Raw genomic sequence first — 144,179 nt, 5'->3', positions numbered from 1 at the left:
ACATCAAAAACAGGGGCATGTTGTTCTCCCCCAAGCCTGCCTTGCCCTTCTTTAAGATCATGACTGATCTGCTCTTCGTCTCAAATCCTCTTTCATATCCAATTCTACATAGCCCTCAACTCTCCGACAGGTCAATTTCCATCTACCTCCTCTTCAAATACTTTCAGTCGTCTAGCTCCCCGAACACCCTTGAGGAGAGAAATCCTGACATTCAATACCGCCTGTTTGAAGAAAACACTTGCTGCTCCTATATCATGGCCTATTGATGTGAACAAAAGAGGTTGAGACAAGGGTTCAGGTAAAAATGACTGGCCCCGATATCAAGGCAGTGGTTGACTTCTGTTGACCTCAAGGAGCTGGACTTAATGGGAATCAGAGTAAACTCTCCAGTGTTTGGAGTCAAACATGGCACAAAGGAAGATGTTCATCATCTCAGTCCTGGGTCACCTCTGGGAGATCCTCAGGGTAGCTTCCTCTTCACAAACATCTTCAGCTGCTTCATCAATGTCTCCCCACTCTCACCCCCTCCCCACCATAAGATCAGGAGTGGTGATGGTCGCTGAAGATTCCACAATGTTCAGAACGTTTTGTCCCCCGTCAGCTCCTGAACTGGTCTGTGTCCATGTGCAGCCAGACTCAGGCTCCATTAAGTCTTGTGCTGTTAAAGTATCAGTAACATTCATGTAACAGCACTGCCTGACACTGCACATTGCCACAGTAAAATAAGAGTTCATTCAACACCTAACGCTGGCTTCACATCAATATGAGGAAGTCGTTCAGCCCATTGACACTATTGGAGAAGAAAAGGGACAGCCCATTCAGTGCCTCCAGCATATTATTCAGGAAAAGAAGGAGGCTAGTCTGATGGACCACACCAGGAGCCTAAACTCTAATGTATTCTTATTTTAAAAGAAATGTAATGTGTCTGTTCCAGATGCAATGTGACTGGTCAAACTACTCGATGTGAAGCAAAATACCATCTATTTCAACACGAAAGAAGAAATAACACCACAGAAAGAGAAATTTAGAATAAAGTAATTCTATTGGACAGCTTTACAGAATAATAGATCACGTAACTGTTACTAATGAACTGTTCCAATATAGGGAAATCCCATAAACACAGCCCTTGGCAAAAAGAAATATTCAGACACAGAATGTCACAAATATTTCTCCAATCCAGGAATTAAAAAAAGCATCAAGAGAAAATTCAGAGAGAGTAGTAACCAGGAGACATCCACTGAAGCTTCCAACTCTGTGGAGACCCCAATATTTTCTGATGTTACTCAGAAACCACCGTGGACGGCACGGTGGCACAGTGGTTAGCACTGCTGCCTCACAGCGCCTGAGACCCGGGTTCAATTCCTGCCACAGGCGACTGACTGTGTGGAGTTTGCATGTTGTCCCTGTGTCTGCGTGGGTTTCCTCTGGGTGCCCCGGTTTCCTCCCACAGTCCAAAGATGTGCAGGTCAGGTGAATTGGACATTCTAAATTGCCCGTAGTGTTAGCTAAGGGGTAAACGTAGTGGTCGGTGTGGACTTGTTGGGCTGAAGGGCCTGTTTCCACACTCTATTGTAATCAGATATCCTAATCTGTGAGAGCTGGCCACACCCAACCAGCTTGGTAACAATCGTTCAATCTCTCCCATAAAAGAAACCTGGACAAAATAACCTCTTAAAGCTGCAGCACCATCACGCTTGTCAGTACATCGAGCTGTCAAACAGGAACCAGGGGTAAGCCATTCAGGCCCTTGGCCCTGTCCAATAGGACGAGGAAGAAGCCAGTCAGTCCCTTGAGTCACTTATACAGGAACAGTAGGATACCATTCCCTCCTGAATGCACTTCCTGATGAATGTCTTATACCCAAAACGTCGATTCTCCTGCTTCAAGGATGCTGCCTGACCTGCTGTGCTTTTCCAGCAATCGACTCTCTACTCTGATCTCCAGCATCGGCAATCTTAAGTGTCTCCTAATTGATGCTCTAACATGATGAACAAGTAGAGCAGAAGCTGCACAGACAGACGTTGTTCAACGTGGCTCCGTTGCTCATGATACACATGTGGGACTTTAACGTGGTTTTCTAATGGTGAGCAGGGAAGCGATATGTCTTGTGTGGAGTCTCAAGAAGGCATCTTTCATCTCTGAGAAGACAGCCTGGTGTTCTCTATGTAGGTCGGAAGCTGGTGGGAATGGCTACCTGTTTCAGACGGAATGTATTGTGGCTGCTGTTGGAGATTGTGAATAACCTGACGTTCAGTACAGGGTTCACACGCCGACTGCACAATAACGTGGGGAGAGTTAATTAAGGCATATAAACTATGAGGAAAGTCACATTAGACTGATGAATGGACCCTCTAATTTAAAATAAAGCTGATCTTGTTCATGTTGATCTTGTCTAGTGCATGTCCTGTGCAGTGTAACGTGTATGCCTTACTCTGTCCAAGTCTATTTCCACCCTATGATCTGTCTGGCCATGCTTACTATGACCTGCCTCCACTGCCCATAAATAAAGTGTTTCCCTGTACGGTGATACACGTGACAATAAATCAAATCAATCAATCCTGGGTAAAGTATGGAATTTCTCTCCCTGTCAATGTCTCTTTTGGAAATAAGTGCTCGCTGCCACTCCTCGTGTTTCAGCATCACCATTTCTTCGTCTCTCACAGCTCTACAGATTAAACACTCAGCTTCTTCACTCTATCCTCATGTTACCGTCACCTGTGTCTGTGGTAAGGAAAACATTCCTTACAATGGAGATCAAATCTGTAGAGAGTGCCCCAAATGCTCTCTCAGCAAGGCTCTGAATCATCAGGAAGATGGCTTTATTATGTACTCGAATCATCTTACAATGAAGCGCAGCATACCATAGACTGCACCCATTACTTACACAGGGGTTGATTCAGACCGGTCAGCATAGACTTGTGATGGGGAGATCATGCTTGCCAAATTTCTTAGAGTCCTTTGGTGAAATGACCAAGAATGTTGAAGAGGGTAGAGCGGTAAACGTAGTCTCCATGGATTTCAGTAAGGCCTTTGATAAGGTTCCACACGGAAGGCTGCTCTGGACAGTTCCATGACGTGGGATACTGGAGGAACTGGCCAATTGGATACACAGTTGGCTTGTTGATAGGAAGCAGAGGGTTTAGTGGAAGGATGCTTGTTAGACTGGAGGTTGGGTCCATAGCTTTTTGTTACCTATGATTTGGTTGAGAATGTACAAGGCATGATAAGTAAGTTTGCAGATGACACTAAAATAAGTGGGAGCATGATCAATGAGGAGGTTTATCAGTAATTGCAGCAGGACCTTAATCAGTTGGGCAAGTGGGCTGAGAAATGGCAAATGGAATTTAATATAGATGTGTGAGGTCTTGCATTTTGGAATCTCAAATCAAGGTAAGAGTTTCACGGTGAATTGGCGGGCCTTAAGGGGTGTAGTGTGCAGAGAGACCTTGGAATTCAGGTGCACGGTTCCCTGAGAGTGGAGTCACAGGTAGGCAGGGCAGTGAAGAAGGCTTTTGGCATACTGGCCTTCGTCAGGCAGGACATTGAGTATAGAAGTTGGGAATTTATGTTGCAGTTACACAGGACTTTGGTAAGGCCGCACTTGGAGTATTGTGTTCAGTTTTGTCAACTTATTATAGGGAGGATATAATGAAATTAGAAAGAGTGCAGAAGAAATTTACAAAGATGTTGTCAGGACCCAATGGTCTAAGTTATAGGGAGAGGTTGGACAAGCTAGGACCTTTTCTTGAGAGTGTAGGAGACTGAGGGGGACCCTTATAGAGCTGCATAAGATCATGAGGGATATGGATAGGGTGAATGCTCTCAGTCTTTTCCAAAGTTTAGAGAATCGAGGACTAGAGGGGATCAGTTTAAGGTTAAAGGGGAAGGAATAAAAGGGAATCTGAGGGACCACTTATTTACATAAATGGCTGGTACGTGTATGAGCTACCAGAAGATGTGGCTGAGGATGGTGTATTAACAACATTTTAAAAGCATTTGGATAAATATGTGGATAGGAAAGGACCAGAAGGATATCGGCCAACTGCAGAGAAATGGGGAAGTGTGAATGGAGTCGAGCCCCTTTGTTAATTAAAACCAAACACCCAGAAAAGCTCCCCTCACATCGTAATCTGTTAACATATGAGTGACACAGATCTCCTACATTCGACAATTTAAACAAAAATTAGCAAGTTAGTTTCGTAACTTTAATAGTGAACACTAAACAACAACTATTCAAAAATACAAGCCCCCCTTTTCTTAGCTACTTACTATCTGACTCCAACTCTGTAAAAAATATGCTATTCCAACAACCCACATATTAAACGTTACAATCTCAAGACCACACAGTCTCTATCTTCCCCGCTGTGTTCACTCTTTCAGCAGTTACTCTGCTGTTGGATGGCAGTGGCTCTCCCTCTATTTTCAAAATGCTGGGTTTATTTACTTCCCATGATACAATAATTCTCATACTTTGATTGATTTCCAGGTGTAAGAACAAAAGTATTCAAATTCCATTGGCTTCTGGTATCCTGAGCATTATTTAAAGTCTTTGATTGCATTTGAATTGCAGTCAAAACAGCAACCAAAACTCAGGCTTCCATTTCCCAGCTAATTGTTACATTTGGAACAGGCTGACCTTTAGCTGGCATCTGTGGCTGTACTTTCGATTCAGCAAAACCCGTCCTATCTTAAAGTGAACAGACATTGATTAGATTCCAGGCAGTAACACACCCCGGCCTATCTGTTATTCTGTATACTAACCTCCTTGAATCCCTTGATTAGATTCCAGGCCGTAACTCATTCTGGGCTATCTGTTATTCTGTATATAACCCACCATGAACACCTCGATTCGATTCCAGGCTGTAACTCACTCCAGGGTATCCGTTATTCTGTATATAAACAACCCTGAACCCCTCTGTTAGATTCCAGGCTGTAACACACCCCAGAATATCTCTTATTCTGTATATACACCACCCTGAACCCCTCGATTGGATAACAGGCTGTAACTCACACCGGGGTGTCTGCTGTTCTGTATATAAACCACCCTGAACCCCACGATTAGATTCCAGCCTGCAACTCACTTCGGGCTATCTGTTATTCTGTATATAACCCACCCTGAACACCTCGATTCGATTCCGGGCTGTAACTCACTGCGGGCTATCTGTTATTCTGTATATAAAATACCCTGAATCCCTCGATTCAATTCCAGGCTGTAACTCACTCCGGGCTATCTGTTATTCTATATATAAACCACCCTGAACACCTCGATTCGATTCCAGGCTGTAACTCACTCCAGGCTATCTGTTATTCTATATATAAACCACCCTGAACCCCGCGATTAGATTCCAGGCTGTAACTTCCTGTCAGTGTTGTAAGGGAAGGGTAGTAGTTATAGTGAATTCTGGCTGACTAAAGAAATTGAGGGTTTCGTTCAGAAAAAACGAAGGAAGCTATGTCAGGAAAAGACAGGATAGATCGAGTGAATCCTTAGAAGAGTATAAAGGAAGTAGGAGTATACTTAAGAGGAATTCAGGAAGACAAAACGCGGACATGAGATAGCTTTGGCAAATAGAATTAAGGAGAATCCAAAGTGCATTTACAAATATATTAAGGACAAAGGGTAACTAGGGAGAGAATAGGGTCCCTCAAAGATCAGCAAGGCGGCATTTGTGTGGAACCACAGAAAATGGGGGAGATATTAAATGAATATTTTGCATCAGTATTTACTGTGGAAAAGGATATGGAAGATATAGAGTGCAGGAAAATCGATGGTGACATCTTGCAAAATGTTGCAGATATACAAAGGAGGAATTGCTGGATGTCTTGAAATGGTTAAAGGTGGATAAATTCCCAGGACCTGATCAGGTGTACCTGGGAACTCTGTGGGAAGCTAGAGAAGTGATTGCTGGGCCTCTTGCTGAGATATTTGTATCATCGATAGTCACAGGTGAGATGCTGGAAGACTGGAGGTTGGCAAATGTGGTGCCAATGTTTAAGAAGGGTGGTAAAGACAAGCCAGGGAACTATATACCGGTGAGCCTGACCTCGGCGGTGGGCAAGTTGTTGGAGGGAATCCTGAGGGACAGGATGTACATGAAGTTGGAAAGGCAAGGACTGATTCGGGATAGTCAACATGGCTTTGTGCGTGGGAAATCATATCTCACAAACTTGACTGAGTTTTTTGAAGAAGTAACAAAGAACATTGATGTGGGCAGAGCAGTAGATGTGATCCATATGAACTTCAGTAAGGCGTTCGACAAGGTTCCCCACAGGAGACTGATTAGCAAGGTTAGCTCTCATGGAATACAGGAAGAAGTAGCCATTTAGATACAGAACTGGCTCAAAGGTAGAAGACAGAGGGTGGTGGTGGAGGGTTGTTTTTCAGACTGGAGGCCTGTGACCAACGGAGTGCCACAAGGATCAGTGTTGGGCCCTTTACTTTTTGTCATTTATATGAATGATTTGGATGCGAGCATAAGAGGGACACTTAGTAAGTTTGCAGATGACACCAAAATTGCACGTGTAGTGGAGAGCAAAGAGGGTTTCCTCAGATTACAACAGGATCTGGACCAGATGGGCTAATGGGCTGAGAAGTGGCAGAGGGAGTTTAATTCAGATAAATGCGAGGTGCTGCATTTTGGGAAAGTAAATCTTAGAAGGACTTCTACATTTAATGGTAAGTTCCTAGGGTGTGTTGCTGAACAAAGAGACCTTGGAGTGCAGGTTCATAGCTCCTTGAATGTGGAGTCGCAGGTAGATAGGATAGCGAAGAAGGCGTTTTGTATGCTTTCCTTTATTGGTCAGAGTATTGAGTACAGGAGTTGGGAGGTCATGTTGGGGCTATACAGGGCATGGGTTAGGCCACAGTTGGAATATTGCGTGCAATTTTGGTCTCCTTCCTATCGGAAAGATGTTGTGAAACTTGAAAGGATTCAGAAAAGATTTACAAGGATGTTGCCAGTGTTGGAGGATTTGAGCTACAGGGAGAGGCTGAACAGTCTGGGGCAGTTTTCCCTGGAGTGTCGGAGGCTGAGGGGTGAACTTATCGAGGTTTACTCTGGGGTAAGGCAGTCCAGAACCAGAGGGCATAGGTTTAGTTTGAGAGGGGAAAGAAATGAAAGAGACCGAAGGGACAACTTTTTCACGCAGAAGGTGGTACGTGTATGGAGTGAGCTGCCAGAGGAAGTGGTGGAGGCTGGTACAATTGCAACATTTAAGAGCAATTTGGATGAGTATATGAATAGGAAGGCTTTGGAGGGATATGGGCCGGGTGCGGGCAGGTGGAATTAGATTGGGTTGGGATTTCTGGTCGGCATTGACAGGTTGGACCGAAGGGTCTGTTTCCATGCTTTACATCTTTATGATTCTGTGACTCTATAACTCACTGCGGGCTACCTGTTATTCTGCATATAAATCACCCTGAAACCCTCGATTAGATTCCAGTTTGTAACTCACTCCTGGGTATCTGTTATTGTACACATAAGCGTCCCGAATCCCCTTGATAAAATTCCAACTGTAACTGACTTCCAATTTTAAGCGACTCTGTAGATTAGCCACTTCAAGCGTTTGATTAGATTCCAGTCTGTATCACATTCCTGGGTATCTGTTATTCTGTATATTAACCATCCAATCCAAACCCTGTTAAAATTGCCCATGGTATTCAGGGATGTGTAGGCGAGGTGCATTAGTCAGGGGTAAATGTGGGGAAATGGGAATGGATGGGTTATTCTTCTGAGGGTCAGTGTAGTCTTGTTGGGCTGAAGGGCTTGTTTCCCCACTGTCGGGATTATATGAATCACCCAGAACCCTCTCTATTAGATTCCAACGTGTAACTCACTTCCATGTATGTGTCACTCGCATGTTTCAAAAACACCCCAAAACCTTCAATTCTATTCCACTTAGATAAACACGAGGTGCTGCATTTTGGGAAAGCAAATTTGAGCAGGACTAATACCTTACTGGTCAGGTCCGAGAGAGAGTTGCTGAACAAAGTGACTTTGAAATGCAGGTTCGTAGCTGCGTGAAAGTAGAGTGGCAGGTGGATAAGATAATGAAGGCAGCGTTTGGTATGCTTTCCTTTATTGGTCAGAGTTTTGAGTATAGGCATTGAGAGGTCATGTTGTGGCTGGACTGGACATGGGTTCGGCCACTGTTGGAATATGGCATGCAATTCTAGTCTCCTTCCTATCGGAAGGATGTTGTGTAAATTGGAAGGATTCAGAAAAGATTTACAAGGAGGATGCCAGGGTTAGAGGATTTGAGCTCCAGGGAGAGGCTAAATAGGCTGGGGTTGTTTTCCCTGGAGCATCAGAGGCTGAGGGATGACCTTATCGAGGTTTATAAAATCATGACGGGCATGGATAGGATAAATAGACAAAGTATTTTCCTTGGAGTGGAGAGTCCTGAACTAGAGGGCATAGGTTTACTGTGAGAGGTAATATGAAAGAGACCTAAGGGGCAACTTGTTCACTCAGAGGGTGGTACATGAATGGAATGAACTGTCAGAGGAAGTGGTGGAGGCTGGTACAATTCAACATTTAAGATGCAGCTCGATGGGTATATGAACAGGAAGGTTTGGAGGGAGATGGGCCACGTGCTTGAAAAAAGAGACTAGAGTAGGTTAGGATACCTGGTCGGCATGGACGGGTTGGACCAAAGGGTCTGTTTCCATGCTGTACATCTCTATGACTGTATGACTCTGCGATCTTGTGACAACACTCCTTGTTATCTGTTATTCTGTATGTAAACCACCTCAAACCTCTCGATTAGATTCCACTCTGTCCCTCACTCCTGGGTATCTCTTATGCTGTATGTAAACCCTAACCCCCTCAATTAGATTCCAGTCTGGACCTCACTCCTGGGGATGTGTTATTGGATCTGTGAAGTGATCCTTGTTGGATGTTAGACTGAAGACAAGATAAACTAAATGGTCAAATGTTACATTGGGAGCAGGAACACAGAAAGCTGCTGTTTCATTTCTGTCCTGTTACGTATCTCCAAGTTTCAGATTTGGCCTGAATTTCTGTCACAATGGGAAAGTCTCAAAAGCTGTTTACTGTCCTTCATGAATGCATCATCAAAACATGAATTCCCATGCAAGATAGGAAATGGAGACAGCTCATGGAAGGTGTCTGTATATCTGTGTGTGTGATTCTGTGTGTCTGTGTATGTCTGTTTATGTGTGATTCTGTGTGCGTGTTCAATGTTTCATATAATTTCGAACTGTATTGATGTTACCAGTCTCTCTTGCTTTTCCTTATTTATAAACTCAATGTCATCGTTTTGTTGATATAAAATGGTGGCTGTGGACAAATCTAAAATGTCTGCCTGACTGATTTGTGTCAGGAATACTTTCAGGAAGGGAGAGGGGGCAATGTGTCAAAAGCCATTTCCAATCATTGATGCTCGCAGAGATAGGAAATGGAGACAGCTCTTTGAAGGTGCTTAAAATGCAAATCCCAGAACCTGTTTACAGTGAATGCGGAGAGAAAATGTGACATTCCAATAAGGCTTACCTTACTTTCCAAGCTCCTAATATATGAGAGAAACATAATATACAAAACCTGAAAGAGCTCAGCCACTGAATTGTAGATTTGCAGCGTTGGATCAGAATCCTGCCTGACTAGGCCTTACCCCAAAGTGAAGAGTTTCTCAAATCCCACACTCACCTTCTGTGGTTCAAATTGTGTGTGGTCCACGAATAATAGAAAATAATGCACCTGCAATTGAACAAAACTCTTTCTGGAACTTTGTGTATCTGTTGGTTTAAGTATCTTTCAACAGGATTGAAGATAAATGAGAGAGTGAGAGATAGGTAGCACTGTAACCAGAATGGCAGTGCAGTATAAAAGGTATATTAATACTTTGAGTGAAAGGGGAAAACAGAGGAGGATAGTCCTCAAACTAGGAAAGTTGGGAGTCAGTAAAGTTGTGTAGTTTGTGACTGCATTATGTTTATGTGAGTCAAGATTTGAAACCAGTCGGCCAATAGTACACTTTGTGAGCACTCCCAGTTACAAGTTATTTCATATAAAAAGGTTAACATATCCCTCGATTATATTCCAGGCTGTAACTCACTCCGGGCTATCTGTTATTCTGTATATAAACGACCCTGAACTCCTCGATTAGATTCCAGTCTGTAACTCACTCCGGACTATCTGTTAATCTGTAGCTAAAACTCCCTGAACCCCTCGATTGGATTCCAGGCTTTAACTAACTCCAGAGTATCTGTTATTCTGTACATAAACCATTCTAAACCCCTCGGTTAGTTTCCAATCTGTAACACACTCCAGGCTATCTGTTATTCTGTATATAAACCACCCTGAACACCTCGATTAGATTCCAGACTGTAACTCACTCCATGGCATCTGTTATTATGTACATAAACCATCCTAAACCCCTCGATTAGGTTCCAACCTGTAACACATTCCAGGCCATCTGTTATTCTGTAAATAAACCACCCTGAACCCCTCGATTAGATTCCAGGCTGTAACTCCCTCTGGGCTATCTGTTATTCTGTATATAAACAACCCTGAACCCCTCCATTAGATTCCAGGTTGTAACTCACTCTGGGCTATCTGGTATTCTGCATATTAACCACCCGCACCCCTCGATTAGATTCCAGTCTGTAACTCACTCCGGGCTATCTGTTATTTTGTATATTAACCACCCTGAACCCATTGATTTGATTTCACTTCCTGACATGTTAAGCTCATGTTCCAACACAATCTAATCTCAATAGTGATCAATGTATCACTGGTCCCCCTATCTGCTGGCACTACCATCATGTTAACTTACTGATGTTTACCTACATGATTACCTGTAGCAGTGAGTCGCAGGTAGACAGAGTGGTGCAGAACACATTTGGCACATTTACCTACATCAGTCAGAGCATTGAGTATAGGAGTTGTGGTGGCATGTTGCATCTGTACAGGATGTTGGTGAGGCCACTTTAAGAATACTGCATACAACTCGGTTTTCTGCAAAAATGACTTACACGTATGTTCCAGTACTGGAGGCTTGAGCTATAGGGAGAGGCTGATTTAGTGGAGGTGTTTCCCCCTGGAGTGTCAGAGGTTGAGTGGCAACATTATAGAAGTTTATAAAATCATCAGGGGCATGGATATTCTGATCAGCCATGTTCTGCTCCCTAGAATAGGTGAGTCCAGAACAAGAGGGCATAGGTTGAAGGGGAGAGGAGGAATATTGGCCAAATGCTGGCAAATGGGACTAAATCAGATTCGATATCTGATCGGAGTGAACAGATTGGACGAATGGGTCTGTTTCCGTTCTGCGTGACTCTCTGATTCTATCAGAGGGATGACGAATAGTTCTGAAAGAACCTTTGAAGTCGGAATTCTCTTCAGTGGAAGGTTATCATGTCTCTATGTTCACATTGATTGAAAGCTGCGTTAGTTAAATATTTGACAAAGAAGTGAGTCATGCACAATGGGACGCAGACAGGAAAGTGGGGCTGAGACCACAACCTGATCAGCTACAATTTTAGTGCCTGGTGGAGAAGGCTCAAAGTATCTAATGACCCACTCCTGCTCCTCAGTCCCATGTTCCTGTGTTCCATTCAGCCCCTCAAACCTGCGAGACAGGAACAGTTGGAGGCTACCTACTCCTATAACCTGTTGCACAGAAACACAGGAGACCATTCAGCCCCTCAGTACTGTCCCACACGGTTTGAAGTGAATTGGGAAATGTAATTGGAAAACCCAGGCAGGGTATGAAAGAGGCCCCTCATCTCTCTTCACAGAGCTTCCCCTCTCTGCAACTTGTGCTTCATTTGTTGGTCATGTTGTAGACCTAGATTCAGTGCGAATACAGCCCCCATACCTCACTCATGGAAGGCTCACAAAATCCTCTGGTCTCCCTGGCTGCAACATTCAATAACAGAACATGCATGAAAATAACACACACTAACTTTCTAATAACAGAATGGGAGTACATCAGAAACAGGGACAGGTCATTTACCCCCAAGCCTGCCTTGCCCTTCTTTAAGATCATGACTGTTCTGCTCTTGGTCTCAAATCCTTTCATATCCAATTCTTCATAGCCCTCAACTCTCTGACAGGTCAATTTTCATCTACTTCCTCTTCAAATACTTTCAGTCATCTAGCTCCCCGAACACGCTTAAAAACTGCACCATGAGAAAATTCAGAGAGGGTATCAACCAGGAAACATCCACTGAAGCTTCCAACTCTGTGGAGACCCCAATTGTTTCTGATGTTACTGAGAAACCAAAACCCAGAGATCCTAATCTGGCTGCACGAACATAAAGACAAGGCCTCCATAGCTGTTACTCAAGTGGTCTTAACGAGCCAGCTTGGTAACGATCGTTCAATCTCTCTCTTAAAAGAAACCATGAAAAAATAATCTCTTAAAGCTGCAGCACCCTCACACTAGTCAGTACAATGAGCTGTCAAACAGGAACCAGGGGCAACCAGTCAGGCCCTTGGCCCTGTCAAGTCGGACGAGGTTGAAGCCAATCAGTCCCTTGAGTCACTTACACAGGAACAGCAGGAGGCCATTCCCACCTCAATGCACTGACACAGGGGCAGAATGAGGTAACTTTTGCTGATTCTTGATGAATGTCTAATGCCCAAAACGTCGATTCTCCTGCTTCAAGGATGCTGCCTGACCCGCTGTGCTTTTCCAGCAATTGATGCTCTACTCTGATCTCCAGCATCGGCAGTCTTAAGTGTCTCCTAATTGATGCTCTAACATGATGAACAAGTGGAGCAGAGGCTGCACAGACAGTGTTTCTCGTTGTTACTCTTGGCTCTGTTGCTTATGATACACATGTGGGACTTTAATGTGGTTTTCTAGTGGTGAGCAGGGAAGCCATATGTCTTGTGTGGAGTCTCAAGAAGGCATCTTCCATTTCCAAGAAGACAACCTGGTGTTCTCTATGTAAGGCGGAAGCTGGTGGGAATGGCTACCTGTTTCAGACGGAATGTATTGTGGCTGCTGTTGGGGATTGTGAACAACATAACGTTCAGTACAGAGTTCAAACGCCGACTGCACAATAACATGGGGATAGTTAATTTCGGCATATAAACTATTAAGAAAGTCACGTTAGACTGATGAATTGACTCTCTAATTTCGAATAATGGTGATCTTGATCATGTTGACCTTGTCGAGTGCATGTCCTATGCTGTGTAACCTGTATGCCTTACTCTGTCCAAGTCTATTTCCACCCGATGATCTGTCTGGCCATGCTTACTATGATCTGCCTCCACTGCTCATAAATAAAGTGTTTCCCTATACTGAGATACACTTGACAATAAATCAAACCAATCAATCCTGGATGCAGTATGGAATTTCTCTCCCTGTCGATGTCTGTTTTTGAAATAAGAGATTGCTGCTACTCCTTGTGTTTCAGCATCACAATTTCTTCGTCTCTCACAGCTCTACAGATTAAACATTCAGCTTATTCACTCTACCTTCATGTTCCCATCACTGGTTCTGTGGTGAGGGAATCATTCCTTACAAAGGACATCAAATCTGTACAGAGTACCCCAAATGCTCTCTCAGCCAGGCTCTACAACAGCAGGATAATGGCTTTACATATGTACTCGAATCATCTTACAATGAAGGACAGCATCCCATTGACTGCACTCATTACGTACACAGTGTTTGATTCGGAGCAGTCAGCATAGACTTGTGAGTGGGAGATCATGCTTCCCAAATTTGTTAGAGTTCTTTGATGAAGTTACCAGGACGTTTGATGAGGGCAGACTGATAGACGTAGTCTCTATGGATTTCAGTAAAGCCTTTGATAAGGTTCCACGTAGCAGGCTGCTCAGGAAGGTTACACCTCGTAGAATGCGGAGGGAACTGGCCAATTGGATACACAGTTGGCTTGATGGTAGGAAGCAGAAGGTTTAGTGGAAGGATGCTTGTCAGACCGGAGGCTGGGTCCATTGCTGTTTGTTATCGATGATTTGGTTGAGAATGTACAAGGTATGATTAGTAAGCTTGCAGAGGACATTAAAGTAAGTGGGAGCATGATCAGTGAGGAAGTTTATCAGAAATTGCAGCAGGACCTTAATCAGGTGGGAAATGGGCCAAGAAATGGCAAATACAATTTAATATAGAAACGTGAGGTCTTGCATTTTGGAAACTCAAATCAAGATAGGAGTTTCATGGTGAATGGGAGGGTCTTTAGGGGTGCAGTGGGCAGAGGGACCTTGGTGTTCAGGTGCATGGTTCTCTAAGAGTGGAGTCACAGGTAGACAGGGCAGTGAAGAAGGCTTTTGGCACATTGGCCTTCATCAGGCAGGATATTGAGTATAGAAGTTGGGACCTTATGGTGCAGTTACACAGGGCTTTGGTAAGGCCGCACTTGGAGTATTGTGTTCAATTTTGTCACCTTGTTATGGGGAGGATGTTATTAAATTAAAAAGAGTGCAGAAGAAATTTACAAAGATGTTGCCAGGACCCAATGGTCTGAGTTATAGGGAGAGGTTGGACAAGCTAGGACCTTTTCTTTCGCGTGTAAGAGACTGAGGGAGTCCTTAAAGAGCTGTATAAAATCACGAGGGGTATGGATAGGGTTAATGCTCTCAGTCTTTTTTCAAGGTGTAGAGAATCGAGGATTAGAGCGGATCAGTTTAAGGTTAAAGGGGAAGGAATAAAAGGGAACCTGAGGGGCCACTTCTTTATACAGAGGGCTGGTACGTGGATGAGTTGCCAGCAGAAGTGGTTGAGGGGATACATTAATAACATTTCAAAAACATTTGGATAAATATGTGGATAGGAAAGGACTGGAAGCATATGGGCCAACTGCAGGGAAATGGGGTTAGCGTGGATGGACATTTACAAGGTGGACTCGAACCCCTCTGTTAATTAAACCCAAACACCCAGAAAATCTCGCCCCACCTTGTAATCTGTTAAAATATGAGCGACACAGATCTCCTACATTCCACGATTTAAACAAAAGTTATCAAGTTAGTTTCTTAACTTTAGTAGTGAACACTAAACAACAACCATTCACAAATACAAGCCCCTCTTTTCTTAGCTACTTATTATCTGACTCCAACTCTGTAAAAATATGCTGTTCCACCAATCCACATATTAAACATTAAATTCTCAAGACCAAACAGTCTCTATTTTCCCCGCTGTGTTCACTCTTTCAGCTGCTGATCTCCCTGGGTCGTTTTTTTATATTGCAAGTAGGTTTACATGAACATTTGTCTTTGATGGAGTGTATTTGAGATGGCCAGTTAGCACTCCTGCTCTACAGCTGTTGCTCTACTGTTGGATGGCAGTAGCTCTTCCTCCAGTGTTCAAAATGTTGTGTTTATATGCTCCCCATGATAAAATAATTCTCATAATTTGATTGCTGTCCAGGTGTCCAAACAATAATATTCAAATTCTTTTGGTTTCTGGTATCCTGAGCGTTATTTAAACTCTTTGGTTGCATTTGAATGGCTGTCAAAACAGCAACCAAAACTCAGGTATCCATTTCTCAGCTAAAGGTGACATGCGGAACAGTGTGACCTTTAGCTGGCATCTGTGGCTTTAATTTCTATTCAACAAAACCCGATATGTCTTGAAGTGTCCATACATGTTTTTGGCTTCATAACATCTTCCTGCTTCAGAAAATGAAATGAACTAGCAGAATGAAAAGTTGGCTACATTTCTTTTCCTCTAATTGTTAATCCCAATTATATGAAATATAAAAGTATTAATCTCGGTTATATCATTCATATTAATTCTGCACACCAATGCAACACTGGAATAAGTCAAATCTTATCTACACTGCTTTCCTTTAAATCAGCGAAAACACATCTGCTATCACATTGTAGGAGTCACAGCATGTACATTTTGTGAGTTTAAAGTCGGTAAGGTAAGACTCCAATAAAATAGTCTCATATTTTGGTCTTTAAATATTCCAAAAATGCGAGAGATTTGTCGTTGTCCATAACCACCTCCGCCAATTGTTTGTCATATATACATTAAAATATTGTCAGGCCAGTGTGAAACTTAATCATTCTTGTTCAATAATGGAGATTTTTTTTTTCTGGTTGTTATTGAGATTGTTTCGATAAGTAGCCAATTAGCCATTCAATTCCATCATCCTCTTTCTGTATCAATACATCTCCGTCCCCTATATCCCGAGCATCAAACACAATTTTCAAAGGGTTTCAGAATATTTGGTGTAGCTAAAGCTGGTGTGGTGATTAATCCTGCTTTAAAATTCTCAAATGCTTCCTGGCATTGTTCCGTCCATCACAATTCTGTTTCCTTCTATAATAAATCCAGCAGTGGTGCCAACACGCTGCTGAAGGTTGGAACAATCTTCCGATAGAATCCACTCAGTTCTAAAAATCGAAGCACCTCTTTCTTCGAGGATGGTCGTGGAAGTTCCTCAAAGCCCTTCGTCGTTGTGTTCCATGGGGTCAATCTTCCATGTCCAATGTAATATCCCAACAACGTCACCTCTGCTTTTGCGAATTCTGTTTTCTTTAAGTTTATTACCAAGTTTGCTTCTTGTAATCGTTCAACATGCTCTGCCAACTGTAACATGGGAGCTTTCAATCACTTGCTACAGATCACTACACCATACAGATAAGCTGCACAATTTGTTCATATGGACACAACTCTGTTTCTGAGTCTTAAATGTGGCTGGTGCATTATTCATCCATATGAAATACTTGATAAGGGTTTTTGTCATCTATGGTATCTTTACTAGATAGTTTAACTGACTTCACATTTTTTTTTTAATTGAAAGGGGCCACTAAACCTGGCTTTGAAGAGATTTCTTACCACTAGTGGCAATCCTAATACGTCATCCCCACGGGAAATCTTCAAAGTTTCAGTGTTTTTATCTGCCACCTGCTTCAGTCCATGCTGTGCTCTTCAGATACTGTTTATCAAACTCACCGACTCCATCTACTCTCTGCTTCACCTCATACACATAATCCAGGTGTGAGATTTCCGAATTCGGTCCTGTCAATTTATATTTAATTAATTTCAAAGGACCTCTCACTTCGTACACGGATACTAACTCAAAGGAAGTAAAGTGAGTAGATTTATTTGGGGCATCTCTAATGGCAAACAATTTAATGGGGCACCTTTATCCCAATCATTTGGCCAACCCTGACAGTACGCTGTTAACATAGTCTTCAGCGTCTGATGCTAACTTTCTAGGGTCCCTGGGATTCAGGATGGAACGCCCTTGATTTGAAGTGCTGTATGCCTAAGCCGTCGATGACTTCCTTAAACAGCTAAGCGGTAAAATGAGACCCTTGGTCTGACTGAATCTCGCTGGGCAGTCCACAGCGAGTAAAGAAAGCTACCAACTCCTCCACCTCCCTTTTTGCCTGGACACTCCAATAATAGAATTGCCTCTCGAAATCTGGTAGACACATCCATTATGGTCAGCAAATATTGGTTTCCACTTTTACTTTAGAAAGGGGAGCTACACAATTAATCATAACCCACGCGCAAGGTTCTTCGAATGCAGGAATTGGTAACAAAGGTGCTGGTTTTATTACTGCCTGTTACGTACCTGCCATTTGGTATGTATTTCATGTATAACAAAAATTAACAGCGTCCTTGTGCATTCCAGGCCACGAGAAATGCTTCTGTACCTTAGCCTGAGTCTTCTGTAAACCTAGGTGGCCGCCTGCAGTTAGTTTATGAGCTACCCGTAACACTGTACATTACTGCTAACATAATCTGGTGCACTTCGGCCCATTTCCCTTCTGCAGTAACCTATCGGGGTCTCCATTTTAATTTTATGATTCTATCTTTAAGTTAATAACGTTCAACAATATATTCTGATTCCTTTTCTGTGTGTGTGCATGTGTATGTGTGTGTATATATCTGTTGTAAGTCCATTAGCCTTTCTGGACTAAACACCTCTGCCTGATCCTCTGCTTGTTCAGGGTTTTCCTGCACCGTTACATCAAACAAGGTGTCAGTTCACTGAGCATCAATTCATTTGTATTTTTCGTTCGTTTTTCCTTCCTGCTGTAACTTATGACACTGGGATCTTGTTACTACACAGTCTGGAAAACATCCTGGGTAATTTTCTTTAACTCACCAATTCCCTCGTCTTCCTTTGGCTTTACCACCACAAGGGGTGGTTCTTCCACCTCGCCTCCTGCTAAATCGTTGCCAAGAACAAACTGTATTCCTGGAACTGACACTCTGTTACTCACTGTCACTGTTACTTCCAGAATATTGATTTGGCATTCCATCCTGATGTTACACAAGGGAATCCTTAATTTCTGTCCCCATTCTACAAATTATCACGCTCCTGATTAACATGCCAGAAAGAGTGAAACAAACTTTCATCTCTTACTATTAGAGGGTGAGAGAAAGTGAGGGCTGCAGATGCTGGAGATGAGAGTTGAAAAGTGTGGGGCTGGAAAAGCACAGCACGTCGGCAGCATCCGAGGGGCAGGAGCGTTTCGTTGCAGGCATAAATCCTTAATCAGGAAAGGGGGGTAAGGGAGGGGGAAGGAGGTTGAGAAATAAATGGGATGGTGGGGGTGGAGCTGGGTGGAAGGGAGCTTGGAAAGCGATAGATAGATGCAAGTGGGGTGTGATAGTGGTAGGTCGGAGAGGAGGGTGATAGGACAGCTGGAACCCTCAAACTGTATTGCATCAACGTTAACTTCGCCAAATTCCAAATTTCCCCTCCACCAACCTCTCCCAGATCCAACCGTTCAACCTAGCACTGCCCTCTTGACCTGCCCTAAGTAGCCATCTTCCTTTCCACCGATCGACTCCACCTTACTCTCCGACATATCACTATCACTCCCACCTACATCTTCTTATTGCCTTCTCAGTGACCCTCGCACCAGCTCAGCTACTATCCTCATATTTATCTTTCAGCCCCATTGTCCCCCCACCATGTTCCTGACGATGGGTTTCTGCCTGAGATTCGATTGTCCTGCTGTTTGGATGCTGCCTGATCTGTTGTGCTTTTCCAGCGTCTCACTTCTCAACTATTAGATACTGAGTAGATCCCATATCTCTCAAAATTATAACTTCTTGTCCAACTCCCCCGTTCTTTCTGTGTAAACTTTATCTACAGAGGTGAAGTCTTTAGAGACATCAGGCATTACCTCCATACCCAGCCCATGCCTAGGCTGTGCAATTTCCTGCAGCTCCTCGGCTCCACTTGGGGTCTTCTTTACCAGTTTCACTAATGCCACTGGGCTTAGCCTCTTCTACCGCATCTTTCCCCAAAGTGTCTTCCTTTAACGCCCAGCACGGTGTGTCCCAGCTTACTGCAGTGAAAACAACTTTTTCCCTGTGCCCTTTTTAAACCACCAGCACTGTAAGTTTATGTGTTCCACTCCGTTGTAGTGAGAGCACCGGAGGCCTTTCACCACCTTTCAAACCTCTTGGGCTTCTTTCTTCACCTGTGGTAAACTATTGTGAGCTACTGTTCGCTTTGTAGTGTGTGATCGTCCATTCTCCCAATGTCTATCCCTCACAGGATGAAATTCCTGCCAGATGCTAAATTTCATCACATGCCACAATGCATATTTACCTGCCATTTCTGCCGCGCTTCTCACTTGAACTTTCTATTCATTCACATGAATTCTTACTATCTCTGGAAGTGAGTCTTTTACCTTCTCCAGCAGAATAATCTCCCTTCAAGCCTCACAGGTCTTATCCATTTTTAAGGCCAGTACCCACCTGTCAAAATGACTGGTTAATTCTTTCAAACTCAATATAAGTCTGACCTGGTTCCGTCTCTATTTTTCTGAACTTCTGTCTATATGCTTCTAGTACCAATTCATAACCAATCAAAATAGCCAGTTTGACATCTTGATAATCTCTTGACCCCCCATCTGACAATGCTGCATATGCCTCACCAGCTGTGCCCACCAGCTTAGTCTGAACTAGCATTACCCACAAGTTCACTGCACACATAATCTGCCTAGCCATTTTTTCAAATGAAATAAAAAAGATTTTGACATTTTTCTCACCGAAATATGGCAAGTTACTAACCTAGTTGTATTCATCCCTACGTTCTCCCTTCATCTCTATCCTGTTAATTTAACTTTCTTGTCTAATTCCCAACTTCTGAATTTCAAATCCCCTCTCTCTTTCTTTTTCCTCTCTTTCACTTTCGTCTCTCTCTCTGTTTCCGTCCCTTTATTTATCTTCTAACTCCAGTTGCCACATTTGCAATTTAAGTTTTTATAACTCTACTGCAGTTGCCTATTTCTCTGATAAATCAAATTGCTTGACCAACTCCATTACAATTTCAACTTCTCTTTTATCCCTGGTTAAACACAATTCCAACCTATTTGCTAATTCTAAAAAATGTCCTCCTTCTGTCTTTCTAAACTTCCTTGGAAAATTTGGGAACCTCTTTAGTAATGTTTAAAGCCATTTCCCTCACTTTTCATTTAACCAACCACAAGTAACAAAATAAAACCAATTTTCACACTGGTTTTATTTGAAGATCAAAGTCACTAATTGCAATGAGTTGGAATTTTCTGGGGCCTGTTGTATCTCAAATCTGTTCACGTTGGTCCAAGTGCCACACGCAAGGCCCCAAACTGTTATGACATCAATGTCGAACCCCTCTGTAAATTAAAACCACACACCCAGAAAAGCTCACCTCACATCATAATCTGTCAAAACGTGAGAGAGAGAACTCATAAATTCCACTAATAAACAAAAAATAACAATTTATATGTGTGCACGTTAGCTCGCTGAGCTTCAAGGTTTGTTTTCAGAAGTTTGGTACACATGACTAGGTGACATCATCAGTGAGAGTATCTGCTGAAGCTCTGGTGGTATGTCCCGCCTCTCTATTTCTGGGTCTTGGTTTCTTAAAATGGGTTACTTTAACAAGAGAATGCAGACAGGATCTAAATTGATGCGTTTATTGATGGACTTCTGGTTAGAATACCATTCCTTTAAGAAGGTCCTTGCGTGTCTTAGTATGTGTGTGTGCTTTGTCTCAGTCAAAGTGGTGCCCTTCTTTGTCTGTATTTATGGACCATAGTGATAGTGCGTCATGTCTTTTGGTGGCTAGTTGGTGTTCATGTATCCTCGTAACACGACAACAGGACAGTTTCAATGGTGGAAAAATGATTTTATATGCACTGTTTAATCAATGTGTTGTGCAGATAAGTCGCATTTTTCATATATGCACAACACATTCTCAATGAACAACAGAGACACAGTTAACGAAAAATGATGCATATGATGTATAAAATTGATAAAATATTAAAACATGATTTGATCCTCTCAACGTTCCCTCCTTTTCTGCGACTCCCAATTCTAGTCTCTCATTCTTACCAGGAAGTGTGCTCCAAATTCTTGATTCTGGTATCCCAACTTATTTCAGTTAATCCCCTTTCTTCCGGGATTTCAATATGTTGGCCTGCTGTGTTCTTTCCAAAGCTAGTGTCTGTCATATTATTGGAGATAAATATTCTGGCATCAGACCCAGCATTTGAACATATTACTCTGTTGTACATGCACTGTACAAAGAACCACAGCACACAGGCATTGCCAAAACATTGGGGGATGTTCATCTACTTCTTTCGATAATGTAGTTTTCTCATTTTCCACATCTCAATATCTATATCCTCTCTCTCATTGTCCCTTTGTATCTAGTTAAGAAATCCACGAATTATTCTTCGTGTCCCATCTCCAAAAACTCCTTCTTTCAGTTTATATCTAATGCTCTCTTCAAGATGTAATGTGGTTATAATTAAGCAATGTAACTACAAAGACATGCGGGTGGAGCTGGCCAGAGTTAATTGGAAGGGGAGCTGAGCAGGTAAGACCATGGAGCAGCAATGAGAGGAGGTTAGGGGGATAATTCGGAAGATAATACAAGAAATACAACCCCAAAAAATTGAAACATACTCATGGGAGAACAAGGCAGCCATGAGTGATAAGGCATCAAACCAAACGAGAAAATATACAATGTGGTGAAGATGATTGGGAATCCAGAGAATTTATTGGCTCTGCAACTAAATAATGCTGGCATCACTCACACTACAAAGCTCTTAATCATGGTCAGGGAAATAAACAGAGGAAACACATTGACTTTAAACACAGAAGATGGTAAATCTCAAGGAAAAAGATTCAGGTGAATTAAACATTTGAATTAAGATCAGTTAAATGCTTTTGCGGATTGTGTCAGTTTGGAAGCATGACCCGGGGAGACAGACCCTCAGCAGAATGAGAGTATGGAAATGGAAGTATTTCCAAATCAGAAACCAGGTTAGGTCACTGACTGCAGGGCTGATGGGTGAATGGGTGTCAGTGAGAATTGGGGAACAGACAGCAGAATTGCATTGCAGGTATTTCAGCTCGAAACTGCGTATTCATGTAGTGCTGCAGACCACAGCAGCAGGAGAGGCAGACCTGCATTCAACCACAACCTGTAACGTTTTGCCCAGGATAACACCTCAGTCTGTCATTACCATCAACACCATCTATGGCTCAGTGACGAGTGTGGGTGAACATGTCAGAGTCAGAATCACATGAACCTTAATTTGATGCTAACTCAATGTTTGGGTGAAGATTTGTACAAAATCCCATGCAAGGACTGCACAAAACACTATATAGGACAAACAGGAAGACAGATAACGATCCGCATCCATGAACATCAACTAGCCATGAAACGACACGATCAGCTATCCTTAAGAGCCACACACGCAGACGACAAGCAACATGAATTCGACTGGGACAACACTACCATTATAGGGCAAGCCAAACAAAGAACAGCCAGGGAATTCCTAGAAGCATGGCACTCATCCACAAACTCCATCAACAAACACATAGACCTGGACCCAATATACGGACCACTACAGCGGACAGCTGAAACTGACAACCAGAAGCGGCAGGGACAGGCCACTATAAATGCCGGAGGAAACACCACAGAACCGCTTCACAGGAGACGCCCAAGCACTGAGGATGTCACCGAGACAGGGGACGAAACGTTTGCAACAAAAACTTCCAGCTCAGCGAACAGAACCACAACAACTGATGCTAACTCATTAAAGCTACCAGACATGACCAACAGATCTGATCGAAGCCCTGCAGTTCTGCCACATTCAGTCATAAATGGTGATGGACGATTAAACAAATGACTGGAGGAGAGGGCTCCACAAACATCCCCATCCTAAATATTGGAACAGACCTGCACATCAGTGTAAAAGAGAAGGATGTTTTATCTGCACCATCTTCTGCCAGAAGTGTTGAGTCGATGATACACCTCACCCTCATCAGGATGCCCACAAAATCACAGATGCCAGTCTTCAACCAATTTGATTCGCTGCCCGTGACATGAAGAAACAGCTGAACACAGGAGATACGACACAGACAATGGGTCCTGACTCCATTCCTGCAATAGGACTGCAGACTTGTGCTGCACAACAAGCCGTGTCCCTAGGGAAGCTTTTCCATTCCAGCTCAAACTCTGACAACTCCCTGGCAATGTGGAAAATTACTCAGCTATGTCCCGTTCATTAAGACGGGAATAATTACGATCTGACCAATTACCACCTCCTCATTCCCATCATGACAGTCAAATTGGTGGGAGTTCTTTTTGACAGAGCTGTCAAGCAGCACAGAAATAAGCTGCTCAGTGTGATTTTTGACAGGTCCCCATGTGGAGATGGTGCTGTGGAAATGTCACTGGATTACTAATCCAGACCAGGCTAATGCTCTGGCAGCGGGTGGAAGTTAAAGACAATTAATAAAATATCGAGATCTAAAATCTGGGGTCAGTAACAGAGACCTTGAAGCCAATATGGATTATAAACAAAATTTCCTTCTCCAATGTACTTTTAGGAAGTGAATCTCCCGTGATTTCCTGGGCTGGCCTAATTGTGACTCCAAAGACCCTGACATGTGATAAACATTTCAATGGTCTCTGAAATTGCCAAGCAAGGCACTCATTTGTATCAAACTACTCCGAGGTCTGAAAGGATGAAACCGGACAGAACACCCGGCCTCAAGAATCAATGTCGGAAAAGGGAATGGGAACACAGTCCTGTCGACCCTGCAGAAACCTCATTCCTAACATCTGAGAGCTTGTGACAAAATTTACAGAGCTTTCCCATCGGACTGCACAGAAACATCGGGAATGGAAAACACATTTCGCCTCCCCATTCTAGTTCATGGAAAAAATCTTCTCAATACACTTACCCCACAGATATACATATCCGTTAATGTTAGTAACCTTGGGAAGCTATAAAATAGGCAGTGCAGTCGTACGTTTGGTCCATCGAGTTTGCTAACCAATTCAAAATAATGATGGTTGGCCCTTCATTTCCATACCGTACTCCTGCTCTCCCACCATCCCTTTACTGTCTCTAAATCCTTATTTATAATCAGTGTCTCGGTTTCTAGGTGCGAGCGAATTCCCCGGGTTCACCAGTCAGTGAGAGCAGACACTTATTCTCATCTCAATGCAGAGTTGCCTGCCTGGACCGAATACTGTGGCCTTGTTTTAGAAGTCCCAGGGGAATTATCATCCCTGATTCCAATCTGTCTCACCCTGTCAGAGTTTTATATATTTCACTGAGATCTCCACTCATTTTTCTAAACCCCATGGAATACAGGCCCAGTCTCCCCAAACTCTGCTCCCACAACAAGCCCGTCATCCCAGAGATCAGTCTGGTCATCCTTCACTGCTCTCCATCAATGTCCGGTTTGTCCTTTATTAGGTAAGGAGACCAAAACTGCCCACAATACTGCACAATGTTCAAGATGATATCTCACTAGGCCCTGTACAGCTGCAGTAAGACATCTTTTCTCCTGGACCCACATCCCCCTGAAATGAAGGTCAAAAAACCGTTTATCTTCCTCACTGCTTTCTGTTTCTGCAATATTACTTTCAGCGATGGTGTAGAAGGAGATGCAGATCCTTTTCAATGTTACAGCTTCCCACTTGGTGGGTCTGTATACACTGGGCAGCGTGCCAATGCCATGCCCAGTATTGACTTCTGGTTACAGAACTCACTGAGCTGCATGGGCCTCAGAAGTTTATGCAGAAGGAAAGAACAAAAAGGAGCATACATCCCTTTGTAGATCAACATGTTTGAAGAAATCCCTTTCAAATGGTAGGCTGCCAATTTATCGTTTCCACCAAAGAGCACACCGTCACCTCTATCTACATTGTCCTCCATCTGTCACATATTTACCCATTCACTCCACTTGTCTTAATCTTCTCGGTGCTTTATTACATTCTCCTCACCCACTCACAATCTTACATCCGTTAGTGTTGTCAGCAGGCTGGGATATATTGTATCTGATTCCAGCAACCAAATGTTTAAAGGGCATTTTGAGCAGCTGGGCCCCAAGCACCGATCCCTGCGACACCACAGCAACCGTCCTCTGTTAATTTATATTTATTTATTCCGTGAATCTCGGAGTCACTGGCTGGGCCAGCATTTATTGCTTGTCCCTAGTTGCCCTTGAGAAGGTGGTGGCCAGCTGCCTTGTTGAACACTGCAGTCCACCTGCTGTGGTTGACCGCCAATGCCATTAGGAAGGGAATCCCAGGATTCTGACCCAGCGACTGTGAAGGAGCGGTGATAAATTTCCAAGTCAGGATGGTGAATGGCTTGGAGGGAACCTGAAGATGATGGTATTCCCATACATCTGTAGCCCGTGTCCTTCTAGATAGACATGGTCGTGAGTTGGGAAGATGGTATCTAAGGATCGTTGGTGAATCATTTCATTGCATCATGTAGATAGTAAAACACTGCTGCTGCTGCTGAGCGTTGATGGTGGAGCATTGTGGATGAAGGGACAGTCAAACTAGCTGCTTTTTCCTGGATGGTATAAAGCTTCTTGAGTGTTGTTGTGGCTGCACTCATCAAAGCAAATTGGGAGTCTCCTATTACACTTCTGACTTATGCATTGTAGATGATGGACAGACTTTTGGAAGTCAGGATGTGAGCTATTCGCCGCAGTATTCCTAGCTTCAGACCTGCTCTTATAGTTACTGTGTTCATGTGGTGAGAACAGTGAATTTCTGAGCAATTATTTCCCACCAGGAATTTGACACCGGGGGATTCAGTGATAGTAACACCATTGAATGCCAAGGGGCAGGTAAGATTGTATTTTATTGGTGATGGTCACGGTCTGGCATTCGTGTGGCCTGAATATTACTTGCCACTTGTCAGCCTGGAAAAGCTCCAGATCTTGCCGCATTTGAACATGGACTGCTTCTGTATCTGAGGAGCCACAAATGTTGCAGGACATTGTACAATCATTGGCGAACATCCCCACTTCCGACCTTAAAATGGAAGGAAGGTCATTGATGAAGCAGCCCTGAAGAAGTTTTCGGTCACTGTTCGAGGGACTCCTACAGATTTGGAGCTGAGTTGACTGACCTTCATCAACCATGACCACCTTCCTACGTGTCAGGTATGAATCTAACCAGCAGGGATTTTGCCTGTGATACCCATTGATTCCAATGTTGCTAAGGCCCCTTGATACTACACAGGGTCGAATGCAGCCTTGACTTAAAGGGCTGTCACTCTCACCCCACCTCTGAAATTCAGCTCTTTTGTCCATGTTTGAACCACAGTAATGAGGTCAGGAGCTGAGTGGCCCTGGTGGAGCCCAAACTAGGCGTCATTGAACAGGGTATTGCTGTGCAGGTTGCTGCTTAAAAGCACTGAGACCTTCCACCACTTTACTGATGATCGAGAGTAGACTGATGAAGTGCTAATTGGCCGGATTAGATTTGTTCTGCTTTTTATATACAGGAGATAGTTGGGGTAATCTTCACATAATGAGGAAAAGCCATTGTTGTAAGTGTATTGAAACAGTTTGGCTAGGGAAGTGGCATGTTGTGGAGTACAAGTTTTCAGTACTATTGCCAGAATGTTGTCAGATTATGGACCCACGGAGTATCCAGTATCTCCAATCGTTTCTGGATATCGCGTGGATTGAATCAAATTGGTTGATGACTCGTAACGGAATCGCTGACGACCACAGGAGGAGGCAGAAATGGATCATCCACTCAGCACTTCTGACTGAAGATTGTTGCGAATGCATCAGCCTTATCTTATACACTGAAGTGCTGGCTCTTCCATCATGGAGGAAGGGGTTATTTGTGGAACCTCTTCCTCCAGTGAATTGTTTAATTGTCCCCAATGTTTCTCGACTAGATGTGGAAGGACTGCGGAGCTTAGATCTGAACCGTTGCTTGTGGGATCACTTAGCTCTGTCTATCACTTACTGCTTATGCTGCTTGGTGCGTAAGTAGTCCTTTTTGGTGGCTTCACCAGGCTGACACCTCATTGTCAGGTATGCCTGGTGCTGCTCCTGCCATCCTGCACACTCCACTGAACCAATGTTGATCCTCGGGATTGATGGTAATTGTTGCGAGGGGGATATGCCGGGCCATGAGGTTATGTGGGAGGACAATTCCATTGCTATTGATTATCCACAACACCTAACATTTTTCTAAAAATCAAAATGTTTTACACCCATTGCTTCTCTTTCATTTGTCTCCCAGTTTATTTCTCAAACATAATTTCCATTTCATAAATCTATGTTAGTGTTGTATATGTCCATTACTTTCAGCAACAATAATTTCTGCTAAACCATTTACTTACTATGTTTATTGTTCCATGTACTCTATCATTTTCCCACACCGGACTCGGTTTTCCTTGTATTGGCAAAAAGTTCTGTGAAAACAGAACTGAAGTAGTGGCTTCATAGTTCTGCCATTTCCCTGTTCCCCATTTTCCATTTTCTGGTTTCAAACTGTAAAGAAACTGCACTTGTTTTCTCATATTTCTCACATTGACATAATTTAACAAGCTAATACAGTTCACTCATAAAACCCTTATGAATATAACTCTTCAGAAATCCATCAATTCCTGCCTTAAACTGCTCAATAATTGACCTTCCACACCATACACTCACAGGGGCAGAGACTCTGTGCCAACAGAAATACAGCACGATCTATACTAGTCCCACTTTCCTACACCAGACCCATAGCCTGGAATGTTATGACACTTCCAATTGTTCGTCCAAGTACTTTTTAACGATTGTGAGGTGATCATTCCCCTCTCAGGAAGTAATCTCAGAACCCCACACCTCGAGGTGAAAAAATGTTTAAATCCTCTCTGAACCTCACACTCTTCACTTTAACAGTGTTCTCCTTTGTTCTTGACCCTCTCACTAAAAGGAACAGCTGCTATCTATCCACCCTGTCCGTGTCGCTTATAATCTTATCCTCCTGAATCACTGACTCCTCAGCTTTCTCTGCTCCAAAGTAAACAACCCGAGCTTATCCAGCCTCTCTCCATAGCTGATACTCTCCATTCCAGGGAACATCCTGGTGAATCACCTCTGCACCCTCTCCAGTACAATCACATCCTTCCTGGAATGTGGTTCCCGGAGCTACATACAGTACTCCATTTTTGCCGAACTAAAGCCCTGTATTGCTCTTATAATCTGCACCCTGATTAGGAAACGCTACACCCAAGGGCCAATTCTTAACTAGTCCATTAACCTGTCCAGGAGAAAGTGAGGAATGCAGATGCTGGAGATCAGAGCTTCAAAAATGTTTTGCTGGAAAAGCGCAGCAGGTCAGGCAGCATCAAAGGAGTAGGAGAATCAACGTTTCGGGCATAAGCCTTCTTCAGGAATCTGCCCGAAACATCGATTCTCTGCTCCTTTGATGCTGCCTGACCTGCTGCGCTTTTCCAGCAACACATTTTTATGCATAACCTGTCCAGTCACATTCAGGGATGTGTGGAGAAGCACAATCTGAGCTTCCCAGTGTGCTGCCATTCATTGAGTCCTCCCCTGCCAGGTTTCATTTCCCAAAGTGCATCACCTCATATTTATCAGGGTTACATTCCATCTACCATTGATGTGCCCATCTGATCATTCCATCTGGATCTTCGTGTAACTTAAGGCCTTCCCCTCACTGCTAACCACCCAGCCAATCTTTATGTCAAACATACACTTACTTATCACACCTCCCCCACTCTCCACCTAGCCCCCTCCACATTCAAATCTATATTTTGTTATGAATAACACAAACAATAAGGGACACAGCACTGATCCCGGTGGAACACCAGGGGACACTGGTCTCCAGTCACACAAACAGCTTTCTCCCACCACCCTCTGTCTTCTGCTACTAAGACAATTTTAGTTGTAACTTGTCAAGTTATCCATCATATTATGAGATTTTACTTTATTTTCAGTTTCCCAGGTCGAAATTTGTCAAAGGCCTTCCTACAAAACTAAATAATCGACCTCCTCAAACTAATTCAATCAGATCCATTGGATGTGACTTCCTTCTGATAAAGTCATGATGATTATCCCTGATCAAACCTTGTGACTCTGATTGGAGTTCGATTTTCTTCTTCCCTATTTTATCCAGTAGTTTCCTTAACAGTGATCTAATACTCGCTCATCGATAGTTACCTGGTCTATCTCTCCCACCCTTACTGCGAAGTGGAATTGTATTAGCAGTTCTCCAGTTCTCTGGCACTTCCACTATGGCCAGATTCTAATGAAAATATAGAGTCGGGGTCTTTCCTCCTTTGACCCCATCAGCCTCCTGTGATACAACTCACTCAGACATGGAGATTGGTCCAAATCTGTACAGAACAAAACCTCAAATACCTGCTTGCATTTTACATAAATCTGTTCAAGAGCTTCCTAGTCCATCTTCTTGAATTCTATACCTGCCTCCTCCTTCTCCCAAGTAAAATAGATGTGAAGGTCTCATGTAACAATCCATCAATGTTCTCCAGCTTGACACACAGATTGCCCCTTTGGTTTCTAATGGACACTAACTGTTTGCTGATTATTGTGTTCTATTTGTCCGTGTAGAATATCGTGGGATTCTCCCTTATCTCGCCTACTTGTACTTCTTCATGTCCCTCTGTTATTCAGTCCTTTCGATGTTTCTAAGAGTCACAACAATCAACTCTCATGTTTTGAAACTCGAGATTACAGGCTGAGGTTCCCCATCAGTCAATCTTGCCATTTTACGGATTAATCTGATAATACCTTTTGCAGTTCCTCTGTAGTCAATACATTCTTTCTTAGATTGGGACTCCGAACGGTACACAATATTCTATGTTTAGTCTCACCAACGCTCGATGCAACTGGTGTACGACATCCTCTATCTTCCAATTACATTCACATGAATGTAAACCTAATTTTTACTTATCCATTTGCATATGTTCTTCCCAATACCTCTCGCTTTAATTTTTCTTATGAACTTGCTGTGTGAGTTCTTTAAAAAATAGCTCATAAATATCCAACTATACGTTATCCAATGGTTCATCATTGCCTATGTCCTCAAGAATCATCTTCAAACCATTCCAAAACTATGTTTGTCACTTCTGGTTTTCCTTTCGTCGGTACATCCTCACACTCCCCAGTTATGTTCTTACCTTTTAAATATCTAGTAGCATGTTATTTGTAATCGAGTCCAACAGATACCTGACTGCAGATGACAAGATAACTGGTCTGTAGTTCACCATTCTCCAAATTCATCCTTTCTTGAACTGTTGGATAATATTTATAACCTTTGTCTTATCCAGATTGGCTAAATGGCTTTCGGGATTGTGTCGGAAAATAAAGTGAAAATCCGCGATGCAATCAACATGTCTATTGCTGCTTCCTCTGAAATTCTTGTATGATGTGCATCTAGTCTGTCAGATTTGTAAATACTCGATCAAGCTTTCTTTTCAAAGATGACCTCAACATGGATAAGAATGATCTTAGACTTTACTTACACAAGTCCCATGGTCACTTGGTATTTCTGGAAGAATTCCTGGACATTCCTCCATGAAGATAGACACAAAGAAACTGTTTCTTTTCCCTGCGATTTCTCTGTTCTCTGTAATAAATTATCCTGAACGCACACCAACTGCTCCACATTTGACCTGGTTTTTAGTTCTTTTTTCATACATTGATAGACGCTTTTTAGCAGTCTTCATGTTTTTCTTTCCTTTGCACCCTTTTTCCCTTATTGATTTTCTTCTCAGTTTCTTGATCATCATTTGCTGGGTCCTACATTTCTCTGAATCTACTAGCTTATTGCAACACTTGGCATTTTTCTAAGCTGCATCCTTTCATCTAATAGGAAGATGAAGGTGGGGTTGAAAGTAATAGTCGGAGAGGAAGGAAGGTGGACCAGATTGATAAGGAGGAAGATAGACACATAGGAACGTTCAAAAGAGCGGTGCTGACTTGGAAGGTTGGAGTAGGATAAGGTGGGATTAGGGGAAATGGGGAAATGGGGAAATACACTATGGTTGGAGCGTCCCAAAGCAGAAGAGGAGGCTTTCTTCCTCCAGGCTTCTGCTGGCTTGGGTTTGGCGATGGAGCAGGCCCAGGACCCTCATGTCCTTGGCAGAGTGGGAAGGGGAATTGAAGTGCTCAGCCAAAAAGTGATGGATTTGTTCAATGTGGTTGTCCCAGAGGTGTTCTCTGAAATGATCCACAAGTTGACCTACTGCTTCGGCAATGTAGAGAAAACCACATTGGGTTTAATGGATGCAGTAGATAGGGCGTTCTGTCTCCATTCGTCGCCTATCACTTTCAACCCCACCTTCATCTACCTATCGCAATCCAAGCTACCTCCCTCCTGCCGCACCCCCTTCCCATTTATCTCTCAGCGCCCTTGGCCCAGAAGATTCATTCCTGATGAAGGACTTATGCCCAAAACATCGATTTATCCACTCTTAGTATGCTGCCTGACTGTGCTTTTCCAGCACCACACTCTTCGACTCTGAACTCCAGCATCTGTAATCCCCATTTTCTCCTCACACCTTCAGGGCCTGCATGACTCAGCTTTATAACGGTTACTGCAAATAAAACAAAAATTGTCTTGTACTCAAACAGCACAAAAGAAAACCAATACATTGTGGTCACTGTTCCCAAAAGGTCCTTTACAGCAAAATTTTCAATTAGCTCCTCTGATCACTCAACACCAATTCCTAAATAACCAGATCTCGAGCTCAGTGCTCGACATAATGTTAATGTAAAAAATCTCACACGTGGTCACGAAATCCATTTTTCCCAGCATTAGCATTCAATTGGGTTAACATAGTTTAGATATAATGTAAACAGCACATTATTACTGAAGTACCCACAAATGTGCACATCTAATTTCCTGTTTTATAAAATGCCCAGCATTTCTATTGCAGCTTTCACTTTGATATATAACTCCCATTAATGTTTGCTCCTCCTTGCTGTTTTTGCGCTCCACCTTACTAGAGTCTGTGGAATCTGAGTGACGTGGGCTCTGGGGAGATTAATGGTAGACATCTCTCACATCATATATGACCTTCTCCAACTTTAACTTCTCCAGATCTCCCGTCATGCTGATGGAGTAGAGAAGGACAATGATCTTCCAACAATGCTCTGTATTCGCTCAGACAGCTGAGACAGCTCTAACCTGGGTGGGAACTTTACAGCAGGCAGGTAAAGTGTTACTGCTGCTATACAGGGACTTAGTGAGATCACATCTGGAGTAGTGTGTACAGATTTAATGTCTTCAATGAAGAAAGGATGTTGTTATATTGGAAGCAGCTCAGAGATGGTTCCCTCAACTGATTCCTGCAATGAGGGTGCTAGCTTATAACGAAAGGATGATCAGGTTGACACAGTAGCCATTGGAGTTTACAAAAATTAAAGATGATCTTATTTGAACATAGCTGACAGAAGGGGTTAACAAGTGAAGTGAATTACACAGACAGTGGAGGAATCCATTCCGTTCTCCAGCCTGTTATCCAGGAACAACAGGAGGATATTCAGGCCTTCGAACCTGTTACACCAAAACAGAAAGAGGCAATTCAACCCCTCTACATTTGCTGAAGGAGGCCAGTCAGCCTAATCGAGCCAATAACATTAGGCCATGCTGCACCAGTATCCTGTTAAACAGCAACAGGATCAGTCCATTCAGCCTCCTCAAATCTGTAACATAGGAACTGGAAAAGTTCACACAGTGACTGGAGATTGTTACACTGGGATGACAGGAGGCCATTCAGACCCACCGAGGCTATTGCAAGGGATTTGGATAGGATAAAAACTATCTGAGACTTCTTTCATGAGAAAGGAAGAGGTAATTTAGACACGTGTCTGTTGTATGGGAATAAGAGAAGACCAATCAATCCGTCGGTCCCAACTCCGGGATACATGAGGAGACCGTTCAGTATATCCACCTGTTATGGAGAAGTATGAGAAGACCCATCTGCCCCTCAAAATGTTACACAGCAACAGGAAGAATCCATAATCTCCCAATCCTCTAAAGTATCAACAGGAGGAGGTATTCTGGCCTTGGAGATGGCAACATGGGGACACCAGAAAGACGTCAGCCCATTGATATTGTACACCAGCAGGATGATGCATCCATTCAGCCACACGTGGTTCTTATTCAGCAATTGGAGCCTTGTGCCCATTAAACAGGAATTCAAAGAAAATGTAAAGGTTTTCAAAAGGGAAGAGCTTATAATAATGGTGTGCATTAGGGAGTAAAGTGTAACAATAAACTATTGTAATTTAAGGCAAATGTTTAGAATCCATTGTTCAGGATATTCGCAAACTCAAACCATAATTCGTCAGGGTCAACATGGTTTTACGAAGGCTAAACCATGTTTGAGTTGTTTGCTTGAGTTATTTGAAGTTGTCACAAACAAGGTGGTTAGTGGGAATCCTGGAGATGGAACATATCTGGTCTTCCTGAAGGCATCGGATGTTTCGCTTCTCCAAAGAGTAAATGGTAAGATCAGACAACATGGGTTTACGAGTAAATAATTAGCTTGGATGGAGGATTGGTTAACCAACAAAATGTAGTCAGATGGAATAAATGTGTCATTTTCTTTTTGACAAATGCAGTTTGTGCCATTGATTTCAGTTCTCATGCCTCAACCATTTGCAATCGATGGTATTACTGTACTTGGTTGACTGGAGAGAAAATACAATGCCACATTTTCAGATGTCACTAACATCGATGGGAAATTACTTCGGAATGATGATGCAAGAGATTTTAAAACATATGGATAGGTTTGGTGAATGGGCCAACATTTAGCAAGGAAAATTCAAGTGAATAAATATGGAGCTATTCAAGTTAGCCAGTAGAATAGAAAGACAAATTATTATCTAAATGGAGAGAAAGTTCAAAGTGCTTAGGTGCAGAGGGATCTGGGTGTCTGCTTGCATATCACAGAAAACCTGCCTGCGGGTACTGCTAGTAATGAGAAATGCAAGCATAATTTCAGTGTTTATTTATAAAAGGATAGAGTAGAAAGGGAGGGAGTGTTGGTGTAGCTATGCAAGGCATTTGTGAGGATGCAACTGGAGGATAGTTTGGGTGTCCTGCGGAATGAGGTATTTCCATTGGAGGCAATTCAGAAGAGCTTCATTAGATTGATTCCATATTTGAAGTGTTTGTCTTATGAAGAGTAATTGAGCAGTTTAGGCCTATACTTTCGAGTTTACAAGAATGAAAGGAGATCTCATTGAGGTCTGTAAAATGCTAAAAGTAATTGAAAGTATAGATGTGGAGTGGATTTTCTTTCATGTCGCGCAATCTACAACAAGAGACTAGAGTTTTAGGATGGAGAGATGGCAGGAAAGTGGAACAGAGGCCGCGTTGACATCAGCCTCATCGAGGGGTTGGATACCTCACAGATGCTCCTTGTTCTTATCCAACTCTTCGACTGTGTTGGACAGGAATGGGGGAGGACTGGGTATCATACAGGAAGCAGGCACTAAGGATAAATCAGTTAGCGAGAACGTTACCAGTAGGGTCACACAGTGACCGGCGCTGGGTCTCAATTATTTCCAGTCTATATTAATTGTCAGGAGGATGGAACAGGTATACAGATGCCGAGTTTGGTGATGTCCATAAGAGCATAAGACCATAAGACATAGGAGTGGAAGTAAGGCCATTCTGCCCATCGAGTCCACTCCGCCATTTAATCATGGCTGATGGACATTTCAACTCCACGTACCCGCATTCTCCCCGTAGCCCTTAATTCCTTGTGACATCAAGAATTTGTCAATCTCTGCCTTGAAGACATTTAGCATCCCAGCCTCCACTGCACTCTGCGGTAATGAATTCCACAGTCCCACCACTGTCTGGCTGAAGAAATGTCTCCGCATTTCTGTTCTGAATTGACCGCCTCTATTTCTAAGGCTATGCCCACGGGCCGTAGTCTCCTCGCCTAATGGAACCAAAGTCATAGCGTCCACCCTTTCCAAGCCATGTATTATCTTGTAAGTTTCTATTAGATCTCCCCTTAACATTCTAAACTCTAATGAATACAATCCCAGGATCCTCAACCGTTCCTCGTATGTTCGACCTACCATTCCAGGGATCATCCGTGTGAATCTCCGCTGGACACGCTCCAGTGCCAGTATGTCCTTCCTGAGGTGTGGGTCCGAAAACTGGACACAGAACTCCAAATGGGGCCAAACCAGAGCTTTATAAAGTCTCAGCAGCACATCGCTGCTTTTATATTGCAACATTTTTGAGATAATTGACAACATTGTGTTCGCTTTCTTAATCACGGACTTAACCTGCATGGTTACCTTGAGAGAATCCTCGATTAGCACTCCCAAATCCCTTTGTACTATGGCTTTATTAATTTTCCCACCATTAGAAAGTAGTCCATGCTTGTATTCTTTTTTCCAATGTGCAAGACTTCGCATTTGCTCACGTTGAATTTCATCAGTCATTTCCTGGACCATTCTCCCAAACTGTGTAGATCCTTCTGCAGGGAGAAAGTGAGGTCTGCAGATGCTGGAGATCAGAGCTGAAAATGTGTTGCTGGAACAGCGCAGCAAGTCAGGCAGCATCCAGGGAACAGGAGAATCGACGTTTCGGGCATAAGCCCTTCTTAGATCCTTCTGCAGCCTCCCCACTTCCTCAGTACTACCTGCCTGTCCACCTAACTTCGTACCATTGGCAAACTTCGCTAGAATGCCCCAGTCCCTTCATCCAGATCATTAATATATAACGTGAACAGCTGCGGCCCCAACACTGAACCCTGCAAGACATCGCTTGTCACTTGGTGCCATTCAGGAAAAGAACCTTTTATCCCAACTCTCTGCCTTCTGTCAGACAGCCAATCCTCAATCCATGCCAGTAGCTCACCTCGAACACCATGGGCCCTCACCTTACTCAGCAGCCTCCCGTGTGGCACCTTATCAAAGGCCTTTTGGAAGTCCAAATAGACCACTTCCACTGGGTTTCCCTGGTCTAACCTACTTGTCACCTCTTCAAATAATTGATATGTCGCTGTGATAAGCAAGAGATTAAATTATCAATAGAGGGTGGAGAGTCTGCAAATAGATTCAGAGAGGTAAAGACAATAGCTAATAGTTTGGCAGTTGGACTTTCACATGATTTAGCCTGTCATTCAATTTACAGGAATAATGGAAGGCAATATGTTACTGAAATGGAGAGGGATTACAGGACTTAATGATACTGTGTATTGGGGGTTCACTCAAATCCGTTCAGACATGGGAGGTTTTGCTCCATCCCTGATCATCAGCTCCCAGACACTCCAAGTGACCCAATAGCTCTCCATACACATGGAATACTTTGATGTGGTTGATTGGTGGTGGGGTGTTTTGAAACGTGCATCAAGGGGACGGCCTTTATCCAAGTTATATTCATTTCTTTCTACGTGGAGACCCGATGACGATGGGAATGGCTGACTGCTTCTGAATGAAGAGGCCGGGACTGCTGCCAGGTCAGTGGGTATTCACCAACATGATGTACTGTGCATGGGTATAGTGTAACATTAATAGAGAGAGAGCTCCTTCAGTTCCTCTACCTCTCCCCATTGACATGGGTACTCTGCAGATGCCATGTACACCATCGGGAATCCCACTACACTGGATACACCCGGCAGCTCCCTGCTGTGGCAGAAACAATCTATTTACCTCATCCAACATATATACCCTCCATCACCGAATGGTGACATTGATGTTGAGATACTGGGAAATGATGGATATGTCTCCTAGTCCTGCCTGGAAAGGTCTGGTTCATAGAAGTTGAATGAACCAGTGACCCTAACAGCCACTGGCAGCGCCATCCTCCCACGGGTGTGAAGCTGCGGATCGTGTTGAAGGAGGTGACACCGCTCTGTGATCAGCCCCTTGTTCAGTCAGGGTCCCCTCACACTCTGCCTCTGGTTAAGTGAAGCTTGGGAAGCTGTTCCTGGAAAACCCGATGTGGATACAGCAGATCCGTTTCACCATATACACTCACTGCCTGGTTTCAGAGCTTTCCCTCTCTGCAGCCTCTGCTCCATTTGGTGTTCACACACCCAGATACTGTAACTACAGTCTCCATGCTCCATCCAGAGTTGGGTCACCAAATCCTCAAGTCTCCCTGAATGTTTGAGGCAGCTCACAGCATAATCTCCAGCAACCCATCCCCAGCACCTCCACTAAATTTTCAATTACAGGTATCAGTCAGAAACCCCTTGGTACAAGTGCTGTAGACCAGACCAGATCCCCCCAGAATAGTTTAAGCAGCTGGGGATCACATATTGAAACTTCCAACCGTTTTGTGATCCACAGAAACTTCTGAATGCTTCAGCTAAAAACAAAATGAGAAGCCCTGGTCTGGGAGAGCTGGCCACTGCCCATCCATTGTTACAACCATTTTAATGAAACCTAAAGGCTTTCTCAGTTATTTACTTAAACTGTTTTCAGACAGCAGTTCTGCACCTCTGCCTTTAAAACTTCTACTCAAAAATAAACCCAAGAGAAAATAACCTTTTTACAGTGATAGCATTCTTCCAACTCAATTTTTAAGAAAATAATCCATCAATATACAACGTGGATTCATTTTTGACCTCCTAATCTTCTTCTATTATTACACTGAAATGCATATACTTTACATTGACTCTGAGCGTACAAACGTTCACAACTAGTTTCAGTCATCTTACTCCTGCCACAGAATGCCTTTGTCTTTCTTCATCCAAGTCTCCACAACGTGTCAAAATTTCGGTTTCATCGCCCTGTCACCTATATAATTTCAAAATGAATGGCAGCAATAATAAGCTCAGTTGAATCAGGCTGGTATTCTTCTCCCTAAACTTCTCCAAAAAAACTTTACCGGGTCACGATCAGTGATAAAGATTTTTCGCATGTATGTTATTCTCAATTTAAATGCTGAAATGTTGCAACGCCAACACCAAGCTCAAGACCTCCTTCCCCATTGTGGAATAAATCTGTTGATGTTTCCACTGGACACTCCAACCACACGTTACATAATGGAGCACTTCTCATCTCTCCAACACTCCCTCTGAATGAAATATCTCCTCAGGTCTCAGCATAAAAGAGTTACCTACTTCTGTACCTCTTAATGCTGTAACCTCTTTACCTGCTACTCCTGGCCTATGCCAGTAAACCTTACTCTCACAGATTTTAAGAAGATCTCGCACATTCTTCTCAATCCCTCACAGAAACCAAACTTTGATTTCTGAACTCAATCACCATCATCAGGCATTACAGTTTCTAATCTTGCCATTGTTTCTCTCTGCTCTTCCACACGAGTTCTCACGACTGCAGGAAGTGAATTGTTGAACTTCTCCAAAATAAGAAACTCTCTAAGAGTGTCATAGGTTTGCTCTGTTTTAATACTCTTACCCACCTTTCAAAATTACTTTGTTTTATCCTTTCAAACTCAACGTGCATTTAACCAGGGACCCTTTTTTTAGATTTCTGAAATGCTGTCTGTCGGCATCTGGCTCAAGCTCATATGCACTTCAGATGGCTTTCTTCACCACCCCATACTGGCCAGATACCGTCTCCGACCGGGATGCAACTACCTTTCAGCTTTGTTTGGATCAACGAAATCCACATGGTTACTGGCCACTGCATTGGTTTAGCCACTTTCTCAAATGAAATTCAAAAGGCTTTCCCATCCTTCTCATCAAATTTAGATAATGGCTGGGTGTATTTAAACAGAAACACAGCAGGCCATTGGCGACTATAGGGTGACTCAACCTCACTAACCTCCTCATCCCGCCGACCGTCAACCTTCATCTCCGCCTTCTATGTCAACTTTCCTCTCTAATTGCTAACTTTTGAAGTTGGAACTCTCTGCTTTTCTTCTCTCCTTTTCCCTCTTTCTTCTTCATTTCCTTTTCTTTTATTTGTATTTTTCATCATAATTCAAACTGTTTCAATTATTCCTCATGTTCAAAGTACCTTATTTGAAATTGAGTTCTAGGCATTTCCAAAGAGTCTAATGGCGGTTCCACCAAATGTAATTGCCGAGCTATAGCTATAATTAACTCTCGTTTTCTCACAAACACAACCCTAACTCCAGCTTGTCTGTCAATTGCTACAGCTTTGCCTTCATTACCTTCTGTAAAACCCCAACTTCACTTTTTCCACACCCAGAGAACTCTTAGTGACTGAAAGATTTTTTATACACAAAACACTGCTTAAACCAACCGAATTCAACATCTGGAACCAAAGACACTAAACATACCAGACCTTTGAACCCAATAGCCTCCTGGTGCATACTCTCCAGTGTCTGCAGGAGCGTATTCTAGATTCTCTGGTTTCCTCCTATAACCCAAAGATGTGCATGTCAGGTGTATTGGCCAATCTAAATTGTTCGTAGTTTTCAGGGATGTGTGGGTTAGGTGCCTTGGGGTAAATGTGTAATAATAGGGTAGAGGAATGGGTCTGGGTAGGTTACTCCTCGGAGGGTCGGTGTGGCCTTGTTGGGTCGAATGGCCTCTTTGCGCACTGTAGGGATTGTAATTCTAAACCCAATTTGGTGTTATCGATTTAGAACCAGACAAGGGCCTCCAGTTTAATATAGACCAACCAGACTGCCTCAAACTATTTTAAAAAGGTAGCTTTGATGCCAAACCTTTCTTATTTTAAAGGTAAATGGGAAGTGGGTGTTACAGATGTGATTCTACTAGTCAAACCACTCACCATTATGCAAAACACAATATATTTAAACACTCGAATGAAAAATCCATAGGAAATGAAGAGGAATTTAGAATATCTTAACTATTGGAAACCTTAACTGAATGATGGATACAGTACCTTCTACAAATGAACTGTTCCAATTTATTAACATCACCTAAACACAGGGCGGCACCGTGGGGTGGCACGGTGGCACAGTGGTTAGCACTGCTGCCTCACATTCCAGAGACCCGGGTTCAATTCCCACCTCAGGCGACTGACTGTGTGGAGTTTGCACATGCCCGCGTGTCTGCATGGGTTTCCTTTGGGTCCTCCCGCAGTCCAAAATTGTGCAGGTTAGGTGAATTGGCCATGCTAAATAGCCCGTAGTGTTTGATGAAGGGGTAAATATAGGGGAATGGGTCTGGGTGGGTTGCTATTCAGTGGGTTGGTGTGGACTTGTCGGGCCACACTGTAAGTAATCCAATCTAATCTGAACCCCACCTTGGCAAAAAGGATAATTCAGACATACATTCTAGCATACAGTCCTCCAATCCAGGAGGAAACAGCACCAAGTGAGGTTTCAGAGAGAATAGCATCGAGGGATAATTTGCTAAAACTTCAAGCCCTTCTGGGACCCCAAGCACCTGGTAACTGTTGCATCTACAAGAAAAAAGCTGGAAAGCCTGTCTGTGTGAGCTGGCCATTGTTACTACTATTTATTAAAAAACCCTAAAAGCCTCATAAGTTGTTTACTTGAGCCGTTATCAGTAGGCAGTTTGGCCTTTAAGATCGCTTTGTAAAAAAAGGAGAAACTAACCTTTTTTTTAAAAAAGAAGTGACAGCATTGTCATACAATTTAGATGCCTGGTCGTTTACTCAAGGGGCGTCCTCGTGTTACTGATAGCAAGATGACCTGAGAGGGGAAAACACAGGTACAGACCAAGTTACAAGGATGCGTCTCATGACTTCTGAAACAAGCCTGTTCATAGATTATCACATGGGACATACCGGGAAGGGAACAACAGCTTGACACATCCCATCTCATTATTTCTGAGCTACACAATTCCAGCACTCGATACACTAGGGAGCCAAAACCTAAGGCCAGGGAAAGATACAGAGGGGCAGAGAGATTCACAGTAAAGACAGAAACAGACAGTTAATTAACTGAAAAGATGTGGAAATATGGGGAAAAAGACAGGGCAGTGGGACTAACTGGAGAAGTGAGATCTTCGTGAGTAAAATGACAAGAATGAGAACGTTGAATAAAGACATTGTCAGATCAGCTGGGATGGTTTGTTACATCAAATTCTGAATCTGCTTCACAGAACACCACAAACAACATAAACTGGGACAAGATGACAGCCCACATGGAGAGCTGTGCAGACCATGTTCGTGTGTTTTTCAGTAAATTGTACTATCTGCCCAGCATGGAGAGCTGTGCACACCATGCTTGTGTGTTGTTCAGTAAACTGCACTATCTGCCCAGCATGGAGAGCTGTGCACACCATGCTTGTGTGTTGTTCAGTAAACTGCACTATCTGCCCAGCATGGAGAGCTGTGCACACCATGTTAGTGTGTTGTTCAGTAAACTGTACTATCTGCACAGTATGGAGAGCTATGCACACCATGCTTGTGTGTTACTCAGTAAACTGCAGTATCTGCCCAGCATGGAGAGGTGTGCACACCATGCTTGTGTGTTGTTCAGTAAACTGTACTATCTGCATAGTATGGAGAGCTATGCACACCATGCTTGTGTGTTACTCAGTAAACTGCAGTATCTGCCCAGCATGGAGAGCTGTGCACACCATGCTTGTGTGTTGTTCAGTAAACTGTACTATCTGCATAGTATGGAGAGCTATGCACACCATGCTTGTGTGTTACTCAGTAAACTGCAGTATCTGCCCAGCATGGAGAGGTGTGCAGACCATGTTAGTGTGTTGTTCACTAAACTGCACTATCTGCCCAGCATGGAGAGGTGTGCAGACCATGTTAGTGTGTTGTTCAGTAAACTGCATTATCTGCCCAGCATGGAGAGCTGTGCAGACCATGCTAGTGTGTTACTCAGTAAACTGCACTATCTGCCCAGCATGGAGAGCTGTGCACACCATGCTTGTGTGTTACTCAGTAAACTGCACTATCTGCCCAGCATGGAGAGCTGTGCAGACCATGCTGGTGTGTTGTTCAGTAAACTGCACTATCTGCCCAGCATGGAGAGCTGTGCAGACCATGTTAGTGTGTTGTTCAATAAACTGCACTATCTGCCCAGCATGGAGAGGTGTGCAGACCATGTTAGTGTGTTGATCAGTAAACTGCAGCATCTGCTCAGCATGGAGAGTATTGCAAACTTTACTATCATATGCTAACTATACTCGCATCAGATTACTGCCTTCAACGGGAAGGTTTGCTCTCTCTGCGTGTGTGTGTATGTGTGTGTGTGTGTGGTTGAACTTGAAACTCATTGTTTGAGAAGGAACGCACATGGAGGAAACAATTTTAAATACGAACATCTGGCAGGCTTTTTGTTAATCAACAGAGAGAACGAGAGAAGTTTCATGGATAGATACGGTAAAGTGTTTGAGAATGTTTAACTAAAGTCATTGCCAGACACAACAGCAATATACATCGGTATACACATGAATGACAGATGGATGGGGGTTTGGTGTGAGTTCGAATCAGATTTGCTTCGGCAGGTTTGAAGCCAGGAGCATCAGCAGCAGATTATTGGCTTCATTAAGACTGTACTTCACAGCTCAAGGGTCAAACAGCAGATGCAATAAACCAGTGAGATATATTCTGGAGTAGTGAGTATTTCAAGTTAGAAATGGTCAGGGAATGGTGTCAAGATACAGCTCATGGTCAAAGGGATGTCCCACAGTTGTGACTTGTGATCTTCAGCCGCAGATATTGGCCAGGGAATGGGATGGAAACAGTGGAAGGAAGTGGAATTTGTAACCAGAACAGTGGACAGTGACATCCATGCTCTTTATATTTAAATAACAAAGGCAAAGATGCAATGCATTGTGATTCTCCGCTGAAACTGAGTAGGTCAAGATAGAGACCCGTGAATAACACTGCCAGAGCAGAGATTAAAAATGATAGAGGGTTCCATGATGCTAATCATGGTTCCATTGTTTGTAGATCGTGAGCTACTTTAACAAGGTTTGCTGGCAGTGAGGAGGGAAGCCAAATTATTTGCGCCAAGTCTCAAGGAGGCAATTTCCATCTCTGAGAAGACACATCCATGTTTTCCATGGGGTCAGAATCTGGTGGGAAAAGGTAACTGTTTTAGCATGAACGTGTTGTGGCTGCTGTAGGGATTGCGGATAACGAGATTTTCAGTGTAGGACCACACACCGAATGCACTGTACTATTGCGAGGAGAGTTTATTCAAAGTCTGGTCCGCTGTCTCTCTCATGCGAAATGGGGATTGGGTGTGGAGTGAGGGGAATATTCTTAGATGCACTTAAACTATTGACAGTCATGTAACCCGAGAAAAAAGAAGCCATGGAATTTTTCACCGTATCAGTGTCTATTTAGAACATCGTGAGTGACTGTCCCTCCCCCCAAGGTTCAATGCAATCGCCTCTCATTTTAATCATTAATCATCATTCTCTCCTCATGGCACCACAATCCCAGGGATTCGTCTGGTGAAATCCCATTGCACTCTCTCCGTGGCAAGGTGATCATTCCTGAAAAAGGAGAGAAAATCTGTCCACAATATCCCAAATGCTGCCTCAACAACACTCTCAGCAATGATCAAAATAACTCTTTCTCCTCTTAGACTTCTCCGTTTCTTTCCTGTAGCGTAAAAAGACTTTCTTTCTCTCTACACTGCTGGAAAGAGTTAACACTTTTATAATGAAGGTATTGTTGTTGCTGTCGGGATTATGGATAACATGACGTTCATTGCAGGATCACGCACCAATTGAACTGTATTAATGTTGGGAGAGTTTATTCAAAAGCCTGAACCTCTCTCTGTCCCCCCTCTCTCTCTCACCTCTCTTTCTCCTCTCTTTCTCAGTCGAAATAGGGAGTCGGGGTGGTTAGGTGAAAAGTTCTCAGAGTCTCTTAAACTATCGAGAATCATGTAATCTGAGTGAAAAAAAAACCATGGAACTTATCACCGCATCAGTGTCTGTTTAAAACATCATGAGTGATTGTCCATCCCCCTAAAGGTTCAATGCAATCACCTCTTATTCTCTCACTAAGCTTCACTTACTGCTCATGGTGCCATCATCCCAGGGATTAGTCTGGTGAAACTTGGGAGAAAGTCTATCCACAGTACCCCAAATACTGCCTCAACAGCACTCTCCTGGATGATCACAAAGCACCTTTTCTCTCACTTAGACATTGCCATTTCTTTCCTGTGCCACAAAAAGCCATTCCTTCTCTATGAACTACAACTGACATGGAATTTATAAGTCCCTTATAACTGTACGTTGGCATCAATAAAGCGAGCACCAGAGGTGCCTATGGAGCTGTGCATCACTCTCAGGGAGAATTTCAATGAGATTGAATGCACTTCAAATAGGAGATGATCACCAACCTGAATGGAAATGAGATGTAGCAATACAGAAAACAGGCAGAGAAAGGGAGCGATCTTTACTTCTGTTCTTCTCTCACAGCATGTATGCAGATCTTGAACTGAGTGGCTGATTCAGCTGTTCCACAGTACCGTAAGCAATAAAAAGCATAGCTGTGGGTTTGTAGTGTTACAAGACAGGATACATCTTCCTGCTTAATTAAAACCAGCAATAGAGAAAAAGATTTATCCCACGCAGTAATCTGTCATAATTCTCGAGTACAAATCTATTTAAAGTAAAAATTAACAACTTTATTTCTTAAAGTATAACAGAGAATAATAAACGAATGACTATTTACAACTTCTTCCTCTAACCTGTCTTTTACCTTCCCCCTCCACAATACTAGTCCGATAAGACTCCTCATTAAGATTTACAAAACAAAACTTCTCACCTCAAAATCAGGAAGCTTTCAGTTCTTCTTCATATTCCTGTCTTCTTTTCTTCTTGGGGACTCTGTTTCACCAGTTACTAATCTATAAAGGTACCAATAGGAGAGATATTTTTCAGGCAGTCTTTGCATGCTGGTAGCTTGGCAGTTCTCCTCTCAACTGTTCAATTTTCCATGGTCTTGTACCGCCAAACTATTGGGGATTGTATCATTGGCTTTTAAGATTGTCAATATCATAAATTCATACTTGGTTGGACGTGGTTATTTTGGGGTATAATTTAAAATGTTTTGCTGAATTTGTTTTTGTTTCGAGACAATGAGCTAATCAGGTTGTTCGACCAAATGTTACATTATATCTATTTTTCAGAACACTTGGTGCTGTCAGATAGTTATTGCTGGCTTTTAATTCTCTCAATGGTACAGTATACCCATGTGTTCATCACATAAGTCACACCGAAACCTGACAAAGGAAGCATGATACATTGACTTCCCTCAAGGTCTTGAGGCAAGCAGATTGGTTTTTAAAACAAATGATAATGGTTGCTTTTAAACACCCTAATGTCCTTCATGCGATATTAACAGACCATTATTCTGTGGCTCTTGATTATCAGTCAATGGCTTGACCACCATAAACTGTCTTCCCGTGCGTGCAGATAACAAGTTAAACATTCTCAAGAGCAATTATTTAGTGACGGACATGTGGTTAGAAGGAACGTGAAACTATTGCAATCGGATTGAACAAAGGCACAAATGGTTTATTCATAGGTGGCACTGAGACTGAAGGCGAGACTGGGATATCATGATGGTGGCATTGGACAGAATTGGTGAGTTGGGAGGACATTGAGATGTAAATCTGTGAAGGACAAAATGGATTATGGAGTTTGAGAACAGTCTGGCACCTTCTCGCATATCAGTGAGTAATTTATAAATAGTAGTTTGATAATTATAATATATAAGGAAAGGTGTTTTTGTTTGAAACTGAAGGCATTGACTTGCACTTTACAAAATTTATATATAATGAGCAGAAATTCAGGTCAACCTGGTATAGTAGACAAATATAATGACTTGAAATCTGAAAAATGTGTTGCTGGAAAAGCGCAGCAGGTCAGGCAGCATCCAAGGAGAAGGAGAATCGACTTTTCCGGCATAGGCCCTTCTTCAGGAACTTATGCTCAAAACGTCGTTTCTCCTGGTCCTTGGATGCTGCCGGACCTGCTGCGCTTTTCCAGCAACACATTTTTTAGCTCTGATCTCCAGCATCTGCAGTCCTCACTTTCTCCTATTAAATATAATGACTTACCAGGGATACCAACTATAGCGAGGATGGCATAGTAACCACCTTGAATAATCCAAAGGATATCCTGGATCCGCCATGCTAATGATATCCAAGGAAGGGAAAGCCAGTAAAGACCCCAGGATAAACTCCTGTCCATTGTTGGAACATTCCAGTCTAATATTCTCAGATTCTGATCTCTCCTCCGCATCTCTCTCTCTTTCGAGCTGCTGATCCCTGTTAGTGCTGTCAGCGATGCTCCTACTCATACTATGGGATTGAACATTGAACAGAGTTCGTTTATCTTTCAACAATGAAGACTCTCCATTGTGATAATTAGGATCCACAGAGATTGACATTAATCACAGTCACTGAACAAATAGCTTCAGTTAACCCCTTTGAATTCAATATTGATATTATTAAAATTCAAAAAAAAAACCGTTTAAAGTTACACATTTGGCATGGGATATGTGTGGGGGGATGAACAGAGGGAAGAAATATTTGAGATATTAGATTGATTGTTCGTCATCATTTAATCTGCCTTAGATATGCGAGTAACGTCAAAGGATTGTCAGAACTTTAAAAAGTTTCTCCGTTTATAAATCGAAACATATAGTCTGTAACTACTGATCAGTGATTATAATGTCAGTAAAATATGGAGAGAACTTTTCTAGTCCATAATCTGACAGGACAATGTGCATACAGTGGTAACAGACCAATGGCATGGATATGTTAACAGATGTGACACACAATTCAAATGGTTTTTCGAGGATCAGAGAGGGCAGTTGAGGGTCATGCTGTTCATGTTGTCGATGTCAATGAACTATGATGAAGTAAATTTCACTGGATTTCTATTGCAGTGTAATTATGATATTGGTGATATGGCTGCTGAAACTGCAGGGAGGGAAGATGATATTTCCCAGCCATCATTATTGGAATTTTATTCTTCATACATCATATGAAGATCAAATTTCGGGATACAACTCCAATAAGGAATGAGGAGAGCCAATATTAACTATACAACCAGAAGACATTGGAGCAGAAATTTGGCCATTAGGCCCATTGAGCCTGCTCCGCCATTCAATGATGGCTGTTAAGCTTCTCAACCGCATTCTCCCGCTTTGTACCTGTAACCCTTGATCCCCTTTACAATCAAGAACCTATCTGTCTCACTCTTAAATATACTCAATGACCTGGCTTCGACAGCCTTCTGTGGCGGTGAATTCCAAAGATTAACCACTTTATGGCTGAGGAGGTTCGTCCGTATCTTTGTTCTGAAAGGTCTTCTCTTTACTCTGTCCGCTCGGTGCCTAGTCTCACCTACCATTGGTAATACCTTCCCAAAATCCACTCTGTCCAGACCATTCAGTATCCTGTAAGTTTCGAGTAGACTTCCTAACATCTTCTGAACTCTGCCATATATAGACCCAGAGCCCTCAGATGATCTTCATATGTTAAGCTTTTCATTCCTGGGACCATTCTCGTGAATCTCCTTGGAAAACGCTCCAGGGCCAGTACATCCTTCCTGAGATATGGGACCCAAAACTGTGCACAATAATCCAAATGTGGCCTGACCAAAGCCTTATACAGCCTCAGAAGTACATCCCTGCTTTTATACTCAAGCCCTCTTGAAATAAATGCCATCATTGTATTTGCCTTCCTAACTATTGACAACCTGTAAGATTACCTTTCGAGAATCCTGGATTGGAACTTCCTCGGCTTTTTGCACTTTTGACTTCTGAACCTGCTCGCTATTTAGAAAATAGTCCATGCCTGTATTCTTCCTGGCAAAGTGCATGATGTCACACTTGCCCACGTTATACTCCATCTGCCACATCTTTGCTCGCTCCCCTAACCTGTACAAATCTTTCAGTGAAGACAGCAGATGCTGGAGATCAGAGTCAAAAAGTGTGATGCTAGAAAAGCACAGCAAGTCAGGCGCCATCCAGGAGCCGGAGATTCGATGTTTCAGGCATAAACTCTTCGTCAAGAACGACGGGGTTGGGTGGAAGTGGGCTGAGAGATAAATGGGAGGGGCTGGGACTGGGAGGAACGTAGCTCGGACAGCGATAGCTAGACGAAGGTGAGTGGTTATAGCGAAAGGTCAGAGTGGAAGATGGAGTAGATACATGGGAAGGAAAATGGACAGGTTGGACAGTTCAAGAGGGCGGTACTGAACTAGAGGGTTAGATCTGGGATAAGGTGGTGGGAGGGGAGATGAGGAAATTGGCGAAATTGCTTTTGATACGGTGTGGTGGAGTGTCCCTTGGTGGAAGATGATGAGTTCTTTCTCCAGACGACTGCTGGCTAGAAATTGGCCATGGAGGAGGCCAAAAACTTGCATGTCCTTGTTGTAGTGGGAGGGAGAGTTGAAGTAATCAAGAATAGGGAAATGGGGTTGTTGGGTGTGTGTGTCCGAGTGTGTTACCTGAACCGTTCTGCAAGTTGATGTCCTGTCTCCCCAATGGAGAGGAGATCCGGTGCAATGGACAGAGTAGATGTTGTGTTTGGATGCACAGGATGTTCTTTGCCTGATGTGGAAGGATCCTTTGGTGCCTTGGATGGAGGTGAGGCGGGAGTGTTGACACAGGTTTCATACCTCTTGTAGTGGCAAAGAACGTGTCAGGAGTGGAAGGTGGCTGGATGGGGTTGGAAGGGCGTGAATCTCACGAGGGAGTTGTGAAAGGAATGCTCTCTGCTGATATGGTTGGGGAGGGTGGTGGGGTCTGACTGTTGGTGGCGGAAAGGTCGGAGGATGATGCGTTGTATCCTGTGGGTGGTGGGATGGAAGGCGAGCACCAGAGGGGTTCTATCCTTGTTTTAGTTGGAAAGGTGGAGATCAATGGCGGAGGTGCGGGAAGTTGGGGACTAGAGCACCCTCCTGCAGCCGAACCACCTCTTCAATGCTACCTGTCCCTCTATCTATCTTTGCACTGCTTGAAAACTTAGCCAGAATCCCCTCAGTTCCTTCACGTAAATCATTAATGCATAAATGGAAAAGTTGTGGTCCCAATTTGGAGTCTCGTGGAAGACCACTTGTCCCTGTCTGCCATCCTGAGAAGGACTCTTTTATCCCAACTCTCTGGTTTCTGTCAGACAGCCATGCTACTATCCATGTACGCACCTTGCCTCTAACACCATGGGCCCTTATCTTTCTCAATAGTCTCCTGTCAAAAGACTCTTGAGAAGCAAGCGGATAACATCTGTTGTTTTTCTTGGTCTAATCTGCTTCGTTACTCCCTCAATGAATTCTAACAAGTTAGTCAGACCTGACCGCCTCTTGAGGAAACCATGCTGACTCTATTCTATTTTACCAAAGACCTCCAAGTATTCAGAAATCCCATCCTTCACGATGGATTCTAGGTTGTTACCCACAACTAAGGTAAGGCTAATCAGTCTGTAATTTTCCGTTTTCTGTTTAACTCCCTTATTCAACGGGGTGTGACATTAGCAATTTACAGCCTCTTGGCCCTTTCCTGATTTTAGTCATTCCTGAAAGATTACTCCTTATACTTGCATTACCTGTTCAGCTATCTCCATTACAAGGCTGGGGTGTAGTCCATTTGGTCCAGGTGATTTATCCACATTCAGGCCATTCAGTTTTCTAGCATGTTCTTCTTGATGATGGCCACCATACTCAGCTCTGCCCTCTCACTCTGTTCAACTTTTGTGAAATTATTCATGTCTTCCACCATGAAGACTAATGCAAAGTTCCTCATTCATTTTTTTGTTTCCCATTACTGTCTCTCCAGCATCATTTTCCAGGGTCCAATATTACTTTTCCCTCTCTTTTGCACTTTATATGTCTAAAGAACCTCTGACAGTCTCCTTTATATTGCTGGTTTGCTTACCCTTATATTTAATCTTCTCCCTCCTTATTTTTTTTTTGCCCTCTGTTGGTCTTTATAAGTTTTCCAATTCTCTAGTTTCCCATTGCCCTTCACCACATTATATGCTTGCTCTTTTGCTTGCATGCAATCCCTGACTTCCCTCGTCAGCCCTGGTTGCCTTATCCTCCCTGTATCTTGCCTCTATTCTTCAGCATGAATCTCTGCAGTGTCTGCTGAATTAATCTTGGAATCACCTGCCATTGCTGTTCCACTGTCTTTCCTGCTATACCCCTCTCCACATATCGGAGATTGCTGCCAGTTCAGGTCCATCCTGTCCTTCATGTTTTGGTCCAACCTACATGGGAATCCCAATGATCCACATATCAGAAGTGCTGCCTCTCCTGCCAGCTATTTGGCCATATATATGTAACTGTGCTACCTTCCTATTCCTAACCTCACTCGCACGTGACATATTCTAGTGCCTCCAAAGTTCAAGTATCCTTTCAACACAGCCCCAGCAAGGCCTTTTCTTTAAAGTGGATAGACTTGATAATAAAAACGTAATTGTGACCTCAGGAAAGTGGAGTCCACTGAAGAGGATCTGATATCTATCCCCACCTGTTTGACAAGGTATACATATGGATTAGTGGTGCTGGAAGAGCACCACTGAACTGCTGTACTCTTCCAGCACCACTAATCCAGAATCTGCTTTCCAGCATCTGCAGTCATTGTTTTTACCAAGGCATACATATGAACCATATATTTGCAGATGGACGAAGATAAATAGAAAACTAGAAAATGTCAGAGCAGATGGATGTCATGCAGCTTGTTTACTCTGCTTTGCTATTCAATTAGACTTTAGTTATTCTGTTCCTTTCAATGGCAGGATCTTTACCCTGCATCCCCACTGGGCCAGAAAGTGCCCAGTGTCGTTGTGTGCACAGTCCTGTGAAGGGAATGCCCAGTGCCAGGCAATGGGGTGTGGGGAGTCCCAGGGGTGGCACAAGAAAAGGCTGCTTGTAGTGACGAAGGATTGAGGGACTGAAAGGGATGGAATGGGTCTCCAGGGACACTGCACACACGGAAGGGGTCGGGCAAGATTCCTAAACAACCAGGGAGGCCGTGATGCACGGCTGCTTTTACAAAAACCTGTCACGTTTGGTAGATTTCTCTGTCGAATCAAAGCAAAAATACTGTAAATGGTTGAGATCCGAAGCAAACACAGAGACATACTGTGGAGAGACGAAAGAGTTAATGTTCCCAATGCAGACACGGGAAGAATTTACAAAGTCCACATACACAGGGTACAGAGATTGGAATTGAAGCCGAGTCCCCAGCACTTTGAAGCAGCAGTGTTGTGTCACCGTGCCGCCCAATGATGGATAATTGGAGTTAGAGACATAGCTACTGTTCTCTGTGATTGGGATTGAGAGTCCTGAATGATGTGTTGCCTTCTTGGTGCTTGGGTTTGGGATATGTCATCTGGGCTACAGAAGAACTTGGATTGGGCGGGGAATGATCCAGTGGTCAGGGTCCGTCTAAGTACCAACGGTAGGACAAACAAATGACAGTGAAAACAGCGACGGGTAATACAGGACTAAACTATCATATCGAAATGCATGCAGCATAAGGAATAAGGTAAATACGCTTGTGACTCATTCACAAATTGGCAGGTACGACATGGGCATTACAGTGATATCACTGCAAGAGGATCAGGATTAGGAGCTGAATATTCAAGGATATTCATCCTGTCGAAAATATAGGCAGGTGAGCAGAGAGATAGAGTTGTTTCATTATTAAGAATGGAATTGAATCAATAAGCAATAATAAGAAATGAAGAAAGGTCAGATCGTGTAGAATCTGTGTCGGTAGAATTGAGGAATCAAAAATGTGAAAGAATGCATTTGGAGTTATGTATAGGGAGCTGTGGTGCAAGATACACCAAGATCTAGAAAGTTCTGTAGGAAAGTCAAAGTTACAATGATCATGTGGGATTTCATTATGCAGGTGGACTGGGGATTCAGGTTGGTAGTGGTTCGCAAGAAAAGGAATTTGTGGAATGTCTATGAGATGGCTTTTTGGAGCAGCTTGTACAGGCGAACTAAATGAAGGAGCTTAAGGTGAAGGAATTCTTAGCAGGCAGTGATCATAATATAATTGAACTTACTCTGCAATTTCAGGTGGAGAAGGTAGAATCAGTACTAACGGTATTACCGCTGAATAAAGGCAATTACAGAGACATGAGGGAGGAGCTGGGTAGAACTGACAGGGAGACGGGCCCAGCAGGAAAGACAGTGCAATAGCAATGGCAGGAGATTTTTGGAGTAATTCAGGATACAGGAGAGATTTATCCTGAGGAAAAGGTGCCATGGTACAGGGAGGATGAGGTAACCATAGCTGACTAGGAAAGTCAGGTATAGCATAAAAGCAAAAGAGAAAGGATATAATGTGGCAAAGTGCAGGGGGAAACCTGAGGATTGGGAAGTTTACCAAGATAAAACAGCGGGCAAACAAAATAAAATAAGGAGGGAGATTATTAAGTCTGGGGTAATATAAAGGAAGTCTGTAACAGTTTCTGTCGATATATAAAGTACAAATGAGCGGCAAAAGTGAACATTGGACTCCTGGAAAATGATACTGGAGAGATAGTAGTGGGGAACGAGAAAATGGCCAAGGAACTGAAGAATTACTTCGCATCAGCCTTAACGATGGAAGACACGAGAAATACATTAAACATTCAAGCTATTGAGAGGCCGGAGCTGAGTATGTTGGCCACCACAATGGAGAACATGCTAGAAAAGAATTGAAGGTGGTTAAATAATCTTGACCAGATGGACTACATCCCAGTGTTATATGGGAGATAGCTGAAGAGAGAAGAGAGGCGATCGTGGTGATCTTTCAGGAATCACTACAGTAAGGAACAATCTCAGAGCACTGGAAACCTCCTAACGTGACATCCCTCTTTAACAAGGGAGTAAGGAAGAAGACAAAAATCCACAATGAATAGCTTAACCTCGGTTGTGGGTAAGATCCTGGAATCCATTGTGAAGGATGAGATTTCTGAATACTTGGAAGTGTTTGGTAAAATAGGGCAAAGTCACTACGGTTTCATCAAGGGAAGGTCATGCTTGATAAATCTGTTGGAATCCTTTGAAGACGAAATGAGCAGGCACGACCAAGCACAGTTATCCACCTTGTCTTCAAGAAGGTCTTGGACAAGGTTTCACACAAGAGATGACTGAGTACGATAAGGGTCCATGGTGTTAGAGGCAAAGTAGTGGCATTGGTAGAAGCTTGGCTGTCTGGCAGAAAGCAGAGAGTGGGGATGAAATGGTCCTTATCCGGAAGGCAGCCAGTGACAAGTGGTGTTCCATCAGGCTCAGTTTTGGAATCATAATTTTTAATCGTAACATTAACAATCTAGATTTGGGAATTAAGGGCACTCTGGCTAAGTTTGCAGATGATACAAAGATAGGCAAATGGACAGGTCATATTGAGGAGGCGGAGAGGCTGAAGAAGGAGTTAGACAGGTAAAGAGATCGGCAGATGCATTCCAACGTCGCAAAGTGTGAGGTCATGCACTTTGGCACGAAGAATAGAGGCATGTTCTATTTTTTTAAATGGGGAGAAAATTCAGAAATATGAAGTGCAAAGGGACTTGGGAGTTCTAGTGCAGGGTTCTCTTAAGGTAAGCTTGCAGGTTGAGGCAGTAGTTAGGAGGACAACTGCATTTATTATTGATGGCATTTATTACGAGAGGATTGAATATAAAACAGGTTGTATACGGCTCTAAATAGACCACATTTGGAGTATTGTGCGTAATTTTGAGCCCCATATTTCAGGAAGGAAGTACTGGCTCAGGGGTATGTTCACAAGATCTACACGAGAATGGTTTTAGGAATGAAAAGCTTATCGTATGAGGCTTGTTTGAGACTCTGGGTCTATTTACGATAAAGTGTAGAAGGATGAGAGGGATTGTAACGGAAGCATGCATAATACTGAATGACCTGGACAGAGTGGATGTTGGTAAGATGTTTCCATTGGACTAGAAGCCGAGGGCACAGCCTTAGATGAAAGGGAATACCCTTTAGAACAGTGATAAGGAGAAATGTCTTTAACCAGAGAATGGCGAATCTTTGAAATTTGTTGCCACAGAAGGCTGTGGGGGCCAGGTCATTGAGTACTTTTGGGACAGAGATAGATAAGATTTTGATTATCCAGGGGATCAAGGGTTACAAGAATAAGGTCGGAGAATGGGATTGAGAAACCTATCAGCGATGATTGAATGGTGGTGCAGACTCAATGGGCTAAATGGCCTACTTTCTGCTCCTATGTTTTATCGTCTTATGGTTTAAACCTCAAGGAGGCAGCTTGCATCTCCGAGAAGATGGATTCATGTTCTTCATGAAGGTCAGACGCTGGAGGGAATAGTTAACTGTTTTAGAATGAAGGTATTGTGGCTGCTGTCAGGGTGGTGGATAATATGACATTCAGTGCAGGATCACACACCAATTGCACTGATTTAATGTGGGGAGAGTTTATTCAAAATCTGGACCTCTGCTTCCCTGTCAATTACCGTGGGGAGTGGGAGTTGGGGTGGGAGGGCGTAACGTCCTCAGAGGCACTTAAACTATCCAGAATTATGCATCCTGAGTGAAACAACAGTCATGGAATCTATCACCTTCTCATTGTCTGTTTAGAATATAATGAGTTATTGCCCATTCCCCCCCAGTGTTCAATGCAATCACCTCGAATTCTCTCACAGCGCTACAGATCAACCTTCACTCACTCATCATGGTGCCATCATCCCAGAGATTAATCTGGTGGAACTCCTTTCCACACTCTCTGTGGTAAGATCACTTCTTATAAAGGCGAGAAAATCTGCCCACAATGCCCCAAATACTGCCTCAACTACAATCTCAGGTTTGATCGAATAATTCCTTTCCCGCACTTAGTTGGCTCCATTCCTTTTGTGTGAAATAGGAAATCATTCATTTACGATGCACTGTCACTGATTTATAATTTAAAACATCCTTACATCTGTAGGTCAGCATCAATAAAGCCAGCACCGAAGGTGCCTATTCAGATGGACATCAGTCTCGGGGAGAGAATTTGTCACAAAGAATACATCTAAAACAGTGAATAGCCACGTACCTGAATGGAAATGAACTGCTGGAATATTGGATACAGGCAGAGGAAGGGAGCTATCTTTCCTTTTGATCTACCCTTGCGGGATCTGTGCAGACCTGGTCAGGCCAGCATCTTATGCCGACCTTGAACTGAGTGGCTAGTTCAGCTGTTCCACAGGACAGAAAAGAGTAAAACACAGTGCTGTGGGTTTGCAGTCACACAGAAAGCTGACCAGGGAAGGATGACCAACTGCTTTCTCTAATGGGCATGAGGCAAGCCGATATCAACAGATTATAATTCTGTGGCTCTAGATTATGAACCAATGACGCGACCACCATACACTGTCATCCCATCTTTCAGATTCTGTGCAGAGAACAAGTTAAACATCTCAAGTGCAATTGTTTTGCAATGGACACGTGGTAGAAGGGACGTGAAACAGCTGTGTCCGGAATTAACAAACGAAGGTTTATTCAGGAATTGCATGAGGCTGAGGAGGACACTGGATGTCACAAGGTGGTACTGGAAAGGATTTGTGAGAGGGGAAGGTATGGAGATGTAAATTGGGCAGGAGAAAATGGATCAAGGAGGTTGAGAACAGTCTGTTTCATCCTCGCATATTGGTGATCAATTTGTATTGAGTAATTTGCTCGTTACAATTTCTAAGGAATGGAAACTTTGATTGAAAATGAAAACGTTGACTTGCACCTGTCCAAATTTTACATATAATGAGCATCAATTCAGTTCAGACCGTTTCACTAGACAGCTTAGAGTGACTTACCAGGAGCACCAACTATAGCAAGGATAGGATAGTAACCAGCTTGAATAACCATCAGTACATCTTCAATCCGCGATACTAATCATATCCAAGGCTGAGAAAGCCAGTAAAGACCATAGGATAAACTCCTTTCCATTGTTGGAATATTTCAGTCTACTGCTATCCGTTTCTGATCTCTCCTCACTCTCTCTCTGAAGCTGCGGATCCCTGTTACTGGAGTGGGTGATGCTCCTGCTCATACGATGGGATAAAACACTGAAAGCATTGCCTTACACATAGAAGAGATAACTTCTCTAGGGACGAATGGAGACTGACATAATCACAATCGCTGAATCAACAGCTCAGTTAAGCCCTTTCAATTCAATCCTATTTCATTAAAATTAAAAATAACTTTGAACATTCATGCATTCTGGGTGTGATATGTGAGTGTGACTGAAGGAAGGAATGTTGAAGATTGAAGATTGATTGTGTGTAATCATTCAGCCTTGGATATTTAAATAATGCCAGAGGTTTAACAGACCATAAACATGCTTCTCTGCTCATACGTGGAGAAACATATCCTGTAACTACAGATCAGTCATTGCAATATCAGTAAAACATTGAGAGAACATCTTTCATCCATGATCTGATGATGTTCGGAGGGACAGTGATGTTCCCGACACACTAGCATTGGAATGTTACTCTTTATAACTCATATGAAGAACAGATTCAAGGGTACATCTACAATGAGGAATTAGCAGAAACAATATTAATGAAATGCATTTATGCAATACAAACTACAGGGAAATGTGATTTTCTGTACAGACGGAAATATGCAAACTACAAAGAGATACGGTTGTTAAAATACACTCCTGATATGGAGCTATATAAATTGAAATGTGGATTGCAAAACTATGGAAGTGGTGTGTGATATTTATCAATCATAATTTGATCCACAGCTGAGATCCTGATTTCCCTTCCGTCAGTGTAATAGAAAAGAAACAAACTTAACATTTTCTGTGAAACCTGAAAGAGAATGCTATGATAATTCTGAAACTTTTCTGAACGTTGCAAACACTTTGCTGAATTCTGCAGTCGAAGAGATAGCCTGTCTTTGCTGAACTTTGTATACATTCAACCTGGCCTGGCGAGCAGGCGAATTCAGCAGAAAAGCAAAGGAAAACATAAAGACAGTTATGTCCATGGCAAGGGAGTGAAAAAAGAAGAACTTGAATGTTTCGCAGCCCATGTCCTTGAGCGTGTGATAAGAAGAGCATAAAAGGAATACGTTAATTATGTTCAGGGCCCTTACACAAGGTGTGTTTGCCAAGTGTATTGGCTCCCTGCAGTGGTTATAAATAAAGCTTTTCCTTTGCTCTTGCTCACATCTGAGTCCAGTCAGATTAATTTCCACGTCAGTCAGCGATCCATCTGACTGAGATGCTCTGGACCAGTCTCACACAGTGGGGGTTATTATCATTCCCTTCTGTTCTTGGCATAGTCTATTTTCTTAAAAATCCACCTTCTCCATGGTACTAATCTATTGGCCGAATGGATTTTGTTAGCTGTCAGTAATCTAGCTCTGTGACATTATTGGGAATAAGTGATCTGAGATGACAGCCAGTGTCAGCACACTGCTCACAGTGTATGCCACCCAGACAAAGGGTTTGCCGTCCAGAGGAATTTCTAAATAAAACTTCTTACTTCTATCTGTCCATATCTATCCATCTCATTACAGCCTTGGTTTAAACATAGAAAAAGGAGCTGAATTCCAGCCCTTGATATCATGCTACATTCTTGCAAATGTGGCATCATGGAACCCGAGCAAAAAGGGCATTGCGGGCAAATACTCCATTATTGGTGTCATACCTGACTGATAGGAAGATGGTCATTGTTGTTGGAGGTCAGTCATCTCTGCTCCAGAACATTTCTGCAGCAGTCCCTCAGGTTAATGCGTATGTAGTTTTGATCGCTGAGCTGGAAGTTTCATTAGCAGACGGTTCATCACCATACTAGGTAACATCTTCAGTGACTCTTCAGATAAAGCCTAAATCCAAGCACCTTCAAATGCTTCATCAATGACCTTCCCTCCATCATAAGTCAGACGTGGGGATATTTAACAATAACTGCATAAGGTTCAGCACCATTCGCAAATGCTCAGATATGGAAGTAGTCCATGCCCAAATGCAACAGGATCTGGACCCTCACCAGGCTTGGGCTGATAAGTGGCAAGTAACATTCACACCACACAGATGCTAGACAATGACCATCACCAATAAGAAACAATATAACAACTTGGTATTCAGCAGCATTATCATCACTAAATTCCCCATTATCAATATCCTGGGGGTTATCATTGACCAGACACTCAACTGGGCTCGCTACATAAATACAAGAGCAGATCAGAGTCTAGGAATACTGTGTGAGTAACTCACCTCCTGACTTCCCAAAGCCTGTCGATCATCTACAAGGCACACGTCAGGAATGAGATGGAATTCTCCCAATTGCCTGAATGAGTGCCGCCCCCAAAACACCAAGAAGATTGACACCATCCTGGACAAAACAGTCCATTAGATTGGCATCACATCCACAAGTATACACTCCCTCCACCACCGTCTCTCAATAGTGGAAGTATGTACTATCTACTGGACACACTGCAGAAATTCCCCAAAGATCCTCAGACAGCATCTTCCAATCCCACGAACACTTACGTCGAGAATGGCAAGTGCTGCAGACTTATGGGAATACCACCACCTACAAATTCCCTTCCAACCAGTCAACATCCTGATGTGGAAATATATCGCCGTCCCTTCACTGTTGCTGGGAAAAAAAACCCTGGAATTTCCTCCTCAATAGCATTGCGTTTCAGCACACAGCAGGTGGACTGCAGCTGTTCAAGCAGGCAGCTCAGTACCACTTTCTCAAAGGGCCAACGAGGGACGGGCAAGAAATGGTGGGCCCATCCAGCAATGCCCGCATCCAAAAAACGATTTTTAAAAAATAGTTCCAAGTTGAGCTTCTCAATGGGACAGGTTATCTGATTTTAACATGAACAGGAAAGCAATGTTTCTTATACATAACATTGTAGACTTTTTGTTATTAGAAGGGTGTTCAGTGTTCGATGACTTATTGTTGCTGTGTGCTGTGATAAATTGCATCTGTTTTGTTAAATTCAACAACACTGGCGTAACAGAATCGATCCTTCGAAAATACCAGACTGAAAATGACAATCATCGCAGAGACAATGTACTCCCGCCAGATGAGACTCACAGATCGCTGTTTATATTCCACGTTTAATGGACTACTGGCCGACACTGAATCCTCCCTCCATCCATATCACAGGGGTTAGCATTGACCAGAACGTGAAGTAAAATCAACATAAAAATACAAGGGTTCCAAAAGCAGGTCAGAGACGTACAATTCTGCACTGAATAAAAGACCCTACTACCTAAAGAGCATGAGATATAGTAATAGGCTTAGGCCATTCAGCCCATTCCATCTTACTGAAACTGCCGTTTTGTCATTGTCCATATGACTAGTGGAACTATCTTCTATACACTGACTGTATCAATCTTTGCAGTGATCAATCAGTTTCTATCGGACACCTCACCTCCCATTCTTCTAAATTGCATCGAGTACACACACTGCCGTGCATATGACAAATCATCATCCCCAGGATGGATCACCTCCAACACCAGCAGATCCTTCCCCAGAGATAGTGCCCAAAACAAATTCCAAATGCCATCTGAAGATAACCCATTACATTCTCAGCAGTATGTCTCCTCTCTTGTATTCTAGATCCCTTGAAATGAATGCTAACATTGCATTTGCTTTCCTAAATGTCAACTGAAACTGCACATTAACCATAAGAGAGGATGAGTGCTTCAAAATCCTTTTGTGCTTCAGATTCAAAGGATCCTATTAGAACATCGTGTCTGGCTCTATTTCGCAAATCAAAGTGCATAATCTCACACGATCCCATAATGTGTTCAATCAGCCACGTGTTTGCCCACAGCCCGAAACTGTCCAAGCTTCAATGCAGCCTCCCCACTTCATGAATATCGCCTGCTCATCCAAACATCACAGTATCATCTCCAAACTTAACAAAACTGCCCTCAGGTCGTTTGTTCAGGTGGTTCATGTAGATGGCATTTCCTGACTCCCTCAGGACTGTCCACCATTGAAAAGACGCAGCATTCAAGATGTTTTACACCATTCAGGTTAAAGCAGTGGCTTGACTGGAATTTTACCTTTAAAATCTTCACTTACTGCACCACTGACACCCAGTAGGAGCACACCCTGCCCCCGTTTTGTTGTGAATTAACCGCGTTATGGTGACAAAGGACTTGACGGCGCACAATCCCAATCTAATGATGTCACTCTGTCTCAACACTAACTGTGTGTTGCTCATAACAACCAAAATCACTGTGTGTTGATGATGATGGAGAGAGCTGGGGGAGGGAATGTCTATGATGAATGACTGTGTGACTGCCACGTTGTTTGGAATTTGACAACACAGCTGCGTGTGTACAGGGCGTACAGTAGGGGGTGAAGACAGAGATATGGGTGTAGGGTATGGGGATGAGGACACAACCTTGGGAGTAGAGGGAGTAGGGTCGGGGGATGAGGACACAGCCATGGGAGCCTCTGACAGCCTCGGATGTACCTGTGCCTGCTATCACCACGGCAGACATGATCAGTCTTGCTGCAGGTCAAATCAAGAAAAGTGACAGACCTGCAGAGTGTTCCTGGCTGAGCACTCAGATGTTGTGAGGACCAACTCGCAGAGGTATTTAAAAAACAACTTCGCCTTCTCCCTCCTGAAGCCGAAATCCCAACCCACTTCATCATTGTAAGTGAGAAATCACATTCAACGTTCCTTAATGACTACCGCCCAGTGGCTCTGACTTCAATCAACATGAAGTGCTTTGAGACGCTGGTTATGGCCCACACCACCTTCAGTCTCCTAGCCTGACCTGCTGTCCTATAATGTGCTGACTGATGTAACGGCTCCCATCAATGTTTGCTGCTATATATATATGATACACAGTGTATTTGCTGCTGTATATATATATGCCGGAAACCTGCCCTGCCCTAATCCATGGAAGATCTGGACAACAGGGATGCCTACACCAGACTCCTGGTCATTGACTACAGCTCCATCTTCAACATCATTATCCCCTCCAGACTTATCTCAATTTTCTGTGACCTTGATCACGGCTCCACCCTCTGCAACTGGATACCCTGGTTTCTGACACACAGGCGACAATCTGTGAAGATACGTATCTGCACATTCTCCACAATAAAACTCAACACTGGAACTCCTGGAGGATGTGTTCTCTTCCACCTATTGTACTCTCCGTGCACCCACAGCAGTGTCCTCAGCCCCCTGCAGTACTCCCTGTATATCCACAGCTGTGCCCTCAGCCCCCTACTGTACTCCTTGTACACACATGGCTGTGCTACTCCCTGTATATCCACAGCTGTGCCCTCAGTCCCCTACTGTACTCCTTGTACACACATGGCTGTGCCCTCAGCCCCCTACTGTACTCCCTGTACACCCACGGCTGTGCCCTCAGCCTCCTACTGTACTCCCTGTACTCTCATGGTTGTGTCTTCAGCCCCTGACTGTAATCCCTGCACTCCCATGGCTGTGTCCTCATCCCCCGACCCTACTCCCTCTATTCCCATATCTCTGTCTTCACCCCCTACTTACGCCCTGTACACACGCAGCTGTGTTGTCAAATTCTAAACAACGCCAGCTACAAGTTCGCTGATGACATCACCAAATCAGGAGAGATATCAAACAATGATGAGTCCGAATACAGAAAGGAGGTTGAGGGCTTAGTGGCATGGTGTTATGATAATAACCACTCGCTCAAATTCGGCAATAGTGAGGAACTGATCATTGAGTTCAGAAAGAAAGGAGAGGAACACACCGTCATCGACATCAATGGCTGAGGAAGTGCAGAGCATCAACTCCCTCGGATTGACGATAACTGACAGCCTTCCCTGGTCTTCTTGCATAGGTGTGACAGTCAAGAAGGTTCAACAACGCCTCTTCTTCCCCAGGAGGCTCAGTAAATTCAGCATGGACTGCTTCGACAGATACACCATTGAAAGCATCCTGTCCGGGTGCGTCACGGCTTCATACAGCAACGCTCTGCCCAGGACAGCAAGAAACTACAGAAGGTTGGGTGCACAGCCAATCTCCCAACCATTAACTCTATTTACATGGTTCGTTGCCGCAGAAAGGCTGCCAACATCTAGAACACAGAACATAGAACAGTACAGCACAGAACAGGCCCTTCAGCCCACGATGTTGTGCCGACCATTGATCCTCATGTATGGACCCTCAAATTTCTGTGACCATATGCATGTCCAGCAGTCTATTAAATGTCCCCAATGACCTTGCTTCCACAACTGCTGCTGACAACGAATTCCATGCTCTCACAACTCTCTGTGTAAAGAACCCGCCTCTGACATCCCTTCTATAGTTTCCTCCTACCAGCTTAAAACTATGACCCCTCGTGTTAGCCATCTCTGCCTGGGAAATAGTCTCTGTCTATCGACTCTATCTATGCCTCTCATTATCTTGTATAATCAGAACTGGACTCAGTATTCCAAGTGCGGTCTAACCAAAGTTTTATAGAGCTGCAACAAGATCTCAGGACTCTTAAACTCAATCCCCCTGTTAATGAAAGCCAAAACACCATATGCTTTCTTAACAACGCTGTTCACTTGGGTGGCCATTTTAAGGGATCTATGTACCTGCACACCAAATCCATCTGCTCCTCCACACTGCCAAGAATTCTATCCTTAATCCTGTACTCAGTTTTCAAATTCGACCTTCCAAAATGCATCAACTCGCATTTATCCAAGTTAAACTCCATCTGTCACCTCTCAGCCCATCTCTGCATCCTGTCAATGTCCCGCTGCAGCCTAGAACAGCCCTCTGTACTGTCAACGACACCTCCAACCTTTGTGTCATCTGCAAACTTGCTGACGCATCCTTAATCCCCTCATCCAAGTCATTAATAAAAATTACAAACAGTAGAGGCCCAAGGACAGAGCCCTGTGGAACACCAATCACCACTGACTTCCAGGCAGAATATTTTCCTCTACTACCACTCGCTGTCTTCTGTTGGCTAGCTAATTCTGTATCCAAACAGCTAAGTTCCCCTGTATCCCTTTCCTCCGGACCTTCTGTATGAGCCTACCATGGGGAACCTTATCAAATGCCTTGCTGAAGTCCATATACACCACATCCACTGCTCGACTCTCATCAACGTTTCCAGTCACATCCTCACAGAACTCGATAAGGTTTGTGAGGCATGACCTGCCCCTCACAAAGCCGTGTTGACTGCATTTAATCAAGCCATGCTCTTCCAGATGGTCATAAATCCTATCCCTCAGAATCGTTTCTAACACCTTGCAGACGACAGGCGTGAGACTTACTGGTCTGTAATTGCCGGGATTTCCCTATTTCCTTTCTTGAAGAGAGGAATTACATTTGCCTCTCTCCAGTCCTCAGGTACGACTCCGGTGGAGAGTGAGGATGCAAAGATCTTCGCAAGTGGCGAAGCAATTGCATTTCTCGTTTCCCAAAGCAGCCGAGGACAAATCCGGTCCGGGCCTGGCGACTTTTCAATCTTAATGTTTGAGAAAATTTTCAGCACATCAGCTTCCTCTATCGAAATCCATTCCAGCATGCACACCTGCTCTTCAAAGGTTTCATTCACGACAAAGCTCTTTTGTTTCGTAAAGACAGACGCAAAAAACACATTTAGGGCTACCCCTACCTCCTCAGACTCCACACAGAAGTTCCCTATGCTATCCCTGATCGACGCCCCTCTTTCTTTGACCATTCTCTTATTCCTCACACAAGTGTGAAATGCCTTTGTGTTCTCCCTAATCCGTTCTGCCAAGCCTTTCTCGTGCCCCCTCTTGGCTCTCCTGAGACCATTTTTGAGCTCCTTCCTCCCCTGCCTGTAATCCTGTAGAGCTGAGCTTGACCCTAGCTTCCTCCACGTTATGTAAGATACCTTCTTCATTTTGACGAGAAGCTCCACCACTATGGCAGATTACTGAGGGAAGGGAGACAGGAAATAGCTGGAGCATTAATAGATATTTTTCTCGCATCCTTTAACACAACCGAGGTCCCGGAGGACTGGGAAGTTGTTGTTTAAGAAGGGTAGCATGAAAAATCCAGTTAATTCTAGACCAGTGAGCCTGTCATCAGGAGTAGTGGAGCTGACAGAGAAGATACTGAGGGATAGGGTCTTTTCTCATTTGGATGAAAATGGTCTTATCAGTGAAAGGCAAGATGGTTATGTGCAGGGAAGGTCATGTCTTCCCGACTTAATCGAATTCTTTGAGCAAGTGACAAAGTTGATTGATGAGGGAGAAACTGTAGATGTCATGTACATGGACTTCAGGAAGGCGTTTGATAAGTTTTCCCATGGTCGGATTATGGAGAAAGTGAACTCACATGGGGTCCATGGTGTACTAGCTGCATGGATAAATAACTGGCTGGGCAACAGGATACAGAGCGTAGTAGGGGAAGGCAGATTCGCAAAATGGAGAACTGTGACCAATGGTGCTCCATTTAAGATGTTTCCAGAAAGATACATGAATGGGCAGGGAGCAAAAAGATACAGACCCTTAGAAAATAGGCGACTGGTTTAGATAGAGGATCTGGATCAGCGCAGGGTTTGACCGACGAATGGCCTGTTGTACTGGAATGTTCTTAGTTCTAACATTACCAAAGACCCATCACATGCCTGTTAAGATCTCCCACGACCTCTTCCATCAGGCTAAAAGATACAGAAGCTTGAAAACACAGATCAACTGGTTCAGTAACGGCTTTTTCCTGGCTGTTATTAGACGGATGAATGGACTCTCTAATCTCAGATAATGCTGATCTTGTTCATGTTGATCTCACCTAGCGCATGCTCTGTGCAGCGTAACCAATACGCCTCTCAAACATGTTTTACAGCCATCGTTCTGTACATCCTTGCTTACTATGATCTGCCTAGACATCTTGGTACAGTTCAAAATAAATCCTCACCTCCATCCCCCCCAGCTCCCTCCAGTGCTCACTTCCAGCTCTCTCCGGTCCTCACCCCCAGCTTCTCCCATACCCCCCAGCTCCCTGTGACCCCATGCCCAGCAACCTTGGTGTCCTTTGTCTCTTCCTGTGTCTCTCTCCCTGTCTGTTTCCCTCTGTTTTCCGTTTCCCTGCCTTCTGTTTCTTTCTGCTCCCTCTCCATGTGACGGTTTGTTTCCTTGTTTTGTTTCCGTTCTCTCTTTGACTGACTGTCCATTTGTTTCCCTCGCTGTGTTCTCTCTCTCCTTTCCTTCGTATCTATCTCTTTCTCCCTCGTTGTGATGGTGATGGTTTCTCTATTCATTTGAAGCCGGTGATGGCTCATTGGTTTGATGCTGGCAATGCAATTAACTCAACTGGTTTTTGATATCGAAGACATAATTTAAAATTATCGGTTAAATTTCGATTGTTGTCAAAACAGCACCCAAAACATGGGTATCCATTTAACAGCCAGTTGTTACGTCTAACTATTTTGGAAGGTATAGGACAGATGTTAGCGGTAGGTTCTTTACTCAGCGAGTTGTGAGTTCATGGAATGCCCTGCCAGTAGCAGTGGTGGACTCTCCCTCATTATGGGCATTTAAGCGGGCATTGGATAGGCATATGGAGGATAGTGGGCTAGTGTAGGTTCGGTGGGCTTGGATCGGCGCAACATCGAGGGCCGAAGAGCCTGTACTGCGCTGTATTCTTCTATGTTCTATGTTCTATATTCTATGGAACACCCCGTCTCGCAATTTTCCGTACACTGGCAACTGAAAGCATTCTAGTCACGTGCATAATGGTCTGACATGGTAACTGCTCTGCCCAGGACCATAAGAAACTACAGACGATTGTGTGCACAGCCCAGCCCATCACGGAAGACCACCTTCCATCCATTTATACTTGTCATTGTCGCAGAAAGGCTGGCAACATCAAAGATCTCTCCCAAACCGATGATGATCTCCTACAACCTCTTCCAACAGGGATGAGGCACAGAGGCTTGAAAACCTGGACCACCATGCTCAAAAACACTTCCTTCCCTACTATAATTAGACTGAAGAATTGGCATCTCTAACTTTTCAAATAATATTAATCTTGCTAATGTCGATTTTGCTTTGCTCACCTCTTGTGAAGCTGTAACCATGTATGCCTCACAGTGTGTAAGTACCCCACGATCTCTGTTTTCTTGTTTACTGTCATGTGTCTGCACTACTCGCAAAACAAACCTTTCCATTGTACATTTGGCTGAAATAAATCAAATCAAATCAGATCAATCACGTGGACGGCAGTGGCTCAAGATCTTCTCAAGAGCAACTGTGAAAGTGAACTAATGCTGGCCAAGTCAGAGATACCCATATCCCGTTAACAAATGTAAGAAGATGACCACACGCAGGGAATACTGACAGGGGAAATCAAATCGCTTAAAACATGATCTTAGACAAATACAGGTTTCCCTCGCTATCTGAAAGAAACCGTTCACTAGCTGGTATGGTGTAAAGTGCAGTAGCACTAATTTATATGGGAAAAGCTTCGCCTTTCTTCGTAAAAGTGAAAATTCTCTTCGAATTTCTTTTGGTTAGCGTAACAAGGCCCTAATGTAGGTCATTCGGGAAGGGAAGTGGCGAAAAGCGAACTTTTGAAAAGCGTGGAATACCTGTATGTACATGGGCATGATATTCAGGAAGATGGGAATGGCGAAAAGTAAATGAGGTTAATCTCACATTTTATTTCCAGCCCAGCTGATCATCATTCCCTTTGTTTCCTCTTTTTCTTCTATATCCCTTTTTCTCTATTGATTCCTCCTTCCCTTCAAAGCAGACTTCCCTGTCAATGGTATTAATCACACTCTTTTCCAGCTGCTTTCAGTTCAGGAAAGTTCCCCAGCACTTTCTGTTCGTTTCTTTGCATTTCTTTCTATAGTTTCAGATTTTCAGCTACTTCCTTCATTTGATTTCACCTTCAATTTTGTTATTTCGTGGGATGTTGGCATCTCTGCCAAGGGCAGCATTTGGTGACCATCACTAATTGCCCTGACTCTGAGGCCATTCCACAAGCCAATATAAAGTAAAACACATTGTCATGGGGCTGAAGTCTCACTTAACCCAGACCGGGTAATAACATTAGTTTTCTTTACCGAAGGTGATCAGTGAAACAGGACGGCTTTCAGACAAAATGTTGCTTTTATGGTTGTCTTTGTGAAATTCACTTTTATTCCAATTCTTATCAGTTTTATTGAAATTCTGTCATCAGCTGTGGTGGAATTGAAACAAATTACTTGAAACAATATCTTTCGTTTAATAAGCTTTGCTTCTGAATTACTTCCAGCGACATTCCTACATTCATATATTGTTCTAATCATGAAGTAACTTCCGAGATAAGAACAATTTTATGTTTGAAATATTTGTAATCGGAAAAGTGGTCAGAAGAGAGTTTGAAACATTAAGTCTGAATTTGACCAACGTGTAGGTAATGGATTGTTCAGCAACAGCACTGACGCAGAGATGGACATTAGGAGCTGGGAGTGGACAGGTTTGGTGACAGAGAGAACAGAAGACATAAATCAGTTCAGGGCAAAAAGGGATCTCGAGGTTTGGCACAGTTTTGTTCTCAGATGTTTTGAGGGAGTGGTCTGCAATTCATTGATAATGAATGGAGACTGCAATTGAAACTGTAGACAATAGTTTCTTTGTCTGACAATATAGATAACAGAAATTGCAACGAAGTTCAAACTTGTTTGCGGGATTAATGAATGGAGAGAGGTTAAGAACACCAACAGTAGCGATAATAGGTTAGTAGCACACCCTCCACCCCGCCCAGAATAATCATCAGCACTGCTGATATCCGATATGGTATAAATTTCCAACAGGGAGAAATCTTGAAAAGACTCAAGAAAAACCTCCTCTCCATTGTTGCAATGTTCCAGTCCGCTATTCTCAGATTCAGATCTGTCCTCTCTCTGTCTACGCAGCTGTTGGAATTGATGCATTTGCTACTACAGAGGATAGCGCACTGAATGAAGCCCTTCACCAATATGACAGGGAAACCCTCCAGTGACACAGTTACATTGCATGGAGACTGACATTAATCATAGTCACTGAGCAACCAGTCCCAGCTTTCAATCCAGCACATTCCGTTCACAATATGACTGGAATGAACTACATGTTGACATTGCTGGCTATTGGTCAAATCTCCCATCACCAATTGCTCTAGTGAAGTCAGTTGTGAGGGAGAATGATGGATGTTATCTTTTCGTAGGCTTGATGATTCTGCCTTGTTGTCCGTTTACTATGTTGTAACCATGTCTCCCCAAATCCCTCCACCCCCCAAAAGAAACACACTGTCACTGGGCACATTTGTCCTGAATATTGACAGGAAGTGTGGACTTCTCTGAATGTTCCTCTCATTGCTCTAATAAAGGCAACTTTGGAACTTCTTTAGGGAATATGCTTCAATAATTTATTTAGACAAATTGACAAACTTCTAAATGCAGTTTTATTTGCTGTAAAACCGTATTTGTTTATGCAGTTTGGCCTCAGTCCAAAACCAAAAGTGATAATTACAATGAACTTACTCATTAAGACTTATGAATTAATGAGTCAGCTTCGAATGAACATGACATTGGCCGGGAGATAGGTCAGAATGGGGATAGTGGCTTTGGAGACTGCATGGGGAGTACAATGATATGCCCCAGACATCATCACTCTTTCTGCCAGACAGAATTAAATCTAATGCACAACAAGGAATCCTCCAACATGTGGGAGATGCAACGCTGAATGACAAAGTGAACTGAACAGGATCATGTTAAATGTGATAAAGTGAACTATATTTTATATACAGGAGAAAGTGAGGTCTGCAGATGCTGGAGATCAGAGCTGGAAATGTGTTGCTGGAAAAGCGCAGTAGGTCAGGCAGCATCCAGGGAACAGGAGAATCCACGTTCCATGGATGCTGCCTGACCTGCTGCGCTTTTCCAGCAATACATTTCCAGATCTATATTCTATATACACACCATTTAATCATTGGGAATACAGATTGATTAGGATCACTGGACCAGAACATTAACTTTGATTTCTCTTCACAGATACTGCCAGACCTGCTGAGCTTGCCCTCTAAGTACTGTTTTTTTTTTGTTTGAGTTTGATCGTATTGTCCATATCTGGCAGGATACTTAAAATTAAAAGCAGACACTAATAACAAAATGTGGAGGGCAATGGGGACAGTACAGGAGACAAAAAGGAGAGATATAGTCGTTACAAGCTGGAAGAGACAATGGGCAGAATTTCCCCCACTTTTGCTGTAAATAATTCTGTGTTATGTAATCAAAGCCTTTGGAGAGGGGGTAGACAAGCCGGTTCAACGAAGGACACAGAGTGTTCCACCATCAATAATTTATTCCTGTTATCTCATGAAATTTCAGCTGCCTCTGAAACGTCTTTTCAAACAAAGTGGCGTTCCTGAGATTTACAGGATATTCAGAAAAATATTATTTTTCCTTTGAATCTTAAAGAAGAAACAGATTTCGGCCGTAACACGGGTGTCACAGACACACCAACGATAATAGGAAAAGGAAAGGACTACATTGTCCATATATAACTAAATTCAGCACGTAACTCTGTCAAGAAAATGAAATATAGTGATATGGAAACATGAAATACAAATAAAAAATGACGGAAAAGCGCAACAGATGAGGAAGCATCTGCAGAGAGAAACAAAGCTAACACATCAAATATGATGTGACACTGTTCTGAAAAAGTCACATTGGAATCAAAGGTTAATTCTGTGTATCTCTGCTCAGAGAGTGCCAGACCGGCTGAGTTTCCCTCTATCGATTTTTTTCTTTCTGAACTGTGACAAATTGATTGATGTGAACGATACAAACAAAGCTGCTATCAGAGTTGAATCTCGAGTAATTTGTAATCAAAAGAGAAAATGCTGGAAAATCTCAGCTGGTCTGGCAGCATCTGTAAGGAGAGAAAAGAGCTGACGTTTCGAGTCGAGCTGCCTCTGTGCAGAGAAATCAGAATTAAAGTTTCTAGTTCAGTGGCCCTTCCTCAGATTGGATGGTAGCCCTGAAAGTGTTGATTTATATACAGAAGAGACTGAATAGCTGTTAGTGGAGCCTATTAGTAGCTTAAAATAACCGGTGAGTAATGGAAGGCTAAGTGACTACTAGGCCTGGTGGTATGGGTAGGGGGCATTGAGGAGTTCAGACCCTAAAATTATTGAATACTATTTTGAGTCTGAAGGGCTGCAGGGTCTGCCCGCGGAAAATGAGGTGTTGTTCTTCCAGCTTGCATTGAAACGTCCTGGAACACTGCAGCAAGACTGCCACAGGGATATTGGCAAGGGAACAGGATGGGGTATTAAACTGGCAGGCAACTGGAAACTCAGGGTCTTTTGCATAGGTACAGCTTGGTTATTCTGTGAACTGTTCATTCAGTCTACCATTAGTTTCCCCAATGTAGAGCAGATCAGAATGTGAGCAGCGAATGTAGTATACTGGATCGTGAGAAATGTTGATAGGATGCTGCTTCACCTGGGAGGTATGTTTGGGCCCTTGGTTAGTGAGGAGAGAGGAGGTAAATGGGAAAGTGTAACACCTCCTGCAGGGGAAAATGAGGTTGACCTGTGGTGGGGGATGGGGAGGTGGGGGGAGGAGTTGGCAGTGAATAACGAGCGGACCAGGGTGTCCTGGAGGAAATGGTCACTTCAGAAGGTGGAAAAGGGAGAGGAGGCAAACATGTGTCTGGTGGTGGCATCTCGCTGGAGGTGGGGAAATGCAGACTGATGATTTTCTGCATGTGAATGCTGGTGGGATAGTAGGTAAGGACAAGGGGAACTATTAACGCTGTTGCATGAGGGAGGAGAGAGGGTGAGGGTAGAAGTGCAGGAGGTGGGTCAGAACTGGTTGAGGGCCCTGTCGACAACAGTGCTGGGGAATTCTCGGTTGATGACGAAGGTGGATATTTCAGAGGCCACATTTTTGAAGTTGACATCATCAGAAGCAATGCGGTTGAAAGGGAGGAACTGACGGGAATGTAATGGAGTCTTTGCAGGAAACAGGGTGTGAGGGTGTGTACTCCAGGTAGCTGTGGGAGTCGCTGGGTTAATACTGGATATCAGTGACCTGCTTATCCCCAGAAATAGAAGCAGTGATGTCGAGGAAAGAAAGGGAGCAGTCAGAGATAGACCAGGTGAAAATGAGGGAGGAGTACAAATTGGAAACGATGAACTTTTCCAATTCTGGCCAAGAGAGAGGCGCAACAGCTAAGATATCATCTACGTATCGGAGAAACAGTTGTGGGTGGGGAGTGGAAAGAACTAGAACAAGGAATGGTCTGCGTACCCATGAAGGAACAGGTATAACTTGGGCCCACGTGCGTATCCATGCACCCCCGCTGCATGGCATGAGCAGGCTGAAGCAATGGGTCTGCCCAGGCAGTTCTGTTTGTGGATTTTCAGGAAGACATAAAAGCAAGCTCTGCTATCAGAGGACTATCAGCTTCGGGAATTTAGGTGGGGGCGAGTGGGTGGGAATCTCCATGTGAAATGTTGTCAGATTTAGTTAATAAAATGGCCTGATATGCCATGGCAGGGTTATGGGACAGCAGGTTATATGTGGAGGTATCTGAGAGCTGGCACTCAGCCTCTGAAATGGAGAAGTGAGTCCAACAGTACAGCAGCACCACCCTTATCGGCACAGGCTGAATAACACAGTCAGGGTTGGATCGAAGCATACAGCGTACAGTCTGGTAAGCGAGTGATAGGTGGGATAGGGTGAGGGGATGCAGTGAAATTAAAACAACCAGTGTCACATCGAAAGTTCTCAAAGTACAGATTGAATCAAAGTAAACGCCAGAGGAATGTGTCCAGGTTGAGGGAGAGTGTTGGAGCTGGGCGAAGGGTCTGTGGAGTGGTGAGTGCACTCTTGTCCAAAGAAATGGACACCAAGGAGAAGACGGTGGAAGAGAAGTTCAATATTATGTCGTTCCTGAAATTCATGAAAGTGGGGGTACAGAGGGATAAAGCTGAGACCTTTGCTGAATACAGAGCATTCAGCATTAGAGCGTGGAAGTTTAGGCGGGATGGTGAATACACGACATGAGGTGGCTGAGGGGGAGGGGATGGACACAGAGGGCAGGGCATGGGTGGGATGGCCGGTTCTAGAGCCTCGTAGGCCTCTCTAAGTTATTGTAGTCCTCATATAGCTGGCGAGCACAGCGAATGAGCTGGAGAATGAAGTAGAATTGGGTAATGGTGCAGCCTTGAGCCAATGTGATGAGATGCTAGTGGACAGAGAAAACGTTGATCTCAGTGGCAGTGACATCGCACAATCAGTCCTCAGAAAGTAACTGATTGAAAATAATCGTAATCGTTATTTTATTGTAATGCTCTGATTTCATTGGGGTGACACTCAACCAGCAAGGTGTTAGTTTTCTGAGACTTTCGACCAAACCGTGAAAACAAATGATGTTCTTAGTAAGACAAATCCATCCATGGTTTTGGAACGCAGTAACAAAGGCAGAGTTTATTTGTCATTCCCAATAGCTCTAGGGAAGGCGTCATTGTTCATTGAGGAAATTACCAGCACAGAATTTCCTCTGATTCCCGTTAACCACAGTTTTCTGAGGGTTAATGATGCTACATGAGTCAAATATTACTTTGATGCGAGGGAAGTTACTCTGATCTCACCTCTAATGACATTGGAAAATCAGTTAAAATGGTACAGAGCAAATGATCGAACACGGCTTATTTGAACAATATGGTCACTATCCTCACAACGTCTAAGGAAAAACTGATGATTGGACGTCTGATTCTGAGGAGAGGTTTGTCCTATTTGCGATGAGGCTGTTTGGTTAAGCGTTCTGACACAGAGACAGAAATAAAGTTTCACTCTCTATGGGGAACAGAACCACCATGTTCACGGTGCATTGGACAGTGACAGACACGCACTATTATCTGTTTCAATTGGACATTGATCACCTCAATCTCATCATCCACTAAAGACCAATAGCAGCATAGAAGCCAGCAGTTCCCATCACCCCAGTTGGAAAGCAAAAACGGAAAGTAATGGCCAGTGGAAATGGGAGTAACTAGGGAACTGATGTAACTTACAGTGGGAGTGGGAGAAGAAAGATGTGAAGAGATATCATCAATGGAAGAGTATGTAGAAGCAGAAGGGGTATTGCAAGAGAAGTAGAAGTGCAAAAAAAGAGTAAGAAGGCGGAGGTAGAATGGCTAATGAAGTATTAGTGATTGGGAAAAATTTGCTTTAGCAAATGTGAGGTTGGGTGAAATATATTACTGTTCAGGCAAATTGGGATCTGGTTCCATTGAAAATTAAAATTTGATGTACTTCATTTTCTATCACTTGATTCTTGTTCAGATTGCACATTCACTCTGTATTTCTGCATCTCCATCAAATGCAGATGACATTTTTTTTCCCTGGTGTGGTATCTCAACATTTTTGATTTTTTTAAACAGTATGTATTTGCTTCCAATTCAAGGTAGACATGAGCATATGATTTGATCTCCTGCAGTTTGTTCATAACGAAGAATTTAATTGAATATTTATCCTCATCACATTCACTGATTCAAGCAATGAGTCAGTGCCCATCCTGCAGGTGAAAAACTTCAGCTCCTACTATTGAATTAACAAGACAAGTGTGTACTCAAACTGTGAAGTGCGAGGGCTAAATTTACTCCTTTTTTCATTGCAGCAGGGAAGGTTGAGGAGGAAACCTGGTACAGGTGTGCAAAAGCAGAAGGGGAATGGAGAAGATGAACAGACGGCAGCTGTTTACCTTACTCGAAGGGTCAAAAACAAAGGGATACATGCTTAAAGTGAAAGGCAGGGGATTGAGAGAGAATTTGTGACTCTGTTTTGAACTGAGAGGGTGGCACAGACATAGAATATAAAATTCCGACCGTGTGGAACTAGGCTGTTTGGCCCAACAAATCCACACTGACCCTCCAAAGAATAACCCACACAAGCAGGTTCCTCTTTTATTTACCCCTGACCTAGACATCCCTGAACACAATGGGCAATTTAGAATGGCCAATTCACCTAAACTGCACATCTTTGGATTGTGGGAGGAAACCGAAGTACCTAGAGGAAACCATGCAGACACGGGTAGAATGTGCAAAATCCATACAGGCTGTCACCCGAGGCTGGAATCATTCCTGGTTCCCCCCGCTCGAGGGCCGGAGTTCTAACCACTGAGCCACCGTTCTGCCCCTGGTGACATGTGGCTGGAGTGCATTCCCTCGGCGGGTGATTGAGCAGATAATCTCACAAACTTTCAAAAAAAGCCTTTGGATATGCACTTGGTGGTGCAGGCTTGCATTTTCATTCAAAGATTCTATGTGGTGGCAGCCATGAACACTGATATATTCTGAAGCAAGAGCTAATGGCAGTTCCTGGTTTGTTCCATTGACTGTCTCAGTAAGTGAGCCTCCAGTGAAGTGCTGGCGTTATCTCTCACTTTCTATTTAAGTGTTTCGGTTTCCTTGAGTTGGTCATGTAAATTCCTCTGTCGATGGTGTCATTTCCGGACCTTTTCGTCAGAGGGTGGGAGATGGCATCGAAATTGATGTGTTTGTTTATGGAGTTCCGGTTGGAATGCCATGTTTCTAGGAATTCTTGGGCTTGTCTCTATTTGGCCTGTCCTAGGATGGATATGCAGATTAATCAGAATGGCGTACTTATCAATACACAAGAAATTAGTGTTGGGGTCATGTATTTTGTGGCTAATAGAGTTTTGTACTCTATTATGTATCAGTTGTGAATAAAAGTCAGTATCCAATTATTTCACCTTGTAAATGCTCGCAAATATCTGATTATTTGGTGCAGCATAAGCATTTAAAATGCAAGTAATGCAAGGTCAGCTTCATTATGAAGTCTAATTATTACTCAGAACATGAATAATTTACATGTGTTGTTCTAATTGCTAAAATAAATATATCATTGCTTTGGCACAAAACCCTTTGGAAAGCTTTGACGTTTCTCTGAGACAATATTATGTTCGTTGTCTTTTTCACTCTCCACATTTCATATTAAATATCATTCATTCTAAAAATTGGAACTTCTCAAATTATTAGATTAGGTTAGATTGCATTACAGTGTGGAAACAGGCCCTTCGGCCCTTACCTAACACTACGGGCAATTCAGCATTGCCAATTCACCTGACCCTGCACATCTTTGGACTGTGGGAGGAAACCAGAGCACCCGGAGGAAACCCACGCAGACACGGGGAGAACGTGCAAACTCCACACAGTCAGTCACCTGAGGCTATTGTTCACTGAAATTTGATAACACAAATAATTTATTTAGTTTAATATTTACAGTTCATGTTGAATTATTGCCATTTTAAAATTGCTGGCAAATAGCAGAAGATCGCACATTTCAGTGAGAAATTAAACTGATTGATATATAAATGTATAAGAACGCTCATTCTATTTCTATGTTCAATCTTCTGCTCACTCTGAACATGTAATCACTCAGAAGCCAACCACTTTAAAAATATTGGAGTGGCAAAATATTGCTTTGAATCTTGACATTGAATATCTAATTCTAATCACCACAAGTGTTGTGTTCTTTATTGATAAAATAAAATGTACATGCTTTATTTCTGAGCTAGGAAATTTTGACAGGAGTTTATATTTTAGTTCCATAGATATAGAATTAACAGAATTGATTTAAGATATTATAGTTCAGTTGAATGGTTATCGTTCTCATCTTATTGTTGCCCAATTCATGAAATATAGCAAACATCCGAATATTGTTCGTGTCAGTAAACTCAACACCTTGCAATAAGCTACGCTGAAAATTGCTTCCAATTTATCTGAAATCATTTACAGTGATATTGGACCTTACAGCTGCCTGTGATACAGAGAGACTCAGTGGCCTTTTCCAAAATCTGTACATGGAGCTTCTAACATGGTTCAGGCCAGTCAGTCAAACATTACTTCAAAACAAATAAGTTGGAATCCTCCTTGGGCAGGGGGATAACCCGCCAAAAGAATATCACTGGTCTCAGTGCAGGTGTAAATATTGTCCAGGTTAAATGCTAATGGCTGACCAGCAACCAGGTTTTGAAATTCATCTTCAGTCAGAGCCTGGCCCAGAGAGCAGACATGTTGACATGGAGAGCCAGAATCTCACCATACAAGTTACCAATGGTGATGAAACCTGACGTGTCTCCTGGACTCCATACTTCTGCATCCTGGACCAGACATGGGTGAAGACGTTAACAAGTTGACAATCTATTGCAGTGCCTTGTGTCTTACAAAGAAACCTCTAAATCCGTATCCAATAACTGTCACCTTCACATTCTCCAGTATCAAAATGGAATTGTACATATCTGTGAATGTTCAGAGATGACTACATGGGTCACACAGTAGAATGTATGAGAAGTAACCAGCAGCAAACAGCAATCCACAAATCACATTAATAACTGAACTTGGTGGAATCTCTCTAGTCTAAGTAACCACACATATTGTACTGGCTTTCAGGTGACTGTAACAATGCACACCATAACTGGAGGTTTTGGCCTTACTCCCCTCCAAAGCTTCCTGATCTTACACACATCACTCCCGCACACATTCAACAATTTCAGGGGAATCCATAAGCTGGGTGAAACTGGAAACATACTGTACAGGCCCTTTGGCCGTTGACGTTCTGTTGACTTTTTATCCGACTCTAAGATCAGACTCACCTCCATATCTTTCATTATACTATCATTCATGTACCTATCCAATTAAATATACCTAATAGAGCTAATTGTACTACAACTGTTGGCTGTTCATTGCACACACCCATCACTCTCTGTGTAAAGAACTTACCTCTGACATCTCCCCTAAATCTTCCACGAATTACTTTAAAATCATACCCCCTCGAGATAGCCGTTTCCACCTTGGGAGAATGTCTCTGGCTATCTACTCTATCTTTGCCTCTCATCATCTTGTATACCGCTGTCAAGTCACGTTCCATTCCTCTTCGTTACAATGAGGAAAACACCCGAGCTCCCTCAAATTTTCTTTGCAGGACATGCCCTCCAGTCCAGACAACATCTTGAAAAATTTCCTCAGCAACCTCACTCTCTTCCACATCTTTCCTATAACGAGGCAACCAGAACTAATCACAATATTCTAAATGTGGTCTCACCAGGGCTCGATAGAGTAGCAGCATAACCTCGCAGTTTTTAATCTCAATCCATCGGCTAATGAACACATCAAACGACTTCTTAACAATCTTATAAACCTGGGTAGAAACATTATGGGAGCTATGCCATGGCCCATATGATCCCCGTTCCTCCACCATGTAAGAATCCTGCTTCTAACCCTGTATTCTGCATTCAACGTCGACCTTCCAAAATGAATCATATCCCACTTTTCCATATTGAGCACCATCTGCCACTTAGCAGCTGAGTCCTGCTCCTGTGAATGACCTGTTGCAAACTACAACAGTTCTCCACACTATCCACAATTCCACCAACCTGAATTACATAATCAAACTTATGAACCTACTCTTCCAGTTCGTCATCCAAGTCATTTATCAAAATCACAAACAGCAGAGGTCCCAGAACCGATCCCTACGGAACACCACTGCTCACCTAGTTCCACACTGAATACTTCCCACTTACCACCACCCTCTGTATTCTATGGGCTAGCCAATTCTGTATCCAGACAGATAGATCTCCCTGTATGCCATGTCTCCTTACTTTCTAAATGAAACTACCACGGGGAAGCTTATCAAACACCTTGTTAAAATCCATGCACTCCACATTCACTGCTCTACCTTCTTCAGTGTGCTTAATCCCATCCTCAAAGAATCCAATAAGAGTTGTGAAGTATGACCTGCCCCTCACAAAGCAGTGCTGACTATTTCTAATCAAACTATGATTTTTCAGAATCCTCTCCAATACTTTTGGCCATTACTGTTGTAAGACTGACTGGTCTGCTATTCTCAGGACAATCCCTGTTTACTTGCCTGAACAAGGGACTAACATTTGCCACCCTCCAATCAACCGACGCTACTCCAAAGGAGAGTGAAGATGCAAAGACCACCGCCAAAGGCACAGAAATGTCTTCCCTCTCTTCCTATAGTAACCCAGGGTGTTTCCTGTCTAGCCAAGGGATTTATCTATCCTTATGTTTGTACTTCAATCAGTCTGTATTTCACCTCAACTTGTTTACCCCCTGCCCAACCAACTGATTGACTGCTTTCCATTTCAGGGCTCTATACAGTGCTGCCTTCCGGAGCAAGTATGGTTCCCAATATCCTGTGTATTATGAATGGAAAACATGGGAAGGGCAGATGCCCAAATCTTTGACTCTGCTGCTCCGCAGATGCTGCCTGACTGCTTTTGGAGCGGCACAATTTTCGACTCTGATCACCAGGATCTGCAGTCCTCACTTTCTCCATTACTGAGGGCTGTCCCCTCTGCACACTGAGCAGGGAACTAATCAGCAGAAACTCGTTGTATCTGGAGCTGACTATTCAGTTCTGGAAAGTTGCATTTGATGAACACATTTACTAAAAACGAAATTAAAGTTCAACAAATATTAATTCAGTCCCAGAGTTACAGTTTTGGTTCATGAATTGGACAGGTTGATAACGAACAAGGAATGACTGAAGAACTCCGAGGTACAGAGTATTCCAGGTAATATATTCCATGTTGGATGTGCTTTACCTTAAGGGTGGTAATATTATCAGGCAGACAGATATGAAAAGGAAATGAGGTGACATGTGGAATTGTAACATTTTTGCCACTTCTGAGATGTGTTTGAGGTAGGTCAGGGCTGACAACTCAATATTCTGTGGTACCAGAACTATACTCAGGACAGGAGAAAGGGTAAAAGAGGAGGTGATGTTGCCTTATTAATGATGGAGTTAGTTACTGGCGTTAGAAGGGTCGATATCTTGAAAGGATCTTCTAATGAGGCTTGGTGGTTACAGCTCAGGATCAAAACCATGATAGAAACACTGCTAGGGATATAATGTAGACCCCCAGATAAAGGAAAAAAAGGGAGTGGGTATATAATCAAGTTATTGCGTTGTGTAAAAACAATAATAGGATCATTATATTCAGGCATTTCAATTCCAAACATTAATTCGGTCAGTGATAACTTTTTAAGAGGGGCACGTATCTTGAAATTTATTCCACAGAGCTTCTTATATCAACATAGAGCAGATACAACAATGGGCAGTGCAGTGATGGGCCTCACTGTGGGGACGAAGCCAGTCAGCTGTTCCAGGCAGAAGTGGGAGAGCATTACAGGACCAGTGACCGTGACATCACACATTTTGACTTTGCTGAGGAAAAGACCCCAAAAATGTTAGAAAAATAAAGGTTTTTTGCATTGGGGAGACAGATTTTATGGAAAAAATGACAGGATCTGGCTAAAGTACAGTTGCTTCTGGGTGAAACTGTCGCAGAACAAGGTGGGGCTGGGGTTGGGGGATCATTTGATTAAAAGTGAATTGATGACAATGTCGGCCCAGCATGTTACACCGAAGATAAAATTTATTAAAAAAGAAAACCCCAGAGAACCTCAGATGTCGACACAAATTCCGAACAGGATGTAAAAGAAAGAGAAGCTTCAAGCAGGTATCGAGTGAGCAGGTCAATGAAGGTCCTAAAAGAATATAGAAAGCGTCGGGATAAACTTAAAAAAGTCAGTGGAAGAGCAGAAGGAGGGGTGATAAAACATTAGCGGGTAAGATTAGCAAGAATCCAAAGTCATTTTTTTGGCTTATTATGGGGAAGAGAGTAACGCGGGAAAGAATGGGAGTTTTAGGGACTAAGTGGACAGCCTGTTCACAGAGCCAGAGAATATGCTAAACACATCCTGCGAATCGGTCTTCAGTTTGGAGAAGCAGTTCCTGGATTCAGGGAGAGTGACCATTTGACGCTTGAGCAAATTAATACAGGAGCTGAGGATGAATTGAAATTTTATGCAAGATAGAGTGGGCAAATCACCAGATTAAAGATCAAGTCTCACGTCAGTGAGAGGGAAAGAATTGAAGAAAATTCGGAGGGCTGTTGAGGCTGGATCATTAAATATCTTCAAGGCTGAGGCAGACAGGTATTTATACAAGTGTTAAGGGGAAATCACAGGAAATTGAAATGGGGGATTAACAAAATAAATATAACCTAATCGAAGGAAAAACAGATTCAATGAGAGGATAGACATATTGTTGCCCCTATGTCTAATGGTGTTCTTTTCTAATAGCCCTGTATTCACAAGAACATCATCTCTCTCACTGTGGAGTGAGTCACAGTTTGGAATGCAATCGAGGGATTCAAGGTATTCATAAACGCGATACTAATAGACAGATAGTACGAGAGGACTGCGATAACACGGATTGCCTGTCAGGGTGAGGATCTGCATCGACATAGTCTCCACTACCAGAAGGAAGACCTCAGCAAGACACCCTCCAAGGCCAAGCAGCTAGTCAGGGGCCAGGTGTCAAGGGGTGCTGAAGGCCTGAACGCTACATCAATGTCGTGTCTCCTTCCTTCCCTGACGAAAATTAAATGTGGAGGAGTAGAGAGACATGCCGTTGGTAGCAGAAGAAGCAGTAAGTCTTTGGCACGAGAGGATTTGGACAGCTCCAGCTCAGCAAAATGTACAGTTAAACTCAAATAAACTCATTTTAACTTTATTGTTACAGCCGTCCAAATGCCAGTTAACACAGTCGCATGTTCCTCTTGTGGGATGTGTGAGCTCAGGGAGCTGATGGCTACACATGTGGAAACTGCATCCAGCTTCAGCTCCTGATGGACCATGATAGGGAGCAACGCTCGGCGACAGAGTGGCTCATGGGTTAGCACTGCTGCCTCAGAGCACCAACGACCAGGGTTCAAATTCTACCTCGGGCAACTGTCTGTGTGGAGTTTGCACATTCTCCCCGTGTCTGCATGTGTCCCCTCCAGGTGCTGCGGTTTCCTCACACAGTTCAAAGATGTGCAGGTTATGTGAAATGTCCCGAGGTGTTGCGTGTTGGGGAGTGGGTCTGGATGGGCTGTTCTTCGGTGGGTCGGTGTGGATTTGTTGGACTGAAGGTCCTGTTTACACACTGTAGGTAATTTAATCTAGGATACACTCAGAGTCATCCGAGATACTGACAAATTCATAGACACGCCCCTAGTTACACTTCTTTAATGACTGTAATATTCCAGTCCAACGTTCATCGTCCTAGGTTCATTAGCCTTACCTGTCAGTCCTGTTGTATTTAAATAAACATAATTTAATCCAACAGTCGTTCCTTGCTTCCTGTCATGTTCCAGGCTGAGAGTCGATGGGCAACCACCAGCAATGGAAAAGGGAGTAGGCAGGGAGTGCAGGAATCTCCTGTGGCCATTCCCCTCGAAAACAAGTAGACCAGTTTGGATTGTTGGGGAGATGACCGTTCAGGGGAAAGAAGCAGTAGCCAGGTTGGTGGTACTACCACTGGCTCTGGGACACAACGGGAAAGGGTAAAGGTAAACAGGACGTTAAAGAATGGAGGGTCGATTGCTAGTGGGACAGATCAGAGATTCTGTGGTCGTAAACGGGAATCCAGGATGGTGGGCTACCTCCCAAGTGCTAGGGACCAGGATGTCTCCAAGTGGCTGCAGAACATTCTCAAGGGGGACGGCGAGCAGCCAGAAATCATTATGCACGTTGGCACAAATGTTACCCGTAGAAATAGGGACGAGGTCCTGCAGCGTGATTACAGAGAGCTAGGAGAAACATTTTAAAAAAAAACTTGACAGTGGTAATCTCCTGAGAGGGGGATTAACGTCCGAGACATGCACTGGAGGGGATACCAATATATTGGCCAGTTTTGCTAGGGTTACAAGGGAGGGTTTAAACTAGATTGGCAGGTGGTCGTATCCTCAAGAGTAGGGAGGCAAGTGGAAGGAGACAGAGTAAATAGAAATAGTAAGGTTAGGCTGGAAAACGACAGAGAGATAGTAATGCATTTTGGATTAAGTTGCATCTGTTTCAATGCAAGAAGGCTGACAGGTAAGTCAAATGAACTCAGGGCATGGATACGTAAGTGGGACTGGGATATTATAGCCATTACAGAAATATGGCTAAGTGATGGATAGGACTGACAGCTTAATGTGCGAGGGAATAGGTGCGTTAGGTGAAACAGAGATAGTGGAAGGAGGGGAGGTGGAGTTGCATTTCTGATTAAGGGGAGTACCACAGCAGCAATCAGAGATAAAATAACTGATGCATCACCCAGTGAGGCTTTGTAGGTGGAGTTAAGAAATAGGAATGGAATGGTGAGGTGATTGGGGTTGTAATATAGATCCCAAAGAGTCAACAGGAATGAGAGTAACAAATATGCAGGGACAGAGGGGAGACCTGCATGAGCAGTAGGGTTATCATAATACGGGATTTTCATTTTTCTAATACAGACTGGAACGGCCAGAGCATTAAGGAATTTGATGAGATAGAATATGTTAAATGCGTCAGGAAAGTTTCCTCAAGCAGTATACAGAGTGTCCTACTCGGGAAAGGGCCAAACCCGAAATTTTCTTCGGAAATGGGACAGGACAGGTAAATGAGTTAATAGTGGGGGGAGCACTTTGGAACCAGTAACCTATTTCTACTAGTTTTCAAGTAGTTATGGAGAGGGACAAAACTGGTCCACAGGTTCGAACTCGGCACGTGGCTCAGGTACAGGCAGCTGGGATCAACGGAATCCCTGGAGGTATATAAGAGATAACGGAGTTTACTGAAGAAAGAAATCAGTCGGGTGAAAAGGGGGCAAGAAAGAGCCTTGGCTGAGAAGATTAAGATGAATCCAAAAAGGTACTTTAAACATATTAAAAGAAAAAGCAATAACTGGAGAGAAAATAGGTCCCCTGGAAGACCAATGTAGACAAGTATGTGTGGAACGTCTTCTCTATGTTTACCGTGGAGAAAGACATGATGACTTGAGAACTTGAGAAAGTTAGTCGTGATATCTTAGGGACAATCCATGCCACAGTAGACGAGATTTTGGACGTACTAGAATGTTTGAAAGTGGATAAATCTCATGGTCCTTACCCGATATATCCAAGAACACCTCAAGGGGCTCCAGAAGAATTTTCGGGGACTCTGACCTATAATATTGATCATCATTAACTACAGGTAATGTCCCGGAAGACTGGAGGATAGGGAATGTGCCCTTATTCAAGAAGAACTGAACAGAAAAGTCTTGGAACTATAGACCCGAGGTTGAACATCCGTGGTAGGTAAGTTACTTGAGAAGGTTCTGAGGGATAAGATTTACATGCATTTAGAAAGACAGGCTTTGCTTAGGAATAGTAAGTGTGGCTTTGTGTGAGGAAGTTTGTGCTTGATAATTTTCTTAATGTAATTGGATGAAGTGACCAGGAAGATTGACTTGGGTAGGGCAGGAGATCTCGAAACATGTGGTGTTGGAAAAACACAGCAGGTCAGGCAGCATTCGAGAGGCAAGAGAACCTATGTTTCAGACATAAGCCCTTTATCAGGAACGTCCAATACATCGATTCTCCTGTTCCTCTGATGCTGCCTGACTTGCCGTGTTTTTCCAGTGCCACACTTTTCGACACTGATCTCCAGCATCTGCAGAGCTCACTTTCTCAAATGGCAGTAGATTTAGTAAATATGGATTACAATTACACCAGAACAGAATGAGGCTTTTCAGCCCCTGGAACCTGATATACAATTACAGGAGGAGGCCAATCAGCCCTCGCGCCTATAAAACTGTAACTAGATCATGCAGCACGAGTATCCAGTTAGACAGCAGCAGGATCAGTCTATTCAGTAATTTGAATTCAGTAACACAGGAAATGGAAGAGGCCACGAAGTGACTGGACTATGGGGCATACTGGAATAAATCAGGCGACATCGCCCCTCAGACCTGCCCTTCCATTCACTAAGTCAGGGCTGATCTGCACTCGGCCGCAATTTCTCTTTCATGCCCAATTCTTTGTAGCCCTCGAATCTCTGATGGGTCAAAATCCACTGACACCACTCGCACCCCCCAAACATTTCAGTGATTTAGCCTCCCCAACAGTCTGGTTGTAACCGTCTCTACCGCCTGAGAGAAGGAAACACTCCCCACACATATACCTTGGCCTATTGACATGGATAGAATTTATGAACACAGCGTAAAGTGACTGGCCCTGATATCATGGCCGTATTTGTTTGAGCGAGATGTCAAGGAGACTGAACAAAATTGAACTTGATGGGAATCAGTTGTAAACTCCCCACTGGTTGAATCATTCAGAACACAATGGGGCTGGTGGACATCAATCCTTCCAGTCGCTGGATATCCCTGTGGGCAATCCTCAGGGTAGCTTCTTCGGCACAAACGTCTTCAGCTGCTTCATCAATGTTTTTCCCTCACGTCATACGATCAGAGGTGGGGATGTTCTTTGAAGATTATACAATGTTCAGAACAATGAGTATCCTCCTAAGGTACTCAGGTATCAAATGTGGACAACATTCAAGCTTGTGCTGTTAATGTAAAGGTAACATGAATCAAAAGCACTGCTGGACACTAAATATTTCCACGGTTAAAAGAAATAGGAACTCCTTCAGTAACTCTAGCTGGTTTCACAGTAATATAAGAAAGCCATTCCGCCCATCTGATCGGTTGGATAACAAGAGGCGCAATGCGTTCTCTCACTCCTGCCTATTACACAAGGAGACAATTTTTTAAAAATAATATGTGTTGGAATCCAAAGTACACACGCAGAAAGCTGGAAGAGCAGATTAAGCAAGGCAGCATCAAGACGTTGAGAAGTGAACGCCTTGGATATAACCCTTCGTCAGGACTGTGGTGGGAGTAAGGGGTTTTATAGATTAAGTGGCGGGTGAGGGAGGAGGAGGCTGCGTTGGCGAGGTGGGGGATAAGTGATCACAGATGAAGGGTATCAGCGAGTTGTTGATGGGAGGGCTGAATCCAATTGGTAGCTGGACAAAAGCTTGCTCAGAGGAATGGAAGGGAGGAGAGAGCCTGGGAAGAGAGTCGGGGGATTTGAAGGGAGGTTATTTGAAATTGGAGAATTCATTGTTCAGTCCCCGGGGTGTAGGCTGCAGAGGTGACAGATGAGATCTTGTTCCTCCAAATTATGGTTTGGTTCATTGTGGCAATGGAGGAGGCCAAGAATGCCTATGACGGAAAGGAATTGGGAAAGAGAATTGAAATAGTAAGTGACTGGGAGGTCTTCCATTCCACGTAACGATCCTACCTTTCAGCTCGCAACCGGATTCATCACTCCCATCGCACAACCAGGTTGCACCCACCACTTGTGTCCACATATCCATAACTCACCATCCCCCTGATCTCACCACCCCAACTACCCCTTCCCTCTTTATCTGCAGCTCCCCCTATCCACCAGCCCAGTTCTAAAGGACATTTATACCTGAAATGTTGACTTTCCCAGCTCATGATGCTGCTTGGCTTGCAGTGTTTTTTCAGCTTTCCGTTTGTCTCCTATAACTCAGGAAGATCGAGTCTCGTCAGCACAACGTCTTGGTAGGCAGGGACCACGGGCTTCCCACTGAAGTCTTTGAGTGCCTTCCCTCTGGCCAGGAGGAAGACATTCAGTTCCTCGACACATGAACAGAAGAGGCCATACAGCCCCTCCAAACTGTTACACTGAAATATGCCATTGTTGCTGCAACACGACAAATGAGGCATAGACGGCATAGACAGACTGCTCCACGTTGTTCCTCCTGGCCCCATTGCTAATGGTACACACATGCTATGTTAAGGTGGTTTGCTGACCATGAGGAGGGAAAGTGATTGGTTTGTATCAAGTCCCAAGGAAGCACCTTCCATGTCCGAGATATTACGGACTAGGCTAGACCACTCAAAACATTTTTAAGCAGGCAGCACAGAGCATACCTTTGCAATTTGTTTCGGTAAGTGCACAATGAAAATTACCCGGAGAAATTTAGCTAGGTTGACTACTAGATTTTAAAACAGACAAAAACTTTATTCATAAAATTAAACAAGAAAACTCAAAGAACAGAATAAAGAATCACGACAGAATTCAACCTATTCAGCTAGACTTAATTATTCTATTCTGAATATATACAATAGTCACAATGCGCAAACTCCCAATAAAAACCAGTATAAATGGAACACAAACTTCCAGGTAGAAGTTGAAGGTCAGAAAAGAGAGAGAGTTTCCACACAGCTCCCAGTTGAACTTCCCAGTTCAAAACTAAACTGAAAACTGCTAAGCTCAGTTAGTTCAGCAAAAATAGCTCACCACTGTCTGTTAATTATACTGGACACTTATAAAGCATGACCACTTTGGCCTGAAGTCTCATCTGTTTCCATGTAAACCAAAGGCCTCTGAAAATCCTTTTCATCTCTGTACCAAACCAGACTGATCGGAGCTTGGCCCCGTTTTATTATGCCTCTGAAAAAAAATCAAGGACAGAGTCTCCTTGAGCCAAGGAACAGCTTTTAGACAAAAAATGGACTTGCTTTGTGATATGTCACCTCTCCCTAACAAAGAACCATCGATGCTAAAAGATAGCTGCATTTTTAACCCTTCAAACCCAGTTAGTAGTGTCAATACAGACAGATACACTATACTAACTGTAAACATTCAAACACAAACCTATGCAAATTCAGGCCGTGGTACACCCACCATCGAACACCTCAATATCTAATTCGAGTCTCAATAACTCATCAGCTTTCACGCTTTCACGACCTGCCACATGCACAATGGTCAGATTGAATGGCTGCAACAACAAGCTCCATCTTAGCAATCTGATATTTTTGTCCTTAATATTTTCGACAAATGTCAATGTGTCATGATCAGTGTATACGATTGTCTCAGTTGCATTGCTGGTGATATAAACAACTGTTCTGGTGTAATGCCAACAACAAGTTTAAAGTCTCTTTCTCCACCGTTGAACATTTCTGTGGATGAACGTTCGACTTCCCAGAAAAATACCCGATGGGTCTTTCTATTCCCTCATCACCCTCCTGCAGCAAACCCGGACCGACACCCCCATCACTGGCAACGTTACCCACCTTGAAAGGTTTCATGTAATCTAGTGTAGCTAATACTGGGGGCAGTGGTTAACACAGTCTTTAGGCTGTAAAATGCCTTTTGACAGTCCTCTGTGCACTGAGAGTTCTTGCCCTTGTCAATTCGGTGAGCGGAGCAGCCACACTGCTTAAAGTTTGGCAGAAACTTTCAGTAAAATCCAGTCAATCCCAGGAACCGTAGCACTGCATATTTCTTTTTGTCGACGGTGTGAAACATTCCCCAACTACTTTCATTTTCATATCTCATGGGGCCATTTGTTCATGTCCAATAACGTGACACAGGAACGTGACTTGGGCTTTCTCAAATTCACTTTTAGCTAGGTTTACCACCAAGCCTACCTTCTGAAGTCAATTGAACAAGTCCGATAAATGCTGTAAATGTTCAGTTCATGAGTGACTAAAAACCACCAGGTCATCAATGTACACCACATAGTTGGGTAATCCGGAAATGACCTTATTATCAGTCCCTAAAACGTGGCTGGATCGTTTTTCATAACAAATGCCACAACTTTGAACTGATATAGTCCATTTGGCGTTATGCAAGCCGAAATTGCCTTCGCTGTCTCTGGCAGAGGTTCTTGCCAGTAGCGTCTCAGCAAATCCAACTTAGAAATGTAAATAACTTCTCCCATTTTTTCGACACAATTCTCCAAATATGGAATTGGATATTCATCAGTCTTTGTAACGGCATTGACTTTGTGATAGTCCACACATGGCCATTGGGTACCATCTGGCTTTGGTCCCATTACTATATGTGAACTCCAATCACTGTAACTCACTTCGATTATGACATTTTGGAGTGTGCGCTCTATCTACTTCTGAACCTGTGCCAATTTTGGACAGCCATGCCTCTCAGGATGTTGCCTAATCAGAACAGAATACCCTGTGTCTACATCATGCGCAATTATGTTCGTACTTCCCAGTTTATTGCCGCATATCTCTCCACAATATCGTAATAACTCTTTCAGGTCACTTTGCTTTTCTTGTGGAAGGTAACTCAATAGTTTATCCCAATTTTTGACAACTTTCTCATTGTTCAATTTGATTTGAGGAATGTCCAATTCAGAATCCTCTGAACTGGGTTCTTCCCTCGGTGATGTAATCATTAATACCTTCTCCTCTTGCTTTTCTTCCATTTCAAAATACCTTTTGAGCATATTCACATGACACACTGTGTGAGATCTCATCCTGTCTGGAGTCCATACCAAGTCGTTCACCTCATTTAAGTTCTTCCCAATTTGATAAGGTACACTAAAACTTGCTTCTAAAGACTCAACTGTTACTGGAAGTAACACGAATACCTTATTCCCAATTGCAAAATTGCGAAGTTGTGATTTCTGATCCACTTCCTGTTTCATTGTACGCTGCAATACTTTTAAATGCTGTATAGCCAACTCTCCAGCTCTATTTAAGCGTTTCCTAAATTTTGACACATCGTTCAAATGTGTGGTCTCTGAATTCTGATTTATTAATTTCTCGTTAACCAATAGTAATGGTCCTTTTACTTCATGCCCACAAATTAATTCAAATAGTCTGCATTTGGTCAATTCATTCCGTGCGTCTGTGAATTTCCTTATCGCATTCATCTGGATAATCCTGACCATAAACCCTCAACATTTTCTTTACTGTTTGATACCATCTCGCTCACGCTCACTGTGATTCCGAATACTACGTGGTAGACTTGAATTGCTTTATTCCTAAGTTATCCATCACCTGCTTGAATAGTTCAGATGTGAGGTTTGATCTGTCTGAATCTGTATTGGTAGTCCGTACCTAGTTAAAAAATAAGCTTTTTTTTCTACAACACTTTTAGCTGTAATGTTGCATAATGGGTCTGCCTCTGGAAATCTAGTCGACACATCCATTATTGTTAATAAATACTTATTCCCACTTTTGGGTTGAGATAGGGGACCTACACAATCTATCAACACTCTTGGGAAAGGTTCCTCAAATGCTGGAATCGGTATTAAAGTTGCAGGTTTTATTACTGCCTGTGTGACATGTTTGAGATGTCTGGCAATATTCAACTACAAATGTTGTGTAGTCCAGGCCAATGAAAATAGCTTTGTATTTCAGCCTGTATTGTCCTCACCCCGAAATGATCTCCAAGTGGTCGCTCATGTGTCACTCGCAGCACCTCCTTTCTACACTCAACAGACAAAACAATTTGATGAATTTCTGTCCACGTCTGACCTGCTTCAGTGTGTGCTGATCTCCATATCCGCATTAAAACATCATTTATTAAGTAATAACACACAGGAATGCATTCATTTTCTTTCTTGTTAAATATCTTTTGAGATAACTTTTTTAACTCCTCATCTTTCTACTGTAATTCAATCAACTTAGCAGAGCTAAAAATACGTTCATGTTTTCCTACTTGCTCCTTCTCTGTTCCACTTATCAGATCAAAAAGAAACGTTCAGATAACTCTACGTCAGCTTCCTTATATGTGCCTTTTGCCTGCTTAAACCTGTGTATCTGTGATTTTCTGATCACGCAATCAGGGGAAGTTCCTGGATAAACATTCTCCAGGTCTTCAGTTGCCTGCATCTCCACTGGCTTTTCAACTAGAGTAGGCAGCACGCCTACCAGTGAATCAGCTATATTATTTGCAAGGACAAATTTTATTCCGGGAGCTGAGAGTTAGGGGTCCAGTACTCCTACCACACATTCTCCACTCTTCTCTGGACTCTCCAGCCTCACTTTACATAACTGAGCACTTTTTGGCTCACTATGAATTCCTGTTACCAGCATATTTTCTGGTAATAGTCTCTCAATAGTGCATAAAGCCTCACCCCTCAGCATTACAGATTGCAAAGATGCTCTGTCAATTAATATTGGAACCTCCTTACCAATTACTGCTGGCCTATGTGAATAAACTTTACCCTTTCATGTAAGTTTATTATGCAGAATTGGCATGTCCACTGATCATCTTGTACACTCTGAGACAGTAGCCTAACTTCCCTTACGCTTTTTGTTACGAGTCCAACAAAACTTCCAGGCTTGTCTAGTTATCCTACATAGTTATCCTATATCTCCCACCTCATCAACACTGTGATTTTGTGTGGCCCACTTTATTACAATGAAAACACCATAGTATTTTAACTTCTTTGTCCCCCTCAAGGTTTTCTTTATTACTGTGGTAAATTATCCTTATGATCTACGCTGTGATCTACCTTTCCCTTTGCACGTGAGGATATCTCTTTGCTCCAATTTCTGTCCCTCAGAGACCATAACTGGTTCTGGAAGCCAAACCAAGTTTATGGACCAGTTCATAATCATCAGCCATTTCAGCAGCTAACCTTGCTGCTTACACTCTCTGCTCTTCCACCTGAGTTTGCACTACTTCAGGCAGTGATTTTTTTGAATTCCTCCAAGTACTAACCTCTCTAAGGGCATTATAGCTTTGTTCGAATTTTAAAGCTCATATCCAACTATCGAAATTAGTCTGTTTGATCCTTACAAACTCAGTGTAGGTTTGACCAGGATTCCTCATTAGATTCCTGGAAGGTTGCCAATGCAGACAAAATGTTTTTTTAACCTCCTCGTTTTTCCAGATACCTCCTCTGATAGGGATGTGAGTACCTCACCAGTCCGACCTACACATTTGGTTTGGATCAACAAAACCCGCAATGCCCCTGGCCACTACATTTGTTTAGCCAACCTTTCAAATGAGATGCAAAGGTCTTCTGACTACCAGGGGCTTGCTCATCCTCACTCTCTTCCTAACTAAGCGCACCCTCAGCCGTTATCTCCAGCCTTTTACACTGACTTTCCTTTTCAAGTGTCAGTTTTTGCTATTCAAAAGCTGTCTCTTTCTCTCTCCCCTGTTGCTCTCCCTTTTGCCATTTTTTTTACTCTCTGTTCTCCTGCTCTCTTCCACACCCCCACACCCCCACCACCCTCTGCATTTTATCGAATGTCAAATGTTTCATTTTGGCTGCCCTTTCCTTGCCTCTCGACGTTAACTCAAGATGTTTCATTTGCAACTGAATTCTTGCCATCTCTGTAGATTCTGATGGTTTCTCCAGTAAGTTTAATTGACGAGCTACTGCTGTAATTATCTCTCCGTTCCTCACAGAAGCAGTCACTTCCAATTCCAGCTTCTCAGCTAATTCTTGCAAGTTGGTCTTATTCACTTTTCGTAAAATTTCCAAAGTCACTGCATGCCCACCCAGGAAACGTTTGGCGACTGAAATAGCCATCACTATTCGAAGCTTTGTCAACCCAATCAAACTAATACCCGAAATAAAGACACTAGCACCTCCCACTCGCTGCTGAAAATCCAGCAATGAGTCCCCACTCTGTTATGGACGAGGCTAGACCACTCAAATCATTCTTAAGCAAGCAGCCCTGAGCATAACTTTGCAGTTTGTTTTGTTCATTATCCAATGAAAATTACCGGGAGTACTTTAGCTAGGATGTTTTTAAATCAAACAAAAACGTTATTCACAAAGTTACACAATGAAACACAATGAACAGAATAAAGAACACCTACAGAATTCAACCTATCCAGCTAGACTTAATTATGCTATTCCAAATACACACAATAGTCCCAATAATCAAACTTCCTTGAAAAAACGTTATAATGGAATGCATGCTTCCAGGTTGAAGCTGAAGGGCAGAAAAGAGAGAGAGTTTCCACACAGCTCCCAGTTGAACTTCCCAGTTCAAGACTTAACTGAAAACTGCTCAGCTCAGCTCAACTCAGCTAGCTCAGCGAAAAGAGCTGACCATTCCCAGTTCATTATACAGGTTACTTCGAAAGCATGGCAACTTTGCCATGTAGTTTCATCTGTTTATATATAAATAAAAGGCCTCTGGAAATCTCTTTCGTGTCTGCACCAAACCAGACTGATCGCAGCCTGACCCCGTTTTATTGACCCTCTGAAAAACATCAAGGACAGAGTCTACTTGAGCCAATGAACAGCTTTTAGCAAAAACGAAATCAGAGAAGACAGGCTAGTGTTCTGTGTGGAGGTAAGAGCTGTTGGGAATGGCTCATACTATCTGATGACAGATTTGTGAACAACATGACGTTCAATACAGGGTCACATACCAACTGTACATCCAGACGGTGAGACTTCATTCAGAACCTGGAGCTCTCTCTCAACCAACATGGGGGCTCAATATATCTCTTAAACTTTCATCGAGTCATAGAATCCCACAGCACAGAGACAGGCCCATTATCTCAAACAGGTTCATGCTGATCAAAATGTCCATCCATGCAAACCCCATTTCCCTGCGCTTGGTCCATATCCTTCTAAACCTTTCCTATCTATACATTTGTCCAAATGTGAAGGCACGTATCATGGAAAACATGTTCTATCCAATGCTATCCGTATTTTGTTTTGGAAATAATGAGTGTTGATTCATAACACTCCAGTGTTAATGCAATCACGTTTCATTCTTTTTGTATCGTTACAGATTAAACACTCATTTCTTTCAAACTCTCCTCATGGTATCATCACCGCAGGAATTAGTCTGGTGAAACTCCATCACACCGTCTCTCTGTACCAAGGAGATCATTGATTATAAATGAAAGAAAATACTGTCTCAAGTACACTCCACAACTGCAGGACGGTGTCTTCACTCATACTTTAATCATTTGTAATGAACGCACCTACTCATTTATTGTGCTGATTACTTGCTGAGTCATAGAGTCATAGAGATGCACAGCATGGAAACAGATCCTTCGGTCCAACCCGTCCATGCCGACCAGATATCCCAACCCAATCTAGTCCCACATGCCAGTACCCAACTGCTCTGTATGAATTCTGTTAGTGCCCCATGATCAAGGATATCCAGCTCCTTTTCACCAAAAGGACTTCCCATCATCTCGCCTTCTCATAAATACAAAATGCGAAGGATGACATTTTTTGCCAATCATTTATTTATGAAGCAAAGTCACACCAACAACAACATCACTGTTGCCATTGGAGTTGATTGGAGATACTGAGGAGGCGATGATCTAGCTGTATTGTCTCCGAATATTAATCCAGGGAATCAGGTAATGACCCAGACACCGGATCCGAATCTCACAAAGGCAAATGTTGGGAATTGAATTCAATAAAATATCAGGAATTAAGAATCAAATGAAACAATGAAACCATTGTCGATTGTCCTACCTGGCACCCTCATGCCCTTCAGGAAAGGAAATCTACCATCTTCAGCTGGTCGGGCTTACATGTAATTCCAGACCCACAGCAATGTGGTGAACTCTCAGTTGCAGTTTGAAATAGCTAATCCATCCACTCAGTTATACCAGTCACTTCAAAGCCTCAAAGAAAAGAAACCGCATGGACTTCAGCACTGACTACTAACAGCCCACAGACTGCAGTGGGTCAGGAAGGCAGCTCACCAAAACCTTCTCAAGGACAATGAGGAAAGGGAATTAAATGTTGGCCCAGCATCCCATTCATGAATAAAAGAACATGATCCCACTCAGGGAAGAGAGAAAAACAGACATAAATAACTTTAAACAGGAACTTTGACATATACCTTACATGGTCATATTTATCAGTAATATGGGAACAGGAGAAACATAAGTAAGGTTTAATTTCATTTTTTATTTCCATCCCAGCTGATCATCAACAATCCCTTTGTTTGCTTCTTTCTCTCTATCTCTCTCTTTCTCCATTTATTCAACTCAGTCCTTTTCCCCTTCATAACAGATGTCGGTGTCACCAACATCAATCACGCTATTTCCCAACTGTGTTCAGTTCTGATGTACGGTCATTAGAATCGAATTGCCAATTCTATTTTTCTCTCGACCCGCTGTGGCAGATGGGCTGCCACACCTGCTCAGTTTGTCTTGCACTTTCTCATTCGTTATTGTTTCTGATCTGTTGCATCATTCTTTGCTTTATTTAACCTTCAATTTTGTTATTACTTGGAATGTCTGCATCATGACAGGGGCAGCATTTGTTGACCTAACCAAGTGTCATTTTCTGCGAGGTCATTCTTTCAGATAGTACAGAACCAAGCACATTGCTGTGGGTCTCACATCAATCTTAAGCCAGACCAGATAATAACACAAGATCTATTTACCAAAGGACATCAGTGAAATAGATAAACATATAGACAAAATGCTGGAAATGTTATGGTTGTTATTTCCAATTCCTGTCTTTTGTATTTACTTTCTGACATCGTCTGTGGTAGGATGTGGAACAGTGTCTTTCTGTGTAATAACCTGCGCATCTGAATTACATTCCTTCCGACATTACTGCTCTGAGAGACTGTTCGTGTCATTATGTTATTGTAGAGACAAGAACAAAGTTGTGATCGAAATATTTGCAACTGAAAGAGTGCTTAGAGGAGAGGTGGAACCATAACGTCTGAATTTTACCAAAGCTTAGATAATGGTTTATTAAGCGTCAGATGAAGCCAAGATGGTGACTGGGCATATAATCGAGCTGGTAGTGGATAGGTTTTGTGATGGATAGAATAACGAAACATGAATGAATTTCATTTATTTAAATTCGGTATTGTGAACAGTCTCGTTCTCCGATGCTTGTGAAGGCGGGGGTGTGGGCGGTTCTGAAATTTGTGGGGAACCAATGGAATTTGCATTTGAAACTGAAGACAATAGTTTCCGTCTTTGTCAAATATAGATAACAGAAATAACAACGAAGTTCGCCATGGTTGAAGAGGTTCATAAATGGATGGAGATGAAGAAACTTACCAGGAATACCAACAATAGCGAGGATAGGATAGTAACCCGCCTGGATAATCATCAGTGCACCCCATATCCGAGATGGTAATGTTGACCAAGACCAGGAAAAATAGAAAAGACCCGAGGATAAACTCCTGTCCATTGTTGCAGCATTCCAGTCTAATGTTCTCAGATTCTGATCCATTAATGGATCATTCCAGACTATTCTCAGATGTTTCAATCTCCTTTTTTCTGTCTCTGCAGCTTCTGATCCCTTTGAGCGTTGGAGTTGATGCATCTGCTGCTACAATGGCATAAACCATTGCAGGAGGCCCCTTACTAATAGGAGACGGAAAACATCCAGTGACACAACTAGGATCCATGGAGACTGGCATCACTTACAGTCACTGAACAAACAGTTCCATTTAACCCCTTTCAGTATGGTTCCTTCAGTTCACAAAACTACTGGACTGGATTGAATGCTGGCACCGTTGGCTATTGATCACATCTCCCATCACCCATTGCTCTCGTGAAGTTAGTACTGAGGGAGAATGATGCATGTTTTCTTATCTCAGGCTAGATGATTCTGCTGTGTTTTCAGTTTTCAATACAATAACTGGCTGGACCTCCCACCACCACCACCCTCAAAAACCACAATCTACATGCTGTTACCGTGCAGATCTCTCCTCGACTAGAACAGGCACCAGCCAATATACATACATTGGATATATTTGCACACCAATACATAGGAAATGTGAATTTGCCTGGGCATACCTTAATTGATTTAATGAGGCAATTTTGTATCTTCAACACTCAATGTGCTACAGCATTTTTTTTAATATAAACTCACAAACACCTTAACACACTTTATAAAGCACAAGTTTCTTCACTTTCTCCTCATGGTAACATCATGCCAGGGTTTAGTCGAGTGGACTGAATCGTTTGGACTGAATCGGTGACGAGTTCATTCTTTATAAAGTTGATTCAACCTGTACACAATACACCTAACAGTCTCTCAACAAAACACTATCATTGGGAAAGATAAATTTAGTCTGGTACTTTAATCATTTTGCATGAAGAGCCACATATCATTTACTTCCTGCTGCGTAAATATTCTGTTTGTGACTTATGACCAAGCACTTCCAGGTCTGTTTCAACAACAGCACTTCCCAACCTCTCACTATTTAATGGACATAAACGGGAAAAATGATATTTGTTATTCATATCCGAAATATTTTATATCTTGCGAAGAGCTATTGCCCAAACACTGATTCTTCTGATACCCCAAAGCCTTCACTCCAGATAATTATATTATTCTCTTTATTCTCTCGATTATCCCACTTTTAATACATTCGGTGTATTCCACTCCTACCTACCCATGGACTCTAACAATCTCTACTCACCTGTATTCAACCATGTTAAACGTCTGCTGAAAATTCAAATACTTCATTCCCACTGGTTCTCAATTGTCAATGTTACAACGGGCAACCTCCACAAAATCCAGCAGATTTATCATAGATCTAGATCATTTCCCCTTCCTGAATCTAGATTGACTCTACCGAATCATGTCATTATTTTCCAAGTGTCTAGTTGTCACATTCCTCACGAAAGTTTCCAATGTTTTTCTCACAGCTTACATCAAGCTAACCACTGTTTAGTTTGTGTTTGCTCTCTCCGTCCTGTTTTAAATATTTAGGTTTGCAATCGCTGCTTTCCAGTCTGGAGCATCCTTTCCAGAATCTAACCAGCTTTGATGAATAATCAGTAATTCTTTCACTAGCTCTACTGCCACTCCTCAATACTCTGGGATGTAGCTCATCAGATGCAGCAATATACCAACCTTAAATTCAATGAGATTTTGAAAGACGTACCTTTCATTAATTCCCCATTTTTACCGGTCACTCTGTTCCCTTGTACATCAGGAAGTTTTTTCTGTACCTTCCTCAGGGAGATGGACACAATATATTGCTCTTAGCAGACAGATGGGTTCTGTCAGACTGTGAAGGACTGCACTCCTGTGATGATGGATATGTTACTCACTCCTGCCTGGAAAGTTCCAGAATTAATCCAGTTTAATTCATGGTGAGCATCAGCACAGTCCTGTCACTGATTTGAGGCTGCACAGTGACCACCTCAATTTTGAAATAAACTGGTTTCATACCTGACACCTGGTCCAGCTTAGACAAATGTCCCCGGGAATCCCAGGGAGGATAGTGCACTGTACTCCTCCCTATTTATAGAGCTTCCCTTCTGTGGAGTCTCATCTCCATTTGTTTACCATGGACTCAGACACTCTGTAAATGCAATTAATAGAGTCGGTCACCAGACCCACCAGCTAGCAATACAAACCCGAGATAAGTATCCACAGAACCTCAACTGATTTTACAATGACAGGAACAAATCAATTCCCCACACACATGGTGCACGGGTTCAGTGTTGAAAACTATTTCCACTTCTGAGTTTCTCTACCTGGCTGAGAAAGCTGTTGCATCTCTGCACAGTCCCACAGTAACAGTTTCTCTCCTCAAAGACGTAGTTGACAATGTAACATTACGTTTCTCTGTATCTCAGCAACTATAAGGGAAGCACCAATATTGCCAATGGATTTGATCATGACACTCAGAGAAGAGAGACAGAGGGAACCTAACTCGCTATAAACAGGGACATATCTAAACGGACGTGATATTCAAGAATATGGGAAATGGGGAAATGTGAGAATAACTTGCCATTTTGTTTTCCTTTTAGTTTATCAACAGCAATCCATCTGATCACTTTTCATTTCTTTTCCTCTCTTTTTGGCCATTTCTCCATCCATTCTATTTAAAAATGCCCCCCACCTCACTCTCCAAACCAACCATCCCTGTTTCCAGGATAAATAATATTATTTCTCAGTTTGCATTCAGTTGTGCAACAGGGTTACTGGACTCAAACTGTTATCTGGGTTGCTCCTGACAGAGGCTGCTATACATGCTGAGATTCTCTAACACTTGCAGATGCTGGAGAATTTTATTTTCGATCTCTCGCACCCACCATTCCTTGGTTTATTTCAACTTGAATGTTATTGTTTCACGGGATGCCAGCATCACGGGCAAGGGCAGCATTTGTTGTCCATCAGTAATTGTCCTTGATCACGCGGCCATTTGTCAAGAAAAAATGGAGACAACAATTCTGTTGTTGGTCTGAAGTCACACTGAGTACAGACTGGGCAATAATGTTACGTTCCTTTACCAAAGAATATCAGTGAAATAATAAGAATAAATCCTGATAGTTTCTGGTTTCCATGAGTGAAATTAGGTTTCATTCCAATTTTTGTCATTCGAATTTAATCTCTGACAACGGCTGTGGTAGGATTTTAAACACTACCTTGGAGTCACAGCCCATGCCTCTGAAGTGGCCGTCTAGTTGCATTATCACTCTAATTCAGAGTCCTCATTCTCTAGACGGTATTTTCCAGTCCCTGCCAGAGAGAGATGGCGGGGAAGTCAGTTTAATTACCAACAATCAAAAGGATTTTGGGAAAGAAGTGGAAGGGAGATTGAGAGAGAATTTCATGTAAGGTCACAGGTTTGAGAATGCTGAAATGAAGACAGTTTGACTGCATTCTGCAGCATGAACCAGTATTCCCAGGAATGATAGGTGAAGGGGAAATTGGTGTAAGTACAGATGATGGAGTGTTTTGGATGAACATTTGTTCTGCAACCATGAAACTGGGTGTGTGGTCAGCAAAGCCTTCAATACATTGGTCTGAATCTAACAATAAATAATCTCAGCGCCATTTTCATTGAGTGTGACAAAGGGATTGTCTGTACGAGGCTGATCTAGTTTCCTGGTTCTATCTTATCGAGCTCACCTCACTAACTAACCACCCAATCTCATAATGTTCATCTCATTTAATGCCAGCCCGATTCTTCAACCCATCATGGCTGGAGGTACTCACCATCGGACTGATGCCCCTGGATATTCCGTGATCACTGGCATTGGTGCCATTTTGCAATGGTCAACGATCACACTGTTGAACTTTCTCAGTTCGGAGCGACACTGCACAGTTGACCCGCGCATGGCAGATAAGGGGAACTAACACGCCGATTTTTCATCTCTCTACATCTCTCTCTCTCTCTCTCTCTCTACATATGCTCATATTCTATATCCAATCATAATTAGTTTTCTGGCTATTTCACTTTGTCTCACTTTATTGTATTCAGCTAAACATAGCTTCTAAACACTTGGAGAAAGTGAGGACTGCAGATGCTGGAGACCAGCGTTGAAAAATGTGATGCTGGAAAAACACAGCAGGCCAGGCAGCATCCGAGGAGCAGGAGAATCCAAGTTTCGGGCATAAGCCCTTCTTCAGGACGGTTATGAAATACAATTTGAGCAGTTAACCTTTTATCCTCAGCCGTTTTCTTGACCGTTATCTGAATAGTACCACTTTCCTTGTTATGAACGTTCCTTTTGCCCTTTTTCTGTGACTGTTTCTGTCTGTAACAGTTACACAATCTCCTACTCAGTTGGCTTGACGGCTGGTTTGTGAGGCACAGGGAGGCCAGCAGCGCAGGTTCAATTCCTCACACTGACAGAGGTGACCATGAAGGGGGCGCTCTTTCAACAATGGGCAAACTAGCATGGTCAATCCACTCTAGGCTGCACATCTTTATACTCTGGGAGGAAACTGGAGCATGAGGGGGAACCCACAGAGATACATGGAGAATGTTCAAACTCCACATAGAGGGTCACCTGAGGTTGGAATTGAACCCTGCTCCTTGGTGATGTGAGGCAGCAGTGCTAGCCACATATCCATCATACTCCTCAGTTGGTTCTATTAATTACTTGCAGCTGATTGAAGAAATCTAACTGACTTATTCTGATAACTGATCCTGATCCAGGCTTAGATCTTTATCATCTGCCATATCTGGTTTCATTTAAAATATGCTGCGAGGAGTGGAGGAGTGAAACGAGAGAAGGAAACAGTGACACCCTCCAACTCCAGTCAGAACCGGAGTGAAGAGAAACTCACAAAGTGTGAATTCATTCAAGTGGGAATTCTCTTTCGCAGAAGTTTGGGATGGCTGAATCTTTACATTAAATCGAGGCTGACTTTGACTGTATTTTCATAATCAGGTGAATCAGGGATAATGTTGCAATGAGAGAAAAGTGCAGCTGGGAACACAATGAGATGAGCCATGACCTTATTGACTTGTGGAATAGTGTCAAAGGTTTTAATGGCCCCCTCGTGTCCGTCAGCGCTATGTTCTGATGTTCCATCCAGCCCTTTGGTCCTGCAGTACAGGAGCAGATCGAGGCCAGTCCCATGGTTAAAATGCACTTGGAAAATCTAGGCTGGGTCAGGCAGTGACCCCCACCAAATCCCTCTTTCCAGGCTTCCCCTCTCTGTGACTTCTGCACCAGGTTTAGGTCGTCTTAGAGACCCAGCTTCGCTGTGAATACAGCCCCCATACCCCACATAAGGTCAACTCTGACAAATCCTCTGCTCTCCCTGATTTAACATTTTACATCATGACTTCCAGGAAAATAACCAGTTATTTACCAAAAGCATAAATAAGAACGTAAGAAACAGTAACTGAGACTGGCTATTCGGCGCCTCAAACTTGCACTGTCATTCAATAAGAGCATGGCTGATCTACTCCAGGGCTCAACTCCACTTTCCTGCTAAGACTTTGTATCCCTCAACTCGCTGATATGTCAGAAACCAATCCACACCGTCTGTAAATACAATCAGTGACCCAGCCTCCACAACTCTCTGGGTTAGCGAATTCCAGCCATTCACTACCTTCTGAAAGAAGACAATTCTTTGCATCTCAGTTTGAAATCGATATTCCTTATTCTGTATCTATGACCCGGAGTGAGACGCTCTGCCCAGGTGTGGAACCACATTCTCAACATTTACTTTGTCAAGCCCCCCCCCCCCCCCCCCCCTGTATTTTGTCCATTTCAGTAATGCCACCCTCATTCATTTAAACCACAATGAATAATGGCCTCAGCATTTTTGATGTATTCAATAAATCAACACTTTCATTCCAGGAACCAGTCTAATAAACGAACATTTCTACATCAGCATGCTGACGTTATGTTTCATACAGATGAACATTCCAATCCTTTGTACTGCTCCTTTTTTGGGCGTCCTTTCGATTAAATGACAGCCTGCCTTTTTGTTCTCAGTGTCATCCACAAACTCGGATGTATATTGCACTCAGCTCCCGCCGTCAGACTATCAGTATAGATTGTAAGCAGCTCTTGCCATCAGTCTGATATTTCTGGTACTCCAGTCGATACATTTTTTCATAAAGATCGATGAATCCTGACTCTCCGATTTCTAAGTGTTCACCAATTGTCATCCAATGCTAATGCATTATCCGTCATAGTATGAGCTTCTGTCTTGTGTAAGATCCTTTATTTTGTGGAAAATCTCTGGAAAGCCTCATGTCTATCAGTCCACCATTCATCAAGGCCTCTTGATGCATTCTCATGGATCTCCAGAAAAGCTTTGCATAATTTTACAGACAAAATATACTTCGCCTTTAACAAGACCATGCTGACTCTGTGTGAAGCTTTTCTAAATGTCCTCAAGTTCCTTCCATCATAACAGACTCTCACAGATTCCCAGCAATATCGTTGAGGCTTAATGGTTCCTGCTTTCAGTCTCGCTCCTTTCTTGCAGCCAGGCGCCACATTGGATGGTCGCCAGTTTCACTGGAACACTCCTTTAATCCAGTGAGTTATGGAATATTTCACACAGAGCCACCAGCCTGTCTGTGACCATTTCTTACAAAACCAGCTATGAATTGCTTATGATCTGTTTACCCTTGGACTTATCTGTTTGAGAAATGACTTGCTCCTTTTGTTAGAGACAGTTCAAGAACGTACCTCCTATTACCATGTTGTTTACATCATTGAAATATTTACAGCACCTTCACCTGTGAGGAACGATGTAAAATACTGGTGGAAATGATCTGTCTGTTCCCTGTAGCCAGTTCCCCAGTCACACCCTCCAAATGTCCTCAATAAACTTTCCTGACTTTCTTACTACCAAAGATCACACACACCTCTTGAACTATTCTTATATAAATGGAAAAGCTCGTGCTGCTTGTTTTGATATTTGTTGCCAATTTGTTTTCATCACATCTTTTCTTTCCTTTTGTTTGCTTTCTATATTCATACAGTTATATCGTGCACAAACACAATATTTGGTCCAACTTGTCCATGCCGTCCAGGTTTTCCAATATAAGCTAGTCCCATCTGCTTGCATTTGGCTCAAATGCCTCAAAAAGGTTTCCATTCATATGTTTGTCCAAATGTCTTTTAAATATTGGAGCTATACTTGCATCTGCCAGTCTTCCTCTGGCAGCTCATTTCATAAACATCACTCTCTGTGTAAAAGAAGTTCGCTCTTCCTCCCTTTTAAATCTTCCCTCTTAAATCTATCCACTCTATGATTACATTTTCCTGTCCTTTGGAAAAGTTCTTGGCTTTTCATCTTACCCATGCCTCCCATGATTTTATAAATTTCTACAATGTCACCCCTTAACCTCCTAAACCCCATCTGATACTAACTTCTAGAACAAGCATTTTAAAATAAGCACTGCATATTTAAAACAATATTAAAAGCGACTGGTAAACAGCACTCAGCACAAACGTCATTCTGTTATTTGTTTGTCTATATGTTACAATACAAAGGCAGCATGAAAATCTTACTAGTGCCAATAAGACGTCAAGCACCTGTGTTCCTTTTTCTGGTGGTGGTATGATCTCCACAGTGAAAATATATCTCTGGCCAGATCTGTATAATACCACATGTTCAACATTCTCCCTTCTGGCCTCCCTATGACCTTGTGTGGTTGTTTCTTCATTCTCTTTCACTCAATAGAGGGAACCCCTTTTCCCCAGTCGCATCTTAATTTAAAGTCATTTTACATCATCTTCTCGTTCACCACTGCTAAAAACCTGTTCATCTGTTCTTACACCCTCTTTTCTCTGTTTCCTACGCCCTCCCCCTCCACACCTGTGCAAGGGACTAAAATGAAAATGTGTTGCTGGAACAGCGCAGCAGGTCAGGCAGCATCCAGGGAACAGGAGAATCGACGTTTCGGGCAAAAGCCCTTCTTCAGGAATGAGGAAAGTGTGTCCAGCAGGCTAAGATAAAAGGTAGGGAGGAGGGACTTGGGGGAGGGGCGTTGGAATGCGATAGGTGGACGGAGATTAAGGTGAGGATGATAGGTCGGAGTGGGGTGGGGGCGGAGAGGTCAGGAAGAAGATTGCAGGTTAGGAAGGCGGTGCTGAGTTCGAAACGTCGATTTTACTGCTCCTCGAATGCTGCCTGAACTGATGCGTTTTAAAAGCACCACTCTAATCTAGACTCTGGTTTCCAGCATCTGCGTCCTTGTTTTTACTATCTCACCCTAAACCTATGCCCTCTAGTTCCGGACTTCCCGACCCCAGGGAAAGGACTTTGTCCATTTGTCCTATCCATGCCCCTCATAATTTTGTAAACCTCTATAAGGACACCCCTCAGCTTCTGACACTCCAGGGAAAACAGCCACAGCCTATTCAGCCTCTCCCTGTAGCTCAAGTCCTCTAACACTGGCAACCTGCTTGTAAATCTTTTCTGAACCCTTTCAAGTTTCACAACATCTTTCCAATAGGAAGGAGACCAAAATTGCACACCATATTCCAACAGTGGCCTAACCAATGTGGGCGGCACGGTGGTGCAGTGGTTAGCACTGCTGCCTTCACAGCGCCAGAGACCCGAGTTCAATTCCCGACTCAGGCGACTGACTGTGTGGAGTTTGCACGTTCTCCCCGTGTCTGCGTGGGTTTCCTCTGGGTGCTCCGGTTTCCTCCCACAGTCACAAAGATGTGCGGGTTAGGTGAATTGGCCATGCTAAATTGCCCGTAGTGTTAGGCTAAAAGGGGTAAATGTAGGGGTATGGGTGGGTTGCGCTTCGGCGGGTCGGTGTGGACTTGTTGGGCTGAAGTGCCTGTTTCCACACTGTAAGTAATCTAATCTAATCAATGTCCTGCACAGCCGCATACTCAGTCCCATATCAGGGGAATGACTACAGTCTGACCATTTGCTATGCCCTCAACCCCATCACGATAGTCACATTGGTGGGAGTTCTTTTTGATAGAGCTGGCAAGCAGCACAGAAATAACCTGCTCAGTGTGCTTTCCGATAGGTGGAGATGGTGCTGTTGTGGAAATGGCACTGGATTACTCATCCAGACCAGGCTAATGCTCTGGCAGCTGGTGGAAGTTAACAATAATTAATGAAATATCAAGATGTAAAATCTGGCATCAGTAATAGTGACGTTGAAGCCAATGTCGATTGTAAATACCAATTTGCTTCCTCAATGTACTTTCAAGAAGTGAATCTCCCCTGTTTTAATGGTCTGGACTAAAAGTGACTGCAGACAGAACAGCCATGTGATAACTCTTCAATGCTCTCGGAAACAGCCAAGCAAGACACTCAATTGTATCAAACTGCTCCGAGGTCTTTAAGGATAAACCCGGACAGAGCACCCAGCACCAGTCTCGGCATTGGAAAAGGGAATTGGAAACACAGTCCTATCACCATGCAGAGATCTCCTTCCGAACATCTGAGGGCTTGTGACAACATTTACAGAGCTTTCCCACAGACTGCACAGAAACAGCGGGAAAGGCGGAGGTCTTTAAACAGATTGAGCCTTCTCCATTTTAGTTCATAGAGAAAATCTCCTCAATGCAGTTTTCCCCACACAAGATTCATCTCCCTTAGTATGTTTAAACATCGGGACATATAAATTAAAAACTGGTGTCGTCCCCTCGGCCCATTAATTTTGCTCCTCCATTCAATATACAAGCAGTTCTCCAATAATGTGTGCTTATTAACCACGATTTGGCTGCAACACGATTCATGAATTGTGCACTCTTCTTTAAAAAGGGAGCTCCCGTTCACGGTGACATCATTCAATCCCCGGCACCAGCTGAACAGCAAAACCCAACCTCACGGTCCTCTGCCTGCAAAATGCACCCTCAATGTGTTCAGCTAAACCAGGAATATAATCCGCTCTGCACATTTTGCAACTGAGCCTGAGACTGGGAAATGTTAGCGAGGTTTGAGAAGATTTGTAGTTCAGGTTGAGATTATGGATGTATGAACCTTCCAGCTCAGCGAGCAAATCTAAATCCAGAACTGGGAATTGTAGTCGACATCTCGAAGGAACTTCTTTCAAACCAGAGAAAGAATCTTGGGGAGAACTCTTGGGATGAGAGAGTGGCTCAGTGGTTAGCACCATGGACCCGGATGCAATTTCCACATTGAGTTAATTTATGCGTGGAGTTTGCACATCCTCCCTATGTCTCCATGGGTTTCCTCCAGATGCTCCAGTTTCCTCCCACAGTCCAAAGATGTGCTGGTCAGGTGAATTGGTCATTGTGTTAGGTTTGTTAGTCAGGGGTAAATACAGGTTGAGGAATTGGTCTGGCTGGTATGGACTTGTTTTGTTGAAGGGCATCTTTCCTTACTGTCGGGAATCTATTGTAACTGGAATCCCGCAGTAGCGTCATGTGGTCAGTCCGTTCGCGTGCTTTCTGGTGAAGAACTTGGTGAAAGGTAGAGTGCTGTCGTCAGTAACGGTTGTGTGGAAGTGTTACATTTACAACATTATTACATTACAATATATGGTTTCAAGATTTACATAGACTGTGCTGTTGTTTGTGTTAGGCTGACTAATGTTTATGTTTTGATTTTTCCTGACATTATTGGGTCTTCGCCCCTTACTCTCTTTTTCCCATAGCCCTTATTATTTATATTGCACCGCTTTCTATAATAGCGTTCCAGAGGAACACAGCTGCCACGTTATCAGAGAACAACCTGTAATGATCGCTGATCCTCTATTTCCACACCATATTCCTGCTCCTTTCCCATCCCCTTCATGTCTAACAATCATTATTTATATTCAGTGCCCTGTCTTCCACAGCCTGATCTGGGAGCGAATTCCCCAGATTCACCAGTCTCTGAGAGCAGACATTTATTCTCATCTCAAGACAGAGTGGCCTGCCTGTACCTAATACTGTGGACCCTTGTTTTAGACACCACAGACTGGGGAATCATCATCCCTGCTTCCATACTGTCTCCCCCATCAGAGTTTTATATATTTCACTCATTTTTCTACAGCTCATGGAATACAGATCCAGTCACCCCAAACTCTGATTCCACAACAAGCCTGTCATCCCAGGAATCTGTCTGGTCATCCTTCACTGCTCTCCCTCAATGTCAGATTTGTCATTTATTAGGTAACGACACTAAACCTGCACACAATTCTGCACAATATTTGAGATGGGGTCTCACCAAGGCCCTGTACAGCTGCAGTAAGACGTCCTTACTCCTGTACTCAAATCCCCCTGAAATGATGGTCAACGCACCACTTATCTTCCTAACTGCTTTCACCGTCCATAATCAAACAATCACAGAAGCATATACTCTGTACGGTCAGAAAAGCAGTATGATCTACATTTGTCCCAATTTCTTACATGAGATCTGTAACCATAAATGTTATGATATTTCAAGCACGTTTAATGGTTGTGCGATTACCCATCACAACTATCTTCTCCGGAAGTTTAATCCTGACTCCAATACCCTCTGGGTGATAAAAATCCTCATATCTTGTCTAAACTTCAACCCCTTCACTTTAAAAGTGTGCTCTCTTGTTCTTGTCCCTTTGACTAAAAGGAGCAGATGCTGAATAGCCACCCTGTCCATGCACCTCGTAATCTTACCCTTCTGAATCAAGTCCCCCTCAGCCTTCTCTGTTCCAGTGTAAACAACCCAATCTTATCCAGCCTCTCTCCATAGCTGATATGCTCCATCAAAGGGAACATCCTGGTGAATCTCATCTGCACCCCCTCCAGTGCAATCACATCCTTCCTGTAATGAGGTTCCCAGAACGGTTCACAGTATTCCATCTGTGGCCGAATCAAAGTTTTGTGTAACTGTTATAATCTATGTCTGAATGATTAAAGGCTATGCCGACAGTCGCGTGTGACTTCTGAACTAACCTATTACTCTATCTAGTGACATTCAGGGATGTGTGGAGAAGTACACTCTGAGCTTCCTAGTGTGTTGCCATTCATTGAGTCCTCCCCTGTCTGGTTAATTCTTCCAAAGTGCATCTCCTCATAGCTATTCTATCTGCCATTGCTCCGCCCATCTGTATCTTCCTGTAACATAAAACCTTTCTCCTCACTGTCAACCACCTGGATAATCTCTGTGCTCTGGCAGGAGACAGAGAGTAATGGTAGAAAGCTGTGTGTGTGATTGGTGACCAGTGTCCCTTGCGTATCACAGGGACCAGTGCTGTGTCCCTTATTATTTGTGGTATTTAGAAATGATGTCGATGTGAATGTGGAGGGGGGCGGTTGTGGTGAGAGTGTGTTACAGATGCTGGGATCTGTACTGAAACCAACACATGCTGGAGATCACAGTGACTCAGACATCATCCATGGAGAGAGAGCACAGAGCCTTTCATCGCCTATATTCTGATTCCCTTCAAACAAAGCAAACTGAAGTTTTACCTTCCCCAGTTTGTGTATGTTCCTCCCAATACAATTTACTTTATTGTTGTAGGGCTAACTTACTGTATGAATTCTTTTAAAATCCTCCTGATATCCAACTATACCACATCCACTCGTTCTCCATTATTTAGATCGACAAGGGACATTTCAAGCAAACGTTTTGTAAATGTTGCCTTCCCTTTCAGAAATCTAGCATCATTCTCTCGACGTTTGCTATAACATTCCAAGTGTCCAATATCACTTTCTTTATAATAAATTCCGACAGATTCCCCACTGTGAGCAATACGTTTACTGGTCTCCCTCTTCTTCACTTCGTAAATCCTTAGAATGCATTTATAACCTTCCAAATTGAATATGTAACGATACGGTGATTCCCAATGCAATTATTATGTCTATTTCTGCTTTCTCTGAAATTCTGGTATGAAGTACATTTGGTCTGCCAGACTTATCAATATCAATACTCAAGGCCAGTTTTCAAACTGTACCTTGTCACTGATATGAATGTTGTTAGTCTTTAGTTACACAAGTCCCATGGTCACTTGGTATTCCCAGGAGATTTTCTGGACCTTCCTCCGTGAAGACAGATATAAAGTAACTGGTTAGTTTCCCGATCATTTTTCTGTTCTCCACAATAAATTATCCTGTCCACACATTCACTCTTCCACATTTGACCTTGCTTTTATTTTCCTTTCAAATATTCAGCGGTTTTTCGTCAGTCTTTTTGTTTCTGGTTAGTTTGTATTGCTGCTCTCTTTATAATTTACTTATCAGTTTATCAGCCCCCTTTTGTTGCAGCCAAAATTTCAATGAATCAACAATAGATGACCCTTCTCTAACGCACTTCCATCGATCTAATGCAATTCTGAAATTCTTTTGTTCACCATCATTGAGTCACCTTTCACTTTTGCGATTTATGCCTTGGAGGTATATATGTACATTGTAGACCTTACAATGTTTCTGTAAAAAGCAGACATTTCCTGTCTTTCATTAAGTCACGTTCATGTACATTTCAAATTCACTAAAGCCAAGTTTATTCTCGTTTCTTAGTGGCTTGCGCGACTCAGGTATGTGCCCGTAATATATAAAAAAACTGCTTGTATTCAGCCGTCATGTAAAATTCAATATATTAAGATCACTATTCCCCAAAGCTCCTCTACAGCAAAGTCTTCGATTTGCTCTTCTGATCACACACCAACTCCAAAATTGCCTGATCAACAGCTCGGTGCTCAATTGACTACGAAAGCAACCCATCTCAGACATGCTCATGATATCCGTTTTCCCAGCATTAACATTCACTTGGGTAAACACTGGTGAGATGTAACTTGAAGCTGTCCATTATTACTCACAAACCTGTATGTCTATTTTCCTGTTTTATAGCATACCCAGCCTTTGTATTGCAGCTTTCACTTTGATACATAACTCTCAAAAAAAGTTTGCTTCTCCTTGCTGTTTCGAAGATCCACCTTACCAGATTCTGTGGAACCTGAGTGACGTGGGGTCTGGCGAGGTTAATGGTAGATTCAGACAAGATGTTTGGCGAGGCATATCTCAACATGGTTATTATCTCACCACATCTTCCCCGTTCTTCTCAAGCGTCATTCTGATATTGTCTCCAGATCTCCCGTTATGCTGGTGGAGTAGAGAAGGACAATGATCTTTTAGCAAAGCTGTGTATTCCCCAGACAGCTGAGACTGCTCTAACCTGGGTGAGAACTTTACAGCAGGGTGGTAAAGTGTTCCTGCTGCTGTACAGGGTCTTAGTGAGATCACATCTGGAGTAGTGCACACAGATTTAATCTCCTCACCGGGGAAAGGAAGTGGGAATGAACTCAAAGATTGTTCCCTCAGCTGATTTCTGCAACGAAGGTGTTAATCATAGAATCGCTGCAGTGTGGAAGCAGGCCATTTGGCTCATCAACTCCACACTGATCCTCCGAAGACCATCCCATCTAATCCCACCACCCACCCCACCCAATCTTGTAACCTGGCATTTTCCATGACTGATTCAACTGGCCTCCACATACCCAAACGTTTTGGGTAATTTAGCTTGGCCAATCCACCTGATCTGCATATCTTGGGACTGTGGGAGGAAACTGAATACTGAAATTGTACTAGGATCTCTGGTGCAGTGAGGCAGCAGTGCTAACCTCTGACCTACCCAGTGTGGGCAACACAACTGGCCTGTATAGTTCAGCCCTTGAAAAGTGACATTTGAGCAGGGAGTTTCCATAAGTCCCCAAACCTGTCATTGAGCAACAGGAAGTGGACATTGAGATCTTCAGCGACTTGGTCAGGAACAGGAGCAGGACACAATGTAAGAATACCAGGAAGTGTAAAGCAGGAACAGAATGAGCCCAGACACTTATGCCTCTTACGCAGCAATTGGAGCAGATCTTTTACAGCCTTTTGCCTGTTACACAGGAATTGTGAAAGGAAACATAGAGGTTATAGAAAGGGAAGGACTTCGAATAACCAGCTTCACTGGGGAATGAAAAGTAGTGAGGAAACTTTTGGGATTGAAAACACATTATTAGAATCCATTATGAAGGTATAAATAACAGGAGATTTCCAAAGTCAAGCCACAATCCAGCACAGTCAACATAGTTTCATGAAGGATAAATCATGTTTGAATGATTTGACTAACTTTCTTTAAATAAAACGTAACAAGCAAGGTGGATAATGGGGATCCTATAGATGTATTATATCTGGACTTCCAGACATCAATGCATAACATGCGTCGCAAAAGATTAATATGCAAGACAAGACCACATGGTGTTAGGAACAATTTACTTGCTAGAGGAGAGGATTAGCTAACCAGTAAAAACCATGATATGGAGCCGCTGGTTTTGGAATGAGTGGGACAAGATCAAAAATCAAACGACACCAGAATAGAGTCCAATGGGTTTATTTATAAACACAATGTTTTATTGCGCTGTTCCTTCATGGGTGTAAGAGAGAGGATGACCTTAAACACAGAAGTTTTATGCACATGAATTGGACATACCTAAGATGGCTCTTAAATACTTAATTAGTTAGAATGGAGGTGCAAGTTTGATTGATTATAATGCAAATCGCAGAATTTATTTCAAGTCACTGCCTGGAGATAACTTCAGGTAAATGAAGTAACACTTGCGGTCAGACAATGTATTCTAAGCGTGAAGCCTTGTTTGGACGCTGTCTGTGTCTTCACCTGGAGTCAGACTGGTTTTATTTTCAAAGTAGGAGTTTATAAAATATCACATTGACTGACTGTCTACAACTTGAACGTATTTGAAAAAAAATGCATTTGCAAATACAAATGGTCAAATGCAAGTTCAACCCGGAGATTTATATGTGCATACATATGTGTGCCTAAGTAGGAGAGAGGGGCGTGTCTGTGTGAAGGGGAGAGAGAGGGGTGGAGAGAGAGAGGGAGAGACACACTGTGTGTATGTAAGAGAGAGTGAGAGGGTGTGTATGTGTGTGTGAGTACAGGACTTAGAGGGAGAGGCTGTGTGTGCATGCGTGCGTGTGACGGAGTGGAGTGCGCATATGTGCATTTGAGAGACGGAGAGTGAGAATGTGTGTGTGGAACGGATAGGGAGAGTGTGCATCAGTGTATGTAATGGGGAGAGTGAGAGTATGTGCTTGTCCAGATGAATACACATACAGATACAGCAAATCCCTTTACCCACACACACTCACTCCGTGTTATCAGAGTGTCACCTCTATGCAGTCTCTGCTCCATTTGGTGTTCATGTTGCAGACGCAGATGCAGTAACTACAGTCCCCATGCTCCATCCAGAGTTGGGTCAGCAAATCCTCAGGTCTCCCTGGATGTCTGACGCACCTCACAGCACAACCTCCAGCAATCCATCCTCAGCCCCGCCACTAACTTTTCAATAACAGGAGTAAGTCACAAGCCCCTCAGCTACAAGCTAGATGTCTATTCCTTAACAATTGTACTCGAGGATTTCCCTCATGTTACAGACGCACGATCAACTGAGAGAGACAAACAGAGGCGTTCCATGGGCATGCGCATACCAAGTTTCAAACGCGTGACTCAGAGCTTACTGGAACACTGCTGTCCATGGAACACGACATGGGAAACAATGGGAAGTGAACAACAGCCTGACGCACAACATTTCAATGGTTCTGAGCTTCACAATGCCAGCAATCGATACAGGAAGAAGTCAAAAACTACGGCCAGGGAAAGATACAGAAAAAAACCAAATAATTTATTAACTGATAACTTGCTGATAATATGGATAAGGAGATGGGGGCAATAGAATAACGGGATAAGTGACACAATGGTCGGTCCAATCCCAATAAAGCAAACATTGAATAAAGACATTGCCATATCCGCTAGAATGCTCATTGCCTCAAATTCTGAATCTGCTTCACAAAACCAGCACAGACACCGTAAACTTGGGTAAGGTAACGGCTAATATGGAGAGCTGTGTCGGCCGTGCTAGTGGATTACTTGAAAAACTGGATTATCTTCACAGCATGGGGAACATTGCAAACCTTTGCCAGGATATTGCAACCCTCTACCTTCACCCTCTGCCTCCTACCTTTGAGCCAGTTTTGTATCCACATGGCTTTCATATGAACCAACCCTGATAAACAGATGACCATGCACAATGTTATTCAACGCCTTATTGAAGTCCATATCGACAATGTACACCACTTTATCTCAGTCTTTTTTAGTTGCTTCTTCAAAGAAATCTCAGTCAAGTCAGTGAGACACAATATTGCTTGCACAAAGGCATGTTGACTATCCCTAATCACTCATTACCTTTCAAAATGCGTGAAAATCCAATGACTCATAATCCCCTCCAACAACTTACCCACTACTGACGTCAGACTCACTAACTTTTCCTTATTACCCTTCTTCAATCCTTTAAGTAATGGCACCATGTAGCCAACCTCCAGTCTTCCGACACTTTACTTGTTGCTATTAATGATAGCAAGGTGCCCAGCAATCACTTCTCTACCTTCCCACAGAGTTCTAGCGTACATCTAATAAAAGCCTGGATATTTTCCTGCCTTTGCATGTTTTAAGACCTCCAGCAGCTCCTCTGTAATACAGACACTTTCCAAGATGTCACTACTTTTTTCCCAATTTCTCGAGCTTCCATATTCTCCTGCACAGTGAATACTGATTCAAAATATTTGTTCAGTACCTCCTCCATTTCCTGTGGTTCTGCACATGGGCAGTTTTGCTGATCTTTAAGGATGTCCTATTCTCTCCACAGTTACTCTTTTGTCCTTGACGTATTTGTAGAATTCCTTTGGAGTCTTCTTAACTCTATTTGCCAAAGCTATCACATGTCCCCTTTTTATGCTCCAAATTGCCCGCAAGTATACTCTTGTTGCCTTCCGACTCTTTTCGTGATTCACTTTAAATCAGGAATTAAGAGGCTAATTATGACCATTCCGATTGATGGAAAAATCGATCCAGTTCACTGACACGCTTTAAGGAAACAAACTGCCGTTCTTACCTGGTCTGGCCTACACGTGACTTCAGAGACACAGCAATATGGTTGACTTCCAACTGCCCTCTGGGCAATTAGGGATGGGTAATAGATGCATGCCTAGCCAGTGATGCCCTCATCCCGTGAATGAATTAAGAAAACAACCCTCAATTCCTGCTGTCTATACCTGACATATGCTTCCCTTTTACCCGTGACCAGAACCTCAACTTCTCCAATCCTCCAGCATTCCTGGCACGTACCAGCCTTCCCCTTCACCCTAACAGGGACATAATGTCTCTGTACTCCTGACATCTCATTTTTGAAGGCTTCCCACTTCCCAATTGACCCCCTTTTCTGAGAATATCTGTCCCAATCGTATTCTCAGTTATTATCATCAAAATTGGTTTTCAACAATTTAGAACTTTAAGTTTTAGACCTGGTTCATCCTTTTCCATCTCCATGTTAAAACTAATAGAATTATGATGACTTGCCATAAAGTGCTCCCACACTGATACCAAAACCATCCCCTCCCCACTGCCTTACTTCCCAAGGGTAAGGTGACGTTTAGCTCCTTCTCTGTGCTGGAAAGCATTGGTCAAACAGCTGCAGCGTTGTAACTGGGATTGGGGTCAGCAGAGTCTTCGGCTCATTGGTTTGAATCGAACAATAATTTGACTCAATGCCATTTTCATTGAGCGTGACAGAGGGATTGTCTGCACGAGGCTGAGCTAGATTTTTGGTGCTATCTTATTGGCGCCATCTCATTAACCACCCACCCCACCCCATGTTGTCCCTCTCATTCAATACCAGCCCGATTCTCCCACCCACCAAAGTTGGAGGTAATCACCATCACCTGCATGCCCCTTGGTATTCCGTGATCTTTGGCACTGGTGCCATCTTTAAAAGGCCAATGGGTACATGGTTGAGCTTTCTCAGGTTGGCACTGCCCTGCAGAATTTATCCTGACCATGGCAGATAAAGGGGAATTATACCATGGTTTGTCGACAGAGACACGGAGGTTCTGGTGGATGGGCTGGGCAAGTACAGAGGGGGACCATTCTCTTCCCAGCGGGGGCCACACCACTAGACACAGCGAGCATGGTCTGGGCTCTCCACCCAGCATGCAACACCATCTCTCTCTCCCTCTCTCTCTTTTTCTTTACTCTCTACTATATCTCCCTCACTAATAGCATTGGATGGATACAACACTGTTGACTGACTTCCTCTGGACACGCCACCAGCTCCCCACAACCCCCCCCCCCCCCCACCCACATCAGCACTAACAGCAGGGTCACCCAATCCCACTCTCACTCCATCCTTCACCGTCTCCTATTCCAGGACAGACAGCTTGGAATAGGACACAAAGAGTGAAGCTGGGTGGTGAAGTGCCCGATATCCATTTCCCCCACCCCACCCACTTACCTGTGTGTCTGTATTTGACTCTGTGGCTGTCTATACGTGGGTGCAGGTCTGACAGTCTCTGTGGTGTTTAAAATGACAATCTCTCCATCAGCTAGCCTCCTCACCCTACTGCAGTGACAGCGGCAGAGGATGAAAACCTTCGAGGATTCAGTCTGGGAGGGAGAGAGGGCAGCAGCTCACAGCACCATCCAAACAGGCAACACCATCAACACGTACAACTTTCCCCAACCCCCTCCACACCCCCACACCCCCACATACACTCACACACAATGCTGGTAGGTGGAAGGTTGCAACTATACTTAGCCCTATCAGTATAGAAATGCTCGCCTCCGAGTGAACCATTTTGTCAGGAGATTAGATGAATTGATTTCTCATTCTGTGACTTGCAATGCTTAAACATTATGTGATAAAGTATTGAAAAGTCCCAAAAAAGGTCCAGTAATGTTGGGAATAACACAGGAACAACATTGTTTAGTATTAGACAAAACTGCTCTGTGCTTCCAAAGATATTATTTGAAAAATCAAACGGCCATGCAATTTGACAGATTCACAGCAAAGGATTTATTATCTTCTCAGAGTTAAAAACTGTGGCACCGATGCAGTGGTTTGGGTAGTCCAACAGAGGGAGGTATTGTCAGAATCTAATCACAAAACTCAGAGGCGAGCACTGCTGCCTCACAGCACCAGGCACCCGGGCTCGTGTCCACCCTCAGGCCACTGTCTGTGTAGAGTTTCACATTCTCACCGTGTCTGCGTGGGTTCCCTCTGGATGCTCTGGTTTCCACCCACAGTCCAAAATGTGGATGTTAGGTGAATTGGACATGCTAAATTGTCCATAGTGCCGAGTGATGTACAGGTTAGTGGCATTAGTCATGGGTAAGCGTAGGAGAGCATTTGAACGGGTGTGGGGGTGGGTTACTCTTCGAAGGGTCAGTGTGGACTGTTGGGTCGAAGGGCCTGTTTCCACACTGTAGCGATTTTATGAACTCTCTGAACAACAGGGACAGACGGAGAGAGAGAAGGAAGAAGACTTTGATTCCAAGTTCAATCTATTTACTTCAAAAACAACTTTGCACAGAGATGCAGACAGAGGTACACACAAACTGAGATACTGATACTACCACACATAACACAGACCCACAGAGATACGCACATATATATGGACATTTACACACAAACACACAAACATAACCCAACATACAGGCACACACAATCTTGAATACAGAGATATATACATTTTTTAATTAATAAGTTATCATTGGCTCGTCAGAGAAGGCAGGAGAATGGGGTTCAGAAATATTTTAGCCGTGATCAAATGTCATGGCAGAAAAGATGGGTTGAATGACCTCATTCTGCTCCAGTGTTCATTGCTCATATGATCTTTCCTGGAATTGTCTTTCCGCGAGGTCAGTGGAGATTGAATTTGATAAGTATTTAGTTTAGGAGAGTTAATGGGAATGTGGATAGCTTTGAGGTGCTGAGTGGTCGATATCTGTTTCTAACTGTCGACTCCTTATATATCAAAAGAGTGGTGATTGGTTTGAGGGGAACACATTTTGAGAATAAGGACAGTACCATTTCAGACTGAGACACGAATGCTCCTTTCTCTTTAGGGTTGTACGATCTGTGATGTTCTCATCCCTAGGGAGCAGTGAAGACTGGGTTACTGAAAACACTCAAGTTTGAGTTCCATGGAACTTTGATGAACTAGAGAATCCAGGTTTATTGGGAACAGACAGGAAAGAGATGTTTTGTAACAATCACATCAACAATGCACATTCCGAATGGTGCAGCAGGCTGAAGGGGCTGAATGGTCAGCTGCTGCCACTAACCGATATGTTGTTCTCTCAACCACTCAATACTGTTACAGAGGTAAAGAAAGATCCCATTCAGCCAGTCAACATCATTATAATGAGACAGGCGGAGACCATTCTGCCCTCTAAGGATTTACACAGGAATAGATTGAAGTCATTCAGCCGGCTAAGTACGTTACACAGTTTAGGATGAGGCTATCCTGCCTTTCTAGCTTGTTGCCCAGCAACAGGGGAAACCTGGTAAACTATCAGGGAATAAACATTCAGGATAAATATTTATATTCAGGTTGTAAAGTTGTAACTTGGTGGAATGCCTCAGGAATCAGTGTGACATTATCAACAATTTAGAATCTATACCAATGACTTGGATGAGGTGATTAATTGGATTGGAGCTCAATTACTTCATTTACCAAGATAGTCATTTAACAGCATATGGAGACTCTGCAATGGGATACCGACAGGGGAAATTAGTGAGCAAAGCTTTTGCAGAAAACAGTATAACAAGGGCTAAGGGAAGTCAGTGCTCAGAACAGATAAAATAACAGCAACCTACTCAAATGGAGAGAACATTGCAGAACGCATTGGTACGGAGGGATGTGCGTGTCTCTGTACATGAGCCGTATAAACCTAGTCAGCAGATTCCGCAAGTGATTAGGGAAGTGTATCGAATGATGCTGTTTCATACAAAGGCTATCGGGTATAATCGGGATATTTTACTGCATCTGTACATGACAATGCTGAGACTATATCGAATGTATTGTATGTAGTAATGAACCCTGAAATTGAAAGAAAAAATATGCAAATGTTTTAGAAGATCTTCACAGATGCTTCACTTTACTCTTTGCTAGAGTGAAGGCCTGATAGAATCATAGTGTCATACAGCACGGAAACAGACCCTTCAGTCCAGCTTATTTGGACCGACCAGATATTCTAATCTGATGTAAAATTATTTGCCAACATTAACCCATAACACTCTAAAAGTTTCTTGTTTATATATCCATCTATTGCCCTTAAATGTTGTAATTGTACCAGCCGCCATCACTTTTGCTGCCAGCTCGCTCCATACACACACTACACTCTGTATGAAAAAGTTAACACGCAGGTATCTTTTTAATTTTCCCCTCTCACTTTAAATCTTTTCCCCCTGGTTTGGACTCCGCCAGCCTTGGAAAAGAACCTTGGTTGATCCCACATCCATGCCCCTCATGGCCTCTACAAGGTCAGAGTACTTCAGGCCTGAGAATGCGAGCTGATCATATCGAACTATATAAGACCCTAAGGAGAGTGTATTGGGGTGGAGCTGAGGGATGAGAGAATAAAACTAAGGATTTAATTTTAGAAAACAACATACTCATTTTAACACAGGTACTATGACGATTTTGTACATAATTGTACAAAAATTATGTATACATATATAAATACACCTCCAAATTATAAACTACAAATCATTCCTAAATGTAGCAGGTAACAGGGATGGAGTCATTCAATCAGGAGAATGTTCAACCATACCTTACCTAGTCCAGGTTGGTGTTTGGGTCACAATATTGCATGTTTCAGATCAGAGAGGGGGCAAATGCAACCCGTCGTAGAAGCAACGGCCATTGCTCCGTCTCTACTTGTACTTCTCTACAGCAACATATGCAAGCTGAAAACCAATCAGCCAACTTTAGAACTCTTTGAGGGTTCAGCTAAGGATTCATTGGAATCTCTCCACTGCCTGCAGCAAAGGGAATTCAGCCAAATCCAACTGTTCCAGGAAGAAACCCCAGTGCTAGCAGCTTCTGTGAGGTAGAATAACTTCAGAAGAAGAATAACAATTGAAACTCTCTCAATTTAGCTATTGTGATGAAATTAACTGTTATTTGGACAAAGCTTTTTTGAATTAATGTTTGCCTTCAGGTGTGTGTGTGTGTGTGTGTGTGTGTGTGTGTGTGTGTGTGTGTGTGTGTGTGTGTGTGTGTGTGTGTGTGTGTGTGTGTGTGTGTGTGTGTGTGTGTGTGTGTGTGTGTGTGTGTGTGTGTGTGTGTGTGTGTGTGTGTGTGTGTGTGTGTGTGTCTTTGTGCGCATATTTCTGTGTCTCAAATTTATAGAAAAATAAATGTTGATGTACATATTGTCAATGTTCAAACTCTATGTCATTTATGAATCCATCGTATTTTGACTAACTTTGCTTTGGCTTTAGGTTAGTTATTTTACCAAATTTAAGAAACCTGCCTGACTGTCCTAACACTGAACCTGAGATGGATAACATTTACCAAATTACACACTTAGTTACACTGACAATTTGTCGTGACGTCTGGAGGAGAGGGAATAGAAAAAGAAGCAATGACTCTCTAACCTCGGTAGGAACAGGGATCAGGAGAAATTCTCAAAAGGCCATTTGAGTGGGAATTTCTCCTCCCCACTCCTCCCCAGTGTTAGTGGTACCTGTGTGTTTGCATTTATTCAAAGGTGTGTTAGTTAAATACTTGACGGGAAAGTGACGAAAGGATAATGAACTGCAGATAGGAACGTGGGGCTGAGACCACACTCTACACGGTCCTACCTCGACACGGTCCTGTCCCCATTAGTCCAAGAACTCCCCACCTACGTCCGTGACACCACCCACGCCCTCCACCTCCTCCAGGATTTCCGCTTCCCCGGTCCCCAACGCCTCATCTTCACCATGGACATCCAGTCCCTGTACACCTCCATCCCCCATCACGAAGGACTCAAAGCACTCCGCTTCTTCCTTTCCCGCCGTACCACCCAGTACCCTTCCACCGACACCCTCCTTCGACTGACTGAACTGGTCCTCACCCTGAACAACTTTTCTTTCCAATCCTCCCACTTTCTTCAAACAAAAGGAGTAGCCATGGGCACCCGCATGGGCCCCAGCTATGCCTGCCTCTTCGTAGGGTATGTGGAACAATCCATCTTCCGCAACTACACTGGCCCCACCCCCCATCTTTTCCTCCGCTACATTGATGACTGTATCGGCGCTACCTCGTGCTCCCACGAGGAGGTTGAACAGTTCATCCACTACACTAACACCTTCCACCCCGACCTCAAATTCACCTGGACAGTCTCGGACTCCTCCCTCCCCTTCCTAGACCTTTCTGTTTCTATCTCAGACGACCGAATCAACACGGACATCTACTACAAACCGACCGACTCCCACAGCTACCTGGACTACACCTCCTCCCACCCCGCCCCCTGTAAAAACGCCATCCCATTCTCCCAATTCCTTCGTCTCCGCCGCATCTGCTCCCAGGAGGACCAGTTCAAAATACGCACAACACAGACGGCCTCCTTCTTCAAGGACTGCAATTTCCCCCCCGACGTGATCGAAGATTCCCTCCACCGCATCTCCTCCACTTCCCGCTCCTCCGCCCTTGAGCCCCGCCCCTCCAACCGCCACCAGGACAGAACCCCACTGGTCCTCACCTACCACCCCACCAATCTCCATGTACAGCGCATCATCCGCCGTCACTTCCGCCACCTCCAAACGGACCCCACCACCAAGGATATATTTCCCTCCCCTCCTCTATCAGCTTTCCGTAGAGACCACTCCCTCCGCGACTCCCTTGTCAGATCCATACCCCCCACCAACCCAACCTCCACTCCCGGCACCTTCCCTTGCAACCGCAGGAGGTGCAACACTTGCGCCCACACCTCCCCCCTCACTTCTCTCCAAGGCCCCAAAGGAAACTTCCATATCCGCCACAGATTCACCTGCACCTCCACCCACATTATCTACTGCATCCGCTGCAGCCGGTGTGGCCTCCTCTATATTGGCGAGACAGGCCGCCTACTTGCGGAGCGATTCAGAGAGCACCTCTGGGCCACCCGGTCGAACCAACCCAATCACCCTGTAGCACAGCATTTCAACTCCCCCTCCCACTCCACCGAGGATATGCAGGTCATTGGACTCATCCACCGCCAAACCACAACAACGCGACGGTCGGAGGAGGAGCGTCTTATCTTCCGACTGGGAACCCTCCAACCACAGGGGATGAACTTGGACTTCACCAGTTTCTTCATCCCCCCTCCCCCCACCTTGTCTCAGCCGAATCCCTCCAGCCCGGCACCGCCTTCCTGACCTGCAGTCTTCTTCTTGACCTCTCCGCCTCCACCCTACTCCGACCTATCGCCTTCACCTTGACCTCTTTCCACCTATCACATTTCCAACGCCCCTCCTCCAAGTCCCTCCTCCCTACCTTTTATCTTCTCCTGCTGAACACTCTCTGCTCATTCCTGAAGAAGGGCATGTGCCCGAAACGTCGGATCTTCTGTTCCCTAGATGCTGCCTGACCTGCTGTGCTGTTCCAGCAATAAAGTTTCAGCTGAGACCACACTCTGATCACCCACAAGCTTCGTGCCTGGTGGGGCAGGGACCGACTCCTGTTCCTCAGTCCGACTTTGCCCCATTCCATTGAGCCCCTCAATCGGCTACCCATGAGCAGTTGGAGATCACTTACTCATACTATCTGGTGCACAGAAACAGAGGAGACCATTCAGCTCCTGAGTACAGTCAAATATGATTTGGTGTGGATTGGAAAACATTCTTGGGAAAAGAGTGGGTGTTGAAAATGTGTTGCTGGAAAAGTGCAGCAGGTCAGGCAGCATCCAAGGAGCAGGAAAATCGACATTTCGGGCATGAGCCCTTCTTCAGGAATGACCTGGGGTGTGCAGTGAGAGAGGGACTCACTGAAATTATTGTAAAGAGAGGAAGAGAGCTTCTTCAAGGAAGGCATCCTTGCAAGAGGATTCACAGTAGGTTAAAATTTTCGAGGAGAAAGTGAGGATTGCAAATGCTGGAGATCAGAGCTGAAAATGTGTTGCTGGGAAAGCTCAGCAGGTCAGGCAGCATCCAAGGAGCAGGAGAATCGACGTTTCGGGTATGAACCCTTCTTCAGGAATGACTCTCTCACCTCGGTAATGAGGGTGTTACTGTGAAACAGTCCCCGCCTCTCTCTTTTCAGATGTTCCCCTGTCTCTATTTATTAGTCATGTTGTTGACCCAGATTCACAGGGATTACAGCCCCCACACTGTACCCAGATATTGCTCACAAAATCCTTTGGTCTGTTTGATTACAGCATTCCTTCACAAAACATCCAGGAAAATAACAACGATTAAACTTCCAAAAACAGAATGCAAGAACATAAGAAGCAGGAGGAGGTTATTCAGCTCCGACAGCCTGCCTTTCGATTCAATACGATCATGGCTGATCTGCCTAAGGCCCCACCTCCTGCAGGGCCTGCCGTGTCAAACATCCATCCATCCCTAACTTCCAACCATCTCAATGTCCTATCTCCGCAATCTCTCTGAGATAGAGAAGTCCCGATGGTCACTCCCCTCTGTGAGAAGGAGACACACCGCACACATACACTGTGACCTTTTGACATCAATAAAATATATGAACACTAGGTAAGATTGACTGACCCAGATAACAAGGCAGTATTTGACTGATGATGGTATCAAGGAACCTGAAGTAAATGGAACATAATGGAGATTATGAGGAATTTCCCCACATTTTTTTGAGTGGTACAACAGCGAAGGTAAGGCGAATCAGAAAGGCTACAGCTAAGGAGCGGGAGATGTTTAAAATTACTTACCGGTAGTGGCCAGCGGTGTTTTTCTTCCACAGTGGGAGCGGGAGCAGCGGCGTAAGTGACGCGGACCAGAGGGGTAGCCGGGAAGGAAAGCAAGTGACCATATATATTAGCAAGGCCCTGTGGCCCAGAAGGGAAGGGGGCAGAAGAGAAAAGTGCTAGTGATAGGACACTTGATTGCTAAGAAAATTGACAGGATCAGGATTCCCAGAAGGTATGTTGCCTCCCTCGTGCCAGGGTCTGGGACGTCTCCGATCAGATGAATAAGATTCTGAAAGGGGAGGGCAAACAACCAGACATCGTGTTGCATATTGGCACCAATGATACAGCCAGGAAAAGGATTGAGGATATAAAAAGTGATTTCAGGGAGTCAGGGTGGAATCTGCAGAGCAGTAAGAACAGAGTAGTGTTCTCAGGTTTACTACTGGTGCCACGAGATAGCGAGGCGAGGAACAGGGGAGCGGGCACAGCTTAACACATGGCTGCGCAGCTGGTGAAGGAGGGAGGACTTCAGATATGTAGATAATTGGGATGCCTTCTGGGAAGGTGGGACCTGTACATGAAGGACAGGTTGCACTTGAACTGGAAGGGGACCAATGTCCTGGGTGGAAGGTTTGCTCGAGTGGTTCAGGAGGGTTTAAATTGTATTGCAGGGGTGTGGGAACCTAAGCTATATACCGGAGGTGAGAATTGATGGAGATGAGACAATAGCAAGAGGTAGCTAGTGGGAAGGAATTTCCTGGGAAAGAACCAAGGGATTGGTTGAAGTGTGTTTGCTTTAATGCAAGGAGTATCAGGAATAAAATTGATTAGCTTAGAGCATAGATCAGTACCTGGTGCTATGATGTTGTAGCCATAACAGCGACGTGGGTTTCTCAGGGGCAGGAATTTTTGCTGGATGTTCCAGGATTTAGAACATTAAAAATAATATAGGGAGGGGGGGGAAAAGAGGAGGGGTTGTAGCACAGCTAATCAGAGAAGGTATCACAGCTACCGAGGTCTTCATTGTCATGGAAGATCTGCCTACTGAGTCAGTATGGGTGGAAATTAGGGACAGTAAGGCAACAGTCACCTCAGGGGTTTACTACAGGCCGCCCCAATAGCAACAGGGAGATTGAAGAAAGCAGAGATTGGCAGATTCAGGAAAAGTGTGAATGTAATAGGGTTGTTGTAATGGGTGACTTTAACTTTCCCAATATTGATTGGAACCTCCTGCGAGCAGATGGTTTGGAAGGAACTGTTTTTGTAAGGTGTGTTCAGGAGGGTTTCCTAACTCAGTACGTCGACAGGCCAACGAGGGGAGAGACCACTTTGGATTTGGTGCTCGGCAATGAGCCGGGGCAGGTGTCAGATCTTGCGGTGGGAGAGCATTTTGGTGATAGTGACCACAACTGCCTCACATTCTACATAGCCATGGAGAAGGAGAGAAGCAGGCACAATGGGAGGATATTTAATTGGGATAAAGGAAATTATGATGCTATCAGACGTGAGTTGGGAAGCACGGATTGAGAGCAATTGTTCCATGGAAAGGGCACTATAGACATGTGGAGATTGTTTAAGGAACAGTTGTTGCAAAAGATGCATAAATGTGTTCCTCTGAGACAGGCAAGAAGTGGTAAGATAAAGGAACCTTGGATGACGAGAGCGGAGGAGCTTTTCATCAAAAGAAAGAAGGCAGCTTATGTAAGGTGGAGGAAGCAAGGGTGTTGCTCAGCTCTAGGGGATTACAGGCAGGCGAGGAAGGAGCTCACAAATGGTCTGAGGAGAGCCAGGAGGGGCTTTGCAGGAAGTACTAGGGAGAATCCAAAGGCATTTTACACGTATGTGAGGAATAAGAGAATGATCAATGAAAGGGTATGACCGATCAGGGATAGGATAGGGAACTTGTGTATAGAGTATGAGGAGGTAGGGTAAGGCCTTAATGCGTTTTTTTGCTTCTGTCTTTACTAAAGAAAATGACCTTGTAGTGAATTAAACCATTGAGGAGCAGGTAAGCTGATGTGCTGAAAATTCTGACAATTATTAAGAGTCACAAGTCGCTAGGGCCAGACGAGATATGTCCTCGGCTTCTTTGGGAAGTGAGAAATGTGATTGCTTTGCCGCTTGCGAAGATCTTTGCATCCTTGCTCTCCACTGGAGTTGTACCTGAGGACTGGAGGGAGGCAAATGTAATTCCTCTCTTCAAGAAAGGAAATAGGGAAATCCCCGACAATTACAGGCCAGTCAGTCTCACGTCTGTCGTCTGCAAGGTGTAAGAAAGGATTCTGAGAAATAGGATTTATGATCATCTGGAAGAGCGTGGCTTCATTAAATGCAGTCAGCACGACTTTGTGAGGGGCAGGTCATGCCTCACAAATTTTATTTTGTTCTTTGAAGATGTTACTAGACACGTTAATGAGGGTCGAGCGGTGGATGTGGTGTATATGGACTTCACAAGGCACTTGATAAGGTTCCCCATGGTAAGCTCGTTCAGAACGTCAGGAGGAATGGGATACAGGGAAATTGAGCTGTCTGGATACAGAATTGGCTGGTCGACAAAAGACAGCGAGTGGTAATGGAAGGAAAGTATTCTGCCTGGAGGTCAGTGGTGAGTGATGTTCCACAGGGCTCTGTTCTTGGGCCTCTACTCTTTGTAGTTTTTATTAATGACTTAATAAGGAGATTGAAGGATGGGTTAGTAAATTTGCAGACGACACAAAGGTTGGATGTATCGTTGATAGTATCGAGGACTGTTGTAGGCTGCAGCGTGACATTGACAGGATGCAGAGATGGGCTGAGAGGTGGCAGATGGAGTTCAACCTGGATAAATGCGAAGTGATGCATTTTGGAAGGTCAACCTTGAAAGCTGAGTACAGGATTAAGGATAGGATTCTTGGCAGTGTGGAGGAACAGAGGGATCTTGGTGTGCAGGTACATGGATCCCTTAAAATTGCCACCCAAGTGGACAGGGTTGTTAAGAAAGCATATGGTGTTTTGGCTTTCATTAACAGGGGGATTGACTTTAACAGCCGTGATATCTTGTTGCAGCTCTAGAAAATTTTGGTTAGACCGAACGTGGAATACTGTGTCCAGCTCTGGTCGCCCTATTATAGGAAAGATGTGGATGCTTTGGAGAGGGTTCAGAGGAGGTTTACCAGGATGCTGCCTGGAATGGACGGCTTATCTTACGAAGTGAGGTTGACTGAGCTTGGACTTTTTTATTGAAAAAAGAAGGAAGAGAGGCGACCTAATTGAGGTGTACAAGATAATGAGAGGCATAGATAGAGTTGATAGCCAGAGACTTTTTCCCAGGGCAGAAATTGTTAACATGCGAGGTCATAGTTTTAAGCTGTTTGGCGGAAAGTATAGAGGGGATGTCATAGGTGGGTTGTTTACGCAGAGACTTGTGAGAGCATGGAATGTGTTGCCAGCAGCAGCTGTGGAAGCGAGGTCATTGTGGATATTTAAGAAACTGCTGGACATGCATATGGTCATAGGAATTTGAGGGTTCGTACATTAGGATTACCTTACATGAGGATCAATGGTTGGCACAACATTGTGGGCTGTTCTATATTCTATGGTTGGAGTGATTCAACACAAAGAAGATGGCTGTGGTTCTTGGACATCCACCACCTCAGTCCTGGAACATCTCTGCGGGAGATCCACAGAACAAGCATCCTCAGTTGCTCCTCAATGTCTTTCCCCCCATCATAAGCTCAGAAGTGGGGAAGGTCAATGAAGATCACACATTGTTCAGTATAACATGTCCTCCCTCAGCTCCTGTAGCAGTCTGTGTCCATGTGCAGCAAGACCGGGGCAGCATTCAGGCTTGTGCTATTAAAATATCGGTAACATTCATGCAACAGTCCTGCTGGGCACTGTGCATTACCACAGTAAAGAGAAGAGTTCATTCAGCACCTCAAGCTCACTTCACAGGAATGTGAGGAGCTCATTCAGCCCATCAACACTATTGGATAAGAATAGGGATAGCCCATTCAATGCCTCCTGCCTATTACACAGGAAAAGAAGGAGCCCAGCCAAACACATTGAACTGTTAAACAGGAACCAGGTATTGCCCAATCAGGCCCTTGAGCTTCTCCCCTGACACCAGGAGGCGGCCATTGAGGCCCTCAAGCCCCTTGTACAGAAACAGGAGGATGTTATCAACGCCCCAACATGCCAACTAATGAAGCAGAGACTGCACGGATAGACTGCTCCATCTTGTTCCTCCTGGCTCCATTGCTAATGGTACACAATTGATACATCAACGTGAGAGGCTGACAGTGAAGAGGGAAGACAAATGTTTCATGTGAAGTCTCAAAGAAGCATCTTCCAACTCTGAGAAGTAGACTTGTGTTCTCTATGGATGGCAGAAGCTATTGCGAATGGCTAACTCTTTCAGAAGTAAGGCTTTGTAGCTGCTGACAGATTTGTGAACAATGTGACGATCATTGCAGGGGTCATACACCAACTGCACATTGAGGTGGTGAGAGTGCAGTCAAAGCCTGAAGCTCTCTCTCAACAAACATGGGAGCTCCACAGAGCTACATAAACTACCAAGAAGCATGTATCATGGGGAAAATGCAATTTCTCATCTCACCAATGTCTTTCAATGGAAAGAATGTGTGTTCGTCTATGATGTTCAGGTTTCAATGCAGTGAACTCTTATTCTGTCACCATGCAACAAATTAAGCATCCATTATTTCACACCCTCTTCATGTTACCATAATCCCAGAATTATTGTGATAAAATAGCTTTGCACTGCCTCTATGACAAGGATTTATAATGGAGAGAGTGTCTGTCGACAATAGCCCAAATGCTGCCTCAACAACACTCCCCAGCTCCTACAAATGATTCATTTTGTAATGAAGGCTGGCATTTTATTTCCTGTACTGTTAATGGATGCCCTGCATGAATTCTGTTCATGACTTATGACCAAGGGCATGCAGGTCCTTTATTGCAAAAAGCACTTCCCAACCTCTCACCTTCTAATAAATACAACATGTAAAGGACTGTATGTGTTGTTCACATTCAAATCACTTCTTTGTGTTACAAATAGCGGTGTTCCAAGCGCCCCTAGTCTCTGTGTTCTCTCCATCATCCAATTCTCAATTCATGTAAGATATCTCTCACTTACCCAAGGACTGTAACTTTTTTCACTCACCTGTGTGCAACCGTGTCAACCTTCTTCTGAAAATTCAAATACACTGTTCACCCTAGTTCTCACTCGTCGATGTCGCAACCAATACCCTCCATAAACTCCAGTATGTTTTTTAAAGATAGTTTTCCTGTCCTGAATTTAGGTTGGCGCTGCTCAATCATATCACTGTTCTCCAATGATCTATTTATGATTAATTACAAAAATTGTTCATAGTTTCCTCACTCATGACATCAGCTTATCCCCCAGTTGGTTTTCTGTTTTCAACCTCCGTCCTGTTGTATATATGTATGGTCGTAATAGCCGCTTTCCAGTCTGCAGGATCCTTTACAGAATATAAAGAGCTTTAACCACCCTCATATAATTAAGGAAAAGTCAGGAGAGAAGGACGCTATTGACCCATTCTGTCTGCACCAGCTCCGAAAAGAGTTATCCAGCAAGCTCAGTTCTCCAACCCTATCGTTGTAGCCCTCTAAATTCATCACTCCTCTGTTCCAGCAGCTTACCAACCTTCAACACAATGAGTTTTTCCAGGACTTCAGCTTTACTAATACTAAACTTCCTGAAGTTCCTCGCTTTCGCAGTCACCCTGTTCTCTAGTATTTCCAAACAGATTTTCTCTTGCTTCTTCTGTTTGGACAGAACAAATGTATTCACCTCACCGAACAGAAATGGCCTCTGTCACCTCGTGAATACGTGAGAGGATGGGGCTCAGACATAATGGATATGTCCCCATTCCTGCCTGTAAAGTTCCAAAATCAAAATGGTTGATGGGCATTTTGAGTGCAGCCCTCTCCCTGGTGTGAGAATGCACAGCTCTGTGACTTCCTCATTGTTCAAATAAACTGGCTTCGTTCTTTGCACCTGTGAAAGGTATACCATTGGGAAATAGTTGTGGAAATCATAGAAAGAATAGTGCAGTGCCCTGTTCCTCCCTACCCAGTCTCCGCAGACCCAGACACACTGTAAAATATATCCCCATACCTTGCACAGAGTAGGTACACCAGGCCATCTAGTCTCCCTGAATGAATGCAGCAGCTGACAACACAAATCCAAGGAAACCATCCAGAGAACCTACACTGACGTTCCAATGCCTGGAGCAAGTCAATACGTACATATATGGCACACGAACTCAGTGTTGAAGATGCCTACCTCTCCTCTGTTTCTATTCCTGGCTGATAAACTGTTGCATTTCAGTGCAATCCCTGAAATATGAATAGTTCTGCTCTCCATGGAAATAGTTGACAAATTAACTGCGCAATTTTCAGTACCTCAGTTACGATAACAGCAACACCGCTATTGATGGTGGAGATGCAAGGGAAGGTGATGGTCTAACAGCATTTTCTCTAGACTATAAATTCTGATATCTCCACAAATATTTCCCAATTGTATACCTTTCCCAGGTGATGACGCAAACCTGGACTTCAATCCCGCCACAGCAGATGGTGAAATTTGAATTCAATAAAGTATTTAGAATTAACTATCTAATAAAATTTTGATGGTTGTCAGAACTAAGAACATCTGGCACACTAGTGCCCTTCAGGGAAGGGAATTTTCTATGTTCACTGGTCTGGCATACATGTGATTTCAGACGTCAGCAGTGGTAGACTCTCAAATGCTGTTTGGAATGGCCAAGTCTGATATTCAGTTATACACTACAAGGTCTCAAAGAAGTGAAACCAGACAGACCTGAGCACGGCCAGTCTACAGCACGTAGAAGTGCAGTGGTTCAGAAATGCAGTTCTCCAGCACTTTCTGAAATCAACTCGGAAAGAGAAATAAATGCTGGCCCAGCCAACAACACCCATGCCCCATTAAAAAGAAAAGAAGATGACCACACCCAGCATGGAGAGATAGAGGGGGCAGAACTCCCTTGAAACAGGGACTTGGATATATATATCTACATGGGCATGGGAAAAGGTGAAAAACAAGTGAAAACGATCTCTCAATTTATTTCCATACTAGCTGATTATCCACAGTTCGTTTGGGTTTTTTTTCTGTCTCTATTTCTCCATATATCCAACTCAATCCACCAACACATATTACACTATTTCCCAGCTGATTTCATGACTGATGCATGGTGAGTGGACTCAAAAAGCTAACTCTGTTTTTCTCTCAACTGAGACTGTCAAACCTATTCCATTTCCTCAGCACTCTGTTTCCTTTTGGTTTAGAACCCCAGCATCTTTCTTTGTTTGATTTAACCTTTATTTTTCTTATTATATCGGACATTAGCCCATCAAGTCCACAATGACCCTTTGCAGAGCATTGCACCCAGACCCACCTCATACCCCATTCTTGCATTTCCCATGGCTTACACGACTTCTAACCCTGTCCCTGCGTCTCGCACAGCTAACACACCTAACTGCACATGATGGGTAATTTAGCATGGTCTATCTACTGAACCTGTGTGCACTGTGGGAGGAAACAGAACCTAACAGAGGTGAATAGGAGCATGAGAGGTATGAGCAGAGTGAACAGACAGCAGCTGTTCCCTTTAGTCAAAGGGTCAAAAATAAGGAGGATCACGTTTAAAATGAAAGACAAGGCATGAAGAGAGGATTTGTGGAATCTGTTTTGAACCCAGGCGATGGTTTGTGTCTAGAATGCATTGCCTGAGAAGGCGGATAAGAAAGGAAACCTCACAAACGTTATAAAGCACTTGTATGGGCATTGGATGGTGCAGACTCGATGGGCCTTTTCTTTAATACAAGATTTCATGTGGTGGCAGCCATGAAAGCTCTGATATATCCTGAAGCAGCAACCAATGAGACTTTTTGGTTTGTCCCATCGAACTGTGCTCAGTAAATGGTGAGATTACAAACCAGAATCATCCCATGGAGTATCAGTATTTACTCAACCTAGGACTGCCCAGCCATCTCTGAAAACATCCATGTTATCCACATGCTCAGTACAAGAATCGTCCAACGATAGCATCAGCATTATTTCGGCTGTTTGACACCATTATTTTAAGGACACCAATAACATAGAAACAGACTTTGCTTCATTATTATGCAGACTTCTCGTGTAAGGTTGTTATTTCTCTGAAGAATAATAAATTCCTTCTCATATATTCGCATTGACAAAGAGTTCGTTTTCCTGCGAGCGGTTTGTGTAACACTCCATCCATCAGCAGTAATATTTACTCCCAGTTAAACCAGTACATAAGGTGTACAGCTGGCACTCCCTCTCAACAGCCACTTGAATGGACCAACACCAACTGCACCATTAAAATCCCAAATGAACTAAAAAGACAATTCGATTTTCTAATACTTATTAAACAATGAGGAAATCTTATTGATCCAATGAGTGTGTCGCTGTCGTTGAAGTTGTGTGATCTATTTCCGTGAAACCATTTCGTGCATAAATTGAAAGAATAAAAGCTCAGGTCACATATACACGGTAACGCAACATTTAAACACAAGATGCCAGGGAATAGTAGGCTACAGATCTTCAGGAAAATGGAAATAATGTAGTTTGGTGTTTTCTGGCTGATGTAGTTGCATTGGGCTGAAGGGTCGGTTTGTATGCTGTATGACTGTCACTGTAATAGTTGGAAACAGAGAATGAAATCTCACTATTTCCATAGCTTGTGAGCATCAAACAGTGAGGAATACAATCTCCAAGGAAACATAGGATTTGAAGATATATCATTCTCCCTTCACTATCAAATTGTTAAGAACCCCGTTTCTCTCTTTGTAACATACCTGTTAGTGTTCCTGCACCACAAGAACCCCTGGCGTCAATCACCATATTCTAAATAGAAATTAAACACAGGCAACAGACTGCTGGCCTTCGTAATGAAACCCACCTCACAAGAACAAGTGAAAGGAATCTGTTGTATTAAAGTTATCCATTCGACCCAATCTGATTTCTAAAGCAGTTTCAAGCGAGGCTTTCCCTTTGCCCTATGCTCCTGACCTCTCTACATCATGAACCTTTCCTGAGTGGTTTAGAGTGCCGTTTAAAAGACACATATTGAAAGCTGTACCCAATAATCTGAAAGGGAAAGTCTTCATGTTCATGAGAAACGTGTCGCATTTTTTTCAGTATCTAAAAACAACAGAAATGTAGAAACTAGCATCAGGAGTAAGGAATCAAAACAGCTCAGTTATGCGATAAGGTCGTGGATGATCTGATTGTGACCTCAATCACACAGTCCTCCTTTGCCCTCACAACGTTAGTGCGTCATTCTTAGTCAACAGTCTGCCTGCCTCTGCTTTAGGAATATTCAATGTCTTATTCTCCTACGCTATCTGGGAAGAGAATTCCACAAAGACACAACACAATGAGATGATTACTCCAAATCACCAACTTCGTAACAGAGACATTTTTCAGTTTTATAATCCATCCACTCATGGTAATCTCTCACACAAGCTGAAACATTGTTTCAGTATTCAACTTAAAAGACTACTTGGAATATTCTGGGATTAAACAAGATCACATGTCATTCGCCTAAAGCTCAGCAGATCTAAGGCCAGTCAATTCAAGATTTCCTCCTGAAATATGCGCTCCTCCCAGGAGTCAGCTGTGTGAATCTTCTATGGATTGCATTTCATATCATTGTGGCCATCGCTCTGTTGATGTGCTTACACCACTACCTTGTAGATCTGTAGAAAATCGCCGCTACTTTTAAATGTATTCTGTTTCAGAAAGTTTCAACATTTATCTTAACTCCCTAAAAGTTTGATGTGCACGTAACGTTTTTATTTTGTAACCCAGGTGCCTGGTTCCTCTGTGCCTAAAGCCAATCTCTCCACTGAAATAATACATTACGTTTCCATTCAACCCGCCAATATCTTTGAGCACAGACACATTTTTCCTACTATGTTCCATACACCAATATTTTCTTGATCACTTGGCCCAACCTATATCTCTTCATGGACTCATGTCCTCTTCATATCTTTTTTCTCCAACAGTTTCAACAATTTGTATTCTTCCCTAATACAGACAGAATATTTGGCCAAAGAAACACACTGTGGCGACATTTCAAAGTAATTTGAAATGAAATATTTTTACTCCATGTCTAAAGTAAAAATTTAGAACAAAGCTAAAGTGTGCTGCAGTCCTATCACTCAGTTCCCATTACTCAATGTAGGGTCAGATGGTGTGGAATGTGTGTGGGTAGAATTGAGGAACCACAAATGTGTAAAACCATAGTTGGAGTAATGTACAGGACTTTGAATCATAGTCAGGAGCTGGAGCGCATGATAGACCAGGAGATAGAAAATATATGTAGGAAAGGCAAAGTTACAGTGAGTGGGGGGATTTCAATATGCAGGTGGGTTGGGAAAGTCAGACTGGTAGTGGTTTGCAAGGAAAGGGATTTGTGGAATGTCTACAAGATGGCTTTTTGGAGCAGTTTATGGTGCAGGCAACAAGGGAATGGCAATACTGGATTTAGTGTTGTGCAGTGAGTCAGACGTGAGAAGGAAGCTTAAGGTGAAGAAACCCTTCGGAGGTAGTGATCGTAATATGATTGAACCTAAACTTCAATTTGAGAGGGAGAAAGTAAAATCGGAGTTAATATTACAGCTGAATTAAGGCACCTACAAAGACATGAGGGAGGAGCTGGGTAGAATTGACTGGGAGAGGAGCCGAGCAGGAAACACAGTGGAAGAGTAATGGACGGAGTCTCTCGGAGCAATTTAGGAGTCACAGCAGAGATTCATCCCGAGGTAATATATGTATTGTACAGGGAATGCATGGCTAGGGTAAAAACAAAAGAGAAAGCAGTTAACATGGCAAATGGCAATGGGAAACCAGAGGATTGGGAAGCTTACAAAGAGGAACAGAGGGCAACAAAATAAGAAATAAGGAGGGGGAAGATTAAATATGAAGTTAAGCTATCCAGTGATAGAAAGGATGATTGCAAGAGCCTCTTTAGATATATTAAGGGCAAAAACAGGAAGAAGAAGTGGATATTGGGACACTGGAAAATGACACTGGAGTGATAGTAGTGTGGAACAAATAATAGATGAGAAACTGAATAATTATTTCACGTCTGATTGCACGGTGGAAGACATGAATGATATCCGAAAAATTAAAGAGAGTGGGGAGGCAGAACTGATTAGGAGAAGTTGCTCGAAAAACTAAATGTATAAATAAACTGGATGGAGACATTAATGGTGATATTCCAGAAATCTTTGGAATCAGGGAGGTTCCCAGAAGACGAAAAAATTACGAACGTGACACCCTGTTTGTTTTTAATAAAAAGAAGATTTTTGATTTTTTTTTACAAAATTACAAAAAAAGTACAAACTAGTGTATTCTGCTTTACAATATAATAACAACCCCAATATAGAATTTAAAAACAAACTACTAATCTATTCTCTAAACTAGCAAACCATAAAATAGGATATCCCACATTACTAAAACTAAACAAAAGGAGAAAATAAAATAAATAAGTGAATAAATAACTAGATGCATATGTTTTAAAAATTATATTAAGTCATAACAGAACCCGTATTGATTCAGGAGTCCTCCCCACAGGAGCCCCCAAACCAGCCAGAATCATCCCCACGGCGAAGCAAAATCACTGAACAATTTGGCTGATATATCTGTGTCAATGTAGTTCATAAAGATCTGCCATGTTCTATAAAATAATTCCGTCTTTTGTTTCATCATATTTGTAAGGATGTCAAGTGGGATATATTCCATGACTATCCTGTGCCAATTTGAAAGCCCTGGGGCACCTTCGGATATCCAATTCACTAAAATGTTTTTGCCCGGACAAAAGAAAAGGATAATGAATAATTTCCTCCCGTATACATCCAAAGAAGGGAAATTTGGAGAGGTCAAAAGTAGAGGCACTGGGTCCCACCCAATCTCAGTACACAAAATCTTTGCCAAGGCATTCGCTACTCTGTCCCAATACACGCGGATCTTACGGCATGTCCTCAGACAATGGGTGAGAGTACTAACTTCTATGTTGCATGTAGGATACATTGGCGATGCTCCTGCCTTGAACTTTGCAAGTCACTCAGGTGCCATGTGAGCCCAATGAAGTATCTTCAATTGGATAGCCTGAGTTCTGTTACAGATATACAACTTCCTGACGTTTTCCAGGACGTCCTCCCGCATCTCTAAGCAGATTTCCATCCCCAATTCTTGACTCTAGGTTTTATACAACCGTTCCATGTCCTTTGATACCTTATTAAATAGTATATGGTAGAGACTACTGACCACGGGCGGACCCATCGGCCGAATCACTCTCGTTCCCCTACCCGATTTATAAGGGTCAATTATCAACATGGTCTTTCTTTGTATAAAGTCTCCCGTTTGAACATATCGAAAAAGATCTTTGTTATGCAGCTGAAAGTTCTGACGCAGCTGTTTGAAGGACATCATGACATCCCCATCGAACAGGTCTCCCAAACAGGAGATACCTCTGAACTCCCAGGTTCTGAATACAGTATCATTCAGTCCTGGCTGGAATCCCAATAGTCACACTATAGGGGTATAGGGGGAGGATTTTTGTCGCATTATCGTCCAGGCTTTGATTGTATTTAATACAATAGGATTTTTACAATGTTACGTAATATCTCTCACCTTGTCCGTAAATAGTAGATTGAAGAGGGGATATTTTGCTTGGGAGGCCTCAATATCTAACCAGATTGATTGTGGGTCAAAAGAGACCCAATCAGCTACGTAGGATAATAGAGATAATAATTGGTACCTCCTGAATTCTGGAAAATCCAGCCCACCGCTTACTTGTGGAAACTGTAGCTTTTCTAATTTAATAAGGGGCCGTCTATGAATCCAAATAAAGGAGCCGAGCCAACCATAAAGCGTACGCAGCACCTGTCTCAGCAGCGTCCAGGGGAGCATTCTCATAGCATATTAAAGGAGAGGTAGGATATGCATGTTGAACAAAGTTATTCTACTGAGCCAGGATATCAGGAGATATTCCCAGCGTTGAAGGTCCTATCATGATTTCGCCGATAAATGTGTATATTTGACTTTATATAGCTGACCAAATGCCTGAGTATTAAAAAGTAAAGAAAAACTCCCAGTGACCACCGAAAACAAAATGGAATCCTGAAGAAGGGCTTATGCCCGAAACGTCGATTCTCCTGTTCCCTGGATGCTGCCTGACCTGCTGCGTCTTTCCAGAAACACATTTTCAGCTCTGATCTCCAGCATCTGCAGACCTCACTTTAACCTGAGAACATGCCAAATAATTTAACCACTTGAATTAAGCGGGGCACAGATGTCAATGGAGAACTTAAGTTGAGGAGAACATCAACTGCATAGAGAGTAATTTTGTGCTTACCCGAGCCAACCTCCGGAGCCATTATATTAAGGTCAGCTCGTACAGATTCTGCCAACGGCTCAATCACTGGTGTAAATAATAATGGTGAGAGAGGGCATTCCTGACGAAAATCTCTGCCAACGCGAAAGCTATCTGAACTTAAACTGTTGGTGATCACCGCTGCTTTGGGATCATTATATAATACTGTAACCCATTTAGTAAAGACCTCTCCAACACCAAACCAGTCCAGCATATAAACGAGATATGGCCATTCTACCCGATCGAATGCCTTCCCTGCCTCTAGGGAGACAACTAATCCCGGCATCGCTCCCTGCTGGCAGGCTTGTACCATATATAAGACTCTTCGAATGTTATTAGATGATCTGCGACCCTTTATAAACCCCATCTGGCCTTCTTTAATAATGAATGGCAAAACCCTCTCCAGTCTTAATGACAACACTTTTGAGAGAATTTAAAATCCGCATTCAGCAAGGATATCGGTCGAAATGAAGAGCAGTCATCTGGGGCCTTTTCCTTGATAAGAATGAGACAAATATTTGCTTCTCTCAGAGAAGGCGAGAGGCAGCCCTGACTATGTGAATAATTATACATATATATAAGTGGCCCGACTAATTCCCCAATCAATTCTTTATAGAAATCAGCCTGGAATTCATCTGGTGCAGGCGCTGTGCCACTCTGGAGCTGACTCACTGCCTCCTGTATTTCCTAGGTTGCTAGGGGGGCATTCAAGAACAACACCTGCTACCAGGTTAGGCCCGGGAGGGCAAGATTTTTAAAAGAATAAAGACTCTATCGTCCTTGTTCTATCCTCACAGCCCTGTGACCTATACAATTCGAAATAGAACATTCTAAAGGTTGCATTGATCTTTTTACGATCACAAGTCAGGGTACCAGCACTCTTTCTGAAGACGTAATGGCTTAGGGAGCCTTTTTCTTTCTGGCAAGGTATGCTAGCTACCTGCCAGGCTTGTTGCCATATTCAAATAATCTCTGTTTAACAAGTAATAGCTCCCTCTTGGCTTTTTGAGTAAGTGTGGGATTCAAAGTTGCTCTAAGGGCTGTGATCCACTGTAGTTTAGTAATGGAGGGTCTATCCACATACGCTGCCTCAGCCGTCTTCAGGCGAGCTTCGAGCAGACCCTTTGTTCTCCCTTTTTGTCTTTTCCGGGTCACAGAATATGAGATAACCAAGCCTCATACGTAGGCCTTACCAGTTTCCCACATCACCGAAGGCTTACTGGCAGTGTTGGAGTTGATATCCCAAAAGGTTTTAAATTCCTGCCAGAAATATTTTATGAACTTACGACCCTTCAATAGGAAAGGGTCCATTCGCCAATGCCGGGAAGCTAGCTCATCATTACTAATCTTAACCTCCATATATACTGCGGCATGGTCGGAAATAGTTATATTACCTACTTTACAAAACAATATTGAGTTCAAAAGTGTCGAGGGGACAGATACATATCGATTCAGGTATGGCATTTGTGTGGATTAGAATAAAAAGTAAAGTCTTTACCCTCAGTGTGAACACATCCACATATCTACCAGCCCCAACTCCCTACTCAGATCCGCCAACTGCCTCGGTCTCATAGATATGCCCGCAGAGATCTTAGGTATTCTGCCCAGCCATGGGTTGATGATACAGTTACAATCTCTCCCTATAATTGTGTGGTGCACCCCGAGAGCCATCAACTTGGAGAACGCTTCCAACACAAACTTAAAAGGGTGCGCTGGGGGACAATAGAGATTCAAAATCCCATATTCCTCTCCATATGTTGGGTTTTAATTATTGTATACCATACAGACTCATCTTTTATTGGCTTAGCATTTGGAAGGGAAGATTCGTCTGGATAAGAATGGCTACTCCTCTACTTTTTGAGCTGAAAGATGAAAAGAACACCTGGCCAAATCCACCCTATTTCAACCTCGAATTCTCCTTATCAAGTAAATGTGTCTCCTGTAGAAAGGCTGCATCCACCCTTTCCTTTTTAAGACTTGATAATATCTTTTTCCTTTTGATTGCTGAGTGGCTCTCCTTGACATTCCAGGTGCACCACCTAAACGAATGACTAGCCAAGATCGTCCAAGCAAGACCGAGACCCCCCAGGAGGGAGAACCCCACCCAAAAGACATTGAATAAAAACCAAAAATGATTTACACATAAAACACTCTTTAAAACAACGAAATCAAACTACTCCGAAAAACAAATTGCATAAAACATACTTAAAAGGAGACTTTCTCCCTTGTTCATAAGCGGCACTACCAGCTTCCAATAATCCCGCCATAACATCTCCCAGCCAGAACCATGCCCTCGGCTCAGGCATTACAAAGTAGAGTAAATAAATTCCAATATCTTATAAGACAGACGTGAAAAGGGTGGGAGCTAACCCCTACCCCCCACACACCATCTTCGCCTCATCAAATGCCTTCCTCTTTCGGACCACATTATTCTGGAGCACTTGTATATCATGACATGGGGATCCTTTCCCAACACTCTGGAGGTCTCGAGCAGCATATGTTTTTCCCTGTAATGTTGAAGTTGAACTAGGACTGGGCGGGGGCGCTGGCCCAACCCGGGCTGGCGCACAGCAACCCGTTGTTCCCATTCAACCCGCACCTGGCCCAGCTCCGACTCCAGTTTCAGCAGCTGTGGGAGCCATTGCTTCAGGAAAGCAAAACGCTTGGCTTCCTCCTCCCGTTAGGGAAGGCCCAGCAACCGAATATTTTCCCGGTGACCTCGATTTTTGAGGTTGTCAATATGTTCCTCTAAGGTCGGGATTCGATATCCCAGAGCCCAGGCCTGATCCATGGATAACTCAGCAGTGGTCTCGGAGGCCGTGGTCCATTGCTCTGCATCTCCGACACGCTGCCCGAGTTTCTCGATCTCTCCGACATGTTTCTGCAGCATGACCGAGATTGACTCCCACCTGGACTGGGTCTCTCCAATGGAAGCATCAATCTTCTCTCGGAGTGTTACAAGCTCCGAGATCAGGCTCGCCCCTGCAGGTGAGTCCCGCAGGGCGGCCGCAGACTTCTGCCTTGCTGCCAGGTGGGGGTGGGGGTGGGAGAGGGGTCCCTGCCTGTTGGGAACTGCGAGAGCCTTTGCCTTTGGTCATTTTCAAAAGCGTCAAATTCTAAAGTTTGATGTAGAATGGCCAAGGCTGCTGGGTAAAAACTATTTTAAACAATTTAACAGGTGAGGTGAGGGTGGGTACCCCACTTTGACTGAGTCTTGGGCAGAGCTGTGCAGACTCATACCTACTGGGTCGCCGCCATCTTGGATCTCACTGACACCCAGCTTAAAAAGGGAATAAGGCAAAAGACAGAAAATTACAAACTGATCAGCCTAACCCCGGTCGTGGGTAAGTTCCTGGAATCCATTGTGAAGGATGGAATTTCTGAATAGTTGCCAGTGCGTGGTAAAGTATGGCGAGGTCAGTATGGTTTCGTCAAGGAGAGATCGAGGTTATGAATCTGTTAGAATTGTTTGAGGATGTAACAAGCAAGTTAGACAAGGAGAGCTAATGGATGTTATCTATCTGCACTTCAAGAAGGACGTTGACAAGGTACCTCACAGGAGGGTGCTGAGTAAGATAAGAGCCCATGGTGTCAGATACAAGGTACTAGTGTGTCCAGAAACTTGACTATCTGGCAGAAAGTAGAGAGTGGGAATAAAAGGATTCTTCTCTGGATAGCAGCCGATGTCAACTAGTGTTCAGCAAGGGAACCAAAACTTTTTACTTTGTACATTAACAATCTAGATGACGGAACTGAGGGCACCCCGGTGAGACTTTTAGATGATGCAAAGGTAAGTAGTGGAACAGGTGTCATTGAGGAGGCAGGGAGGCTGCAGAAAGGTTTAAGCAGGGGAGGAGAGTGGGCAAAGAAGTGGCAGATGGAGTACAACCTGAGAAAGTGCGTGGTGATGCACTTTAATAGGAAGAAGAGAGGCATGGACTATTTTATACCTGGGGAGAAAATTCAGAAGTCTGAAGTACAAAGAGTGTTGCGAGTTCCAGTCCAGGATTGTCTCAAGGTAATCGAGCAAGTTGAGTCAGTAGTTAGGAAGGTGGTGTATCTGCCCCACAATGTGCTTGAAATCTTATATTCATCAAAAGAACTGAGTCAACTCTTACAAACAATAATATTCGTTTATTGAACACAATTAATATTAGAACAATAAAACGTATTATAACGTAATGTAAAACACTGCAAGTTATCTTATGGTTTAACTTGACTTTGGATGATCACATACCACCCATGAGAAGTCGACCACATTCCACGTGGTGAAGTCTTCTTGTTCTTCTGATAGTCTTGGAGGTGTCTTCTCTTTCAGTGGTTATTCTCGAGTTACCACTCTCAGAGGGTTTTTACGATTATTCTTATCCTTCCAAGTCTTCACTCCTTTTGGGAGGGTGTGGAGGATCTGCCAATGAAATGATCAGGTACATTAAATTGATCAATCAGACTCAACCAGGTGTTGTCACATTGATGGCCCTAGGGCGACATTCCATTATCCTGTTCAGGTTCAACTTCAGGTTTGTATTACATGGTCTGTTGCTTCAGGTTTCTTTGCAACCATCTGTGGGTAGCTGCAGGCTGTCTGGATTCTGCAGAATGTGGATGAGCACAGAGCCTTTGGTCAAGGCTTGGTTCTACTTCACAGCATGCTTTAATCATTGTTCGTTTTTGTAACTCCATGGTAAATTTATTATTGTCCATTGTAAGATTATTATTTCAGGTGGTCAATCTGGTCAGAAAGGCAAATACAGTGATGGCATTTATTTTGAGAAGACTTGAATATTACAGCAGCGATGGATTTCTGAGGCTCTATAAGACTCTGGTCAGAACACATTTGGTGTATTGTTTACCATTTTCGGCCTCATAGCTCAGTAAGGGTGTACCGCCCAGAGCATGTTCAGAGGGGGTTCATAAGAATGGAATGAAAAGCTTAACATATGAGATCTCTGGGTCTATACTCGCTGGGGTTTATAAGGATGAAGGTGGATCTGATTGAAGCATACAGAATACTGGTTGGCTTGTCAGAGTAGATGTTGGGAAGATGCTTCCACGGCTAGGAGAGAAAGGACACAAGGACATAGCCTGAGAGTCAAGAGAAAATCTTTAGAACTTGAACCCAGGTCACTCGAACATTATCTGGGTTTATCGCATCAGAATTCAGTGATAACACCACGAGGCCACTGACTTGCCCAATCCTCCACAGTGTGACTAACATGTGCAGTACGATATGTACTGGGATTTGCCTTCATGTTATCCTTGATTTCCTTATCAAGATATGGATGATTTTTCTCCGAAATGAAATTCCTCTTCGGTATTTAGTATCTCCCTAATTGTTTGCCAAATTTCTTCAGCTGTCCTGCCTTTGACTGTTCTTTTCTCCCCCCAGACCACCACAGCCAAATGCTTCCTTAGGCCAGTATAATTATCATTACCTAACACTAAAACTCTCATGTATGACTCAGTCTTCACTCTTTCAATCTGAATGTGAAACTCCAGCATGTTGTGGTTATTCCAAGGCAAATCTCATCCACCAGTCCTTCCTTTTTACATAATATCAAATCTAAATTTGATGAGATGCCCTACAGTATGGAAACAGGCCCTTCGGCCCAACAAGTCCACACCGACCCTCCAAAGAGTAACCCACCGAGTCCCATTTCCCTCTGAGTAATGTACCTAATTCTATGAGCAATTTAGCATAGCCAATTCACCTGACCTGCACATCTTTGGACTGTGGGAGGAAACCCACGCAGACAGTTCCCCGAGGCTGGAATCGAACCTGGAGGCCTGGTGTTGTGCTAACCACCGAACTACCGTGCCGCCCCATTCTCTGGTTGTTTCCATGACATTCTGCTCTCAGAAATAATCTCTCATACACTCTATGGATGTTTATTCAAGGATATCACTGTCAAGTTGATTAATTGAGCCAATTTGCATGTTCAAACCACCCATAGTTACTGTTGTGCCCTGGTTACAAACCCTCACTCTTTTCTACCTCAGAAGTACTTTGGGGGGATAGTGGCTGAAAATTACTCTTTTCAAGCGGTTTCTTCTCTTGCTTTTTATTTGAACTGAGACGGATTTCAAATTTTTTTGGCACAAAACACTTTGCAAAGGTCTGAGTTCCCATTCGCACGAACAAATGTTTATTTTCTTTTCACTAGTTACATTTCACAGTAAATATCGATGATTTAAGGGGACTAAAAGTAGTCATGAGATATTGATAGCAAACAGGGTTGAGGAAAATCCCAAAGAATTATTTTCATATATAAGGAGCGAGGGTAACTAGAGAAATGTTTGGCCCACACAAGGACAAAGGAAGAAAGTTATGCATGGAGTCAGAGAAAATCGGTGAGATTCTTAGCGAATACTTTGCATCTGTATTCACCAAGGAAAGGGACTTGACAGATGTTGAGGTTAGGGATAGATCTCTGAGTACTCTGGTTCAAGTCGACATAAAGAGGGAGGAAGTTTTGAATACTCTAAAAGGTATTAAGGTAGACAAACCCCAAGTCCGGATGGGATCAACCACAGGTTACTGAGGGCTGTGAGTGTGGAAATAACTGGGGCTTTAACATATATCTTTGCAAGATGATTGAACATGGGTGAGGTCCCGGAGGACTGAAGAATTGCTAATATTGTCCCCTAGTTTAAGAAGGATAGCGGGGATAATCCAGGTAATTGTAGACCGGCGAACCTGACATCAGTGGTAGGGAAGCTGCTGGAGAAGATACTGAGGAACTTGAGGAAGGTGTTTTATTAGGTTCCCCATGGTCGACTGATGGAGAAGGTGAAGTCACATGGGGTCCAGGGTGTTCTATCTAGATGGATAGAGAACTGGCTGGGCAACAGGAGACAGAGAGTAATAGTGGAAGGGGATTTCTCAAAATGGAGACCTATGCCAGCAACAGCGATCTGTGCTGGGACCACTGTTGTTTATGATATATATATATCAATGATTTGGAAGAAGGTATCAGTTTCCTGATGAGCAAGTTTGCAGATGACACTAAGATTGTTGGAGTAGCAGATAGTGAAGGGGACTGTCAGCTAATACAGCAGAACATAGATAGGTTGGAGAGATGGGCACAGAAGTGGCAGATGGAGTTCAATCTGTGCAAATGCGAGGTGATGCATTTTGAAAGAACCAGTTCAAGAGTTAACAGCATAGTAAACAGAAAAGTCCTGGGGAAAATTGACTTACCGCGAGATCTGAGTGTTTGGGTCCATTGTTTCCTGAAGGTGTCAACACAGGTCAGTAAAGGGTCAAAGCAGCATATGCCATGCTTTCCTTCATTGGATCAGGTGTTGAATACAAGCGCTGGCAGGTCATGTTACAGTTGCATAGGACTTTGGTTTGGCCACATTTGAAATACTGCATATAGTTCGGGTCAACACATTAACAAAAGGATATGGATGCTTTGAATAGGGTACAGAGTCGGTTCACCAGGATGCTGCCTGTGTTGGACGGTGCTGGTTATGAAGAAAGATTGAGTAGATTAGGACTATTTTCATTACAAAGTCGAAGGTTGAGGTCTACAAAATCAAGACAGATATACACAGGGTGAATAGCAAGAAGTTTTTTCCCCAGATTGTGGAACTCAATTACTCGGGGTCATGAGTTCAAAGTAAGAGGGAAAAGGTTTAGGGCAGATATATGTGGGATGTTCTTTACACATAGGGCAGATGCAGCCTGGAACTTGTGGCCAGCGGAGGTGGTAGGGGCAGGAATGATAGCGTTATCTAAGATGTACTTAGACAGAAACATGAATGGGCAGGGAGCAGAGGGATACAGACCCTTAGAAAATAGGTGGCAGGTTTAGAAAATAGGAGGATCTGGATCAGCACAGGCTAGGAGGGCCGAAGGATCTGTTCCTGTGTTGAAATGTTCTTCGTTCTTTATCATTCATTCTAAAAATAGCAAGTTTTCAACTTATTGTATGCTACAATTTAATAATGTAAACGATTTATTTATTTGATAGTGCATGTCAAATTATTGTCATTTCTAAATTACATTCACAGGGTCAAAGCGATGTACAGCATGGAAACAGACCCTTCGGTCCAACTTGTCCATGCCGATCAGATATCCCAACCCAATCTAGTCGCACCTGCTAGCACTCAACCCATATCCCTCTCAACACTTTCTATTCATATACCCATCCAGATGCCATCTGAATGTTGCAATTGGACTAACCACCACCACTTCCTCTGGCAGTTCACTCCACGCACGTACCACCCTCTGAGTGAAACAAATGCCCCTTACATCTCTTTTACATTTTTCCCTTCCTAACCGAAACCTATGCCCTCTAGTTCTAGACTCCCCCACCCCAGGGAAAACACCTCGTCTATTTACCCTATCCATGTCTCTCATGATTATTTAAACCTCTATAAGGTCATCCCTCAATCTCCAGCGTTCCAGGGAATACAGCCCCAGCCTGTTCAACCTCCAGCTATAGCTCAAACCCTCCAACCTTGGCAACGTGCACGTAAATCTTTTCTGAATCCTTTCAAGTTTCACCTGATCGATCAGGTCCTGGGGATTTTTGCATCATCATGTTTTTCAAGACATCCAGCACTTCTTCCTCTGTAATATGGACATTTTTCATGATATCACCATCTATTTATCCGTATATCTACATCTCCCATGTCCTTCTCCTGAGTATACACTGATACAAAATGCTCGTTTAGTATCTCTCCCATCTCCTGCGGCTCCACACAAAGGCCACCTTGCTGATCTTTGAGGGCTCTTTTCTCTCCCTGTTTACCCTTGTGTTCTCAATGTATTTGTAAAATCCTTTGGATTCTCCTTAACTCTATTTGCCAAATCTATCTCATGTCCCTTTTTTGCCTTCCTGATTTCCCTCTTTAGAATACTCCTCCTGCTTTTATACTCTTCTAAGGATTCACTCGATCTATCCTGTTTGTACCTGTCATATCCTTCTTATTCTTAACCAGCCCCTCAATGTCTTTAGTCATTCAGCACTCTCTATACCTACCAGCCTTTCCTTTTACCCTAACAAGAATATACTGTCTCTGGACTCCGGCTATCTAATTTCTGAAGGCTTCCCATTTTCTAGCCGTCTGCTTCCCTGCGATCATTTGCCGCCAACAGTTTTTGAAAGATTTTGCCTAATACCGTCAAAATTGACCTTCTTCCAATTTAGAACTTCAACTTTTAGATCTAGTCTATCCTTTTCCATCATTGTTTTAAAACTAATAGAATTGTTGGCAAATAACTGAAGCT

This window comes from Chiloscyllium plagiosum, unplaced genomic scaffold (genome assembly GCF_037043375.1).
Source record: "Chiloscyllium plagiosum isolate Xiang-an unplaced genomic scaffold, Cpla_swu_hap1 HiC_scaffold_45, whole genome shotgun sequence".
In the NCBI taxonomy this organism is placed as follows: domain Eukaryota; kingdom Metazoa; phylum Chordata; class Chondrichthyes; order Orectolobiformes; family Hemiscylliidae; genus Chiloscyllium; species Chiloscyllium plagiosum.
Note: the sequence above shows the minus strand (reverse complement) of the source record.